Here is a 138,991-nt window from a genome sequence, read left to right on the forward strand (position 1 = left end):
TTCTGCACAACTGCACAGTGCAGAATTTACATAGAATTCCCCCACCCCACAGAACACATAGAATTCTGCAATTATTGTGTAGAATTCTGATCAATTCTGACATTGAGTCTCTCTCTCCCTTCCGTTGCAGAAATTGCACAGCGGAAAGAAGAAGTGAACCACTACACCTCAGGTCACTTTCTTTCTCCTGCTGCTGCTTAGACTAGACAGTTTATGTGAGCAGCAGAGTCCTCTGGTTCATATAAGCAGCTGAGTGTAAGCCAGCAGAGGAGAAAGCAACTTGGAAGTGAAACGGTTCATTTCCTCCTTTTTCTGCCACGCAATCTCTGCAGGAGAGAGGAAGAGCCAGCTCTAACAGTACAATGAAGGGAAGGTAGTGAAATGTGAATGTGCAATTGGGGAGGGTAAGCAGACAGAAGTGAGTGTGCAGTTGGGGAGGTTGGGGCTTGAAGAGGGAAATAGGAGGGGAAATTCTGTGCAAAAATGCTACAAACAGTGCAGAATTTTCAAAATATTTGCAAAGAATTCCCTCAAGAGTAAAAGATCTAGTTCCTTCCTAGCTGGCAACCTCATTAAACTTAAATAAGAATGATTTTTCTTACTTGGTAAGTGCCCTGAGCAGATGGATCTTCTGTTTCTAGTATGAACAAGCATTAGTTATCTGTTATTCTGGAGTCACATAATGATGCACTATACGTGTGCTGGCGTTGAATTTGTAGAAAAATATTCAATTCCCTATCTGCACAAAGGCCCACCGGCAAATTGCTAGAAAATAACTGAAATGTTGAGCAATGTGTTTACATTCTCTCCCTTGTGGTTCTTTCTAAGAAGACTACCAAATAATGCATTTATAACAAAATTTAAAAAAATACTACAAAGAGTCATAATTGAGGTCCAATTGCTTTTAATAAAAATTGTACATCTAATGCACAGACATTTGTCATATTCAAAAGCTTTTCTTAATCCCAAATCACTTCCTTCTGTGCTTTGGACCACCATGCTCAATTTTAATCCATCTGAAAATCGAGGCTTTAGTCGCTGGCCTCCCTTTCTTGGCATGAATGGTCAAAACAAAAAGGTGATCTGATACATGAAACTCATTGATAACTTTGAGGTACTGGAGAGGCACTTGCTTGACATTCATCAAATGCAACACTTTATCCTTTTTCTTAGCTCCTGTACAATGAAAAGCAAGTAAGCGGATTTCCTGATTGATGTGGAAGGCCGAGACTACCCTTCAGTAAAAAGGATGGAACCGTGCGTAAAGATAGCCTGACTTCCGTAATCTTAAGGAACGGTTCCCTGCAGGACAGAGCTTGTAACATAGAAACTCATCTTGCTGACGTAATCACCACCAGAAAACACTATCTTGACTGTATGCTCCATAAGGGAAGCCTCATGTAAGGGCTCATACAGAGCTCTACTGAGACCTTGTAATACAGAGTTAAGATTCCAGGAAAAGAAAGGGAGACACACCGGAGGATGTGATATTGTTTATATGTTAGGGTGCATGGTTATCTATGCTTATGTGTGTTTGTTGTAACCCGCAAAGATTTTTGAGATATGTGGGATATAAATATTTTAAATAAATAAAATCGAAGAGCCCCTTTAATGAACCGGGTGATACCTTGGTGAGAGGCCAGAGAGCCTCTTTACCTCTGAGCTTGGAAACAGGAAAGGCCTGCTATCTGCACTTTCAGCGCTCTAACCGACAGACTCTTCTGAAGTCCCTCTTGCAAAAAGTCCAAGACTACTGAAATCAGAGCTCAAAGCTCATAAGGGCTCCACATCATACCAGTGCTGAAAGGACTTCCAGGCCTTGGTATAGGCTGCTGCTGTCAAAGGCTTCTTAGCTCTAAGCAGAGTGGAAACAACCACATCTGAGTAACCTTTGTTTGTCAGGGCTGCACACTCAACAGCCATGCTGTAAGCCCAAAGTGTTCTAGATTCTTGATAGGGACTGGTCTCTAAGTAAGAAGATCCACTTGGACCGGCAGTTTGAGGCCTTTGTCCCTCTGGAGGCAAACTAGATCTGCATACCATGGTCTGCAGGGCCAATCAGGCTTCATTAGGACTACTAACCCCGGATGGCTCGCAATCCTGTGAATGACTCGACCTAGCATGGGCCATGGGAGAAACACGCACAAAAGCCCTTTCTCCAGCCACAGTTGGACAAATGCGCCAAATCCTGCACTTCCGGGCTTGTATCTTTGGCTATAAAAGCGATATGCCTTTGTGTTTACTGCTGAGGCCTTCGGATCCATCTGTGGATGCTCTCATCACCGAACTATGGAGGTGAATGTCTGAAGAGGGGGATAAAGACCATTCCCCTGGGTCGAGACTCTGCCAACAGAGAAAATCGGGATGCACATTTTTCACTCCTACTATGTGTGTGGCCCAGAGAGCTTGCAAATGAGCTGCTGCCCATTGAAAGAGGAGTTGAGCTTCTAGGCATAACAGGGCGCTTCTGGTGTCTCCTTGCCTGTTGACACAGGATACCGCTGTTGCATTGTCTGAGACAATTCTGCCTACCTTGCCTTCCAGAGACTTTTCGAGTGTCTGAAGTGCCAGTCAAATGACTGAGTTCTAGTCGATTTATGGACCACTTTTACTGAGCCAATGGTCCAACGACCCTGAACAGGGAGTCCATTGCAATAACCCCGTCTCAACCAAGTATATGGAATATCCACCTGAGCCCGATTCTTCATCCACTACTGCCACAAATTGCGGCAGGAGAGATTGGGCATCTCTCCTGCCGCGGGTCATGGCAGTTCAGGTAGAGGGGTTATCGCCATCGCGGCAGAGGAGATAGCCAATCTCTCCTGCCGCGATAACGATCCCGAAGTGCCATCAACCGCAGCACTTCGGATCGCTATCACGGCAGGAGAGATAGCCATCTCTCCTGCCGCAATGGTTGCGGTAGGGGGTGGGTAGGTTGCCGGGCCGCTGAGCTGATCGCGCCAGCTGCCATCAGCTCTGCAGGCCCTTTTTTCGGCACTTATACCTGTTTTGACTTGGTCTATGTCAAAACGTATAAGTGCCGACTAGGCAACCTGTCAAAAGGTTTGGTTATACCTGCTGTATGACTAAGTGTAAGTCGGCCTACCTCCCGCCCTTTCCCCTCCCCTAAAAACGCCTCTTTTCGTACTATGCGTTTAGAGGCAGGGGAAAGGCCTAAGCTGGTTTTAGATATGTCTAAAACCAGCTTTTTGATCGTCCAAGTACCCATTTAGGTGACTTTTTAGACGTTTTTAAAAATTATTATTATTATGTACCCCAAAGTGCTAAAACAGATGTTTTAAAATGTTCTAGTTCTTTATTCTGTCAAATTCCTGAGTCACAGAAATAGTTACATAACTGACCATATTCAGCAACAGTATTTTACCCCTTTATCAGCTTGAAAGGTTTATTCATCTCTGTCTAAAGGAAACATTCCAGTGCATGACTTTTGCACATTTCTGAAGCAGGCAGAACACACTGGAAGTCATTCAAGAATTTGGTCACTAGAACATAACCAGCACTAATTCAGGAGAATCATTTATCCCAAAAAACAGAGAGCATTGCTTGTCACAATATGTGCCAAAAAGTCTTGATCCTATGTTTCCAATACAGCAGGGACAATGTATCAAAAGTTGCACGGAACTTTTCATTTTTTTGACCGATCACAGTTTTTGAACTTGTACATGGTGTGACTTTGCAGCAATTTTCAACTCTCAGTTGGCGGGGTCTCCTGAAGCAGACACCGAAACGGGGCCGCGTCGGGACCCTGATGAGCTGTTCTTTGCAAATAAGCTAAGTGAAGCTTTCATATTGCTAGTTACAACCTGAGTGCAATTACTCTTTGGAAATCCCTTTTTGAAAGCATTTTTGAAAGCATTATTAAGAGCTATATATATATATATATATATATATATATATACAGAAATTAATTACTTGAACACCTTTGAGTTGGATCCGCTTTTATCAATAATTATGCTATGATTGGATGATAAACTCTTGCCCCAAGAGGGGGTAACCTCCCCCTCTTCAGAGTTTTATGTATCTGAGCTGAGTTACTGTATGGTGGTTCCTTCTCTTCTGGTGGTTTAATTGACTTGAGACAAAAAGTCTTGATCGGCAACTACAGAACCACAGTAGGTCCCAAGGAGACAGCAAGAGAGAAGATGTGGGCAATCATAACATTCTGATGTCACCGTTTGAAGAGCAGCACAAGTTCGCAGTGGGAAGTGTGGGGAAACAGGTCCACCGGGATGGCATGCATCAGAGCAAACGGCTCTCCAAAGAGTTTTTTCTGAGTGTTTGGAGGGCAGCACAGCCTGAAACCACAGAATATAGAAGTAAATACTTCAGAAAGATCTACAGTGTTAAACACTACAGAACATCAGTATAACTTTCTTCGACGATTTCTGTTCTGCTGCCTTAAATTGAAAATAGAAAGAAAGAGTACCATTACAAAACTTGTCAGATTGTCAGAAGATGGATTGTGATAACTAGGATGTGGATGTAAACGGTCCTGTTTTCTATGCTTCTTGTTTATTGGTTTGCCTTGGCTGCTTTATCAATAAAAATTATTTACAAAAGAAAGGAGAAAAAAAAAAGAACGCCCTTGGGCTCTCTTTAAGTGAGTCTTTTAACAATGTATCAGATTTATTTATGCACATTTAGATACTTATATAGGATCATCTCTCATATATAGTTTAAAAATTTTGCTGCACTAATCTACCTAAAGAAAACCCAACTTCTAAGGCATTATTTCACTATTTGGTCAGACTATGGCAGGAGACAAAGATAGCCACAGTAAAATAACAAGGAAAAGATTTCTCACTCTATGAAATTCCTCATGGCTTCTCCATCAGGCTTGCAGGAAACATAAACCAGTGTCCTGATCAGCTTGCAGTTCCGAACTGCCCGTACTACACGATAATCTGAAAAACAGATATACAGTGCAGGCTCACTGAAACATCCTGTTCCTTGCAATGACCACATCCTTATGGATCATTATCACACTCTACATCTTGGCTAGATTGACACTAGAAAACAGAGACATTCGCTTTCCAGGAATCCCTCCTTGTGTTATGAGAAAGCTCAGCCTGCAATACCATAACAAGATCTGCACTGCTGATATGAAGTATAGTGTCTCTCACACTTCCTCTAGCAAACATGAGAGATTTGCAACATACTAGCTTGCTTCCCTTGCTACACTGTAAGTACATAGATTTTAGAAGTGTGCAGGAAAAATTCTGTTTTTGTCCTTTATTAAAAATTCTGTTTAATTTCAGTTCTTTATTTTGTTTCATGTCATTTTTGTTTTACTGCACCAGCAAAATAAAATGAATGCACACAAAACAAAACGAATCATGCTAAAATGTGAGTGCATGTTATTTTGCTTAGTCTGTGCTCAGTTTTTAATTTACATAAAAATGAAACACCCCTAAAGTAGTTTGATATACGTAATAGAAAGTTGAGGGTACAAGATGACAGCTGTGCCTGAAACTGAACAGAATTGCTCCTGTATTTCTTGTTTTATTTTTACTTAATAAGGGCAACCCAGAAGGACAGAATAAAGGATTGCTTCTGAAAGCCCTCATGGATAATTCTGGGGGGGTGCATTGGACCCGAAGAGATAAGCTCCAATGACAGCCTGCTTGATCAGCTGCAGGAGAGCGAATGACTGGTGGAGGGCTCTACAGCCTGAAACCTCTCTAATCCCAAAGCAGTGAATGGCCCGGTTTATTCACAAATGGACTCTCCATGACGGTGGATAATGTGTGTTTGAAGCAGATCTGCCGACAAAGGGGAGTGATGAGGCTGCCACCTTCATGTTAGAAATGCCACATTATCTGTCGGAGAAGCCTAGCTGGACATTGGAGATGCAAAGCTGTCCACCCCTCAGTATTCTCAGAGGTTTCTTGCTTTATGAAGGACTCTGCTATCACTAGTCATCTAGATGGAAGCCTGTTGGGGAAGTTGTTTGGTTGGTTCCTTCTCTTTCTTAATATAATATTACCTAGATATTCCCATATATAAAGAAAAGAGAAAAAGTGTGATACTAGTCATTTAACTCTATTTAAAATACACTTTATCTTATCTGGGAAGAGACCTCAGACACGGAGCCCACGCACAGTCGTTATTCACAGACCGAAGAATTCAGCGTGGTTATATGCTCCCTTGCTCCAATTATTGGTCTTCTTCCCTCCCAATCTCTTATACCTATATGTGATCTAAGAAGATATAATTATTTTTTAATTTTTATTATTTATCTATAGAAATGTCTTCATAAATAATTTCTAAAATATTCATTTTAATCTCTATATTGTGTCTACACTCATTCCCTTGAGACTCAAACTAGCAAAAGTTTAACATATTTAATTTGTATTTGTTATTCAGTATTCTGATAGAAAAAGTACTTAGCATTGATTTTTTGGCTTATTTTAGCAAAAGTACTTAGCTTCAGCAGTGCTCATGTATCAACCGATACCAACGTGGCCAGCGTTTCACACATGTACCAAGCTATTGATTCAAGTACGCTACCAGCCGTCCTTCTCTTTCTTGCCATATCCTAAACAGTGTACACTAGAGTCTATCCCCCTGATAGTGAGCAGTACTTAGCTGGCCGGGAATTGCAAATTATTCCATAAGTAAAGAGCAAGAAAGAAAAATGCACAATTTCTGCTGGTCTCATAACATGCTTCCTTGGGATTAGGGAGGACTAAAACCTGGTAGCCTGCGAGGTCCTGATTTTTGTGCCCCAGGGATGCTTCTATCCTTCAGCTAAGTCCGCTTTTCTATTTTTATTTTTGTTGGGGAGTTGGCTGGGGGGTTTCAGTGAATGGTCGCTCAGTGGTTTACTCTGTATACACACTTTGATTTGTGTTTTACTAAGTTGTGTTTAGCACATTTGATTTATTGCACACTGTTGGGTGCCCGATGATGGTGTGCAGGTGTGGGGTATATTACCTTCACCTGGTGCTATTAAGCATTGGAGCCTGGTCTCCCGTCGCTGCTTCCCCACACCGAGGGCACTCTATAGTATATTATACCAGATTATTTGTCTGTCTCTTAGTAGTGTTAGGTTGTGCAGGGTGTTTACCCTGAACCTTGACTATTCCTGCCTTGTTGTAGTTTCTAGTATAGATTTTTGGCAGTATTTTTGGAGTTTTTGTTGGTGCTTAATTTCAACAAGGCATAGCAAATGTACCTGAGATATAGCTACAAGCACCACCTTTGCTTTGTTGTTCTTAAAAGTTTCTTATATGTTATCTATTTGGACCTTCTTATCTTGGTGGATTTGTAATGCAAAGGTTTTCTCTGGGTTAGGTTATTTTGGGTTTCTTACATAGAACAATGAAGGCAGATAAAGACATATGGCCTATCTAGTCTGCCTATCCATTCTATCTACTATCCCTTTTTATTCTTTAGAGATCCAGTGTACTTATCCCAAGCTTTCTTGAATTCAGACACATTTTTGGTCTCCACCACTTCTACTGGGAGGCCATGCCATGCATTCACCACCCCTTCCTTGATAGAATATTTTCTTAGGTAACTTCTTAGTCTATCCCCTTTCACCTTCATTCTATACCCCCTCTTTCCAGAGCTTCCTTTCAACTGAAAAAGACTTGCCTCATCTGCATTTATGTCATGTAGATATTTACATTTTTCTCACAAGATCAAAAAGAGTAGTGACAGTAAAACCCAAAAAATGTCACTCACCAGCAGTGGGCTACCTCTCTAAGATCCAAAATTGAAATTCAAAAACAGGTGGAGAAAAAGCCTCAAAAACATTTTAAATATGCAGAAATCATTGATGATTCACAGCTGGCATTCTTTTCTTATCATAGGCAAAAAACTCACACCCGCAGCACAATGTAAAAAGATATAAAAGGAAAAATCCCACTACTGTGCACAGTATATATTTTTTTTAAAAACTTTTTATGAATAAATATATGAAATATAAAGTTCTAGATTCAACATTGCTGAACAAGGAAGCAAAATACTTAGCTCTGGTGCCAGAGGACAAAACTGAAGGAAATCCACCGGCATGAATTGCTACCTCTTCTTTTTTCAAAAGAAGAGGTAGCAATTTTTCAAAATGATCAGAATAAAATAAAAAAAATATATAAATTTAGCAAAACAGATGCATTTGGGAAATCACTTCTTACGCAGTCCGGCACGTGATGGGTTTACAATAGCTGTAAGTGAACGTTCTTCTTCAAGTGAGGACAGGAGCTGTGGTAATATTACTTCAGCTTTCCCACTATAGAACTGGCAATTTGAGATTCCTGTAAAGAAAAATGCATAATATTTTGGACAGGAATATGCTCTAGGGTCAATACTGCTAATCTCACAGACTAATTCCCAACAATCTCAATTCACTAATAACATACTGTACTGTAGATCTCACAGGACACAATCCGATATAAAGCAGTACTGCTTATAATGTGGTAAAGGGTTGGACCCTGATGTTTTGGTTTTTTTGTTTTCTTTTTTTTTTTAGTTCAATATTTTTTATTGATTTTTTTTGAAAAAATATAAGAAACAGTTCAAGTACATGGTATCAAAATATAAAACAAAACATTTAGTATAACAAATATTCAGTTACATTGTGCAATGTAGAATTGAATCGTTTTAAAAGATCTAAAGTACTAGGACTGTTCATGAAAAATTAGTAAAAGAAAAGATAAGAGGAAAGAGAAATTGAAGGAAGAAAAAAAAAAAAAAATAAAATAAAAAAAAATAAAAATAAAAAAAGGTGAAGGTAAAGAAAAAGAAGAGGAAGAGGAAGAAGAAGAAGAGAGGAGTGTCTATGAAATAGATTGAACATATGAGTCCAGGAATTTCCAGGGTGATTTACATTGTATCAAATTTTTGGAAAGTCGAATTATATTTTTCTTTTCATAAGCATATGATTCAAATTTATGATACATGCTCAAAGAATTCCACCAAAAGGTATAGTTTAGTAATGAAGATGTGGATGTGGAAAGCTAACCTAAAACAAGACTCTATATGTTGGAACTGTATGAAAGAAGCTGGGACTCTTGATCACATGCTTTTCCACTGTGCTCAAGTTCGTTCCTTTTGGACGTGCATTTGGGACACGATGTAGCTTCAGGCGGTGTCGAAGTGGTCGGTGCCGATTTCGACGGTGCCGCAGTTGAAGAAATCGAGTCCATAGTTGGGCCGGTGCCGAACAGTAGACTTTGCTGGATTTGGCGATTCTTCAAAGTGCGTTTTTTAAGAGTGGCACAGCGGGTGCAGGAGTCCGCCCGATGCTCCGGTCCCAAGCACTGTAAACACCAATTGTGTGGGTCAGTGAGGGAGATCGGGCGTGCACACCGCTGGCACTTCTTAAAACCGGGCTGCGGGGGCATGAATGGAAACACGGCCTCCGCAAAATCAAACCCCGAGGCCTGGATCATGACAACAGGCCCCGCCGGGGCAGGAACGAAAAACGAAGCAAAAAGAAAATATATATATATTTTTTTTTGTAAGTGAAAGAAAAAAGCACCCGAAGGTGAATAAAAACGAAAAAGAACGCGAGCGGGAAGGCAAAAAAGAGGATTTCAACGGAGTTGAAAAACGCACGTCTTCTTCGCTCCGCGGAAACGAAGAAACTGGGGACCACGCACTCCTCCGTCGGGCGGGAAGGCACGCGCGGTGCGGCCAACTAGAACTTTCTAGTAAAAAGGTCCGTACCGAGGGCTCCGTCGGTGACGTCACCCATGCGTAAAGAATATGCTGCCTGCTTGTCCTGGGATAAAGTCTATTACCAATTGTTCAGAAGAAATTTCCTTTGACATTATAATTCTCCGATCTCAACACCCTTGTTTTACACAGTCTAACTGTCCTCCTAAACTCATTGATGCAATGTTTGTGACTGCCCTTATGCACATCTTGAAAAATTGGAAGTTTTTTTGTTTTCTTATTACACTTTATACCTGTTAATAATGCAAAATCATTGATAATGCTGTAAATATGTTGAACCCTAATGTCTGCATTATATGGGTTTTACAGTGTATCTGTAGAGGATCCAACCCCACAGCACTCTAAACCCTCCCCATCTACAGCTTCAGGATTGTACTGGAGCTGGCTGGACAGATCTGAAGAACCTCATCCTAACATGACCCTGGGAAGAAACCCCTAATCAAATTTGCTTCACTATTTTGGGGATCCTCTTGAAATGACTCTAAATTGTGCAGAATAAGGCTGCCAAGATCACATCTGGGCAAATCATTTAACACGTCATTGCCTCAGGTACAAAATATGTCTTTATGTAGGTATGGACATAGCCCATTTTTTTTTCTTCCAAGTTTATAGTTTAATTTATTTGTATCCCGCCTTTTCCAAGGCGGGTCACAGCAGATACATACATAATCATCATCAAAACACCACACATTCAATGACCATTGCAAACAATAAAATGATAAAGATATATCACAATATCCAAATACAAAACTTAAAATGCCATACTTCATTTTACAAAAAAGGTGTTTTTTTCAGCAATTTTTAAAAATTCTGCAAATTCTGCCGACAAATGTTCAGTGGAAGCTTGTTCCATTCCCTAGGACCATGTTGGGTCCTAGACATTTTATCATGTAGATTAAAAGATTGTATCACAAACTTGGGCATTCTTCCTGGTGCATACTGGGATGCAGTGGGTGTAGCCTAGGACTGATTGGTCTAATCGGAGTCTTGGGCCATGCCCACTGCATCCCATGATGCAGTAGAAAGGAGGCCTAAAGCCCTGTCTGGTCTAGGTGCCTAGGGCCTCTCCTATGGGAGGGGCCTTAGGCATCTGAGCCAATCAGAGCCTTGGGCCTCTTCTCGGTGTATCCCAGGAAGGGAAAGGCCCACCATTTTGAAGAGGCGAGCCTGCCGGCCAGAGGAAATAAACATCCCTCCAGCTGGACTTTTACCTACAAAGATATGGTGGGGTGTCGGAGGATCTTTGCTGTGCAGGCTCAGAGGTCTAGAGGCTTGGGGAAGTGTCTGGAAGGGGGGCTGTCGCTAATTGGGGCGGGTTGGAAGTTCCGGGGAAGGAGTGGGTATCCCTTCTGCCGGAGCACTTTGGGGAGGGGGAGTTCAGAGGTAGGGGCAGGAGGGATTGGGCATTCTTCCTGCCCATGTTAGGGGGGAGGTCCTCTGCCATAACCGCTCAGATAGTTTCATAGTTTATTAAAATTTGTTTAAACGCTAAATATAAAATTCAAAGCGTTGTACATTAAAATAATACGTGACAATTAAAAAAAGGAATTAACATCAAAAAACAAACATGACTTACCATAGACCCACTAACTTAACATAGGGTACGATAGTAAAACAAGAGGAGAGAAGGGAGAACTACATTTTTGAAGAAAAAGAGAACAAAAAAGGGGAAAAAAAACATCAGGGAAGGGGTAAGGTAAAAATGATAAAATATCAACAATAGTAAATTACTCATAGGCATCTTTAAAAAGAAAACATTTTAAACTGCCCTTAAATTTATCTAGACTTTGTTCTGCTCTAATATGTGATGGGAGGGAATTCCAGATAATAGGAGCTGTGACAGAAAAAATAGAGGCCCGGTGAGTACCAATAATTTTTAACGAAGGGACATAAAGAGTATGTTGCGATGCAGATCTTAGAGTTCTAGGGGGTTCGTATGGGATCAGGAGCCTATTAATAAATGCAGGCTCATTGGTCTTTTGGGATTTGAAAGTTAAGAGAGCAATTTTGTACGTAATCTGGTGGGGGATGGGAAGCCAATGAGCCTTCTTTAGTAGGGGAGTGATGTGATCGTATTTTTTTGAATTCGTAATGATTTTGATGGCCTTGTTTTGGATTATTTGAAGACTCAAAACGAATGCTAGGAAGTTCTTCTTTACCCAACGTGTGGTGGTCACCTGGAATGCGCTTCCAGAGGGCGTAATAGGGCAGAGTACGGTACTGGAGTTCAAGAAAGGATTGGACAATTTCCTGCTGGAAAAGGGGATAGAGGGGTATAGATAGAGGATTACTGCACAGGTCCTGGACCTGTTGGGCCGCCGCGTGAGCGGACTGCTGGGCACGATGGACCTCAGGTCTGACCCAGCGGAGGCATTGCTTATGTTCTTATGTATCTTCAATAAAGCCTGCATCTTGGACATCTTCTCCACAGTTATTTTTGTTTTCGTCTATTCCCTGGGACCTATACATGAAAATATACTGTCCCTAGACACCTGCAAATGTAATTCTTTTAGACCATAAAGGATATCAATCAGTGTATAAAATATACAGTGACTAAAAATGTAAACCGTTTTGATTGTAATATACCATTTTTTCTGAATGGTTAAATCCCATCCCTTTTACATCTGGATCCTCAGTGAAAGAATGCTTGTAACAATTACATTGGCTTCTTGTTGAAGTACATGTTTTATTTAAGATGGTAAAGTTGGTTTTGAAGCCATCGTATGTACTCAACCTGCTTATCTGAGAAAAAAATAGTTTGTGTGTCAGCACATCAGCTTTTTTCCCCTCACATGGAATCACTGGTAGCTCCTACTAAGGCTGAGGCCTGCCTGAAACAAACACAGGCGTGGGCGTTTTTTGGTGTCAAACCATAAGTTGTGGAATTCTCTGCTACTTGATGTTGATTTGTAGATAAACTATGGTCTATCTTGCAAGCTAGCAAGTTTCTTGTTAGATTCTATGGTGGTGAAGGGTGGATGATATCAGATGAGTTTTTTTTAGTTTCAGAGAAAATGATGTATCTATATTTGACCGTATCGACTATTTCTTACTTTACATGTTTAATTTTTTATTGCACATTGCCTTGAGCACAAAGGGAATAAAGTTATGCTATCCTTGCATTTATTTATCTTTATTTCAGTGCCCATCTCCAAAGATATCTGCTACTAAGATGATAACATGCTTACATCACCAAGCAGGTATCATTACCCAGGTCAGACTCCATGTAGAGAATGACACGGATAACCGCGGGAAATAATCCCATGTCATTTTCTAGTGTCTACTTCAACCTCGGTCCTTCTACACCAGCATTCTTCAAAGCAAAGCTTGAGGGTCAGTGTTTGTGGCCATTCATACTCCGATTCTTCCCTCTTTCCTTAAAGAATGACATGAAGATGTTTTCCCGCAGTTATCCGCGGGGATGGGAACGGTGATGAATTTTGTCACCGTGTCATTCTCTAACTCCATGACTCTTATTTTACACAGCCTAAGAATCCATTCCAAATAGATGTCCCCTACATGCTCACCTATAGCATGAAAATGGGATACCCCCCCAAAAGTTACATACCATTGAAGGAAGCATTCCATTTAGCATCATTTATGGCTTGTTCCACCAATTCAATGCCAAACACCCTGGAAACCTGGTGTGCCACTGAGAGACCAATTGCTCCTGAAAATACAACAGAAACATATCTGAACAGGAAATGGAAGACTGTAATCCTCATTTGATTCCATTGATAGACCTGGATCCCAAACTGGATGTTCTCTCTAGCAAAGTCCAAGTGAATTTGAAATTGACTAGTAATTTTGCTTCCTTTATTTCTTACCTATTCTGAAACAAGACATTTTCTATTCTGAGTGTGTGCTTGATTTTCTTCTCTTAGGCTTAGACTGTAGGTAATCACTCACCCTGGCACTTAAGACTTTCTTTTTACCATTCCTAGGTAAGAATAATGCTCTAAGTCTGCTACGATGTCGGTGTGCAGATTTGAGCCGCCATCTTGTCAAGTTCCACCTTCCTAAATTCGATAGAGCTCTGCATTTTGTAATTCACTGATTGTCCAGCTCTCTTCTGTGTGAACCGCCTAGAAGTCATCTGACTATAGCGGTATAGAAGAATAAAGTTATTACTATGCATCAACAATTTAGCTTTTACCTTGAAACTTCTTTTGTGTTGCTCTATTATGGGATTGGAATTGACCCACCCAGTCCTCAAGACATACCTTATCAGTCAGGTTTTCAGGATATCCACAATGAATATGCATGAGATAGATTTGCATACAATGGAGGAAATACATGCATATCTATCTCATGCATATTCATTGTATATTTCCTGAAAACCTGACTGGTTAGGTATAGCCTGAGGACAGGGTGGAAAACCCCTGTCTCAAACAAATGTTCTCAGAGCAAGAATGTCCATGTGGCACTTACCAGGGGTCTAGGACGATTCATTGTGGCTATTTCATCATGGCCAGTTCATTGCGGCTGTTTCAGTGTGATAAACTGGCTGCAATGAATTTGATTCAGTGTTTCGGTGGGCAATGCCCCCCACCCCCCGCAAAAAAAAATTATACCGTGATACCCCTCCACAACCCTCCCAGAATAAACCTATAAGCAAGACCTCCAGTGACCTGTGCTAGAGCTGGCCTTGGAGCAGCAGGCCACGGGACGACAGTGGTTGGTGGAGAGCACAGGCCCTGTGGGGAGAAGCTGCTCCAGGAGCTACTGCATCACCTCCTTTAACTGCTTACTGCACATACAAGCAGATGGCGGAGGCTGGCGGTGAAAACCAGCCACAGCTTTCAGCTATTTGTTGCAGGTACCTGGGAGGGAGTTGGGGGCATCTCTGTCTGTGCAACCTGAAGCCCAGCCTCCCTGTAATGGGACGAGTTATCACGGCCATTTCATAACAGCTGCGCTGAAATGTCCCACGATGAAACTGCTGTGATGAATTGTCCCATTCCACTCACCAGTCCCACAGCAGATGTCAAAAAGGACCATGTTCCCTTCAACCTGGATCAGCTCTTGAACAGTCCGGTATAGAACTTCCGCCCCCGCTGTATTGATCTGGAAAAATGCATCCGGAGAGATACGGAACTTGAGCCCAAGAATCTCCTCGTAGATGTGTGGTTCTCCAAAAAGAAGCTGGTAAGGAGACTGCTCATGGGTACAGCGGGTCATAGAACTAAAGGATAACATAAAAACTGAACTTCAGAGCCTTACTGCAAGCCTGATTATTGCTTCCACTAAATCACTGCAAATCTACAATTGCATATTAGTGCATAGTCCATTTGCATAAACATACGAGCCCTTCAAAGCCTTTATGGTCTAAAACAGTGTTCTTCAACCTTTTTACACCTATGGACCGGCGGAAATAAAATAATTATTTCGTGGACCGGCAAACTACTAAGACTGAAATTTTTTTTAAAAAACCATCGCCGCCCCGTCCCCGCGAGGTCGGTCCCACAAACCATCTGATCCCATCCGCACAAGCCTCAAATAGTTATGATTTTATATTGAACATACAGTGGTGCCTCGCATAACGGACGCCTCGCACAGCGAACGCTGCGCACAACGAACTTCAGGTCTTGCTTCCCACAACGAACTTCGTTTCACACAACGAAGTCGCCCGAGCTGCATCCTTAACTGCCCTCTCTCGGCGCTACATATTTTAAACCCCCCTGCCGCTGCCACCGCATATTTTTAAACCTCCCCCCGCCGCCACCGCATATTTTTAAACCTCCCCCCGCCGCCACCGCATATTTTTAAACCTCCCCCGCCGCCACCGCATATTTTTAAACCTCCCCCCGCCGCTACATATTTTTTTTAAAAAGCCACCACTGCTGCAACTTTCTCACCCGCTCACTCGAACTGGTGGTCTAGCAAATTTCCCAGCCAGAAGCACAGACAGAGATCAAGAGCAAGCCTTCTGTGCTACTGCCTGGGCCTGCGCTGATCTCTGAATGGCTGCAGTCAGCTCTCGCGGGACTCACAAGAACTAACTGCAGCCAGCTCTCGCGGGACTCACAAGAACTAACTGCAGCCATTCGGAGATCGGCATGGGCCCACACAGGCGTGCAGAGGAATTGCTCCTGATCTTTGCGCTTCTGGCCTGTACGCCACTGGCTGGGAAAGATGGGAGGAATTAAAAAAGGTACTGGGGAGTATGTGGGGGGTGATTATAATACACAGCAAGGATCAACAAAACCCCTGTCTCCCCTCCCCTTCACATATATCCCCTCTATATCATGCTAACAGCTCTAACAAGATAAATTTATCTTTTTTTATGTCATCTTAGCATATTTTATGCTACAGAACGAATTATTTTTTTTAACATGTATTGTTATGGGAAAACGCGTTTCACATAACGAACTTTTCGCATAACAAACTTGCTCCTGGAACGAATTAAGTTCGTTGTGTGAGGCACCACTGTATTTTATTAAACTATAAAAAGAAACAATATTCTATACAATTGTCTTTTATAAATACAAATAATACAGGGCAAAGATCAACAAAACCCCTGTCTCCCCTCCCCTTCACATATATCCCCTCTACTATCAAGAAAAATGAATAAGCCAAATTATTACAGAATGCTACACAAATATCATGTAACAGAATACCACAGTCACACATGACAGGAATGGTGTTAGGGGAGTGGAACTAGGGCAACTGCCCCCTGGTCAGAGAGAGCCCTAAGCCAGCTGAAGCTAAAGAAGCACTGCCTGGGCTTTGCACTCCCCAGTTATGTCTAGCAAGATACATATTTCAAATCTGATATATTTGAATCACTAGATAGAAATAAAATTATTTTTTTCTACCTTTTGTCGTCTCTGGTTTCTGCTTTCATTGCCTTTTCACTCTCTTCCATCCAGCGTCTGCCCTAAGAACATAAGAATTGCCACTGCTGGGTCAGACCAGTGGTCCATCATGCCCAGCAGTCCGCTCACGCGGCGGCCCTCTGGTCTAAGATCAGCACCCTAACTGAGACTAGCCCTACCAGCACACGTTCTTGTTCAGCAGGAACTTGTCTAACTTTGTCTTGAATCCTTGGAGGGTGTTTTCCCCTATAACAGCCTCTGGAAGAGCGTTCCAGCTTTCTACCACTCTCTGGGTGAAGAAGAACTTTCTTACGTTTGTACAGAATCTATCCCCTTTCAACTATAGAGATTGCCCTCTCGTTCTCCCTACCTTGGAGAGGGTGAATAGTGTCTCTCTACTAAGTCTATTCCCTTCAGTATCTTGAATGTTTCAATCATGTCCCCTCTTAATCTCCTCTGTTCGAGGGAGAAGAGGCCCAGTTTCTCTAATCTTTCGCTGTACGGCAGCTCCTCCAACCCCTTAACCATCTTAGTCACTCTTCTCTGGACCCTTTCGAGTAGTACCGTGTCCTTCTTCATGTACGGTGACCAGTGCTGGATGCAATACTCCAGGTGAGGGCGTACAGTGGCATGATAACCTTCTCTGTTCTCTTCAGTCCAGCATCTGCCCCTTCCATTTACTGTCTGTCTTTCCCTGCCATCACTCCTCCTCCCCCCCCCCCCAATTTGGTCTGGCATCCATCATCTTCCTTCTGTTCCCCTCATGGTCTGGCATCTCTGTCCTTCCCTCCCCCCTGTGGTTTTTAGCATCTCTCTCTTCTCATTTCCTCCACTCAGATCAGTTATCGTTCTCTGCTCTCTCTTCCCTTTTCTTCTCTGGTCTTCCTTCTTTATTTTCTGCCTCCATCTAAATTAAATTCTTTCTTACTATTTAGTCCTGTTTCCCTCTTTTCACTGTGTCTACCCACAGCTTGTCACCCCTTTCCCTCATCCCTCCATTATCTTACTATTTTCTTCCCCCTTTATTTATCTCCTCCTTCCATCCAGTTCTTTCCCCACTTCCATTCAGCATCTGCTCTCCCCTCTCAACTGACATCCATCTGCCTTCTGCTCTCTCTCCCTTCTTCTCACTTCCATCATCTGTCCCCTTCTCTTTCTCTCATCTCCTCCATTCCATCATCTGCCCCTTCTCTCTCTCCCCCCCCCCAACTTCCATCATCTGCCCCCCTTCCCCTCACCTTTGCGGGTCACTTTCTTTCCCCTGAGGGTGGCTCATGTCAAGAGGGGAAGCTTTGGCCGAGCAGAACCGCTTGCAAGGAACAGTGGAACTTATTTGATTGATGTCCATGCTGGGGCCCGTTGCCATTTGAAGGAAAAAAAAAAAAAGGGACCTGCAAAGGCGAGAGGAAGGGTGACCTCCAGGAAGCTGCTCTTTGCCTTCCTTCAGCGGCCCAAGAGCCCAGACCAACAGCGGCAGCTCTGTATACTTTTAACTTCGGCACAGAGCTGTCCCTAAGCAGTAGTTTAGCGCGGTTTCATGAGGCAGCCTCGGGGCCTTTGCTAGACCGGCCCGCTTCGATGATGCGATGTGGGCCGGCCTAGCAAAGGCCCCGAGGCTGCCTCATGAAACCGTGCTAAACTACTGCTTAGGGGCAGCTCTGTGCCGAAGTTAAAAGTACACAGAGCTGCCGCTGCTGGTCTGGAGGTGCGGAGATAAGGCAGGAGGCAAACGCGGTGGAATGCAGGAGTCCTGGCGAAGGCAGGAGTCACGGCACAGCGACTGCAACAGGAAGTTGCAAGTCAGCTGACGCCGGCCTTTCGTTGCAGCAGGGACCAAATCCTTCGCGGACCGGCAAGATTTTTTTGCGGACTGGCACCGGTCCGCGGACCGGTGGTTGAAGAACTGTGGTCTAAAAGACTTGGAAGAAAAAAAAAGGGATATGTCCATACCTACTTACAGTATTATTAAATCAGATTCAGGCGCTTATTCTTTTTGCTGAAAATGTATACTTCACAATCCAGATGACCAATAGCTCTCATTGCAACAAAGGGGACTTGGCCCACTTTTGTTTTCAGGGGCTCACATACAGCAGCTAAAATAAAACTCATTATACAATATTTCAGATAAAATCATGACAAGATGTTAAGAGTTATTTCTTAAGAATTGTAGGGGTTGATTTTCAGCATGGGCCAGCAGACAAATTAAGTGGCACTTAACCAGGCCACAGGAGCCAACTTTTCAAAATGATTGGGGTCACTCATCTGTGGAGATGATGCGGTATATAAACTTAAGGTTTAGTTTAGTTTAGTCACTCAACTCGGTACAAGCCAGCTTATGTTCAAACCTGGTAACAGTAGGATTTTTCATATGAAGGAGACAGTATTATGCTTCTAGGGCAGGGGTGTCAAAGTCCCTCCTCAAGGGCCACAATCCAGTCGGGTTTTCTGGATTTCCCCATTGAATATGCATGAGATCTATTAGCATACAATGAAAGCAGTGCATGCAAATAGATCTCCTGAAAAACCGACTGGATTGCGGCCCTCAAGGAGGGACTTTGACACCCCTGCCCTAGAAGCATAATACTGTCTCCTTCATATGAAAAACCCTACTGTTACCAGGTTTGAACATAAGCTGGCTTGTACCGAGTTGAGTGACTAAGCTAAACTAAACCTTAAGTTTATATACCGCATTATCTCCACGGATGAGTGACCCAAATCATTTTGAAAAGTTGGCTCCTATGGCCTGGTTAAGTGCCACTTAATTTGTCTGCTGGCCCATGCTGAAAATCAACCCCTACAATTCTTAAGAAATAACTCTTTAACGTCTTGTCATGATTTTATCTGAAATATTGTATAATGAGTTTTATTTTAGCTGCTGTATGTGAGCCCCTGAAAACAAAAGTGGGCCAAGAGCTATTGGTCATCTGGATTGTGAAGTATACATTTTCAGCAAAAAGAATACCATAAGCGCCTGAATCTGATTTAATAATACTGTAAGTAGGTATGGACATATCCCTTTTTTTTTCTTCCAAATCTTTTAGACCATAAAGGCTTTGAAGGGCTCATACTAGGGGAAAGAACGACCCTGTTACGTGCTACTTTTCACCTCAGTACAAGACCACCATAAAAATCTCCCACTACTCCCCAAGTTATATTTACGATTTCAGATTTTGTCATGTTAATCTTGAATCCTGAGACTACCATAAGCTTGCAAGATGTCAATCACATTATTTAATCAGTTTCTGGGGTCAGTCAAGGTTAACAGATCATCTGCAAAAAGCATTACTTTGTGTGTAGTGCCACCACGTATCATACCCTGAATCTCAACATGAAAATAAAGTCTCTGCCTGGTGGTCAGGGCAGGAGCTATCCCAATTGCTTCTGCCTCCATAACAATAGCTGAAAAATTCCCACAGTAGCTTCACAAAATCGGCAGTCTCTGCAGGGAGGAAGGGGAAGTGCCTCTAATCAAACCGTGGCTTCTGGCCCCCCCAAGAGTAAGATGTTTGATCACTGATGCCGATTTTGCTATACTCCCTGCTGAATGCTGCAAAGCGCTCTAGAAATAAGTTGCAATAGTAATAGGATTACCTTTCTTGAAAGTAAAGGGAAGTTAAGTTGCATTCTGCTCCAGGCCCACGAGTAAAATATTCTTTCACCGCCTCCTTCTGGACATATAACTCCTCCTGCCCAGCAAAAAAAGAATAAAATTGCATAGCAGGCCAAAATAACCTTTGAATGTATAGCTGGAAACATCTATCAAAATGCCAGCAATGCTTCAGGATGGATGTTACATGAGCAACACAAAAAGGCAATTTTAAAACTTGCCAACCCTACTGACATAAGGCTGACAGTCTGTGGGCTTCTTTCCTTATTCTGTCATTAAGTTCCTTTGTGCCTGCCTCATGCTTTGCTCAAACATGACTCCTACCACATATGCTGCAAGTCTCTTCACATGTAGCCTTTTCTTTTAAAAAGTATGCCCAACTCCTTATGTCATTTTACCAGCACCCTCCTGAATCCCCTTCACCTTCTCCATGTCCACAGATAGATATAGATCTCTAGAATTGAAAAGTATTCAGGATGGGGCCTCATTTGACACCTATAATATAGTTCACCTTGTTTAAGATAAGTTATTTTTGTACCATCCGATGGATGGGTAAGGTAATGTCTCTGCCACTGCTCCGTTCTCTAGAAAAGGAATGGAACTTGATATACTGCCCTTCTGTGGTTAAAATCAAAGTGGTTTACACATTATTTGCAGGTACTCATTTTGCACCTAGGCAGTGGAGAGTTAATTGACTTGGCCAGAGTCACAAGGAGCTGCAGTGGGAATTGAACGCAGTTCCTCTGGTTCACAGACCACTGCGCTAACCGCTAGGCTACTCCTCCACTATTTTCATATGTGAAACCCCTACCCCATGACCTTATTAGTTCTATTATGAATGTTACCATAGTTTGGATCTAGAAGTAACATATTTCTAACATAATAGAATGCCTGTTTTGGATATTCTTACCTGACTTAGCTTCTGGGGATGGAAGGTGATTATGGCCATAGTATGACTCTCACGGTTGGTACGCACAATTATTTCTCGCCAGTGGCCACCATCATAAAACATAAGACAGGAGTTCAGGGGAGACTGATGAATCATTTCTTCATAGCACTAAAAGAAAATGTGTTTTATAAAGACTATGCTCAACAAAATAAAAAGAGATTAGGTTCTTACTTTATTAATATCTTTTCTAGTAGATAGGTGTGTCATTCTGGGCAGAAGGGTAATAATAATAACAGCTTATATACCACAATACCGTGAAGTTCTATGTAATATCCCAGTGCCTGCAAGCAGTACAGAAGGAATCCACTTCAGTTTTTAAATTTCTCCTACTTCACCAGAAGTGAAGTGTCCACAATAGTCTACCATTACGAAAGACCTCAGATTTAACAGCCTCATCATAAAGAACAGTACTGGAAGAAGCATGGAGATTAAATTACATTCTCTACTTTAGAGATGACCACTCCAGAGCTGGGTTACAGGCAGATTGGCCATACATATATAAAAGCTACCATGTTTTGTTCTATGTGGAATTTATTCTCAGGTAAAAAGCATAATTTCAGTCTCTTGTACAATCAACTAAGCACTTTTTCACACAAATTACTACTTCTAAAGTTAATTACCATATACTGTATAGTCAAATATAAGTCGATCCGAATATAAGTCGAGACCTCCATTTCCCCCCATAAAGGAGGAAAAATGGTTGACTCGAATATAAGACTCGAATATATGATCTGCACCCAGCTCCCCTCACTCCTTGCAAGGCTCTGCACCTAGCCCCCTTCCCTGCCAAGTTCTGAACCCTGTGCTCCTCCCTCCCTGCCCTGTACCATCTCCATCCCCACCAGGCCTGCTGCAGGACCCGGTGGTCCAGGATATGAGGGATCCCCCGTCTCCCATCCCAGCCGAATCCAACTCCCCTATGCAAACCACCCCCCCCCCACTCCTAAAAAACCCTCGTTGAACCCCTCCTGCCCGTCCAATTATCACCCTGACTCCCTTCTTACGTTCCTATCCAAGATATTTGCATGTGATATTCTCTGTCGCTGCCTGTACTTCCTTTCAACTCAACAGATTCTTGATCCTCTACAATCTGGTTTTCGCCCCAACACTCTACAGAGACTGCCCTCACTAAGGTCTGCAGTGACTTGTTCATAGCCAGATCTAAGGGCTTTTACTCTATCCCCATCCTTCTTGACCTGTCTGCTGCCTCTGATACTGTTAATCACAACTTACACCTTGATACGCTATCCTCGTTTGGATTCTGTGAATCTGTCCTCTCCTGGTTTGCTTCCTACCTTTCCCAATGCACCTCTAGTGTATGTTGTAGCCCACTGTAGCCCAGGACAGGGCTCAATAGCACTCCCAGTGGTTACCACAAAATAGCACACTGTCGTGTGACCCAAAATGGAGTCACCCTGCAGGACGGGATTTTAAACAGGAACAAAAATCACGCCGCGTCCCCACACTTTCCTCTTACAACTAGTTGTAGCGCTGACAAAGTTTTCAGCTCCTTCAAGTCCGCAGTGACTCCAGTCCAGGCAGCGACTCCAGTCCTCTCAGCTCCGAAATGTTTCCAAAATCCCAATTGCTACTGCTGCGCCACTACAACCCATTAAATGGGGTTTTCAAATCATGTGTGGCAGTAGCGATTGCTCCCCTCACTGCTTGAGCAGTAAGAAGTGACTAATCAGGAGCCAGTATACTGAAGGGGGCGGAGTCAATGCGGCAACGCGCAAGTCGGCAATGGAGAGTTGGAGACAGCATGGCCGCCGGAAGAAACTCGAAGAAGGATCAGACATGGTAAAGACACGGTAAATTGCGGTCACAAAGAAGGGGGTACATTTACCTGCGGGGACAAATCTTTTCACCGTTCTTGCGGGCGGTGAAAACTTTTGTTCCCATGTCTGCGGCAATTTGGCTAAAGAGTCTCCATAGCCTGCAGCACACCGCGGCTTCCCGCGGGGATCGCTCACCATGTCCTTCTCTAACTGAAAACCCACCTTTTTGATATAGCCTTCAATCCTTAACCCTACTCCTCTGCTCTTCAACCCAGCCAGCTGATTAACCATTCCCCTTAACTGTATCCATGACATCCTGTTTGTCTGTCTTGGCTGTTTAGATTGTTAGCTCTTTCGAGCAGGGACTGTTTCTTCTTCTTTGTGACGCTGTGCAGCGCTGTGTGCGTATGGTAGCACTATAGAAATAATTAGTAGTAGCAGCGGCTCAAATGGAGCCTGACTGAGACCTACATTAAGATCCCAAGAAGGGAATGGAGATCTCACAGGAGGCCCGATATGTAGTGCTCCCTTTAGGAATCTGGCTATGTCTGGATACTAGCATAGTTCTTCGGTTTCAAGCCCTAAAACAAGAGAGTCCTGCTACTTGGACTCTAAGGGACGCCACTATGAGTCCCTTGTTAAGGTCAGCCTGTAACACCACCGAGACTGGAGCAGAGAAAGACTCCTTGTTTTCCTTGATGCACCAGTGCTGGATAGCTTTCCAAGATTTAGCATAGGCAGAGACTGTCATCAGCTTTTTACACCTAAGTACAGCAGCAGTAACTACCTCTGAATATCCCTTGCACACTAATGCCTTGTGCTCAAGAGCTGTGCCATAAGAGCAAAGCAATCCGAATCCTCTATGACCACTATTCCCTAAGAAAGGAGATCCAGCAGCACCCACAGTCTGAGACCAGGACCTGTTTGGAAGTGAACTAGGGCTACATACTATGGTCTGCTTGGCCAATCTGGAGCCACGAGAATGACCTTTCCCTGATGGCTTGCGATTCTGTGTTATAGATCATTCCTATCATGGGCCACGGAGGGAGCACATATAACGCCTTGCTCTGCAGCCACGGCTAGACTAGAGCCTCTAGACCGCGCTTCTGAGTTCAGACCTGCAACTGAAGAATCTGTCTGCTTTCTGTGCTGTGGTCATGAGATCAAACATCAGGTGATCCCAGTGATGATCAATGCTTTGGAAGGTTGCTGCAGACAGCGTTCACTTACTCGGATCCAGAGTCTGTCTGCTGAGGAAACTGGCTTCGACATTGTTCACACCTGCTGTAGCGTGATATTATCGGCAAATACCACTTTATTATATGATACCACACTCCATACACAAAATGATCTCTCTTTTCCCTCTCCCCGTTTTTTTTTTGTCTTCCTTTCTTTCAAGGTTTAACAAGTATTTTGTATATAGTTTATTATAATAATTGTATCCTTAGTAGAATGTGTGCTTTCATCTTCTATTCCCAATTATTAAATTATGGACTTAAAGTAAAAATGGTTTCTAACTGGATTCTGAAAGGACTGAGCCATTTTATATTCTGAAAGGACTGAGACCTTCAGACAGTGTTAAATACCGGACAAAGAAATGGCCATATGTAGCAGCTCAGGCTATTACACAAAAGCATGGGTGTGCCAGTAAAAGGACTGAGCCATTTTACCCCTGCCCCCAGTCTGCAAGATTTAATCATGACATCACCAAGGACAAGACTGCCCTGCTCTGCGATGCACTGCTCTATGATTGGATGTGATGCTACAGACTGCCCCTGAGTTTTGATGCATTCTGGGCCCCCCCCCCTAAATATCTGTAAAGCCTGGATCCGCTGGGCCTTCTGTCTCTTTTCCTCTTCCTTTGGACCAGCGCAGGATCACCATGCTGTAACATCACTCTCCCTCTGCATCCATGTGCTTCTAAACATGTGCTCAGGCCTACAGGGCGGCCTTCTAAGGACTTAAATCATTTGGCCTTAGTAAAAATTTTGTCTTATGCAATACTATTATCTTTGCTTAACAATCCTACAGCTCTACCTGCTTGATTTTAATGCTTTTAAATAAATTTTCAGTTTGCTTATAAATATTCTGAGTCTTAGTTCTTGAATAAATATTCACATATATTACATATTTAATTACTGTTACAGGGCTAAGTTTTAATCAAGTGAGCTAACTTCCCCAAATTAATAGTTCTTTATAATATATATATTTCTCTAAGCCAGAGAGGGATGTACCGTATTTTCACCCATATACCGTGCACCCGTGTAAAACGCGCACACGGGTATAGCGCGCGGGGAACACAAATTTATGTTTAAAAAATTTAATATAGCGCGCACACGCGTATACCGCGCATGCTAAAACCTCCTCCCGCCTACTCCGAACCGGCATCCTCCCCCCCCCCCCGCTCGCTTACCCGAGAGAGCATTTTTTTTTTCATTAGAATCCAGCATTCCCCCTGTGAACCAGCATCCTCCCCCCCGCTCGCGTCACCCCCCATCCCCCGCGATCCTACATCCCCCCCAGCACCGCAAAACATCTCTTACCCGATTGGGCACCGGCACCGGCACCAGCACCAATGCACAGGATGTACCAGTGCCAGTGCCCGAAGATCCTCCCTCGTTGGGTTGGGCTGGGCTGGGAGGTGCGGTGCGAGAGAGATCCTCCTTTTTCCTGCGCCGGACTGGACTAGGCTTTGAGCATTTGCGCATGCTCAAAGCCTTCTGGTCTCGCTCTCTATCAGTATCAGTATTAAAATTCCCAATTTTCCTCATAGGCTGTAACAGCCTTACTCACTGTGATCTGTGCTAGGAGCTCCAAAGGTAGCTGGATCTGGAAGAAGAAATCACTGCCTCACCACTGAATGTCCTTCCAGTGCTGAATCTTCAGGCTGCCTGTCTGACTGGTGTTTGACTGCGTCAACAACCCCCGCAGACATGAAAATGGGGGAGGTGAAATGCAGCCGGCACCCAGCAAGATCCCGCTGAGCCTCCTACAGATGCCTAATAGGCTGCACTCAAGCCCTACAATACAATAGGTGAGCAATGCTACCTGGGGAATGCCCCGAGCTCCAAAAATGCTTTTGCAGGCTGGCCATCAGGTACAAGGGATTGGCCTGTTAGCTCAGTCTGCTTCTCCTCCACACAGGCAGAGCTGTACCCTTGACTAGGGGAGCTCTTAGCACCAAAATGAAGCAAAAAGACCAAAATAAACGGCAAAACTAAAGAAATAAGCAGATCAGATCAAAAACACTCCTTCAGGCTCACATGCAAAAGGAAAAAACTGAAGGGGGCAGCAGAGCCCTCTGGTGAAGTAGGAGGGATTCAAATACAGGAGTGGATTCCTTTTGCATGGTTCGAAGGCACTGTGATATTACCCATCCTTCCAACATGACACACCTATTGCACTAGAAGACTATCAAACGGAAATATGGGCTAGATTCACTAAGGGCATGGATCCGATCCGATCCGTGAGGGATCCGATCTGATCCGTGTCCAGGGGGGCTGATTCATGAATTGCCCTCATGCAAATGAGGGTGATCAAAATCACGCTCCCAACCACGGGCTCGCACTGAGGGGAAGGCGATAGGGGCAGAGTGCTGGAAAGTCGGGGGGAGAGAGCAGGAGATCGAGGCAGACAGAGCTGGAAAGTCGGGGGCTGAGAGCAGGAGATCGGGGCAGACAGAGCTGGAAAGTCGGGGGCTGAGAGCAGGAGATCAAGGCAGACAGAGCTGGAAAGTCAGGGGCTGAGAGCAGGAGATCGGGGCAAACAGAGCTGGAAAGTCAGGGGCTAAGAGCAGGAGATCGAAGCAGACAGAGCTGGAAAGTCAGGGGCTGAGAGCAGGAGATCGGGGCAGACAGAGCTGGAAAGTCGGGGGCCGAGAGCAGGGCGGCAGAAGGCAGGGCACTAAGAAAGGACCTGAGTGACTGGTCCTCAGCAGTCGCTTATTTTTGGATTGGTCAGCCCAGTCGGTGTCCCTTATTTTGTTTAGTGAATCGCTGCCTGCCTACATTTGAATGCTGTTCCCCCTCATTTGCATGTGCGGTTCGGAGGATGATGGGGTCAGAGGTTAGTGAATCGGGTCAGAGGGAAATCGGGTTACAAAGGGATCACAAACCGATCGTACACAATCTGTTTGCTTAGTGAATCTAGCCCTATGATGGGAAAACTATTTGTTATCATATAACATTTCTATACTTTCCTTTTCCTTCTTTCTTGTCAGGACAATCATTATTTCATACTAATTCCCTTCAACCCAGCATACCACCTTTCTCCCTGACTATAACATGCATAATTGTCCTTCCCTGTATATAACTTCCTATGCATCACATGAGGCTTCAGCACTTTTTTAAAAAATATTTCCTTTTCCTCCAATATATAATCTTTTTGCCTGTAATATTCTTCTTTGCCTATCAAAGTAACTTCTTCTGAAGGATCATACATCTCCATCAAGTATGTTTAATCATACTTGAACAGTCCCACCTCCTATCCCTGACCACCTCCATAGTCTTTTTTCCCCACAAACAAAGCAGAGGACTATGGAGCTGTAATGTGTTATTTGTACACCTAGTTTTATACTTACATTCACTGCAGCTATATCTATCCATGTTTATTTCACTTAACTCTGCTTCTGAGGCCCTCCCTGTTTTCACTTCTTCCCCATGTTTCACAATTACCATCCTGTACTCTATTAACCACACTGCCCTTGCCTACTTGAGCCACTTGCTTGTGTTTCTCAGGTATGTTTAGAAGATGATGACCTCGTACACAGACAATATTCCTTTCTAGGGCAAAAAGAGAAAGAAACAACCAGATATTTAATTTTGCCATCTAAGCATCATATAGTAAGTACTATATACAGCATACAAAGAAGTTGACAACCCAACCAAAGTAACTGGAGCAGATTTAAAACAAATTGAAAAAGTATTTGATTAGACAAGACTAATAACGTAGAAGGGCTTTAAAAAGATAAAATAAATTTACAAGGGGTAGGTCCATTAACAATTATTAAACAGACAACCTGGGTTCTAGGAACTAGCGTTTAAGCCCGTTACATTAACGGGTGCTAAAGTAGATGTCTGTCTGTTTTTTTTTTCTTTGCCTCTCTCCTTGGACGCTGTCTGTCTGTCATTCTTTCTGTCAGTGTCTCTCCCTGGCCCCCAGTCTGTCTTTTTTTCTGTCTGTCTGTCTCCCTGGCCCCCTGCCTGCCTGTATTTCTCTGTTGCGCCATGCCTGCCTATTTCTCCGTGGCCCCATTCTGTTCCTCCCACTCCCAGAGTAAAGCATGATTGCTGGCTGCCCCCAAGCACTCCCCTCCCACCAAAGCAGTCCCCTTTCCCTTTCCCCCTCCACTTCTTACCAGCATGGGACACATGATTGCTGTCTGCCCCAGCACACCCCTCCCCTCAAAGCAGCCCCCTTTCACTCTCCCCCTGTTGTGCCATGCCTGCCTGCTCTATGGCCCCATTCTGTTTCCCCCCACTCCCAGAGTAAAGCATGATTGCTGACTGCCATCAAGCACTCCCCTCCCACCAAAGCAGTCCCCTTTCCCTTTCCCCCTCCACTTCTTACCGTGGCCCCCTTCTGTTCCCCCCTCCATGATTGCTGTCTGACCCCAGCACACCCCTCCCCCCAAAGCAGCCCCATTTCCCTCTCCCCCTGTTGAGCCATGCTTGCCTGCTCCGTAGCCCCTTTCTGTTCCCCCCCCTCCCATTCTTACCCTCCCTCCATCCATGGTTCCTGGTGTCTTTGGCCGACTGGTACGAACCTCTTCAACAAAGCAGCCAGCTAAGGTTCACCAGCCGTAAGTAGCGAACCTCGCAGGCCGCTCTCCACCTCGGTAGCACATTTCCTCTGACGCGATCGCAACAGAGGGAACGTACTACCAGGTGGAGAGTGGCCTGCGAGGTTCGCTATAGCCGGCTGGCGAACCTCAGCAGGCTGCTTTGAAGAAGAGCAACAGTGGTTGGTGAGTGAGGGCGGGAGGGGGGAGTCGCCGGCGTGTTCACTGCCTCCATGTTCGAAAATGGAATTCGGCACGGAGGGACACAGCACGGCGCAGTGATCACAAAACCCTAAGCGCGCATACACGCTTAGGGTTTTATTATAGAGGATGAGGAACTTTAAAAGATCTCGCTTTTAGGATTTACTGGGTATATTTAAGGGACCTGAATTGGAGACAAGATGCTGGGCTTAAGAGAACACTGGTCTGATCCAGCAAGGCACTTTTTATGTTCTAATGGCCACCTGTTTGATGTGCAGAAGTGTCCACAATAATCTATCATTACAAAAGACATCACATTTAACAGCCTCAGCAGTAAGGACAGCTTATGTGACAAAACTACTATCCTATAAAGCAGTTCATCTCAGTTGGGATCCTCGGAGACTTAAATCTCCACTTAGAAGATCAATCATCCAAACAAACAACAGATATACTCTCATACCTCAACACTTTATCCTATCAAATTCTCAACCCAGAACCCACACACGAAAAAGGTCATCAACTTGATATAGCAGCTTACTCATCTCCAAATCAAAACACACAAAACATCTACATTTCAAACGGGTCCTGGCAACCTACTCTATGGTCAGACCATTTCAAATATTCATTCACCATCAATTGGGCTCAAAATAACAACAAACCCATCCCAAAGAAAACACTCATCAAATTCAGACCAAAAATCGAACCTCACACATTCTGGAACACAGTCGACCCCGAAATCGAACCCAACAACCCCAAAGAATTCATAAACAGCTGGCGGACCCTCAGTGAATCTACACTAAACGAACTTGCTCCAATAAAAAACAAAAACAAAATAGACAGACCATCTAATAAATGGTTCGACGACGAACTTCTACAACTAAAAAGAAAATGCAGACAATTAGAAAGGTCATGGAAAAAACAAAAACACAACCACATCAAAGATGAATGGAAAATCCTAATCAAACAATACAATACCAAACTGAAGGAAAAACGAAAAAAACTACTACTCCAAACTCATCAGCACCGAAAAACCAGACACAAGAATACTTTTTGACATCTTAAGAAATCTCACCGATACCAAACCATTTCTCGCCACCCAAGGAAACCAAACTCCCACAGCCACCCAATTAGCGGATCACTTCAAACACAAAATCATCACAACCAGATCCACATTCAACAATTCAAGAATCAACATAGAAGAAATACGAATCAATCCCAAAACAGATGAAGCAATCCCAGCAGACAGGATATGGACAAACTTCCCAAAGATACAATGGTCAGACTTGAACAGGCTTTACAAAAAATACAGCAAATCCTCATGTGACTTGAACAACTGTCCCTCATACTTACTAGCAACAGCTTCCACCAAATTTAAAGCTAGCCTCACACTATGGCTTCAAACAACACTAAGTGAAGGTCATTTCCCACCGGAATTAGGAGAAATCATAATTACACCTATCCTAAAAGATCCCAAAGGTCCTATAGATAATCCTGCAAACTATAGACCAATCGCTTCAATCCCTCTATACATTAAAATAACAGAAGGCCTTGTCGCACAACACCTCTCCAACTACCTTGAAGACCATCACATACTACATCCATCACAATCTGGATTCAGATCCAACCATAGCACAGAAACTCTACTGGTATCTCTATTAGACATTGCCCGACAACACCTCAGCAAAGGAAACAAGCTGCTTCTCATTCAACTCGATCTTTCTGCGGCATTCGACCTAGTTGACCATCACACACTACTCCAGATATTAGACGCAATAGGAATCTCAGGTAATGTTCACAAATGGTTCCAAAGCTTCCTCAAAACACGAACATACAAAGTCAAATCAAAAGAGCACATATCCGACCCATGGTCAAACCCATGTGGAGTACCACAAGGATCACCATTATCACCCATATTATTTAACCTCTTCATTGCATCCCTAGGCATAACCCTAGACGCCCTAAACACAGTATCATTCAGCTACGCAGATGATATAACTATCCTCCTCCCCTTTAATATTCAAGACCCCTTATCCACAAACCACCTGAAAATGATAATGGAAACGGTAGAAAAATGGATGTCAAGTCATAAACTAAAACTGAACTCGGAAAAAACTAAATTCCTACTACTGGAAAGGGAAAAAAAAACCATCTCTCACAGAACTAGAAGTAAATACAATCAAGTACCCAATGCAAAGCACACTCAAAATCCTGGGAATCCTACTAGACAGAAATTGCACAATGCAGTCTCAAATCCACAAAATCATCCAAAGAGCATTCTTCACAATACGTAACCTAAGAAAAATAAGAAAATTCTTCAACAAAGATCAATACAAGATATTAGTACAATCCCTAGTACTGAGTATTGTAGATTACTGTAACAGCCTATACCTATCATGCCCAAATTACATGATAAAACAATTACAGACAGTTCAGAACACAGCCCTCAGAATCATCTACTCACTAGGCAAATATGACCACATCACCAAAGCATACTTAGACTCACACTGGCTACCAATAAAAGCAAGATCCCAGTTCAAATTCTACTGTCTACTATACAAAGTAATACATGGAACAGCACCCAGCTACCTAAACAACAGACTACACCGTAACCTCTCACACAGATTAAGGAGAACCCAGAGCCTATTCACTCACCCCCCTCTCAAAGGAACACGACGAAAGAAACTATATGACAGCCTTTTAGCGACACAGGCAGCAAAGATCGATACTACCATCACCAATCTACTGACCAAATCAATAGACATTAAAGCATTCCGAAAAGAAATCAAAACTCATCTCTTCAAAAAACACTTCCCATCATCATAACCTCACAAAAGTATTAGAAAATGCTCTCATGACTACCCAAACACCACCACCAGCAACACCCGAATCCGGACAGTATTATCTCTACTCGTCTAAACAACAGAATCCGGACAATATTATCTCTATTCGTCTAAACAACCTATCACTATCTACTATCTACTACCAATTTATCCTGGAAAAGTCCAGAACAACAATTGTAACTTAACGCATTCTTGATTATATGTACTGCAATGCTACTGGAAATGTCCAGTCTTCTAACTTGTAATCCGCTTAGAACCGCAAGGCACAAGCGGAATAGAAATCACTAATGTAATGTAATGTAATGTAATGTACTCCCCATTATAGGGTCTTCTTCGTCATACATACATTTAAGGCGGGGATTGAAAACATACTTGTTCAACAAATTCCTATTAAAGCATTAACTCCTGTGCCCTTTTTGCATGTCTCCCACACTCCTCAAGACGATGGAAAAAGCTCTATGCACAGACTCATTCAACTCTTACTACCTGCCCCCTTCCCCACCTCTCTCATCACCTTCTTTTGGGTCTCCGTATCTATCTGCACCGGTATTCAAAAGTAGTTCACCTACTTAAGTTCAACAACAAACAAAAATTGACCCTTGATACTCCACAGATCCAAAAGTCAATCAAGACAAAAACAAAAACACTGTGGAGACGACGATCTCCAAGATGCAGGTCTTTATTAAAAATACAGTCAATTCATCCACATGATGAAATGTCAAGGACCTAACACGGTCCGTGTTTCGATGACCCTGTCTTCCTCAGGGGTCCCTGAAAGTCCTAATGCAAAAATGTGGATCAAATCCTAAAACCTAAGGTGGTCAAGTATGGGAATGGACTGGTCCAAGTAGAAAACTATTGATGTTTTTTCAATTGCGCAGAGTTTTCTGCTTGGACCAGTCCATTCCCATACTTGACCACCTTAGGTTTTAGGATTTGATCCACATTTTTGCATTAGGACTTTCAGGGACCCCTGAGAATCATTGAAACACAGACTGTGTTGGGTCCTTAGTCCCCATTTTTTTGGGTCCTTGACAGTTCATCATGTGGATGAATTGACTGTATTTTTAATAAAGACCTGCATCTTGGACATTGTCGTCTCCACAATGTTTTTGTTTTTGTCTTTTTTCTCACCTACTTGAGTTCTTCTCGTTTTACTATACCATAATTGCATTTGACTCTGACCTTGTCATGATCCTATGTTATTTATACTTGTATCCTGACTTCTCATGTATGGTCTTCTACTTAATTCCTGTTAACTACATTGAACTTCAGTGTATTGCAGTATACAAATAAAATTTTATATATTATGTTACTGGAAGGAGAATGGAGATTAAATTACATTCTTCAGTTTAGAAATGACCTGGGTTGCAGGCAGATTGGCCATGCATATAGAAAAGTTACCATGTTTTGTCCTGTGTGGAATTTACTCTCAGGTAAAAAGCATAATTTCAGTCTCTTGTACAATCAACTAAGCACTTTTCATACAAATTGCTACTTCTAAGGTTACTTATTTCTGTAGTGCCATTAGAGCTGTGCAGTTCTTACAGATACACATTTGAGATGGTCCCTGCTCCATAATTTATTCAAAGCACAAAGACAAGACAAATCTCAGGAACAGTATTCATTACAATAAACACAGATAAAATGGACAAGGCCATTAGGAAAAGGTAGGATTTAAGATCTAACAAAAGTCTTAGAATGGTGTGTTTTAAGGCAGGATTTAATAGCAGACTGAAAACTCAACTTTTTGATATAGCTTTCAATCCTTAACCGTTCCCCTTAACTGTATCTATGACAGGATGTCTTGGCTGTTTAGATTGTAAGCTCTTTCGAGGCCAAAGAGGGAGCACGATGCACTGACTCAAAGCTTGCCCAGGAATGTGGAAGGTGCAGATTCAGGAGTTAGCAAATAGATTTTATTGTAATTTAATTTCTGTGAATCATTTCAGGCCTTTTGACAGAAGTAACTCTAATTAAATAATCAAACATCATTGGTATGAAGATGGTAATAAAAGTGAAGGAAGGCGATCAGAGTCCCAAGGGAATAAGTGTAGAAAGTGAAAAGAAGATGCTCCAGGAATTTACCTGGTTAGTACTGGAGAAGGGGGTTGCACTAAAAAGCTGAACAAGAGACATAAGAAGAGAATAGTCTTTAAATCCAAGCGAGGACAGCAGTACTAAGGATTAAGGCAGTGGATGAGAATCAAGAAAAGACCCTTGGCTTTAGCTATAAAGATATCACTGGAGACCTTAGCCAGGGCTACCTCTGTTGAACAAAGAAGGCAGTGATCAGCAATGGCTTGAGATGCAAGAAAACTAAGGTAGTAGAGATTAATATGGTAGCTGATTTAGTAACTGGTTGAAAAATGGAGGAGATGAGAAAAATGGCAAAAATACCAAACAAACAGCAAGGCTATGATGTGCTTCCCACAGCTTAAAATTAGGTCACTGTGAGTGGCACTCAAGTGTCCTCCAGAAACTGGTAATGTACTACTATGGATTCAGAACTGATTGAAAAACAGAGAGTAGGTTTAAATAGACAAAATTATCAAAGAGAAGGGTAAATAGTGGAGTTCCTCAGGGGTCTGTGCAGGGACCGCTGCTTTTTAACATATTTATCAATGATCTAGAGGTGGGACTAACTAGTGAGATAATTAAATTTGCAGATGCCACAAAGTTGTTCAAAGTTGTTAAAATCGCAAGAGGATTGTGAAAAATTGCAAGAGGACCTTGTGAGACTGGATGTCAAAATGGCAGACGACATTTAATGCGAGCAAGTGCAAAGTGATGCATGTGGGAAGAGGAACCCGAACTATAGCTACGTGATGTTAGATTCTATGTTAGGAGTCACTGCCCAGGAAAAGGATCTAGGTGTCATTGTTGAAGATATGTTGAAACCCTCAGCTCAATGTGCGGCGGCAGCTAAGAAAGCAAATAGAATGTTAGGAATTATCAGGGAAGGAATGGGAAAAAAGATGAAAATACTATAATGCCCTTGTATTGTTCTCTGGTATGGCTGCACCTTGAATACTGTGTGCAGTTCTGGTCGCCGTATCTCAAAAAAGATATAGCGGAATTAGAAAAGGTATACTAGGACTAGGGGGCATGCAATGAAGCTACTAAGTAGTAGATTTAAAACAAACTGGAGAAAATATTTCTTCATACAACGTGTAATTAAATTCTGGAACTCGTGGCCGGAGAATGTGGTGAAATCAGTTAGCTTAGCGGGGTTTAAAAAAGGTTTGAATAATTTCCTAAAAGAGAAGTCCATAGGCCATTATTGAGATGGCTTGGAGAAATCCACTGCTTATTCCTAGGATAAGCAGCATAAAATCCATTTTACTACTCGGAATCCAGCTGGTTGGCTACTGTTGGAAACTGTTGGCTACAGTTGGAAACAGGATACTAGACTTGATGGACCTTTGGTCTGTCCCAGTATAGCAATTCTTATGTTCTTAACTGCCAAATTGGTCAAGCACTAACTGCACACTAAACAAACTCCACTTTTTATATTTTTTTGGGGGGAGGGCATGTCAGGAATGAATATTCCTGCGCTAATCAGTTAGCACAGCTACACTGCCGCAGAATTACCATGTGAGCCCTTATTGCCTACAAAATGTGTACCAGTAAGTGCTCATGGAGCAATTTTTTTAATGTACAAAGATTCAGAAATATCACTCCAAAACAAAAGAACCACACAAGCCAAGAAAGCTAGCTTATTACTTAAGCGAAAGAAAAGCCTCAGACAAACGATATGGTCTGCCCGAATTGGCTTGTTCGTGTTCAGCTGACCTGTCACGTGATCTTTCTCCTGACAGGGCTGGACATGGTTATAAGTCCCACAACAGTGCTTTGAAAGTTGTGGTTGAAATCAGCAGTTAGGATCTGCGTACCGCAAGTAGTTGAATGAGCTTTTGCTCTTTTTCAACTTTCAGCAGGTGAGCAATTTCATTTCCCTTTTGGGTTTGTATTTTGTGTTATAGGATAGCCTGGATTTGGAGCCAAGGCCCTAAAGCAGTGGTTACCAGCCATGAAACGATCGTCGGCCTGGCCTGTTTGTGTTCAGTGGTTTTTACCATTAATCATTCTCGGCTATTTTTTGCTCCCACCTGCTAACTTTAAAACTTGTGCGAAAGTTTTTTGCCTATGATACTTGGGTGGAAGAGTGTGGGTACACCTCTCCGTTTGTCTGAGGCTTTTCTTTCGCTTAAGTAATAAGCTAGCTTTCTTGGCTTGTGTGGTGCTTTGTTTTGGAGTGATATTTTTGAACCTTTGTACTATACTTCCTTCCATTCCTCCCTGTTTTTGTGATTTTATACAAACATTAGTGCATGGCCATTAATTTTTTAAAAATGGTAAATTAGCCATTTTACAGCTGCAGTAAAAATGGCCTTAGCGGCTAGAAAAATACCTGCATAAGGGCAGTTTAGTAAAAAGATCCTATTATTTGTAATAGTGCTTGGAAATTTTGAATAATAATAAAAGAGAGCCCAGCTTGTGTAAGTGCTGGGTGTTTACTCAATGTACTGTTACAGTAGCAACTCCTTCCAAATCTGGACTTACTTCTGCCTCTTCCCAAGTAGTACCCTACAGTTTTTGGGTCACCATCTAGTCCTTTGTTCACGGAGAATGTGGATTTGTTTCGATAGCCATTAATAATGGGCTGGAAATGAGAAAAAAAAGACATCACAGTGACAGGTATGAGTCATTACAGGTTCTGAGGTCCATGGCTAGGTGCAAGGCGAAGATCCTGAATTTATGAGTAAATGAGCAAATTAGAAAAAGTTTCTGAGCCATACTGTATCACAGTGAAGCTAATTTTATAATTTAATTTTAATTGAAGTACTTATATTCCATTTTAATATTACCATTTTTAGGCAAATCACAATTTATAAATATTCACAAACATGTTCACAAATGGAGCCAAAATATAAAATCAACTCTATAAATTCCCCAATTACTACAATGATCTGATTCCCTCCCTCACCAAACAATCAAATCCCCCCTCACTCAAATATTTTTGAAACAACTAGTCTTAACTGTATATCTAAAATTCATACAATTGGATAAAATATGATCATCAATCTAAAAAAAGGAATAGGCTCGGTGTAGCAAACTATGAGGATGAGCAGAGTTGGTAAATCAGGGCAGTGTATTAATGGATACACAAAAGTATTGATAAATACTTATTTTATTGAAGGTCCATAACAAAATGTAAAATCTTCAATAGTACAACCATAGAATGAAGTAACAGCATAGTCATACATAACCCAAAAAGGACTCAACATAGCCGTGCTTCGGCATCAATGCCTGTATCAGGAGAACATAAGAGTTGTCATACTGGGACAGACCGAAGGTCCATCAAACCCAATTCTGTTTCCAATGGTGGCCAATCCAGGTCACAAGCACCTGACAAGATTCCAAAAGAGTAAAACAGATTTTATGCTGCTTATCCTAGAAATAAGCAGTGGATTTTCCCACTTTTTTTTTAGTAATTACTTTATTTTATTAAAGTGAGCATCACATAACATATACCAGTTAGGCATATGAACTCTTCAATGCCAATTTACAAAAATATACAAGCATCAACAATAATTGCATCATGTAACAGCTCCTTATAAATTAAACCCCCATGCCCCCATCCCCTCTAATTCCCTCTCAATGTGGCCAACAAATGGTACACAGATAACAGCAAAACTAACAACAGCAAAAGCCAAGCAAACCCAAGGTATTTACCCTAAATTTCTTTCAACCTCTAGTCTAGATAATTGTTCCAAATTAATAAAAACTGCTAGCAATTATAGTTCATTAGAGCTGAAAGTCTGTATCATTCACAAACTCAAACTAAAAAGAACCATTTCCAAAGTATGCAATTGTGAATGTTGCCAGTTTTGAGCAATAACCATTCCAACTGCTGTAAATGCAAGTACAATTAATTTATCCAGGGAATCTTCAAATTCTTCCATTCTACCTCCCAGAAGAGCCGTCTCCACACTTACAGGGAACTGGACCTTTGCTAATTTGCTCACATAATCAAAGACTTGAAGCCAGAAGCCCTGTAAGTAGGAACAACTCCACCACATGTATGTAAGTTCATGTGCCTCCACATCCTCTCCAACACCTTACATCAGCATTCTCTGTAATATTATCCAACAAGACTGGTGTCATAGGCTATCTAGCATTTTAAGAGCATTTTCCAGAATTGGGGGTGCATAAGCAACATGGTGGAGCCTAATAGATCTCTCCAAATCTATTTTCCATGCTTGCATATAATTCATTTTGTTATCTCTGTCTTCCTGCAGTAATTTATACAGCAGTGATATACAACTTCTCCTGACCAGAATACCTAACAATTGTTCAAATGTGGACCCGGAAAATTGACCCTGGATTTTCAATTGGCTTTGTTGAATGAAATCGTTAACTTGCAAATAGGGAAATAAATCTCCTGAGTGCAGATGATACTATTCTCTTAAGCCTGGAAAGTTCCAGATTTTCTATCTACTGAGTAGCTGGCCAAAATAATACAAATAATTTCTCCCATCTTTTAAGAACTCCTCCAACTCTCCCAAGCTGAAAATCCAATGCTTACCCAACAGGTAAGCTTAGTCCCCTTCCAAATTCTGAGAGTTAATTTAACAAAAGGATTCTCAAGAGCCTGTATTTCACCCTGATTCAGACCCACCCATGGTAAGTAACCTAATTGTGGAATACCCCTCAGGAGGACCACCAACCCCTTTTCAACCTCAACCCATAATTTAGCAGGGACTACAAGACACTCAATCATTGCCCTAGGTTGGGCCACCATGTACTATTTCTCTAAATTTGGAATGCCTAGGCCCCTTTTACCTTTAAATTTGAACATTGATCTTCTAGCCACTCTAGGATATCTCCCTCCCCATATAAACCTAACTATTTTCTTATGCTATCTTTGAAAGTGCTCTGTAGGAACTTCAATCGGTAATGCTTGGAACAAATACACAAATCTGGGTAACACCATCATCCATACTGTTTCCATGCATCCCATCCAAGATAGATACAACTTGTCCCAATGCTCCAAATCTTTAGTCAAAGCTGTCATTAAGACTTACCGTACATCTTCTGGCTCTCCAGATCATATTAAGTACCTGGCGAATCCCATCTGCAGCTTGCCTTACCCCTATGAAGCCCACCTGGCCCGGATGTACCAAAGTGGGCAAATGAACTGCTAACCTATTCGCTAGGATATGTGCTGCAATTTTAGTATCTAAGCTTAAGAAAGATAGGACAATAATACATTGAGTATTATCTTTACCAGGTTTTGGTATAATAGTGATACCTGCTAGTCTCATTGGAAAAGCCACTGTTCCCCTTCCCTTAAAGAATTATACACCCGAACCAACAATGGTGCCACTAAAGACTGAAATTTCTTATAAAAAAGATCAAGATCAAGTATATATATTTTAAATCATATTCATAGCATATGAAATCTCAGTGGGGGGAAGGAAAGAGGGAGCAGGGGCGTGAGACTGATAACTAGTAAAATGTCAGTTATTAGCATTGTTGGATTGATGGTTTAATCAAGTATCGACAATGAATGTGACTATGCTGCAACCAAATTATAAAATCATTATTAACGGTTCTGACCACCTTGTTGAGCAAAATGGATAAATTGTATATGTCTGTCATTATTCACTATTTTAATCTCTTGCAAATTTAGGTAAAGAAAAATATTCCAAAATCGTAGGTATCAAGTTTTGTCATTTACAATACAGGCTGAACAGGTGGCCTGTTTGCGATGCTGGTATTGTGGCATATAGTGAGGATCAGTGCATCTGTGATATGATACAATATGGTACTGCCAGATGTATAGCTCATCAATAGCACTTACTGAGGGAACAATTGGATGTAGGGTACAGCAGAGCTCCTCCGGTGTTTGAGTGATTTCCACTTGGTTCTTGCTGAGCTCCTTCAGTTGAGATGCCAGTTTCTGTAAAACATTTTTCTGCTCTACAAACTTTCTCTGTAAACAGGTTCAAAGATTGTAACCTTATTAGGAAGTACTAGCACACAATGAACATAACCTTCTGCTCTTCACTGTGTGACAGAAACTAGTAAAATGGTGATACATTTCTATCTAACAACAGACATCTGCTATTTTTATTTTTTGAAGTCATGTTTTTCCTGCCTTTTATGGATATACAGAAATATTGGTACTGGTTTCTATTGGGCAATGAACCATGAACACATAAAATCAAGAAATCTAAGATGGCCGCAGCCGTGATTTGGCACCCAAAAAATATAAAACTTTCAAAAATTCAAAATAGGGGTTTTTAGAGATGGGGATCTTATAGGAAGCCCCATAGACGCTCAAAACTTTAGTTCTTAGATCACCCTGAAGTTTCCCTTAGACAGTAATAGACTGTACTTATAGAACTGTGTGGTGCTATGTATGCATCTGCTCACACTGCAACTGGAAACGGAGAAGACTTCTGCTTCAGACAAGCATAGACTATCCGTCAGAAGCTTGTCTCTTCGGGCTGCCTTTTAGACAGGCTCTGAGAGCTTGAAACTCGCAACCCCACTTGCTCCTCACACATCTTTAGGGGGGGGGGGACAGAGCTGGCCCTCGTTACAGTTCTCTGGACCATCATGGGGCCACTCAGACTGCGCTCAAGCTCCTGATATATCAGGGACGAGCGGAGCTTAAAAGGGAACACACCCCTAGCTATAAAAAAAAATGGTCCCTGACCAAAGAGGACTTTGCGGAATCCCTTCTAACTAACTCCTTAACAAGCCCCTACAATCTACTCTGTGGGGACATTAACATCCATCTTGAGCAAATAGACCAACCAGAAATATCGGACCTATGGACACTGCTCACCCAACTAGGTTCCGCCAAATAACCCCCTATCAAAATCCACCAAAGAGGTCACCAACTAGACCTAGTAACTTTCTCCTCCAAGGAACAGGCCAACCCCACATTCTATTGGAAACAAGGCAGTTGGTCTGACTCTCTCTGGTCGGATCACCATCTATGCACCTTCACAATAGGATGCCAACTTAAACCCCCCCAAAAACCACAAAACTAGAATCACTAAAACACACTCCACCAGAGGAAAGATTGACCCAGTGGAATTCTGGTCCCGTTTCGAAACAAACACCAACCAAACCGAAGAAACTGAGCAACTCATGACCACCTGGATCGAGGAGAGCACGAATATACTAAACGAGATTGCCCCCATCAAGACACGCAGAATAAGAAATACAAACCAAGAAGGCTGGTTCGATCCAGAACTGCTACTATTAAAGAAGGATCTCAGAAAAGCAGAAAGATTATGGCAGAAATCAGGAGCCCAAGAACACAGACTGGCATGGAGGAAAAAACTAAATAATTACAAAAACCTCACTAAGGAAAAAAGAAAAAATTTCTACTCCCACAAAATCGGCAACATTAAGACCAACAGTACTAACCTATTTAAATTGGTTAATGACCTATACAACATTGATACCATCACAAACATCCATGAAGAATCCACTCTAACTGCCAACTCCCTTGCAGACTTCTTCAACAACAAGATTCAAACATTAAGATCAACTTTACCTACTAGGACCAACTCCCTCGAACAATTCCCCATTCTCCCAGACACGGACACATCTTACTCAGACTCTGGTATATCTAACCCAGACCCAGAATCCAGAACAAACCTTAGCTGGAAACAATTCTCACCAATTGACTGGCAAACCTTTAACACTTATTACAACAAATACACCCACTCCTTCTGTAAATTGGACACATGCCCCCCAAACATCATGAAAACTGCCCCGAGCCACTTCAAAGCAAACATGATGACATGGATCAACTCCCTTCTATCCACAGGAAACTTCCCGCCAGAGCAAGGTCACATCATGATTACCCCTATTATTAAAAACGCAAAAGAATCACCAAATTCCCCATCCAACTACAGACCGATCGCAAGCATCCCCCTATTCACCAAAATAGCAGAAGGGGTGGTAAAGGCTGAACTCTCCTCATACCTAGATAAATTCAACATCCTAAGCGACTATCAATCAGGCTTTCGCGCAGACCACAGCACTGAAACCATCATAGCCGCCCTTCTTGACCATCTCCACACACTCTTTAGCCAAGGCTCTAGTGCCTTGATCATACAACTAGACCTAAGCAGTGCCTTTGACCTGGTCGACCACACCATTCTCCTGGATTGTCTGACACACATAGGCATCTCTGATCAGGTCCTCAACTGGTTTCAGGGGTTCCTAAAAAATAGATCCTACAAAGTACTCAAGAACAACTCTTTCTCGTACAGCTGGGACAACACCTGCGGGGTCCCGCAGGGCTCCCCACTATCCCCCACTCTGTTCAATATCTACCTGGCCTCCCTAGGCAACCTCCTACTTACCCTCAAGCTCAAATTTTTCATCTATGCAGACGACATCACAATACTCATCCCTTTTACCTGTTTCTCACCAGAACTACTCGATTACATTACAAACATCCTCAACCAGATTGAACTCTGGATGCTAGCATTCAGGCTGAAACTAAACTCCAACAAAACAAAATTCTTCCTTGCCACCCCCAATGACAAAATCAAAGATACCACAATTCAACTGAAAGGAAGGACTTTCCCCCTCGAAAACACCGTAAAAATTCTAGGAGTCACGCTCGATAAAAATTTATCCTTAGAAACTCACACCGACCTCATCGTCAGGAAATGTTTCTTGGTACTCTGGAAACTACGCACCATAAAAAAATACTTCAACAACACCGCTTTCAGCCTACTAGTGCAATCTGCCATTCTCAGCATACTAGACTACTGTAATATTATCTACCTGAACTCCACAAAGAAAACAGCCAGGAGACTAAAACTGATCCAAAACACTGCCGTTCGTCTCATCTATGGCCTAAAGAAATGGGAACATATCACCCCTTTCTATCACCAACTTCACTGGCTGCCTTTCGAATCCAGAGTACTTTTCAAATTCGCATGCTTCTGCTACAAATTGGTAAATGGCCTCTCGCCAAGATACATCAACCCCCTCTTTAACCTTTATTGCATCAACAAAAAATCCCGCAGAATTCAACTGTTCGCCTACCCCTCGCTAAAGCTTTGTCATCTCAAAAGATTCCTAGACAAAACCTTTGCCTTCCTAGCAGCCAAGATGAACCCATGGCTCGCCCAAATGATACTCGAGGCCCCCACTTACCTCGGCTTCAGAAAAACACTCAAAACTTATCTATTCAACAAACAAGACCCGTAACCACCCCCCTTCCGGCATTGCCGGGCCCCACATGCGGCCCTCTCCCCCCTTCCTAAACGCTTTCTTCCCTCTTTTCTACCCTCTCCCTTCTGCATCAGCCAAGTTCGGCTAAATGTGTTGTTAATCTAATAAATTGTTGTAAATCGGCATGTCAATGCGGATCCTAATGTAATTGTTGTGAACCGCCTAGAACTCGAAAGGTATGGCGGTATATAAGAATAAATTATTATTATTATTATTATTATCATAAGTGTTAGTGCAGGCTGGCTAGATAGGTGCCCTGTGAAAGGGTTCCCTTTCAGCTACAGTCCTCTGAACCAGAAACTGTATTTTCTCCAAGGCAGAGCTGTTCCAGATATCCTGGAAACCTCTGGAGCACTGGGAAGCCTCAAACTTCAGATTAAAAACCCAAAAATAAGAAACCGAAGAGATGGGGCTGTCCACTGACACAAGGAAGCAGAGCTGAAAAGCTGTGGATGATTTCTTCTGTAAAACTCACGAGTAGAGGTGAATAACCCACTGGTCAAGACTCACATCTCTCACTGGAATTACAATTACCCAGTATTATTTCCCCAATTTTTATTTATAATTTTCCTTAGCCCAGCCTTAGCAGTGTTCGCCCTACCCCAGAGCCACAGTGTGCATGGACTCTAGTTTTAGTTAGGTGTCACCACTAATAGTAGGGACTCCACCCTCCCAAGGAGGTTTTGAGCATTGTCTCCTTAGCATCCACAACCCAATTAAAGCCAAGACCAAAAATTCAAACTGGATCTTTTACAAAGGAGGGCACAGTAGTATTACTGGGCTGCCAGGCTGTCATATCTGGCACTATATTTTATAAAATATAAAACCAGTGAACAAAGCGAAAGAAGGAGGGCCTAGTAGTGAAGAAACGTCGTAAAACAGAGAGAAGTGTTTACAGTTGATAAATCAGTAGCTACTCCTTTGTCGAAGAGCAGAGTTACACAGGTCTGGAAACAAACCAGACTCTTGGCCAAACCTATGTAAATGCTGCCAATGAATAATTTGTGTAGGTAACCTTTCAACACTACTCATTTCTCATTCTAAGAACCACCGTTGCAAATCTCTGATCTAGCATTTAATTGAATGTGACATGGGAAAGACAGATGTTTCATTAAAGAAATCATACCTTTAGCTGCTCTTCATATCCAATTCTCCAAAGAGGAGTCACCATGTCGGAGAGACTGAAAAATATAACCAGGTTTCTTGAACACACAGAGATAATGTTCAAAGCCATGTAGCCAGGTAAACTAATCTGCTGAAAACTGCCCTTCCCTACCCAATTAAAAGTATGTAATATATTTTCAGTTTACTTATGCAATGAAATACCTGTCAAGTATTTGCAGACTTCTATGGCATGCATACTTTTAACCAGTTTAAAAAAAGGTTATTTAGGTTGGGAGAGAATACAGTTGGTGTTTACTCACTTTTCAAATGTTCATGCACTATTTTACCCTCTCTGGCATCCGCACAAACAGCAGGTACAAAGTATATGCATATTTCACGCTAAACTAATTTCCAGATAAAAGCAGTCTGGAGAGTTTCCCTTTGAAAATCAGCTAGAATGTGAGATAGAAACAAGCATGTATGTTGCAGGCTATTAAAAAACTGCCCCTGTTTTACTTGTGCTTCAGAAAACATATTAATTTAAAAATGTGTGTGAGAAATAAAAGGAATCCCGTATGGAAAGAATGGAATCAAACTTAGCAATGTTTAGGTGGCAACTTTAGCAATGTTTAAGTGGCAACTCTAGCAATGGGGAAGCAAAGCCCCAAGCATGGCTGGACAGATTTGGGTAGGCTGGAATGGCTCAACTATGTGGATAAAGGTGAGCTGGTTGATTTAGTGCATCTAGATTTTCAGAAAGCTTTTGACAAAATTCCTTATGAGATCATGGAATAGGAAATAATGCTGAGTTGTGGATTAGGAATTGGTTAGCGGATAGAAAACAGAGGGTAGGTTAAATGGAGTGTCACTGGGATCTGTACTGGGACTGGTGCTATTTAACTTATTTATAAAAATGATCTGGAAACTGGGATGACAAGCGAGGTGATTACATTTGCAGATGATACTAACCTGAGCTCAACAAGCTTCAGAATACTAGCCCAAGCAGTCCTACTTCTGTACCTAAACTATTGCAATTCTCTATACTACAACATTCCAATGAAAAGTCTTAAGAGATTGCAGCTACTCCAAAACACAGTGGCTAGACTGATCCTCCACATGTCCCGATTTGAAAGGGCAAGCCTGCTACTGGCAGAGCTCCACTGGCTACCAGTCAAGAGCAGAATCCAATTTAAAGTCATATGTATGGTCCACAAGGCTATATATGGGGAAGATATGCCTAACTAACATCAGCCATTCAGGTCATGCACTCCTTCCACAACTCAAGAACAATCTAACACTGTAAACTACTGCTTTGCTCTCCATGCCAAGTCCGGAGGAAATCACTCTTTGAATCCATTTTCGAGTTCCAAGGTCCCAAAATTTGGAACTCCCTCCTGACCTATTTATGCCAGATCCCTTTCTGCCTTCAGTTTAGGAAGGTACTAAAACAAATCTATTCTCACTATAACTCAGGACTTAAATTCTATTCTATATGACTCAGGATGTTCCTGCTTTAAATCTTATTAATCTTACATAAACCACAATGATTCCTAGTAGACAATTGCAGGGTATAAGAAACAATATGGCATGGTATGGTAAACTGTTCAAAGTTGTTAAAACATCAAAGTTGTTAAAACATAACATAAAAGTTTGTTTATATATCGCAAAAACTTAACAGTTCTATGTGGTTAACAATAAAAGAAAAACTGTACAAAAATGCAGTGATATACAAACTTAAGCTGACAAAAAATTTTTAAACATAAAAAGTCTTAAGCAATTTCCTAAAATATTGGTATGAAATAGAGTTGGTTATTAAAATACTATCCCCTCCCCCCCCCCCCATTTTACTAAACCGCGATAGCAGTTATTAGCTCAGGGAGCTGTGCTGAATGCTCTGTGCTGCTCCTGACGCTCACAGGAACTTTATGAGCGTCGGGAGCAGCGCGGCTCCCTGCACTAATAACCGCCATCATGGTTTAGTAAAAGGGGGGGGGGGGGTAAGTTCCTTATCCCATGTCACAGCCAGAAAAGACAATAATCTATGAAACAACCTTTTACAGATGGAAAAGAGAACAAAGTAAAATTTTGTACTGAACATCTAGAGCAGGGGTGTCCAACCTTTTGGCTTCCCTGGGCCGCATTGGCTGAAAAAAAATGTTTCTGGTGCCTCACAAATGCGCAAACGCTGCTGCAAGACAGAGGAGGGAGCCGGCAAGACTGTAAACACCCGGGGGCAGCAGAGGAAAACACTGAATAGCCTTCGATCGGGGCTGCACAAAATACTCCACAGGGCAGGTTGGACACCCCTGGTCTAGAGTCTACAAACATGAAATGGTCAACAAGATAATCTAGAGTTAGATCATTGTTATTAACAGATACATTCAAATGGAAGCCCAAGAAGTTTTTTGGTAACACGGTGACACATGTACTTCTTTGAGGGAATAAGCAGTCGGGTGGACAATGGGGAACCTATAGACATCATTTACCTTGATTTTCAAAAGGCTTTCGACAAGGTGCCACATGAAAGGCTGCTTAGGAAGCTGTGGAACCACGGGGTGGGAGGGGATGTGCACAGATGGATCGAGCACTGGTTGTCGGGTAGACTGCAGAGAGTCGGAGTAAAGGGACAATACTCTGACTGGCGGGGAGTCATGAGTGGTGTGCCACAGGGATCGGTGCTGGGGCCGTTACTCTTCAACATATTTATCAATGACCTGGAAAAGGAGGCAAAGTGCGAGGTTATAAAATTTGCAGACGATACCAAACTGTGCGGCAGAGTTAGGTCCAGGGAGGAGTGTGAGGACCTGCAAAGGGACCTGGACAAGCTGGAAGACTGGGCAAACAAATGGCAAATGCGCTTTAACGTGGAAAAATGCAAGGTCATGCATATAGGGAAAAAGAACCCGTTGTTCAACTACAAATTGGGGGGGGCATTGTTGGGAGACAGCAGTCTTGAGAGAGACTTGGGTGTGCTGGTGGATGCATCACTGAAGCCATCTGCACAGTGCGCAGCAGCCTCGAAAAAAGCCAACAGGATGCTGGGCATCATAAAGAGGGGCATAACAACCAGGACGCGGGAAGTCATCCATGCCATTGTATCGAGCGATGGTGCGTCCACATCTGAAATACTGCGTTCAATATTGGTCGCCGTACCTCAAGAAGGACATGGCGGTACTTGAGAGAGTTCAAAGGAGAGCAACGAAACTGGTAAGAGGGCTGGATAGGCTGGATAGGTTGGATAGGCTGGGGCTCTTCTCTCTGGAAAAAAGGAGGCTCAGGGGAGATATGATTGAGACCTTCAAGATCATGAGGGGCATAGAGAAGGTGGATAGGGACAGATTCTTCAGGCTGAAGGGGTCAACAGGCACAAGGGGGCATTCGGAGAAACTGAAGGGAGATAGGTTCAGAACAAATGCAAGGAAGTTTTTTTTCACCCAAAGGGTCGTGGACACTTGGAATGCGCTACCGGAGGAAGTGATCAGGCAGAGTATGGTACAAGGATTCAAACAGGGATTGGACGGATTCCTGAGGGATAGGGGGATCGTGGGATACTGAGAGAGGTTCTGGGATGTAACACAGGTATAGAAAGCTAACCAGGTAATAAGTATAGAAATCCAACCAGGTCGTGCATGTGCAAGACCGGAGGGTTAGGACTTCGATGGGAAGATAGGACTCAATGGGAAACCAAGGTGGCAAGGGGGCCCCTTCTGGTGACTCAGACAGGCCGTGACCTGTTCGGGCCGCCGCGGGAGCGGACTGCTGGGCGGGATGGACCTATGGTCTGACCCGGCGGAGGCACTGCTTATGTTCTTATGTTCTTATGATCTGTCTTCTTCAAATTAAAAATTCAATGAACTGCTGTATTTTGAATGATACGTAATCTATTAAAGTTTTTTTTATAACCTGCTAAATAAATAATATTATAATAATTTAAAATACTCAAAATCAAAGTTTGTACTAAAAGCCTAAAGGAATTAGTATCAAAATAAGATCTTAGGAACTTGGAAGATTATGCATCCAAATGGCAGATGAAATTTAGGGCTCCTTTTACTAAGCTACGTTAGCGTTTTTAGCGCACGCTAAACCTGCGCTACGCGGCTAGAACTAATGCCAGCTCAATGCTGGCATTAAGATCTAGCGCACGGGGCAATTTAGTGCATGCTATTCCGCGCATTAAAGCCCTAACGCGACTTAGTAAAAGTGATGCACATTGGGAAGAATAAACCAAATCATAGATACCAGATGCTAGGGTCCACCTTCAAGGTCAGCGCCCAAGAAAAAGATCTGGGTGACATTGTAGACAATACGATGAATCTACGTGTGGTGGCAGCCCCCCCCAAAAAAGCAAACAAGATGCTAGGAATTATTTAAAAAAGGGATGATTAGGACTCTTATGATCTGTGGAGTAACGATGTTCCCAAATGGACTTTATTTGAAAGTATCAAAGTTCCAAAGGTACACTAAAATCATCCACATAAAATAATTCCATCCACATAAAAGTAAATCATCCACATAAGAGCCTTAAAGGACCTAGTCCGCTAGGGATACAAGACCCAACACGGTCCGCGTTTCGACAAAAAGTCTTCTTCAGGGGTCCCTGGGGGTCCTATAAAGGTGAGTACGGTTCACCACACAATTGTTTCCCACATACTCACCTTTATAGGACCCCCAGGGACCCCTGAAGAAGACTTTTTGTCGAAACGCGGACCGTGTTGGGTCCTGTATCCCTAGCGGACTAGGTCCTTTAAGGCTCTTATGTGGATGATTTACTTTTATGTGGATGGAATTATTTTATGTGGATGATTTTAGTGTACCTTTGGAACTTTGATACTTTCAAATAAAGTCCATTTGGGAACATCGTCACTCCACAGAGTTTTTTTGGTTTTCTCTGGATTTTCTTCTTTGTGTATACTTTGGGGTCAATTCCTTTTGTTTTTTTGCTAGGACTCTTATAATGCCTTTATCACTCCATGGTGTGACCTCACCTTGAGTACTGCGTTCAATTCTGGTTGTCTTATCTCAAAAAAGATATAGCGGAACTAGAAAAGGTTAAAAGAGCGACCAAGCTGATAAAAGGGATGGAACTCCTCTTGTATGAGGAAATATTAAAACGGTTAGGGCTCCTCAGCTTGAGAGATGGCTGAGGGGAGATATGACTGAAATCTACAAAATCCTGAGTGGGGTAGAATGGGTACAAGTGGATTGGATTTGCACTCTGTCAAAAATTGCAAAGACTAGGGGACACTTGAGGAAGTTATAGGGAAACACTTTTAAAACCAATAGGAGGAAATATTTTGTTACTCAAAAAATAGTTTAAGCTCTGGAACATGTTGCCAGAGGTTGTTGTAAGAGCAGTTAACATAGCTAGTTTTAAGAAAGGTTTGGACAATTTCCTGGAGGAAAAGTTCATAGTTTGTTAGTGGGACAGACATTGGGGAAACCACTGCTTGCCCTGGATCAGGTAGCATGGGAATTTTGCTACTATTTGGGCTTTTGTCAGGACCTGGTTGGCCACCGTGAAGTCAGGCTACTGGATAGACCATTGGTCTAACCCAATAAGGCTATTCTTATGTTCTTATGGTTCGTATATCTAACACAGAATTAATCTTACCAAGTTCATCTCACTGTAAGACACCAGTCTCCTTTTCCCACACCATTAGCATTGCAGGCATAAAGCATTTTGTGTTTTTGTGATTTTGAGTTATTTCGTTATACATCCATATGTAGACTTAGAGCATTCCAACTTACCTCTCCTCCCATGATAAATCAGGATCCAAATGACTGGAGATCTTCCTGTGCTGTGTCTTCCAACTTTTATCATGGCCATTTTTCTTGGTTGTCAGACCACAGACTTTATCAGATGCCAAACCTGAAAATACCTGTTTTATCCTCAGGGGATGTCCCACATTTTGGCACACATGTCGCAAGCAAGAAGAAAGAGCCATCAAAAGGGGTAAAGAGTCTGTAAATCTGCAAATGGAGATTATACAATAATTTCAGTATGAGTAAAAAGGAAGACTAACTCACAGACTCGCATGTCTATTTAGAGCAGGGACGGGCAACCTAGTGGCCCATAGTGAACTTCATGCAACCCACAAAGTAAAAAAAAAGCACTTTTTTATTTATGTATTTACGGTTCTCCAACATTACATAATGTTTTGGCTGCCAGGGATATTACTGATATTCATGCAGCCCTCTATGTTTACTGTAAAGCAGAGGTGTCCAACCTTTTGGCTTCACTGGGCCGCATTGGCCAAAAAAAATGTTTCTTGGGCCACACAAACTTTCAAACTCTGCAGCAAGACACAGGAGGGAGCCGACAAGATGGTAAACACCCGGGGGCAGCAGAAACAAACACTACATCGCCCTCGACACACGGCCACAGGTTGGACACCCCTGCTGTAAAGGTTGCCCATCCCTGATTTAGAGAAGGGCAAGCAGATTTAGAAAAGATGGAAGCAGATGATCTGAAAAGATAAAGACCTTGCATGAAGCCAAAAAGACACTCAAAGATCCCTATAAGCAGCCATTTCTGAGCATGGCTCCGCATGGGGCAGGAGCAAAGAAAAATCGCTCCTGACCTGCATCACTGCTAGACAACCAGGGTTCAAAAGATATGTTGGAGAGGGATCTGGGAGGCGGGAGGGAAGGGGTGTGGTTAACAGTTGGCTGGGACAGGATACGGGAAGGATCACTACTGTTCTGGCTCACCGCTGGACCACCAGGGCTTAAGGCAGGCCCGTGGGAGGCCTGCAATGGGTCCAAGAGGTGGGAAGAAGGCAGGGTGGTTAACAGCGTGCCGGAACAGGACATGGTAAGGATTGCTCATGTCCTGGCTCACTGCTGGACCACCAGGGCTTAAGGCAGGCCCGCAAGTGGCCAAGAGAAGGATGGCTAACAGTTGGCTGGACACAACAATAGTCATGAGGATAAGATGTCAAGTGATCAGCCACGGGTATATAGTTCACTTTATTTTCACATATGCTACAAGAGTTTATAGACTCGACTCTGGCAGTGTTTCGGCGTCTGTGCCTTTATCAAGAATCTAAGAGACCATGTTAAAATATAAAAAATACAACATAATTAGAGAGCAACATATATAAAAAAAAAAAAAATAACATAAAAAACAATTAAATAATATTGTCAGCTTATTAGAGTGTGATTGCATAACAATACTTTTTATTCCATTTTATGTTTGAACTAGTTTAGCCCTTAATTGTTGCTTTTGCTTTTTTGTCTTTTATGGCTTCTCACCACTTTTGAAATGTATAAATTGTATGCTTTTGTCCTGCATTTAAATTGATTATATTTTCTTGTAACTGGCTTTATATGCATTTTGCACATTATCGTTCTTATCCCTATTAAGTATATTTATGTCAAGCATGCACTTTATTAAATTATTATTTCCAATTCTCTTGTTTGTATGAGGTTTGACAATTGTATCTAATTGTTATTTAATCATTATTTGTTATCTAATTGATTTTTAATAATGTTATTTAATTGTTTTTTTTTAACAATGTGTTTTTCCAATTATGCTTCTCAATCATGTGGCTTTTTAATTGTTTTGTTTTATGCTATTTTTTTTAATATGTTGCATTTTTTCTGTTTTTACATGCAATGTGGGAGCAGGTAGTACACATCAGGTGGCTGTTCCGCTAGCAACTGTGCTTCTTCATCATAAGCAGTACAAGCCGCGTTCTCAGACAATGCTATTCAGCCGTTGGATTTTCAAGAGGGAGTAAAACTTTGCGGTCAGTATGCGATTCTTTGAAGTTACATGAGACTTCATTACCCAAATTTTGAGGGGTGCAGTAGAGTTACATCGGTTCCCTGAAGCAGTACCAAGACATGGCACGTCGGAACCAGTGAATTCCGAAGCTAAGTTTTATCTCTTTAAGCTACGTATATAAGATGATAAAGTTATAGCCAATTTGGCTTTTATAAATCCAATAGTAATCAACATCATCATCTTGACACTGTATTGAACAATGCGATGATTGGGTGGTGAGGCGGTATATTTGCCTTCATGTCTCTGAGCATAAGTTTCAATAACAGTAAAAGAAGATTTGTCAACATTGTTTGTTGTTAAGGCATACAGAGTGACTATTCTATTATTGTTGACTCAGGGTGATAGAGCAGGCACACATGGATAGATTGCTTATATATTACCTCTAATTTAATTTATTTAAAAACTTATATGCTGCACTATCCCACAATTCTAGGCTGGATACAATATGACATCCAAAAGGAAGCTCTCTTTGTTACAATACAAGTATCAGGGCTGGCACTGGGGAGGGGAGTTGGAGTTGCCTACCCAAAACTGAAAGCAGCACAGCATGCTGGCAGACTGTGGGGCCTCCTTGAAAATTTCTTCCCTAGGCCCCAACATGCCAAAAACCAGCCCTGGTCTTGGCAGTAAATTTGGGAGACTGAAATCATGTTTCACATACTCAGGCTTATATATGAGGTTTATTGTCATGGTATGTGACCAGACATGCCAAGTCATACACATTCAGACTCCTTCTCCAGTTCACATGCATAAGGGGCCCAGTCTTACGCATTGGCTCTCTGTTCCCTGGTGACTTGGATCTATTAATTGTCCTTCCTCAATCTGAGTGGCTCAACATTTTTCATCTTCTCCATTGCCTACCCTGTGGTCCTCTAATCTTGTTTATATTAGTAGCACTGCAGAAAAGGGGCTTCCAGGCAGCATGGTGCTTTTTTTCTGCTGCTACCCACCCCTTCTAATGCTACTTCTGGTTTCCAGGGCAGAGTGCAAAAGAAAAGACACTGCTGCATCTATTCAACACTATAAGCCACAATTAAGAATGAAGAACCATGGGGGTAGGAGTAAATGAAGGGGAAAGGAAAGGATGCTTGATAATGGGGGAAGGAGTTAATGGCAAGCCCTGCACGGAAAGAAGGGATAGTTTTCATCCCCTTTTCTAACACTGCCCGCTTTACGCTTGCGCTTTCCTTATCTTTGAAAAAGAAGTTTGTTTGTTTTTTTTAATTAATACTGGTTTGCAAAACTTCAAGTTTAGCACAAAAATGCCTTAATTTGAATATTTAGGTTTGTGAAAAGCAGGGGGGGAAAAAATCCAACCTGCGTACAAGGGAAAGGAGATCCACTAAAGTTGCCGAAATACAAAGTGACACGCATTGGGCGCCCTCACGGCTCATATGCCAAGGCCCCACCTTCCTACGCGACCAGGGTCCCCTTCCCCTGCGGTCATGCATCCTTCCCTCCCATGCGCGATCCAGCACCTCTCTTACATCCTCAAATCCTCCTGGATCCTATCTTCAAACTTGCCTTTTAAATCGTTAGCAGCAACAATAATTTACCATTTACTTCCTAGAGGGGCACCACAATGTCCTTTCTATTTCGTTCCGCCCTCTCTAGTGCCTCTTCCTATTTCCGGCGAGGCCGTCGTTGGTCCTTCTGCTTAGGAGCTGCTAGGAGGAAGGGTGCAGGACCCAGCCTTGGAAATCCCTAAGGAGTTTTTCCGTCCAGAGCCGCAGTTCGCGGTGGTCATTGCGTGTGTCCAGTAAAGGGCGCCACAAGCCTGCAAAGCGTCTGCTAAATTCCTGCACTGGCACTCCTTTAAGCTCAACTGCACGCATTTCTTGCGCATGAACTGTACTGTATAGTTCCACCTTACCTTACTGCCTTTGAATCTGTAAATGCAAGACTTTTTTTTTATGCCCTGTCGCTTTATTGTGGTTTTGAAAGAAAGCATTTTCTCAGCCACTTAGAATATAATTTCATAAAACACATTCTGTGTGCGCGGCAAGTTCTAAATGTGGAAATAGCTTTTATAAAATGGTATGGATGTACATGTACTAGCAGACTAGGGTCGCCATACGTTCTCTTTTTAGAGGACCTGCGCACCTTTTGGACATCTTCAGAAATGACCTCCAGGTTTTTTTTTATTTTTAGGAAATGTTTTTCTTTTATATGCCTGTGGCCTAGTGAGGGTGAGCGGTGACGCCCTTCCCCATACCTTTTTAACTTCGACATAAGCAGCCATCAACTTGCAGCCCGTATTGGCTTTGGCGCTCTCTCTGACTTCATTTCCTAGGCATGGGTCCTGGAAGTGACATCAGAGAATGCGATGGAGCCGACACGGCAGCAAATTGGTGGCTGCTCGCACCACAGTTAAGGGAAGGTGCGCATGCTTGGCAGGGGGAGGAGTGGGCGAAGAGGAGGAGGGGTGCCGGCGCCCTGAGGAAGACTTTCCCCTCCTCACTATGCTACTACCTAGGGCCAACATGCCTACCTGTATAATTAGAGAATCTATCTCTTGCCTGTTAGTCTGGACATACCTGGATGCTAAAGAGAGAAAGGCATTGCTGATCTCTATTTTCCTACTGGTTGAATCTGTTCAAATCAATTTTCTTTATGCAGCACAACTTCAAGCATATGTCATGCAAAAATGTCACAGGTATCTCAGAAGCCAGCCAAAGTTGTTGAGGGATAGCCACTCTTATGATAAATGTGCTTGGGCTGAAACTCAGTCAAACTAAATTTGGATGTTTTTGAAAAGTAGATTGAATTCTGCTGTACTGTAAGTCAGTCAATGTTTAATATGTGTTCATTATCAAAGGTAGTCACCATTTTTGTGTCTTCCTTTTTTTGTCTCCACAAATAGTCCTTCGGGTTACCACATAATGTATTTTTAAGAGGTCTGCCTATAGGTGTTCCTAGGATCTTCATTTGAGTGGAGCTGCTGCATACCTTACTCCTGGGAGAATTCTGCATGATTGCAGTGTAAAATTTGCAAAGTGAATAATTCTGCAAAGATGCCAACAGCTGCTTTCTCCTCCTCCCCCCCCTAGAAATCGGGTGGCAGGAGGAGAAAATGAACAGCTGCACATCAGGTCACTTCTCTGCTGTCAGTGGCTTAGACCCAACTCTGTATGTGAACTGTGGGGTTCACATACACAGTCAGTTCTAAGCCAGCAGAAGAGAGGAATGACCCAGTGTGCAACAGTTCATTTTTTCCTCCTCTTCCTGCCCTAGAATCTCTGCAGGGGAGAAGGAGAAAACAGCTTATGCTGGGTGAGTGGGATATGAAGATGATAGGAAGTGAGCACAGCATGGTAAATGTGCCATGGGATGAGACGGACAGAGCAAGGTGAGTGAAATGAAGGGGGAGAAGGGCAGGCAGAACAAGTCAGGTGTGCCACATGGAGGGGGCAGACAGCAAGCTGAATATGCTTTCTGAGAGGAGTGGGGGTAGAGTGAAGTAAATGTCCTAAGGTGAGGGTGGGAAGTGTGGCAGAACAATATGATTGTGCCATGGGGAGGTTGGTAGGAGGACAGAGTGAGGTGAATATTTTATTTTTTGGGGGGAAAATGTCTTTTGTAATTAGAAGTCAAACACTGTACAAAGTAACATCATACAATCCAAAAGACAGCATAAAAAGTAACTCATTTAAACAGTATGAGTAATCAAGTTTATTAAAAGATTTTATAAATCACTTATCCCAATTTCTAAGCGGTTTACATTATATAATTACATAAAAACAAGTATTACTTTGGGGTATAATAACGTTAAAAACTCACTAATAACATGAACAGACTCACTCAAACAGCAGGGTAGTAGGGCAGAAATACAATTCTTATAGGATAGGAGTAACATAAAAGGAAGGTACAGTAGGAGTGGGATGATAGCAAAGATGAGAGGTTTTTGTCAATAATAACAAAAAGACCCCAAAACCCTGATATCCTGAGCCGCCCCCCCCTCCCTAACCTGAGCAAAGTCTTATTCAAATCTGTTAGGAATCTTTGACTGGGGGACTGCATAACAGTTAACATATCTTTGCCTGAGAGAGTAATAATGTTACTTGTAGAATCCCACTTTATTCCAAGACCAGTAGGGTATTTCCGTCTACCCGCCAGGACTTTGTAGGAAGTCTCAAATTTCAGAGACTTAAGCCCTTTCCCCTCATACCTCATCACTGTCACTGGTTCTATAAACATCAGTCTTTCTTCCTACAAACCAGGCTGTAGGAGCTTATCTTTTCTGCTCATTTTTTATTTCATGTAATTTCAGCCTTTGCGTTCGTGGTTTTCGCCCTCGTGCTGCAGAAGTTCCCTGCTGGGACAGCTCCAACTGCAGAAGATCACAGACCTTTGGGAAAAGTCCATTTCTGGGGGGTTCTCTGCTTGTCAGTAAGCCCTCTGGACAGACGTCACATCGGATTGGGGCTCAGGGACTGTTCCTTTGGGAGCTAGCTCACCCCAGGTTCATCTGTTAGTGGGTCGTGCGAAAGCTGCATGGTTCCGTGGAGGCACGCTCGGGTTTGGAGCAGCGTGTCTGAGGGTGGCGGAGGTGACCAGCCATGGAAGTCAGGCCAGTGGGACAGTCAGACAATTCAAAGTTCAGCTTTCCAGCAAGTTGAGGCAGAGGATCTCCCTGTGAGCTGTTTTTGTTCCATCTGCAGTGTTTTCCTGTCAGCACATGTTTCTGTGAGTACCAGCTAACGGCTTGAATCAGAGATTTGGTTTTGTTTTGTTTTTTTTTTAAAAAAAGAGGTTTTTAGGTGGTTTCCCTGCATACCCTAACCACCCCCCCCCTAAAATCACTATTTTTGAGGGTTCTCTGGTTTTCCTGGGCTATTTTTAGTCAAAATTGGCCTTCAGTGGCCATCTTGGATTTTTCCAGATTTGATTCTAAAGTTATTTTTTTATACTTGCCAGCTTCATTTTTGAAAGAAAACGACATTTATGACATGCCTCATGGCTGTTGGATGCACAGCCATATTTCACGTGCAATGCAGCCTGCAAAGGGTGAGAGACTTGCCCGGATTCGTTGCATTCGATCTCCATAGAGGGTCTTCTAATGCCTTCTATCCTGACTCCCATGAAAATGGCATCGGAGGGGCCCTGGGGAGTGCGCAGGTGACTTTATGGCGCGCCTCAGGGGATAAACCTGGTAAATCCTCCAAACAGTCCTCAACTGGAGTGCAGACCTGCCACGGAGGATGGTTTTGTTTTCCCAGATTTTGGTTGATATGCTTTGTCAGACCTATTTGGAAAAAAAAAACCCCAAACTGTCTCCCACCAACCTCCATGGTGGTCTAGGGTCTTTTCACTTGCCTTCCCTAGGGGGTGCCAGCAAGTATGCAGATAGTGCCTGCAGTTGCGCCATATTCGCTTTCCATACCTTTGCTTTCGCAGGAGGGTGCCACGTCAGCTGTAGTTGTGGCAGATCTGATGGTTCTCCAGGATCCGGATCACTGCAGAGCCCCTGATTTGGGGGAGGATCCCATTGTGCGCAGATTTTTCAAGCACTCACTTATTGTAGATTTGATCTCTGAATCTCTACAGGCATTAAAGCTGCAGTCTGAGCTGCCTGTCACTGCAGAATGTTCTCTCATGAGTGACTGGAGGCCACAATCCACCTCTTTTCCTGATCATCTTGACCTCATTTTGATTCATACGAACATTTAGGAGACTTCTGAGGGTCCCTCACGCTGTGCTCACACCGTGAAGCGGCTTTATGCCCTGGCGGATGCTTTTAACAAGATCTTTGCTTTCCCAAAAGTGGATTCCTTGGTGGTGCAGGTCTTGGAATAAAGTGGGATTGTACAAGAACAAAAGATCAGGTTCTTACCTTTGCTAATCTTCTTTCTTGTAAATTCACATTTTATTCCGGGAACCCGCCCTGTATTTTCCTGATTCACATTGTTAAAATTCATGAAAGCCCGATGAAAGATAACTTGCCACCTGCATGTTTGCTGTCTTAATGCTATTATTGAGCAGCGCAGGTATCTGAGGGTTTCATAAAGAAAAAAAGTATAACATAATCAAGTGCACAAGTCCGTGTTTTGGTTTATCTGGTTTCCTTGGGACTTGATACCATTATTATTTGAGTAGTGAATCACTATTTTCTAACCAGCCTTTTTAGAGTACCATCTGTTTGGGTCTAGCACTCAGTTTTGGGGGGGTCCCTAGGTAGGGTACCCCCTTCTGTCAGTACATTCTGTTTCTACTTATAGCACTGTTATCGTTCAGATTACTAATGTTTGATATCCTGATTCAATTATGTTTACTTGTTGCTGTTTTGTATTTCTGATTGTGATCAGAATGCACTTACTTGTTGGGGAGTGTCCCTGTTCTCCTTTCTCTAGTTATTATCCTCTACAGATGTTCCTGGCTACTTTGCTATTGACTGATGTTTACAGAACCAATGACAGCGATGAAGTATGAGGGGGAGGGGTTAAAGTGTCTGAAATTTGAGGCTTCTTACAAAGTCCTGGTAGGTTGACAGAAATAACCTACTGGTCCTGGAATAAAGTAGCTTTACAAGAAAGAAGATTAGCAAAGGAAATAGTTCATGGATGTGTGTGAACAGAGAGGTCTTGCTAGATGTAGTTCACTCTGTTAATGGTGCAAGACATTTTTTTATAGAGACATGTTTTGGTGGATGGGTGCAGTCAATGAATTGTACAAAATGTTTTTCACTTCTGCTATAAGCCAGGATGGAGTGTATTTTTTATTTATTTATTGAATTTTCTATACTGTTCTCCCAGGGAAGCTCAGAATGGTTTACATTAATTTATTCAGGCACTCAAGCATTTCTCCCTGTCTGTCCTAGTGGGCTCACAATCTCTCTAATGTACCTGGAGCAATGAGGGGATTAAGTGACTTGCCCAGGGTCACAAGGAGCAGCATGGGTTTGAACCCACAATCTCAGGGTGCTGAGGCCGTAGCTTTAACCACTGCGCCACACTCTCCCCTGATCTGTAGTATGAAGCCAACCATGCAGCAGGGAATCTTGCACCTCGCATCCACCAGTAGCAGCAATGAGTGTGTTGTCACAGGCCAGTTGGAGCTTTTGTTTAGGGAGCAATATTAGATGGCTGCCTCCTCTGTTGCTGCTTCAGTTTCAGAGCCAGCATTGCTTTTCTGTACAAATCTGGAAACCAAATAAAATCAACAGACATTAAAAGAAGGAATGAATACCCTCTTCTCTCCTCTCAACTCTACCCCAGCTACCACTGACCGAAGGTGAAAAACTCTCTTCCTGGCTCCTCCTGGCACTTGATTTAATTTTTGCTTGTATTTTTCTTTTTTGTCTTCACATTGGATCCTGCATTGAAGATAAAAACAACTGAATTCAGATTTAAAGTACACGAAACAAGAGTGTAGCCAGACAGAATTTTGAGCAGGTCTGAGCTCAAAGTGGATGAGCACAACAACCCCATCACCCTGCTTGGCATCTCTTCTCACACACACTCCTCCCCCAGGCAATTGGGGATCACTTAACCACACCGCAAACCTTCCAGTACCATTACAAATACTAGGTCTTTACCAGCAGCAACTCATTTCCCTTGTTTATGCCAGCTCTGAGCTTTCTCTCTGATGCAGCTTCTTGGTCTCACACAGGATAGGCAAATGGCTGAAGAACAGAAAGCAGAGAGTGGGCATAAATGGGAAGTTCTCAGACTTGGAGAAAGTGACTATCAGTGTGCCTCAGGGCTCGGTACTTGGGCCCATCTTATTTAATATTTTCATCAATGACCTAGAAGAAGGAACATCCAGTGAGATCATCAAGTTTGCAGACGACACAAAGCTATGCCGGGCAATCAGATCGCAGAAGGATAGCGAGGAACTCCAGAGTGACTTGTGTCAGTTAGAGAAATGGGCGGAGAAATGGCAGATGAAGTATAATGTGTAAAAGTGCAAAGTAATGCATTTAGGAAGAAAGAACAAGGAACACGAGTATAGAATGTCAGGTGCAACTCTAGGTAAGAGCGAACAAGAAAAGGACCTGGGTGTACTGATAGATAGGACCCTGAAACTGTCGGCACAATGCGCGGCAGCGGCAAAGAAAGCAAATAGAATGTTAGGCATGATAAAGAAAGGAATCACGAGTAGATCGGAGAAAGTTATAATGCCGCTTTATAGGGTAATGGTCAGACCACACTTGGAATACTGTGTCCAACATTGGTCTCCCAACCTAAAGAAGGATATAAAATTGCTGGAGAGGGTGCAGAGACGAGCAACGAAGCTAATAAAAGGTAAGGAGAACTTGGAATACGAGGAACGACTTAAGAGACTGGGATTGTTCTCCCTTGAGAAAAGGAAACTGTGAGGGGATATGATCGAGACTTTCAAAATACTGAAAGGAATCGACAAAATAGAGCAGGAAAAAAAATTATTTGCAATGTCCAATGTGACATGGACAAGAGGACATGGACTGAAGCTAAGGGGGGACAAGTCCAGGACAAATATCAGGAAGCTCTGCTTCACGCAACGAGTGGTGGACACCTGGAATGCTCTCCCAGAGGAGGTTATTGCGGAATCTACCGTTCTAGGATTTAAAAGCAAACTAGATGCACATCTCCTTACGAGAGGCATAGAAGGATATGAGTGACTAAAATTATGCCAGATGTACACTTGGCTGGGCCTCCTCGTGTGCGGATTGCCGGACTTGATGGACCGAAGGTCTGATCCAGAGATGGCAGTTCTTATGTCAGAGGGAAGGCTTGGGCTGGTGCAAGCAGGAGGTATATGTTTCTGCTTGGTGCTGGTGAAGAATTAAAGGATTTAAAGGTACATGGGGAGGGGTTGGGGGAGTAGAGTTAATTGACACCCCAACCTCCTGGAGGGAGAGATGTTTGGAGTCTTCCCTGCCTGCCACACCACTGCTAGGTGGGTCTGAGTCCAAAGAAGGTGGGTCTATGACCATCTAGACCCACCCATGGCTATGCCAAGGCATGAGTAATTCAGCTAGTAAAAAGTAGTTCCGGAGCCTTCTAAAATGTGAACAATTTTCCTTTCTACTGATAATGAATTTTATTAAAAGGAGGAGGGCAGATCTGATTAGATTTTAGGCTCCACAAACTGGAATTAAATATGGTTTTCTTCTATATTAGCATAGGTGGAGGGGCATAATCAAAAGAAACGTCTAGATGCCCAAAGTCGACAGTGGAAAAATGTCCATTCTCAAAATACTTCTAGAATATTAAAAAAAAAAAAAAGTCATCTAGATGTCCAGACCATTGAACGTCCAGACCACTAGTATGTCTAGACCACATTTTCGACCAAAAATTAGTCTAAGTCTCAAACGTCCAGAACAAAACCATTTGGACATGGGAGGAGCCAGCATTGTAATGAGCTGGCAACCCAGGCATGGCAACAAAGCAGTGGGCACCTTACAGGGCACTGCTGTGAACATCACAAAAACGGTGCCACATAAACATCTCACCAGAACTCCCTTATAGGATATGGTGAGCCCCCCTCCAAAACATACTAAACCCACCTGTCTACAACTCCAATAGCCCTTTTGGCTGCAGGTGCCACTTATATGGCAGTACAGTAGGGTTTGTGTTTTTTTTTTTTTTTTGTGGGCTCACGTTTTCCACCATGAGTGTAGTGGTTAGAGTGGCTTATGGACCTGGGACCTCCTCTCTGTGGGTCACTAGCCCACCCCCAGGCTACTTAAGACACCTTTATGCAGCTCTACTAGGCTTTCCTATAGCAGGTGCTGATGTCCCGGAGACAAGTATATATGTTTTTATTCTGATGTTTGTGGCAGTGTGAGGGGGTCAGTGATCACGGGGAGAGTGTGTGGGAGTCTACATTGTCTCTGCGGTGGTTATCTGGTCACTTTGGATACCTTTTTGGCACTTATACCTGCTTTTACATTGTCTAACTCACAAACTATACGTTTCATCCAGGAAGTTTCGTGAAACATTCAGGGTCCCTTTTACAAAGGTGTGCTAGCATTTTTATAGCGCGCGTTAGCCGAAAACTACCGCCTGCTCAAGAGGAGGTGGTAGCGGCTAGCGCGTGGGGCATTTTAGTGCGCACTATTCTGCGCTTTAAGGCCCTAACGCACCTTTATAAAAGGAGCCCTCAGTCTGCTTTTAAACAAGGGAAGGGAAGGGACTTGATGGACAAACTCGGGTAATTTATTTCAGGCATAGGGGGCAACTAGATGAAAGGAATGAAGTCTGGAATTGGCAGTGGAGGAGAAGGGTAAAGCTAAGAGCAGCTTATCTGAGGAACGGAGTTCTCTGAGAGGTGTATAAGGAGAGAGAAGAGGAGATATATTGAGGGGCAGCAGAATGAACACACATGTTGGTCAGCAATAAGATCTTGAACTGTATGCGATGGAAGATAGGGAGCCAGTGAAGTGACTTAAGAAGAGGGGTGACATAAGCGCAGCGAGATTGGTAGAAGATGAGTTGTGCAGCAGAGCTTTGCACAGATTGCAAGGGGGAGAGGAAACACTGCAGGATACCAGTTAGAGGTAGATTGCAGTAATCTAAGCGTGAGGTTACGAGAGCATGGACAAGGGTCCGAGTAGTGTGCTTAGAGAGGAAGGGGTGAATTTTGGTGATATTGAAGAGATAGAAACAACAGGTCTTAGCAGCTTATTGGACGTGCATAGAGAATGAGAGGTCGGAATCGAAGACCACTCCAAGGTTGCAAGCAGAGGAGACTGGAACAATGACAGTATTATTTACAGAGGGAGAAAGGAGGAGGAGGAGCAGATGGTTAAGGATGAAGGAGGAGCAGCTCAGTCTTGGACATATTTATTTTCAGGTGATGGGAGGACATCCAGGCAGCAATGTCAGCCTACTACTAAGAGTAGCTGCAGAGTCCTGGTCTAGTTCTTGACTTGCCACTAGACCAAGCAGGTGATGGTGTCAGAAGTATTAAACAACTGGCTGATATTATAAGGCAGGACAGTTAATTTATGAATAGATCAAATATATTTCTGTAATCTATATTATAGCTACAAGAGGTTGCTGTTGCTTTACAAATGGCAGAACATGGGTTCCTAGTTCCTTCTATTTTATGGATGTGAAAAAAGTCACTATTAAACAAGATAAGGATGGATGGAACATATAAAGTAAATCCAAATCAGTTTTGCCCATCTGCATTAGCCTTACCAGTAAGGGGGGATTCTTTGGTCCAAGAACCTGAGCCCTGCTGGCTGACACGATTACTATGAAAGAGACTTATAGTGGACCTGGTTCTGTTTTCTGACCTCTGCTTTCTCCCTCTTTTTTTCTCCACCTCCACCATGCTTTCCAAGTTTGCAGCATCTTTTCTTTCTATGTTGGGTTTCCTCTTTAACTTCTTTATGGACTTTAGCCCTTCCATGTCCTGTGGGGAAAAAAAACATATGGAGAAATATTACCAGTATGCAGGCAGGTGAGAAGAGTGTTTCTGTAGAAAAGCTCCAATTAATGATGTATCTAGTCATATTATAGGTGGTGTGTAGTAATATTAATAGGGTTGCGCACATTCCACAGAACTCCACTTGTTTCCCTCATTCTATTTATTCATTTGCTTCCTTTTATTCTATTCAATCTTGATAAGGTATGCGCCAGTCCTTGACAGCTACAATAGGGTCTGCTGTACAGAATAACATATACAAGTAAAGCAAGCACATACACAAAGAGCCACACTGGGATTTGAACCAGGGTCTGCTGGTACACAGCTTTACTCTAACCATTAGGTTACTCCTCCACACGGATGTCTATGTGGCTATTTTATAACATGGATGCTCCTATGATGTCACAAAAATCCATGTTCCTCATTTTGTCCTGTTTATAGTTAAGATGTTTCAGTTTGTAAAATGGTTAAGGGTATAAGAACAGCCATACTGGGTCAGACCAGTGGTTCATCCAGCCTAGTATCCTGTTTTCAATAGTGGCTAATTCAGGTCACAAGTACCTGGCAGAAACACAACTGATAGCAACATTCCATACTGCTGATCCCAGGGCAAGCAGTGGCTTCCCTCATGTCTCTCAATAGGAGACTATGGACTTTTCCTCCTGGAAAATGTCTAAACATAACCAGCATAATAACATGAAGGATCTGCTGATGTAACATAGTAAATGACGGCAACCATACATGCTCCATAAATTAATTATTTAGTTTAAATGGTCCTTTTTCTTAGATATTTCTGGACCAGAAATCCAGAATCCTGCCCAGTAATGTGCTTAGGTTCCATCTACTGGAGTCTCCATCAAAGCTCACTCCAGCCCATCTTAACCATCCCAGCCATCGAAACCCTCCGCAACCCATCCTCAACTGAATGTCCATATACAGGACACAGGCTGCGCAAGCCTGCCCAGTACTGGCCTTCGTTCCTTCAATGTATACCCATTATTTTCTGATTAGAGATTCTCTGTGTATATTACCGGCCGTATCGAGATGGAAGAAGAGATTCTCTTTCTCAAAGGACCCTCAGCCACAAGAGGGCATTCGCTCAAACTCAGGGGCGGGAAATTTCATGGCGACACCAGGAAATATTTCTTCACCGAGAGAGTGGTTGATTCTTGGAACGAGCTCCCGGTGCAGGTGATCGAGGCAAACAGCGTGCAAGAATTTAAGAGCAAATGGGATGCCCATGTGGGATCCCTTAGAGGATTAAGCCAAGGGAACCTGTCACCAGGAGTGGGATCCCTAGGATAGTAGACTTGGGGGTGGGTCAGTAGAGTGGGCAGACCTGATGGGCTATGGCCCTTATCTGCTGTTATCTTCTATGTTTCTATCCCACACTTGTTTGAACTCTGTCACCGTTTTCTTCACCACCTCCCTCGGGAGCGCATTGCACGCATCAACCACCCTCTCTGTAAAGAAGAATTTCCTAACATTACTCTTGAATGTACAGCCTGTTCCGAAATGCCATGAGACATGAACATCCACATGCGACATATTGGCTTGGATAAACTTTCTAAAATGTCATTCTGAATACCCATGGAAGACAACTTTGAGAAATCATGCCTATAGTGTGACTTAATAGAAGTTTGGAACTAATAGAACTGTGGGACTATCGAAGCTCTGGCAGATTCATTTCTATTATTTCTCGGGTAAAAACAGACAAGGTGACCTAGTTATCAATGGGATAGTCAGACTAATGGCTTCTCTATTGGAATTTCACCATGAAAGTGTAGGGGAGGCATTATAGTGTAGGTTTCCTCCCCTAGCGCCCTAATGCATGCTTAGCACATGAATAACAGGCTAGTTATTATTATTATTTTTCTTTTTGATTTCTCTTAACCTCCTTGTGATGGGGCTATGTCACCCCATATTTTCTTTGTGTGATTATTTATGTATGGTGTTTACAGTTTGTTATGATGTATTTTGCCTTCTCTTGACCCCAATGGTTGGAAGCTCTGGATACTGCTGTGAGAGTTAACCAGATGTGAACAACATTTATTAGTTTGATTGCACAATGAGCACAACAGATACTTTTTTGTGTGTTATGGACCTATGATGAGACCAGCCAAAGAACTCAATATGAAAGGTGGTCTTTCTGAGCATGAATGTGTTATGAGAATGAAAACAAAACACTCGTGAAGTTTGGGTGGTATTCCTTTTTAACTAAAACAATTCTGCTATGTTGTCATATGTTATATTGCCATGTTTCTAGACCTTGTTCCTTTCAGCTCGCTGCCCCATATACCTAGAATAAACTACATGAGTCAGTCTGCCACACCCCTTCCCTTATTCAAAAGTAAGCTGAAAACCCATCTTTTTGAGACAATTCATAACCCTATGCCCCTCTGCCCTCTGCTCACCACACTAGCCAGCAGTTTAACCATTCCCTCTGACTTTAACCCCTAACCTGGCATCCATTTGTCTGTTTAGATTGTAAGCTTACTCAAGCAGGGACTGTCTCTTGTGTGACTCTGTACAGTGCTGTGTATGTCTGGCAGTGCTCTAGAAATAATTAATAGTAATAGTTCTTATTAAGAGGAAATAATTTTTTTTCGTTCAGAGAATAGCTAAGCTCTGGAATGCATTGCCAGAGGATGTGGTAAGAGTGGTTAATGTAGCTGGTTTAAAAAAAGGTTTGGCCAAGTTCCCGGAGGAAAAGTCTATAGTCTGCTGTTGAGATAGACATAGGGGAAGCCACTGCTTGCCCTGGATCGGTGGCATAGAATGCTGCTACTATTTGGGTTTCTGCCAGATACTTGTGACTTGGATTGGCCTCTTGAAGACGGGATGCTGGGCTAGATGAACCACTGGTTTGACCCAGTAAGGCTATTCTTAAGTTCTTATGTAGTAGTAGTAATACTGCAAAACACTTTAAGCATTTTGTGATATTTTAAATGTTTGCATGCACTAACCTGTGTGTTACATATCTTTTCAAGATATCTTTTCCAGTGGATGTGTCATGGGCAGAGAATATTCACGTATAACCAATAATATTGCTAGGAGAGTGAGTCAATAATTCATACAATGTAAAGATAATCCTTTAAGATCATCCCTTAATACTCTCACTAGAACCCAAAGTGTGGGTAGACCCTCAGAGATGCCACCATTATACTCAAATATGATTTCATAGTATATGGCTTTAAGCATCAAGTCTTCATCGGGTCTGATGTTTAGCGATGCTTCTAAATTAGTAAAATGAACCAACATTTCTCAAAGATGTTTATGATGTTCAAATACTTAACTTAGTGTTCATGGTCAAATTCACAGGGACTAATCAGCCAATATGTTTCACCCTGAGGGGGGTTTTCAAGGCTATTATCCCTACAGACAACAAAATGATAATAATTCATTTTAATTTGATGTCCCCCTATTCGATGCATTATCAGGCTTCATAACTAAAAATACATCCACAAAATGGTTTCATATAAATATTGTGTAGAATAAATAAATAAATACCTTATTGCAGCTATTGCCTATATATCGACCACTCGGTGAGTATACAAAAATGGCTGCGGCATTTGTTTCTTCTGAATAAATAACTCCCATAGTCAACTGTTAGTGACGTCAAAAGGACGCAACCAACAGTCTGGCCATGGGAGGAAACTCCATTAAACAATTGTTCTTTTATTTTAATACCCCTTATGCTCATCCTCTACATATAAACTGACTTTAGTAGTCAAAATGTCAAAGGCCCCCTCAACCTTCTACCTCATAGTAATGTTTGCCATTCAAGTTCTAAATTTAAATCGAAAGGGGTGACTGTTGAGGTGGTAAAATCCTCCTTTGCTCCATAAAGTTAAGTCTCTCTTCATTATTTCCCTCATTCTTTGGCCCTGCCAGTTTTGCAATCACCCTCCATTTAATTTGGTCCACTGAGGCCCTGATTCTCCAAAAGTGCGTCCCGATTTTAGGCAGCTGTAGACGTCCTACAGCTGTCTAATCAGCCAATCGGGATGCACGTTTTTTAAAAAAAAATGCTCCCCAGGCAGGCCGCCCGGGAGAGGCGTCCTATACTAAACGCCGATTCTGTAACCGGCGTCTTTAGAGAATCGGGTTAAATTAGACGCGGCCGCTATACTTATGGCAGCAAGGGATCTCCCTGCTGCAATATGTATAGCGGCCGCGGTTGTTGCGGCTGCCTGTCCCATCACCGACAGGAGAATGCCTAACTCCTCCTGTCGGAACCCCGAGCCCCCTCCCCCCAAACTCGTAATCGCCAACAGGAGGATGCCCAACTCCTCCTGTCGGAACCCCGGACCCCCCTCCCCCCCAAACTTGTAATCGCCGACAGGAGGATGCCCAACTCCTCCTGTCGGAACCCCGGAACCCCCTCCCCCCCAAACTCGTAATCGCCGACAGGAGGATGCCCAACTCCTCCTGCCAGAAAGCCCAATGACCCCCCGCCCCAACTAATCTCCCTCTCCCAACTAACCTTTCAATGTTGGTCAGCTGGACGGGTCTTGCTGCCGTCCAGCCGATGGGTCTGCCTCGTGGAAATGAGACGGCACGCCCCTTCCCGGCCCATCCCCGCTAAATCTAAGGCCTGATTGGCCCAGGCTAGGCACCTTGGCCAATCAGGCCTTAGGATTAGTGGGGATGGGCGGACCCGCTATGCCTAAGGCCTGATTGGTCCAGGCTTCTACAGCCTGGGCCAATCAGGCCTTAGATTTAGCGGGGATGGGCCGGGAAGGGGCGTGCCGTCTCATTTCCACGAGGCAGACCCGTCGGCTGGACGGCAGCAAGACCCGTCCAGCTGACCAACATTGAAAGGTTAGTTGGGGGAGGGAGATTAGTTGGGGCGGGGGGTCGTTGGGCTTTCCAACAGGAGGAGTTGGGCATCCTCCTGTCGGCGATTACGAGTTTGGGGGGGGAGGGGGTTCCGGGGTTCCGACAGGAGGAGTTGGGCATCCTCCTGTCGGCAATTACGAGTTTGGGGGGGAGGGGGTTCCGGGGTTCCGACAGGAGGAGTTGGGCATCCTCCTGTCGGCGATTACGAGTTTGGGGGGGAGGGGGGTTCCGGGGTTTGGGGTTCCGACAGGAGGATTTAGGCATCCTCCTGTCGGTGATGGGACAGGCAGCCGCGGCCGCTATACTTTATTGCAGCAGGGAGATCCCTTGCTGCGATCAGTATAGCGGCCGCGTCTACTTACAATGTAGACCAGCATTTTGCTGGCCTACATTTTAAGTGTCTCTTCCTCTACTAGGGAGACGCGTAGGGCCGCCTAAGTTCGCCTAAGGCCTGTAGGCAAGCTTAGGCATCTAGCGGGTCTCCCTAGGCTCCCGGAGGCGCCTTCAGGCCTGCCTGGGAGCATTTTTTTTTTTTTAAACGTGCATCCCGATTGGCTGATTAGGACGTCTACAGCTGTAGGACGTCTATTAGCTGTAGGACGTCTATTAGCTGTAGGACGTCTACAGCTGCCTAAAATCGGGACGCACTTTTGGAGAATCAGGGCCTGAGTGTCCACATCGGATCAAGTGTTAGACCATGGGGGCTTGAAGGATTTCCGTTGTAATGAAACCATTTTGTGGATGTATTTTTAGTTATGAAGCCTGATAAAGCATCGAATAGGGGACATCAAATTAAAATGAATTATTATCATTTTGTTGTCTGTAGGGATAATAGCCTTGAAAAAACCCCCTCAGGGTGAAACATGTTGGCTGATTAGTCCCTATGAATTTGACCACGAACTAAGCTAAGCTAAGTATTTGAACATCATGAACATCTTTGAGAAATGTTGGTTCATTGTACTAATTAGAAGCATAAGTAAACATCGAACCCAATGAGGACTTGATGCTTAAAGCCATATACTATGAAATCATATTTGAGTATAATGGTGGCATCTCTGAGGGTCTACCTACACTTTGGGTTCTAGTGAGAGTATTAAGGGATGATCTTAAAGGATTATCTTTGCATTGTATGGGCAGAGAATAGGTATGGAAGCGTTAACCAGCTTGTGTGTTAGGATTACTGCATACTAACTGGTTAACACTGGATTAACGTGGAAGCCTGGACCACTCTCTCTCCCTGCCTCCACATATCTGAATGATATCTGTTAAGAAATGGCATTTAAATGTCTAGGTCTTTCCAGACTGCCATTTAGACGTGGATCTTTCTAAAACAGCCCCCATAGTATAGGGATGGATATAATGGCATTATATGCTGGATGGAGCATATAGGTCTTCAACTGAGTCATTTGCTATTTTGTAGTTCACTTACCTTCTTTCCTTATGTTTATATGTTTGTTAATAGTCCTTTTGGACTCAATTTTTGTTAAATATTGTATTGTTCCCTAAATACTGTAATTTTATTATGTTCATCGCTTTGAAATATGATTAGGCGATCAATCAAATACCTTATTAAACTTGAAACTTGTGTGGAATGAGCTAGTGCCCTTCCAAGGTCTGTAACAGGAACATTCACATGTGACAAGGGAAAGACACAGATTATGATGGGCGTTACTGAATTATTTTACGAGTTTGTTTGAATGTGTGCATCAACTGCACAGGTTTTATGTTGGAATTTTTATTGGAGTTTCACGACCTATGTTTGTTCTGTACACCACTTTCAACAGCCTTAATCAGGTTAGGACAGTATATTACAACTTTTAATAAGTAATCCATCTGCAGTGGCTATTGTCATTTACCGATACTTGTGAGCGGAGCCTGTGAATGGGCAGTAGGGATCTTAGCTTGACAGCTGAGACCGGTTTGGATTCCAGCAGTTCTGCTTCTCCCTCCTGGGACTGCGCCTTTGAAGTCTGCAGGTCTCTGGGAAAGTTGGATATGCATAAAAAAAGAATGAAGAAAACTGTGCTAGGCATTGAAGGAAAACATAGCAAGCAATGCTACTAAGGTGCCATCCTAGAACAGAAACATACATCCTGCTGTTCCAAGGTCCAAACTTATGTTAACGGTTTCAAAGCTGATCAATTGCAAATACAGTTCTATCAATTTATGTTTATTTATGTTCTGGAGATTTGTTTCCCTAATGTGGTGGTGTTATTTTTTCAAAATTTCTTTGCAATTGTAGGCAGATCACAAGCAACTCAACACGCATAGTTTAAATCACATTATAGTACTCCTAGGGCCTGAGTAAGAGAACAAAAAAAAATCATGCGGTGTGTAAGTGTCATGGATACAGAATTCAAAGCTGCCTGTCACTCTGTCTGTCAGTGCCATTGTCTGTTGCTTTCTGTTTGGCCCATTTACATGCTATTTTAAACACAGACTCATAAGCTCAATGTTAAATCACATTCCCGAAACTTTACAGTAGGGAACATCATTAATATTTCATAGAAAAAAAAGGTTATCTTTGGCAGGTACATACAAGTGTAGGGTGGCTGGTAATCTGACGGTATGTGTGTGTGTGTGTGTGGGGGGGGTGCTTAGATTCTCAGTGCCCCAGTTTTAACCAATAGGATTTTGTATTTTGTCTGACCTTAGAGACAGGCAGGCAGAAAAATATTTGATCACTGGACATTCTGGCCTCATCCAGAAAGAGGGAGATGTTAAGAGTGTAGTAGTATTATTACTACTACTACTATTTATCACTTATATAGCACTGAAAGACATGTACAGTGCTGTACATTTGACATTTAATAGACGGTCCGTGCTCAGAAGAGCTTACAATCTAACTTGTCAAAAACTGTCCCCAAATCTGTGAAACCAAACATAGATATGTTGCATCTGATTAGTCAATGGAATGGTATAAAGTTTAGTAATCCAGAGCTGTGGTTGGTCGAGGGGAGGGAGGCCAAATCAAAGACCTGGTGAGCTAAGTCTCAGGCCACGTGAGTTGCAAAATTCTGCAAGCAGTTGCAGATGTGGTGGACAGGCCACTAACTACTGAGTGAAAAGTGACACCACAGGAGCGAAACAGAGGAGACATCTATAAGACAATGCAGAAAAGAAGTATAAAAAGAACTCCTTTCATGTAACACTGAGCAAACCTGGAAGTAGTATCTAACTTTGGCAGCAAAGTATAAGGTACCTGTCTCTGTGTGTGTGGCTGCATGTTTTGTCTGCATTTTCAGGGTGCTTGTGAGCTCCAGGTCCCTGCAGATTGCTGTCATATTGCACACGTGCAACCAGCACATTGTAATTGTTAGCAATAGTGCACAGAAGCCAACGGAGTGCCTTCAGAAGATCCCAGTGCTCGGCTTTATGGAAGCCCCCCACAGCAGAGCATGGCTCCTATGGATAGAAGAACCAGAATGTCACTTCTGAAAGTTCTGCTGATTAGCTTATAGCTCAGGAATCACTTGACATTGCAAGGCAAATGCTCTGTTACACGAAGCGACACCAAAGAAAGATTGAATGTCAGTGTTAAGGGAAGATAAGATATTGAAATGAGCTCTTTCCATCCTTCCTCAGAAGAAGAAAATCACTGCTGTGATATTTTGTCAAAGAACATAAGAACATAAGCAGTGCCTCCGCCGGGTCAGACCACAGGTCCATCCTGCCCAGCAGTCCGCTCCCGCGGCGGCCCAAACAGGTCACGACCTGTCTGTATCACCAGAAGGGGCTCCCTTGCCACCTTGGTTTCTCATTTAAGTCCTGTCTTCCTATCGAAGTCCTAACCCTCCGGTCTTGCACATGCACGACCTGGTTTGGTTTCTATACTCATTACCTGGTTAGCTTTCTATACTTGTGTTACATCCCAGCTCCTCCCTCAGTATCCCATGATCCCTTTATCCTTCAGGAATCCGTCCAATCCCTGAATGAATGAAGCCATTGGCTAGAGATGATACATTTTATGGCAAATGAACATTCAAAACAGCAAGCTTTCAGGACTTTTCAGGGACGGGGAGGGATCCTAGTGTCCTGAAACTTGCATAATCACCTTTCAATTGGCGATGAAGTGTTGTTTTTTGTAATTAATTTTAGTCTAGAGCTGTGCTGCCATTTTAAAACAATATGAAAACATTTGATAGTATTAGATCAGTCTCCTATCCGAGCAGCCTATTGGTTAGAGCAATGGGAAGCCAGGGCTGGAATCACATTTCTCCTTGTGACCTTGGGCAAGTCAACCCGCCCTCCATTGCGTCAGATATGACTTAAATTGTAAGCCCTCTTGGGAAGGAGTCAAACAACTGTATTCATGAGCTTGCATTGGGAAAGTGAGTAACTAAATCATAATCTGAAATTTTGTTTTTGCCGTTCATGTTACTTCAGGGTGTGCTAATGTGTTCTAGTGCACACTAAGGGGTCCTTTTACTAAGACATGCTAGCCGTTTTATCGTGCGCTAAACGCTAATGCGTCCATTATATCCTATGTGGTGGGCTCACAATCTAAGTTCTGTACCTGGGGCAATAGAGGGCCAAGAGGCCCTCCCAGGGTCATAAAGAGCTGCAGCGGAAATTGAACCCAGCACCCCAGGTTTTCAGCCCACTGGAGAAATATATGAATCTGTATTAGTTCCTGTTGATTCCACTCATACATTCTCTTAAGATAATATGTCCTCCTTTTGAACTTCTTCGGATATAGCCCCCAGGTTTATTTTCATTTTTAGGAAAATATCCTCTTTTTCTTTTTTTGTGCCTATGACCAAGACACCTACCAGCATAATGAGAGAATCTATCTCTGGCCTATTAATCAGTCTGGACACATGGGGGTGTTCAAGAGAGAAAGGCATTGCTGATCTCTCTGTTTCCCTGCTGCTTGAATCTGTAAGTCAAGTGAATGGTGAGTCGGATGACAATGGACGGCTTTGGGAAGGATCCTTGAGAAAGCTGAGGCGAAACGTTAGATCCAACCCTCCCGGGTCGAACCCTATGAAGACTTGTAAGTTAAGTTAATCATCTAAACCAGTGTTTCTCAACTCAGTCCTGGAGTACCCCCTTGCCAGTCAGGTTTTCAGGATTTCCACAATGAATATGCATAAACTTGATTTGCATACATTGCCTCTCCTTATATGCAAATTTCTTGCATGCATATTCATTGTGGATATCCTGAAAACCTGACTGGCAAGGGGGTATTCCAGGACCGAGTTGAGAAACACTGATTTAAACCTACCACTAATTTATTACTAAAAATTATTTTAAAAATATAAAGGGCTCCTTTTATCAAGCCGCGCTAGCGGTTTAACGCGCGTAATAGTACACGTGAAACTGCCGGCCGCGCTAGCCGCTACTGCCTCCCTTGAGCAGGCGGTAGTTTTTAGGCCAGCGCGGGGGTTAGCGCGTGATGAAACTTCACGCGTGCTAAGCCCGCTAGCGCGGCTTGATAAAAGGAGCCCAAAGTGTCATATATGAGAGAAACTTTATAAATAGAGGCCAGTGACGAAAAGACACGTTTCCTACTGCTATGAACTTTTGTTGAGCAGTGGCGGTGTGATGCTGAGGCCTGAAAGAAAACTTGAAAGAAAATGTTGAAGTTGATTTGAGATGTTGTTTGGTATTTATTTAACTTGGGGGGGGCATATTTAAATAGATTAAATACAACTTTAAGCATATGGCTTGCAAAGGCTTTCCCACATATCTCAGATGCCAGTCAAAGTTTTTGAAAAGTAAATTATTGTCTACTGCTGTATTATAAGTCAGTTACTGTTTGATGTGTATTCATTAATTAAAAGCTATTACACATTTGTTATGATTAAATATTTCTTTAGTAACAATTTTGTTTTATTTTTTTGTCTCTGCAAATATGGTAACCCTATGTATATTAAACTTTAACAACAAATCATGACACTGTTTTGAATGTGACTGGTTATAGTGCTTAGGTACAAAGTAAATGATTTCTAGTCAGCATAATTCTACAATAAGCAAATTACTTGAATATGTCATCAAAATTCAGTTTGAGGGTTCAGCTCTAAAGACATAAAAGAGGTCTTAGAGCTTCTCACCCTCATATTTAGAAGAGTAGGTAAGGAGCTGGGGATGGGCGGGATGAAGAGACCGGACTGGAAGTGCCTTTTACACTTACGATGCAGCACAAGGATTTGTTCTCATTCACCAGCTTCTCCAAGGACAGGGGCTCTATGAGCTCAGATGGGAGCAGGGTGTTCACTTTGTCCTGTTTATTTGCCAGCCTGGCAGAACAATCCGTAAAAAGAAAGGAGCCATTATGTGAGGAAGAGACAGTCAAAGCCTCAATACCCTTCTCTACACATTATTAAGATGTTGCCATTTGCAGGAGACATATTTCTGCTGTGTCAGTTTCAAGGCCTAGCACTGCTGTATAAATATACATGGTGTCAGGAAAAAAACAGGACCCCTTACGTACAGTAGTTTCAAAATACTTTGAAACTGTTTAAACATTTAGTATGACCTTTGAAAATGACAGGGGGTTGCCATACAACTTATTTTGAAGAATTGGAAGAACTGGGATAGGTTAAATTACACTTTCTGGTGGGAATCCTTTTGTTATACTTTTAAAATGGAACGTCTGATGGCTATACAGCAGGGAAGGTACAGGAAATTTATGGATGTTTGGGAGCCGTTAACTAAATTTTGTAAGGAATGATAACTGACTTTATTGTACTGACCTTTAAACATACACATCCAGGTGGGAGGGAGGGGGGAGGGGTTTGTACTGGAATTGTTTTGGGGAATTTTAAATAGTTTCTTGTGGGTATTTACTTTCTTGATTAATAGGTGGGAGGGTGAGGGAAAATAATTGCTTATTACTATATGTAAGTTTATTGTGCTTTTCTTGTAATATTATATGTACATGAATTATTTGTATGCACAATTGTAGTTGGAAAATTTAATAAAGATATATATATTTAAAAAAAGGAAAATGCATTAGTATAATGTTTTGTATTTTTTAATTCATAGTTTGTGTTCAAAGCATTCTCCTTCAATTTTGACACATTCATGAAGTCTTCAATGCCACTGAGCTGTTGGCTCAATGAATTCTTGGGTTTTATTAATTAAAAGCTCAACTGTTTTGCGAGCTTGATGCGCTAACTCAGAAATGTCTCACATTTCAGGCAGAAGTTTCTGCTGCAGTAGGAGGTTTTTGGGTTATTGGCAAAATGTTGGGGGTCCTGTTTTTTTCCAAACACCCTGTATGTGTTTATATCTATCTATCTATCTATCTATCTATCTATCTATCTATCTATCTATCTATCTATCTATCTATCTATCTATCTATCTATCTATATTTTACAGGCTTACACAGGTGGATTACTAGCCTAAGGTCAGATTTTTCTTCCTTAGCCATATCTGCATTAGTGTACTCCAGCCCTGACTATAACATCCAGTCCAAACTAAAGACAAGAGAGTGCTAAAAGTACAGAGCAACTCATACAGATGCAGTCATTCTTACAGCAGGAGAGGTTTCCCTGAAATCCTAGGATGGCGAAGAACACTGGCCAAGTTCCATCTGACTGTGGCCAGCCGTGCAGTGTCACTGGAGTCCACAACAAAGACAATCCCATGAGCCTCGGCATAATAGTTCTGCCAGGTCCCCCGGAGCTGCTGCCCACCAGCCATATCAACAAGAGTCACATCAAACCTATCCATATGGAGCTGTGTCCTCTCTGGCATGGAAGTCACTTTACAAGGGAATACTGAAAGGAGAGTTGTAGAGAGGCACAATGAGTCCTGAAAAGACTAATCAAATATCAATTGCAAATATGAATTTAAGTCCCAGATTTAACTTCATGGAAAAAGCAAGGATTAATTTGTGAGCTACAGGTGCTTGAATAAATAATGCCAGCTTCTGACCTGGATTGGCCACTATGAAAACAGGATACTGGGCTAGCTGGAGCATTGGTTTGATCTAGTGTGGCTATTATGTTCTAAATGTTTTCACTTTGAGCCATCAAAGAACTAAAACCCAAAATCAATGTACTTTAAGAGAGAAACGCATGTATGACATGAGAAGCATTGCTTGCCTTTTCTCACAGCCTGAAAGGCAATTCTACAGGACAGGGGGAGGGGGGGAGAGCTATAATGCTCCTTTTTGGAGCCTATTCTATATAGAAAAATAGGTACCTTTTTTATTTTTTTTTAATAGAATAGCAGTGTCAATAGGCAAAAAACACATTCATATTCTAAGTGCAATCACTTACACGAGCCATAGTAAAAATGATTCTGCTCAAAGCACTTAACCGCATGAAGAATGTATGCCAACTCTCCTTTGTTATCTTAGAAGGATGAGGAGGTATAGGTGGTTGTGATTGCATTGGTAGATAGGACAGCAGTGAATGTCAGTAGGGCTGTAAATGAGTGCCCTGTCCATGCTCCATCCAAACTGCACCCATGTGAATGCTCACCTGCAAACTATCCCCGCCCCTTTTACTAAACAGCGATAGTGATTATTAGTGCAGGGAGCTGCGCTGAATGCTCTGTGCTGCTCCCGATGCTCATAGGAACTCTATGAGCATCAGGAGCAGCGCATAGCATTCAACGCGGCTCCCTGCACTAATAACCGCTATCGTGGTTTAGTAAAAGGGGGGTTATGTGCCACTGCATTTAGTTAGGTAGGCCTGCCAAGTTTCATTACATTACATTTTGACTTATATTCCACCAAAGCCCTTATGAGTTCATGACGGATAACAATATATTTGTATTACTGGGAACAAACTCACTTAAACGTAACGCAATGACAAATGTTCAGATAGAACATTAACAGCAGAAGATGATACATTTCAAGATGCAAATTTTCTAAACAAGAATGTCTTTAAAGGTTTTCTAAAAACAGTGTATTGACCAACTGATCTTATTAAAATAGGGAGATTATTCCAAATTAAAGGAGCCTGATAAAAGAAGGATGCCTTCCATTGAACAAATGATCTAATTGTCTTTGGTGAGGGAAACTGAAGGTAGAATTGCTTCCATACATTATGACCTTATGTGGGTCTTCTGCTGAACTCCTGCCGATAAGCCACAATCTCCCGCTGAGTTGCTTCCCTATGCCGTGGCAGCAGGAAAGGCTTTCAAAAAAAGGCCTTTCCTTTTGCCTCTGGCTGCCAATCAGCTGTGCCAGGGGCGGAGCAAAGGGAGGGCTGGGGTGGAGCAATGGGGGGGGGGCCTGGAGGGTGGATCTGGAATCTCTCACAGAGTAGCTCAACAACCCCTTTGGCAGCTCTGTTTAGGTGCCATTTTACAGAATAGCACCTAACTGGAATACCAATATTTATACCCATATGTCTGCCCATGCATGTGTAAATGCTGGCATTCTGGTTATTTGTGTGTGTTCTTGGTACCCTCTTTATAGAATTGCCCCTGAATGTCTCTGTTATACTTCCATTTGCTTTGTTGTCTCCATAGAGCAAACAATTAAAGCTCTTATGTTCCATTGAGCAAGTGCACCATATCAGTATGATTTCTAACTAATTGCTTCCAGTTATGCCTGAAAACAATTTTCATTTGTATTTCATATCACCTAACATATATCATATAACACCATTATCCCTCTTTATTCCTAAGTCTAACTCTGTGCTTTGGTAGATGTGCAAATGCTGAGACCAGGCTGCCTGATGCTGAGCCTCACTGAGTGCTGAAGGGAGGGAGGGTTCTTGAGTGGGCAGACTTATTGGGCCTTCGGCCCTTTTCTGCCGTCATACTCTATGCTTCTATGTTTCTATGTTTACTGCTACACTAGTGATGTCATACAAAGGGAAGCACACTCTCAGTGCCATGATTAGAAAAAAGCAAAAAAAAGTGTGGGGGGGGGGAGAGAGATCTTAGGTCATCTGATGCCAACAATCCCTCCTCTCCTGCCATCTGAAGGGAAGAAACAATACCACGGTGGTTTGAAAAGTTTGGTATAAAAGCAAGTTAAACAATGCAGTCTCCATTGAGGGCTATAAGAGAGGCCACTGAAAAATTCTCAGGCCAACCAAGAAGAGAATGATGTGGAGCCATGAAACTTATAAGTTACTAGCTGATGCCCCGGCGTTGCACGGGTATTTAATTATGGCAATAACACTGTAAATGGATTCAAATAAAGATACTTTATAGTGGTGAATGAAATTATTTTTTTACAGCTTAATAAAAAGTACAATATTCAAATTATAATGTGAAATATTTGACAAAATGAATACAATACAACTAACGCAAAACGTGATTATAAACAACATTTTTAGTTTCACCTCCTGGAGCAAGAACATATAAATTCTTGGGTGAACCCACCCTTGAGCAAGCAACATAGAGTTGTGGGCCGCGAGACCCCCAGAACATATCACCCCAGGTAGTGCGGGATCTGCATACCAAGTTTCGTTCAAATCGGTCAAGCCGTTTTTGAATTACTGTGAGAATGGCAGCTTTTTACATTTTTTCCATTGACATGAATGGGTGAAATCTGATTTACTGTTTGTAGCTCCGCCCACGTGTGCAGGTGGGCCGCGAGACCCCCCAGAACATATCACCCCAGGTAGTGAGGGATCTGCATACCAAGTTTCGTTCAAATCGGTCAAGCCGTTTTTGAATTACTGTGAGAATGGCAGCTTTTTACATTTTTTCCATTGACATGAATGGGTGAAATCTGATGTTCTGTTTGTAGCTCCGCCCACGTGTGCAGGTGGGCTGCGAGACCCCCAGAACATATCACCCCAGGTAGTGAGGGATCTGCATACCAAGTTTCGTTCAAATCGGTCAAGCCGTTTTTGAATTACAGGGAGAAAGGCAGCTTTTTACATTTTTTCCATTGACATGAATGGGTGAAATCTGATGTTCTGTTTGTAGCTCCGCCCACGTGTGCAGGTGGGCCGCGAGACCCCCAGAACATATCACCCCAGGTAGTGAGGGATCTGCATACCAAGTTTCGTTCAAATCGGTCAAGCCATTTTTGCGTGATCGTGGCACATACACACACACATACATACACACATACATACCTCCGATTTTATATATATAGATTCCTCACTTTTCTTGACACTTTTTGGATATGGAACGCAAACTGTCAAGAAAAGTGTGGAATAACTTGTAAGTTTCATGGCTCCACATCATTCTCTTTTAGGTTGGGCTGAGAACTTTTCAGTGGCCCCTCATACACTCAGTCCAGCAAGTTTCCAGTTTCTTTTTGTACCATAGGAGACATAGCTTACAAAAAAATTGGAAATTCGCTGGACACGTATATCGCCCTTGATGGAGACCACATTGTTTAACTTGCGTTTTTCCCAAACTTTTCAAACCACCCTCGTAGAATCTCATGGAATGCAAAAATGACTATAATCTGACTGGGAAATCATAAAGCTAGCATTACATAGGGTTGCCAGATTTTCCAATCGGAAAATCTGGACCCTTAGACCCACCCCAAGGCCCACCCAATTTCACCTATCCGTGCCCTGTAACGCCACAGCCCTGCCCCCAATCCCTCCCTAGCCCCGTTCCCCACCGCCTGCTCTTGTTGGGCAGGAGAACATCCTCGCATGTGCGGATGCCCTCCTGCCCGACACTAATTACTTCAAAGCTTTTCAAAACCCGGACAAAGGAGAGCATGTCCAGGGAAATCCGGATGTCTGGTAGCCCTAGGATTACAGCATCAGAGAGCCAGGGAGCAGAGAACAGGCTGTAAAACTGAGATGTTTCATTTCCTTCTAATAATGTCAACAGACTTGGATGATGAAGCACTCCCTTGGGGTTTGCATGGGAAGTTGATGAATGAGCCCACCTTACCTCTCTGAATGACTCTCACAAGCGCTGTCTTCCCTGCGTTATCCAGGCCAAGCACAAGAAGTGTCACTTTCCTAACAAAGGGAACAGATTGATCTTAGCAAGAATTTCCATAACATATCTATGGCAATATTTCCTCTTTCCCTTCAGTAAAAGGGATCTGGTAAAGATCTTGTTCAAGGAACTAATACTCCAGTGCCTTTTTTTTATTATTATTATTTAGCTCACAGTTTTTCAATAGTAGCTCCAACAAGTATTATTTTGGAGGTATTCCCTCAGAATTTGTTTATTTTTATAAGGAGCATTTATGAATTATGTACTCTGAGTTTTTAAAGTATTAGTGTATATGTAACCAAGGAAGTGAAATCAAACCACTTTTTTATGACCAAAAACTGCATTGGTCAACAGTAAGGATTAAAGGATTATGGATCTGATATGCCACCTTTCTATGGTACAACCATCGTGGTTTACATAACATAATACTACTCTTATATACTACTACAACTTCACAGTGCTAAGCAGTTAACAAAAAAAGATACTAGAATATGTATCTAAGAGTTACAAAAAATTTATATACTTCACTTAACATATCTTTGAAACAGCTGTTTGTCCTTTATGTGTCTAAGAACTGACCCCGTAAGGCCAGGTTATGAAAGGTGCAAAAGCTGTTGGTAAAAGTCCTTTCTGCATGATTTGCTATCATGTTGTGTCTCACCTGATTGGCTCTTGCTGCATCTGTATCCAAGTCCAGCAGTTGGATAGGAGATGGAACATAGTTCAGTGGTCTGGCACACAGGGAGACTCGCTCTTTTCTTTATACCTGTATCACTAAGGAGATAACATAGAAAATGACAACAGATAAAGACCCAAGTGGTCCATCCAGTCTGTCCAACCATACATGCTCCATAAATTAATTTAGTTTAACTTTAAATGGTCCTTTTTCTTAGATATTTCTGGGCCAAATATGCACTGTCTCTCCCTTTGTTATCGTAGAAGGATGTGCTTCCATTGGTGGATAGGAGAGCAGTGGGTGTCAGTAGGTTGTGGGTGGGTAGATATGTATGTCTAAGATGAGATAGTGAAAGCTTTTTGTAGAGTTGGACACTTTTAGGTCAATATTCAAATGTGCTTATCTGGATAGCAGAATGTGCTATCCAGATAAGTGCCACTAGATGGGGCTATCCAGTGATTTTCAGCATCAGTATTTAGATTGTGCAACTGAAAATCCTCCCAGGATAGTGCCCACCCAGGATATGGACGGAGCGTAGGTGAAGCTAGCAGTTTTTCAATTAGCAGCAGTATTCAGACTGCTAACAGGATAACAATCTAAATAATGTTAGCAAATAGCTATCTTAACTTTAGGCCAGATTAACTAACCTGTCCGATCGGGCCTGATCCGGGTCCGATCTGGGCAGGTCCGATGAATTCCCAACAAATAAATATGCAGATGGGGGTGGAACGCCCCCATCTGCAGGCACAGATCGCTGTTAAGCAATTCCCCCGCATGCGCAGACCATCTGTAGATGGTCTGCGAATGTGCTAGACCTCCGGGCCCAGCTTAGATTTTTTTTTTTTCTTTTTTTAACGTTAGAAACCCGTGGTTTTAACCCATGGGTTAAAACCACAGGCTTGCACTGCGGGAAAGAGTGGGAGTCGGGGCAGACAGGCGATCGAGGCAGGCAGTTTTTGGGGCAGGCTGTTCGGGGCAGGCAGGCAGGTGTTCGGGGCAGTGGGAGAATCTGGGAGAGTCGGGGCCGCAGAAGGTATTCGGGGCTGCGACTTTCTTTTATTTTTTGTTTTTTTCATCGGAGCGGCAGGCAGGAGAAGAGCATGGGGAACAGCAGGCAGGAGAAGAGCATGGGGCAGAGTGGGCAGGAGAAGAGAGCAGGGCGTGCAGAGAGCAGGGCCGGAGAGTCGGAATGACATTTTCGACTGGTCCCCAGCAGTCGCTTCTTCAGGTGATCGGCCAGCCCAGTCGGATCTGAAATTTGGTGTTGTGAATCACGTTCCAGCCTACTTTGCATGCATTTCACCTCATTTGCATGCACGGATTCAAAGCGGATCGCAGGAGTTGTAAGTGAATCAGGCCGGAGGGAAATTTGATAATAAAGGGGTCGCAAACCGATCGATACACAATCGGTTTGCTTTGTGAATCTAGCCCTTTGCCAGAGTCAATAGTCGTGCTCCATCTCTAGCAGTATTCAAATCCAAGCTAAAAGCCCACTTTTTTTGAAGCTGCTTTCAACTCTTAACTCCCACGCACTGTCAGATACCTATACCCATTGCATCATTCCTTCTTTCAGAATCTCCCCAACCCAAGATGTCCTGTCTGTCTGTTCAAATTAGATTGTAAGCTCTTCTGATCAGGGACCATCTATTGAATGTTAAATGTATAATGCTGTTTACGCCTTTCAGTGCTATAGAAAAGATAAGTAGTAGTAGTACTAGTAACTTTATTCAGTTATCTATGCAGATAGTACCACTTCCTTTGAGCATGGCCGCTCACCACTCTATCCAGAAATTCAGCACCAACTGCAGTCCAGACATCAGGATTTTCTTTACTGCTGACAAAATGCTGATTGGAGTGGCTGAACATTGGCACATTTCAGTTTTGGATAGTAACAGCCTATTCTGTTAACCTCTCTCAAAAAATTACAGCTCTTTCCTCAGAGAAGTTAAAGGAGACTTAAGAAGAAAAAAATGGGAGCTTTTAAAGGAGGGTCTCTAAGAATTTTTGAAGTCTAACCTATAACATTTATAAGGGGTTGCTAGTACAAAAGACCAGCTGTTGGAATCTCTGTTGTCTGGGCTCTGTGGGAGGGGGTGGGGGGCAAAGACTGTCAAACATTAAGAGGAAAGGAGAGGCTTACTCGGGGCTGCCCAACCGCTGATATTCAGCGTCACTTAATCGGACAGGTCAGGGCAATATAGGGTTGGAGAAGCTGATTGCATCATGAAGTGATATAAAGGTATTATGATATTGTCCATTTTTCCTAATAATTCACCAATTCTTTGTTTATGACCTTTAAAACCCCATAGACCTTTTTTTTTTTTTACCCCGTTCATTTCCCTCTTGATACACGAGTCTCCCATGTCAATTATGTTACAGTCCAAGTCAAAAACCCATTTTTCAAGCTATCTATTGATTTATCCATCTCCTTGAATTTTAGATGCTAGTTTCATTGCTACTTAACCTCCCTCTCTTAAACACTGCGGACATCAAAAGCACTCTGCTGAAGTGAAGAAATTAAGATTCTCTGAAGTCTCTCCTAAACAATGCATTTGAGAAGGAAATCCGTCCTAAATATCTATTCAGCTTCCTCTCATTTCAACACCATTGTGTCAGTCTGTAAGGAAAGTCATGCTTTGACGCCTTTGCTATGGAAAAGAATTAGATGAGATTCATTTTTTCAGATGGTGGGGTAGAAAAATCATATTTTCCTATGTTCACAATCAGGATCTGACCTTCCTACTGATAAATGGAGACCTTCTGAGCATATCAAATACATGAATTAATTTCCACTGCTCAAAACAGTTACTTTTCTTTTTTAAAAATTTTTTGTCACAGTGCTGTTTCACCTCCTACTGGGATGACTGTGCAGGAAAATGTCACCTAATTGCTCAGAAGCGCTAACACTGTTTCTTTTCCAATTGTCCCAATCTAAGAATATCCATTTTCAGCACTGTTTTTCTATTGAATTTTATTAATAAGATACGTAAAGAAAAAAAAGAAACTCACGTTCAATTGGCATCTCAATTCAAGCTTCTGTCTCTAGCCCAGTTTTGCTGTATCTAGCTAAACCTAATCTGGATTTCGATTATCCATTAGCTGCAGGATCCTTAATCCCATCCTGGGTAAATTTAGCTCAGCACTTTGGTAAAGTCCTGCATATGCTACTGTAGATCTTACCCTGATGGCCAGATACTGAACTACATTTCCCACAAGCTCATGCACTATTTATTTATTTAAAAATTTATATACTGTATAAATCCTATACGGTTTACATAACAACAGTCATAAATATTAGACACCACATTCAGGGATCCTTTGATCAAGCCGCACTAGCGGGGTTAGTGCATCGGACATTTCATCATGCGCTAACCCCCCGCGGCCGGCTAAAAACTAATGCCTGCTCAATGCAGGCGTTAGTGGCTAGCGCGGCAGGCGGTTTAACGTGTGGTATTACGCGCGTTAAGCCCCTTCCGCAGCTTGATAAAAAGACCTCTCAGTACGTGTTCAATATGTTACACCTAGAACTCTTAGGTATGGCGGTATATAAAAATAAATTATTATTATTATTAAAAAAACTTTGCTCTATGCAGGGCCAGATTTTCCTATAGGCTAACTAGGCTTCAGCCTAGGGCCTCAAGATCAAGAGGGGCCTACATTGAAATTGTTAGCAAAATTAAATTTACACTATTCTAAAAACAGTGAACACTAAAACACTGAACCGAAAATAAGGAGAAATTCTATGCTTCGGGATCAGAACCGGCTCCGGCCGCAACTGGACCGCCAACTTGGCTTCTCCCTTTCTTTTTCTCACCCTGGGAGGAGGATCGGGGAGGGAAAGACGTCAGTCCGGAAACAGCTGGGCAAAGCCCATCCCCGTGGGGAGAGAGGCAAAACGTGGATCCGTCAGGACAGGGCAGCCCAGACTGGCATCGGGGGCGGGGGGTGGGGTGGGGTGGGAGGTTTCAGTGGAAGGGGGATGGGAGGCAGGCAGGCTGGCATCAGAGGGGGGTGGGGGGTTTAATGGAAGGCAGGCAGGCAGGATGGCATGGGGGGGTGTTCAATGGAAGGGGGATGGGAGGCAGGCGGGCATTGGAGGGGGGGTGAGGTGAGGAAGGACGCACTGGGGGCACTATGGACATAGGAAGGGGCAATGTTGTGTGTTATGTTTGATTAGTTATTGTTACAAGTACTATATATGGTGCTGAGAATAAATGTCCAAATAAGTGTTCTCGACTTTTTTTTATTTATTATCCGTGTCACATTTTTTATAAAGGTTAGTACCAATAACAACATGTTTCATTTAGCATATTGATATATATCACAGTAATGATGTATTTTATTATCTCTCATGTAATTTACAAACTTAAAAATGGGAGGTGAAAGGGCCTCATAAGTGGAATAACCTAGGGCTTCTTTTCATCTAAATCCGGCCCTGGCTATATGATCCAGAATATCTATCTGATAAAGCATTAGCAGGTAATTACATCACACACTAACTCCCCCTTCTTTATTTTATCTGTTCGCTGCTGAAGCTGACAGGTCTTCTATGGAGTTTGGCACTTGAGCTGCAAGAAACAAGAGAATGGCAGCTTACTTTATTTGATTGTTATTATTTTTAGAAACTGAGATTCTCATTTTTATTGGTGCTTGTTTTCTCTGCTGCTGACCTTCAGCAGCTTCAGTGGCGCCAGCAGGGGTGCCGCTACTATTGATGTATTACAGAGGAAAGTCAAGGGTAGAGAGCAGCTCACCAAATACGCAGGCATGTGCCTCCTTTTCTGAACACTTCTGAAGAAAGTATTCCACACATGGAGCAACATGACCAAGGCCTGAGAAACTGATGGGAAAAAAAAAATACAGAAACAAAGCTCAATCTAAACATTATGGGGCTCATAATCGAAACTTAAATACGTTTAAAAACCCATCCAATCAGCACTTGTTTTTGAAAATCACCCTACTTAGACATCTTCGCAGCCAGGATGTCCAACATTAGTCGTACGTCCAACTTTATTCACCATTTTTGACCACAGAAATGTCCAAGTTCATAACAACCAAATCCAGACCATTTGGATATGGAAGGGGCCAGCATTGTAACAGAGCAGTCAGGACCTTAGAGGACACTGCTGTGACCTTCACATAAAGGGTGCTAGATGTACATCTCACAATATACCCATTATAACATATACTGAGCCCTCCAAAACTCCCCAGAAACCTGCTATGCCCACATGTCTGCCACCTCAATAGCCCTTTTGACTGCAGGTAGCACTTATATGGCAATATACAGTGCTCCCCCAGCCATTTGCAGTCAGCGATTCGCGGTCCCAGTCATTCACAGTATTTTCCGACCACGAATGACCGGGCAGGAGAGGGCAGCCGGAGAGGCAGGAGAGAGCAGCCAGAGCGCCGGTGAGTGAAGGAAATCACTCGCGGTGTGCTCTGACCACCTCTTCCTGCACTAAAGTCGGGCCTCACCAATCAGGAGCTGCGTGTCAAAGCAGCTCCTGATTGGTGAGGCCCGACTTTAGTGCAGGAAGAGGCGGTCGGAGCATACCGCGAGTGATTTCCTTCACTCGCCGGCACTCTGGCTGCCCTCTCCTGTCTCCCCCGCTGAAAACCGTATTTGTGGTTTTTCAAGATTCGTGGGGGTTCCTGGAATGGAACCCCCGCAAATATCGGGGGAGTACTGTACTAGGGTTTTACTAATAAACTTGATATATAGGTTACAGTTTGTCAAAGTTATCCTTATAGTGCAAGTTTTCAATAAAAGTTATTATTCTAGCTTGACACATGCTAGGGATATAATACTAATATATATATATAACACTAGGGATATAATACCAATATATATAATATACAATTTGCAGGTTAAATTTTCCATAGTTACTATGGAAGAATTTCAATTCAAGTTTTTACCCTAACGTGACACATACCAGGATCTGGTACCCATATACATTTCTTTGTAATCTATCGGACATAGGCAGTGGAGTTAGGTGAAGAGATAAGTTATTGCTTTCCTAAAGTTGAGGAATGCTATGATAACATACTTGCACCTTGAACTTTTTGTTCCCTAATTGAAGGCAGGATTGAAGCCTTATTTTCTTCCAAGCTTTTTTTTTTAAGTTTAGCTTTCTTTTCTTATAAATGCCGTTGTTTTAGTGGATACATTGACAAGCATTGGCTGGAGATTAGGATACTGGCCTCAGGCATAGATTAACCTTTCTTTCTGGATATATTTTTTCTCGTGCTGTTTTCTCTCTATTCTGGGTTGATCTAAATCTCATATTTGTATTGCAAATTGTAAACCCCTATGGTTCTGTGAATGGCAGTATTGAAAGTTCCAAGTAAGCATAAATAAACGTGTGTTACCAAAGCCTGAATAAACTTGCAAAACAAGCATTTAACACTTGTATGCAATAAGAGGTGCTTTGAAAACGGATTAATTCTTATGAGGTAATATTACAAGGTAGTTCAATATAAACTATTTAGCATAGGAATGTGCAAAATATGAAAGATTAGTATTTGTCAAGTTAGGATAAAAACTTGTATCATAAACTTGTACTGTAATTACAGCAAATCTAGGTTAAATCGTAACCTGTTAACTGTATATTATGTTATATTTAACCTGTAACCCATTCTGAGCTCTTTGGGGAAAATAGGATAGAAAACGAATTAAATAAATTAGCTGGGCTGGCAGGTGAAAGTTGAGAATGATTACTGCCCACATGCTCAGAGGAGCATTGTGAAGGATGGACTTTAGAACGATTGTGTTGGGGAGAGGACACACCCCATCTGTAGCCCTAAGAAGCAGTTGGAGTTTGGAAGGAAAACTCTGGAAGCTGAATTCTGCAGCCCATTCCCTTTGTAACCCCCGCTTGTCCCGAGGGGGCTACATTTTCCCTTTGAGAAGGACAGATTTTACTGGACATCCTCCCTCCATGGCAGGCTGCCACTTTTTGGCATTTGGCCAAGAGAGAGAAAATGATGGCTCAGAAATGTACTTACATGAACATGGCGAGCAAGACTGGAAGAATGATAACATTTGTTTAGCTGGATTTCAGGGGCATGTCTGCACTGTTAACACTGGTTGATTCATAAGGTCACAAAGCATGATACAGAACGTTCTGGCTGCAGACAGAGTGCATGACTGAGTCTGGTCAATTCAAGTCTAGATTTGCTAACATATCATTCATTCTGCAAAATAATAATTATTAATTTTAATGTTTTTTTTAGCTTTAAACCAGGACAGGAAAAGATTCCTCTTTTGGGGGGTCCTTTTATTAAGGTGTGGTAACTGATTTAGTGCATGCTAAAGATTAGTGCGTGCTAAATGTTTAGGTGCCCATAGAATACGTATAATGGATGCCTTAGCATTTAGCATGTGCTAAATTGGTTAGCGCACCTTAATAAAAGGACTCCATTGTCTCAGTTTACCCATTCTGTAAAGAGCAACAGTCCCCACTGTTCACTCTGTCAGTTTGCAGTTGCTAGATCCATTACTTGACCAGGCAACACACTCAACATACAATTCCCATATGGTTCAGAAGGACTGCCATGCTAAAGTTATGATTGAAAAGGAAATGTGGTCATTATCAAACTCCAAAACACATAAAGCTGGGAGCTTGATGGCAAATTCAGAATCTGAGTATCCCCACACACATGCGGAATCATATAAAATTATTTCACCTACAACATTCATTGGAAATGGTAAAAGCAAAACAAAATACAGTAAAACCTTGGTTTGCGAGCATAATTCGTTCCGAAACCATGCTTGTAATCCAAAACACTCGTATATCAAAGCGAATTTCTTCATAAGAAATAAAGGAAACTCCGACGATTCATTCCACAACCCAAAAACTTTAATACAAAATACTGTATGTACTCCTATTGCAAAACCTCGCTCGTTGTTTAGATTGTAAGCTCTTTTGAGCATGGACTGTTTTCTTACTCTTTGTGACTCTGTACAGCGCTGCGTGCATCTGGTAGCACTATAGAAATAATTCATAGTAGTAGTAGTAGTTTAGAAAAGTCGCTACACTCCCGCAGCATCAGAAAGAGAAGAACCATCGGCTCAGTTGTGATGATGTGATGCATTTATACTGTACGTACTCATATTGCAAGACCTTGCTTTTTTATCAAGTTAAAATCTAATCAAATGCTTTGCTTGTCTTGCAAAACCTTGGCATACCAAGTTACTTGGGTTCACAGTCATAAACGCGGGACAAAGCCGCGCCGACAATGGAGAACAGACAATTGAGTGCAAGACTCCAGCACGCCACCGTAAAAGTTTATTATAAAGAGCTCCGACGGGGGGGGGGGAGTGAGGGGGGAACCCCCCAGTTTACTTAATAGTGTTCACGCTGCCGTTGGGGGTGGTTTTGGGGGGTTGTAACCCCCATTATAGAAGAAACAACTTTTTCCCTATTTTTTAGGGGAAAAGTTAAGTTTTCTTTATAATGTAGGGGGTTACACCCCCCCCCAACTGCAGCGTGAACACTATAAACTTTTATGGCAGCGCGCTGGAGTCTTGCGTGCAATTGTCTGCTCTCTATTGTCGGCATGGCTTTGTCCATCACGCTTTTGTCCCGTCACCAGTTACTTGCAATCCAAGGTTTTACTGTATTCGCTTTTATGATGCTTCTAAAAGGATAAAGGCAGAATGGAGGCAGTATTAGTCCAGTGTTGAAGGGAATTTGCTCAATAGTTAACAGGATAAATTCCCTGGGCCGAAAACAGGTACATTTGTACAGTGAACTTCTTCATTCAAGCTCAGATTTTCAAATGGAAGCTCTATATCAGCCCTAAAGCAAATAACCCAGTTGGTTCCATAACAGTCAGGATGGATAGCTGATCCCATGGCAGATCAGAAGAAAGGTGTATGATAACATTGGATCCGACTAATAACCTTTAATTCTATAAGCACAGTTATCTGTATAATCACATGGCAGGGAAAATTCTGAGGTGTAGGTTGGAGGGGAGAGAAAGTGAAATGTCTCAGCTACTCATTGTTATAGGGCTATATTCACTAAGCCAGTGTTCTTCAACCGCCATGGACCAGTGCCGGTCCATGGACCACCATGGACCACCATGGACCGCCCTGGACCAGTGCCGGTCCACAGAAATTTCCTGCAGGGCCAGCACATGCATCAGGCTCAAAACAGTGTTCTTCAACCGCCAGTCCAGGGTGCGATCGATGCAGTGTTATCTTCGAGTCAGTTCCCTCTTCTTAACTGATTCAGTGCACAAAGCCATGGACAGTGGCTCCTACGGGCATCCTGCGCCTGAACCAGAAGCCTTCTCTCTGACGTTGCAACGTCAGAGGGAAGGCTTCCAGATGAGGCAAGGGACGTGCAAGGTGCAATTAGTGCTATTATGGGGGCGGGGTCTGGTTGGAGATTGGGTAGAGATGGGCGGGGTCTGGCCCACGACTTAGCCCAATGTTCTTCAACCACCGGTCCACAGACTGATGCCAGTCCACAGAATAATTATTTTATTTCTGCCGGTCCATAGGTGTAAAAAGGTCGAAAAACACTGCACTAAGCAAACCGATCATGCGACCACTTAATTATCAAATTTCCCTCTGGCCTGATTCACATACCTCTCCTGCGATCCGCTTGGAATCCTTGCATGCAAATGAGGTGAAACGCATGCAAATTCGACAGTGACTTGATTCACTACACCAAATTTCCAATCCGACTGGGCTGGCCGATCACCTGAAGAAGTGACTGCATGGGACCAGTCGAAAGCATCTTTCCTACTGGAAGCCCTGCTATCTGCCCTGGAATCTCTCCTGCCTGCTCGCCTCGAATGCTGCCCTGCTCTGCCCTGCTATCTCTGCTGCTCGCCCTCATGCCGCCCTGCTCTGCCTCGATCTTCCCCTGCCGCATTGCTGTGCTCCTGCCCTTCCCCGAAGCTCTCCTGCCCTTCCCCGCCCAGCAAGCCAGTGGTTTTAACCCGCGGGTTTAAGGTGGGTTAAAACCACGGGCTCCATTTATCTTTCTGTGAGGGCGGCAGCTGGCAAGAGCGGGACCAGCTTTTAGGAGCCACGGAGGTTGGGGGTCAGTGGAGGTGGCATCGTTTCCCTGAAGTCAAAAGTATAAAAAGTTAAAAAAAAAAAAAAGATTGCTGCTCTTATGCGCATGGATCGTGCATGCACGAGTTGTGCAGGCAGATGGGGGGGACGTTCCTCCGATCGCCCTCATCTGCATGTTTAAGTTTACTGAATTAGTCGGACCTGCCGGGATCGGCACCCGATCGGGCAGGTTAGTGAATCCAGCCCATAGGAAGCAGATATGCTGGTGTTTTGAGAACCCTACATCCTGCTGCTTTGAGTCTCTGAACAAAACACAAAAGAAATCTACTTTGATGGCTGGAACAGTCTGTGAATTTGAACACAAGTAAAGAAGACAGGCTGATTGATGCAGTGGATTAGCTGGTGAGTTGTGCATGTACTGGAAATGCCTGTCATCAAGTTACAATAACTACTCCCTCCTTTACTGGTGATCAGCACCTTGTACTGCACCACCCCTCCCCCCCCCCCCAGAGGTGCCACAATTAACTAGAATAATGATCGAACTGATAGCAAGAAGGAAGGTTATAGGAGAAAGCCTGATTAGAACTTAATTAAGCAAACAGTTTCAAAAGGTCTACCTTGATAAGGCTTATCAGACGATAAGAGGTGCTTATAGCAACAGCCATCTGCCTACTGTCTGACTGTGAGTAAAAGGCAAACAAGGACTTCAGAATATGTTTATGTAAGTATACTGTATATGAGGAGCTGCTGAAAAGTTCTCAGCCCAACCACGAAGAGAATGATGTGGAGCCCTGAAACTTACAAGTTATGCCACTCTTTTCTTGACACCTTTTGTTTCAAAGAGGCAAGTGCATCTAGTAAATGGGCACAAGTATAGGGAAACCAAGCCATTGTGACATCACTGATAAGGCTGGCTCTTAGGCATTGGTGGAATGAGGCATTATGACATCACAATATGAGGGGCCAGTGAAAAGTTTTCAGCCTAACCAAGAAGAGAATGAAGTAGAGCCATGAAACTTACAAGTTATGCTATACTTTTCTTGACGCTTTTTGTTTCAATGAAATAAAATGAAACAAAAAGTGTCAAGAAAAGTGTGGAATAACTTGTATGTTTCATGGCTCCACATCATTCTCTTCTTGGTTGGGCTGAGAACTTTTCAGCAGCCCCTTGTATATGTGTATATGGCTATAAACTGTTAACATGGACAGCTGTGACACTGTGGCCTCATCCTTAAGTATTACACATATAATACAATAACCACACAGACACTTGAATTCAAAATGGTAACAACATGGCCGCAGCTTTATTAGAAAATCAAACTGTCAACACAAACATTCAGAAATACTAGGGTACCCAAGGGGTCTGTATATCTAATGATTATATTAGATATCAGTGCAGCATTTGATACAATAAATTATCATCTTTTGTTAAAAAGATTGAAAGCACTAGGTATTTCAGGCTAAGTAATGAAAAGGTTTGTAACTTTTTTTGCAAGATTGTTCACCAATTTCAGGCTAGACTAGGTTCCTCAGCTCTCAATGGGTCACTATTTGCTCAGGAATCTCACAGGGCTCTTAATGTTTATATTTCTTTACTTTGTAAGATTTTGAGTTGCTTAAGACTTAACTACCCTGTTCCCCAAAAATAACACCTATCCTGAAAATAAGCCCTAGCATGATTTTTAAAGATGCTCCTAATATAAGCCCTACCCCCAAAATAAGCCCTAGTTAAGAATGACCCCTGAAGCTCCACACCCCCCCCCCAAATGTCCCCGACACTCCCTGACTCCATTCCTGACACTAGTGCTGCCTGATTTGTTGAAAAAAATGGGACTCGACAATTCAGCAACCCCCACCCCTGCTGCTATAGGAGGCCTCAGAGTGGAGGTATGTCAGTCTCACGGTGGGAGGGTCGGGGGGTTCTGCTGCACAAGGGGATGGGTGAGAGGGGAGGAATTATGCTGCACATGAGGGGGGGAGGAGAAAGGAAAGAGGAAGAATTGAGGTTGAGAAGAGGTAGGGAGAGTTGACTGTTGTACATGAAAAAAATAAGACATCCCCCAAAATAAGCTCTAGTGTTTTTTGGACCCAAAATTAATATGGCACTGTCTTATTTTCAGGGAAACATGGTATCAATTGTATGTTGAAATCTAGCTCTATTTTCCTATCAAGGAATCAGATGCAGATACCATATGATGAATGCTATGTTCAGCACAATTTCTTCTTTATTCAGTTTAGATTCCTCAGTGCTTCTGATTTGTATGCAACATGACTGGTATTCAACAATCACCAATTAACATTGTCTCCTGGAATGTTAATGGCCTTAAATAATCCTATAAAGAGGAAAACAGTTTTGATTCACTTAAAAAAAATTGTCACCCAATATCATACCTTTCTAACACCTCTCTTTTGACCAAATCTTGTTCCTGGGTTTCCTCAGCGATTGATTCTCTTTCCATGGGCAGAAAAGGGGGTGTCTCCATTCTTTTTACACCTGCAATCCAACCTAAAATTATTAATCAAACCATAGATCCCAATGGATGATGGATTGTCTTGCACTTGGACATATACAAACACAGATGCTATTTATGCCCCAAATACTGATCCCCCAGAATTCTTTTTGGATTTACTAACTCAGTGGTCTCAAACTCAAACCCTTTGCAGGGCCACATTTTGAATTTGTGGGTATTTGGAGGGACGCAGAAAAAATAGTTTGTCTTATTAAAGAAATGACAATTTTGCATGAGGTAAAACTCTTTATAGTTTATAAATCTTTCTATGAGCATCGGAGAATTTAGCACTCTGGGCTACAGTAGAAATCTCTACTGCAGATTAGTAAAAGTGGGTGAGGTAAGTTTTGTCTGAAATGAATGTGTATGTATTTTGTAAGCCACTCAGATTTGTAGATGAGTGACATATAAGAACATTTTAAAATAAAATAAATCAATTCAAGCCCTCAAGAGCTAACACAGTTCCCGTCATAAGCATGGCAGACCAAGACACAAACTTACAGAACTGATATAGGGACTGAGGATTAGGTTCAGTACAAGTGGTGCTCAAAAAATAGCGCTGAAAAAAAACATGTGGAGTGCTAGTCTATAAATAGCATTTTAAGTTGGATGCAGTTTATAGAATAGTGCTTAGAGACAATTTCTGCCGGTTGGCCCGTGTGCCTAAGGCCCCACCCATAGGAGGGTACTTGGGCCAATCAGGCCTTAGCCCAACCCTGGTGCATCCCACAATACACCAGGAAGGGACAGGCCCACCTCATTTCGATGGAGGCGGATTTGCCAGTCAGTCGGAATACCCGGCCAACTTTCAGTTTAGTGGGGGGTGGGTATCCAGGGAGGTCAGCCGGGGGGTCTTCAGGCAGGAAGGGTTGGGCTCCCTCCTGCCGTGATCTTTGGGGGGGTCATCAGGCAGGAGGGGTTGGGCTCCCTCCTGCCGCAATCATCAGGGGGGTGGGGGTCATTGGACAGGAGGGGTTAGGCTCCCTCCTGCCATGATCATCGGGGGGTTGGGGGTCATTGGGCAGGAGGTGTTGGGCTCCTCCTGCTATGATCATCGGGAGTGGGGTTAGGGAGGTCTTCGGGCAGGAGGGGGTCCTATACAGAATCCGGGCCTTAATGTTTTAATTCATTCTCTTGTAATCTAATCTAATCCTTAGGTTTGTATACCGCATCATCTCCACGTTTGTAGAGCTCGACATGGTTTACAGTAGGAAAAATAGGAAGGAACTACAACAGAGGGTTAGAGGCAGAAGTGTGAAGAAAATTTAGAGGACTTGGGATGCCAAGATATAAGAGTTTCCTTGATTCCTAAGTTGGAGGGAGACTTACATTTTTTGAGAAAAGCCAGGTTTTCAGATGTTTGGGGAAAACTTGGAGAGAGCTCAAGTTCCGAAGAGGGGAGGTAAGGTTGTTCCAGAGCTCAGTGATTTTGAAGTGGAGGGAGGTCCCTAGCTTTCCTGTGTGGGAAATGCCTTTTAGCGAGGGGAAGGATAGTTTTAATTTGTGAGAATTAGTTGTTTAGGGGTCCTTTTATTAAGGTGCACTACTGATTTAGCGTGCGCTAAATGTTAAGGTGCCCATAGAATATAATGGATGCCTTAACATTTAGCGCATGCTAATCTTTAGCAGAGAACAGGAGTTTAGAGGTACAGCTGTAGTATTACTGTTAAAATGTAAGTATAATTTCACAGCCACATGGTATGATTAGGCAGGAGGAGGCCAAGAATACATTTGAAGACATTAAGCCTAAGATGTTTTCTTTAAAGGTCTGTGGTGCCTTATCAGGCCATTAGAGCAGAGGTCTGATGCCACAAAGTCAGACTTCACCAGCTGATCAGATTACAGCTACATTATCGTAAATGTTATTAATGGACACTGCCAACTTTAGCAGTCAGACAACAGCTCACCTCCGGTGCTTCCTCAAGGATAACACCATTCTGCCAGAGCTCACTTGGGATGGTGGCCTGAATATGATAAAGTGACTGAAAGCAAAATGACCTTGCATTCTGTAACCCAGTCCTACACTGTGCAATTCTCCCCTTGCTCAGAGTTGGAAATAAAACAGCCAGTGATGTAGACAGATTGGCACAGAGCCTCCCAGTCTTTCCAAACATACTATACAAGGCATGGTTTCCATCACAATCAGTTTTGTTGCCAATGAATTCTGTGTATCACAGAAGAGTTACCCTGGAAAAATGTAGAGTGCTGAGGAATGCTCTTTAAAGAGAACTTAGGTGGTAATTGTAGAAATGATTTTGCTTGCAAATGCTGTTGTATGTGTGTTACAGAGGAAAAAAAAAGAGCAGAGATGACCAAAGGCAATCAAAATGCTGAATTCAAATAAAATAATTGAATACAATCAACATTTATTAAAATCTTAGCCGCCAGCAGCACTGATTTGTTCCAGTTTTACAGGCAGCGCCCGCAGCCACCCAGCATCCAGCGCTGACGGAGGGGTCCTTCCGGACCCGATAAAGAATAGAGGCTGCCGCGGTGAGGGAGCCGCCAGTGCTGCCAGCAGCACCTTTACAGGCAGCCCTTGCAGCCACCCAGCGTCCAACACTGACAGAGGGGTCTTTCTGGACCCGATAAAGAACAGAGGCAGCCGCGGTACGTGGCCCGCGGTGGTGTATCCAAAGGGGCATGGCCAAAGGGGCAGAACATGCCCCTTTTGAACCCCTTTGGAGCCCATGAGGATCTGTGAGAAGACTGAGACTTAATCCTTCTACCATGGGTAAGAGAAAAGCAAAACCTCATCTTCAAACCTTAAGTTCGGGTCCTATTGATCGCTTTCTTTTGGCTTCATCTCTACCTGGGGCAGAAGAGCAGGTAACTTTAAGTATACAGTCAACTTCCCTTTCCTCTGGAGGCCCTTCACCCAGCCGTTAAATTCTGTTGGAAGTGTAAATACATCCTCCGTTGTTGAGGATGTACCCCCTTCCTTACAATTGTTTAATGTAAGGAAGTGGCTGCTGCCAGAAGGATGCTGGGCTGTATAAAGAGAGGCGTAGTCAGTAGAAGGAAGATGGTGTTGATGCCCCTGAACAGGTCATTGATAAGGCCCCACTTGGAGTACTGTGTTCAATTTTGGAGACCGTATCTGGTGAAGGACGTAAGAAGACTTGAGGCGGTCCAGAGGAGGGCGACGAAAATGATAGGAGGCTTGCGCCAGAAGTCATATGAGGAGAGACTGGAAGCCCTGAATATGTATACCCTAGAGGAAAGGAGAGACAGGGGAGATATGATTCAGACGTTCAAATACTTGAAGGGTATTAACGTAGAACAAAATCTTTTTCAGAGAAAGGAAAATGGTAAAACCAGAGGTCATAATTTCAAAGGCAATGTTAGGAAATTCTACTTTACGGAGAGGGTGGTGGATGCCTGGAATGCGCTCCCGAGAGAGGTGGTGGAGAGTAAAACTGTGACTGAGTTCAAAGAAGCGTGGGATGAACACAAAGGATCTAGAATCAGAAAATAAGATTAAATATTGAACTAAGGCCAGTACTGGGCAGACTTGCACGGTCTGTGTCTGTGTTTGGCTGTTTGGTGGAGGATGGGCTGGGGAGGGATTCAATGGCTGGGAGGGTGTAGATGGGCTGGAGTAAGTCTTAACAGAGATTTCGGCAGTTGGAACCCAAGCACAGTACCGGGTAAAGCTTTAGATTCTCGTCCAGAAATAGCTAAGAAGAAAAAGTTTAAATTGAATCAGGTTGGGCAGACTGGATGGACCATTCGGGTCTTTATCTGCCGTCATCTACTATGTTACTATGACTTAATATGGTTGAGTAAATAAGTGAAGTGAAGACTAAAGGATTGACTCCTGTCCAAATGGTCAAGGAGCCAATTTCTGATGTTCTTCCAAAGGACAAAGTTATCACTTTAAATAATATTTGGTTAACTGTTAATAGAATTGAGTCTTCTCTTCAAAGCACAGTTTTGAAATTGTGTCAGTTTTTCTCAGATGTTAACAGTTAAAATGATTGAGCATGATAATCAAATAGTAGAGCTAGGAGGTAAATTGGATAAAGTGGATAAGATTGTGGGTAATTTACAAAACACAGCTCTATCAAACATTAAATAGAGTGTATTGTTTCATGCAAAAATAGAAAAAATGGAGAATCATATTAGAGTCAGGAATCTTCATTTCCTAAATTTCCCAATAACTCATTTCCTTTCTCCTTTGGAGCTGGTAAGAGTGTATATGAGGAAGCAAACTAGATGCATATCTCCTTGAGAGAGGCATATAAAGATATGGTTGGCTATAAAATAAATGTATATTTGATACGTATTGTAAAGTATAGTTAATAGCAGAGGCTCATTCAAACTGCATCCGACAGAAGCATTGATATCACTGAGAACATATGGAAATCAAAATAATAATAATAATAAGAAGAATACGGAGAAAAATAAACCTCAATTGTGGGAGGTTGGGACTACACAAGTACCCAGCCCTCAGCACATCATCACGGGTTTATAAAAAAACTCCGTTTACGTTTATATAGACAAAATTTTCATTCACTCAAGATCACTTTTTTCCATTTTTCAAATTATTTTTTTAGAAAAGGTCTCATTATAGGTGAAGCAACTGTCCGAATGTCAAAATCTTAATGATATGAACCCCAAACTTAACTAAATTAGTAATGAAGGCTACAGCTCGATTTCATTTGTGCAGGAATTTTCAGAGGCACAATATGCAACAAAACCACACTAAAGGGAAAAGAACACTCATCTGAAGAGGTGAAAAATTCCAAGGAGACTATCCGCTCCTAATCCCGACAGAAAAGACTTTCTGTTTCGCCTCAACTGGCTACTTCAGGGGATATCTGCCATCTTCAGGTGTCTCCTTCTTTCTTGCAATCCCTACAAACGCTGGCTCTTCTCAAAATGGAGTCGGAGCCAGCGTTTGTAGGGATTGCAAGAAAGAAGGAGACACCTGAAGATGGCAGATATCCCCTGAAGTAGCCAGTTGAGGCGAAACAGAAAGTCTTTTCTGTCGGGATTAGGAGCGGATAGTCTCCTTGGAATTTTTCACCTCTTCAGATGAGTGTTCTTTTCCCTTTAGTGTGGTTTTGTTGCATATTGTGCCTCTGAAAATTCCTGCACAAATGAAATCGAGCTGTAGCCTTCATTACTAATTTAGTTAAGTTTGGGGTTCATATCATTAAGATTTTGACATTCGGACAGTTGCTTCACCTATAATGAGACCTTTTCTAAAAAAATAATTTGAAAAATGGAAAAAAGTGATCTTGAGTGAATGAAAATTTTGTCTATATAAACGTAAACGGAGTTTTTTTATAAACCCGTGATGATGTGCTGAGGGCTGGGTACTTGTGTAGTCCCAACCTCCCACAATTGAGGTTTATTTTTCTCCGTATTCTTCTTATTATTATTATTATTTTGATTTCCATATGTTCTCAGTGATATCAATGCTTCTGTCGGATGCAGTTTGAATGAGCCTCTGCTATTAACTATACTTTACAATACGTATCAAATATACATTTATTAATTATTACGATTGTATTCCAAAAAATTGCTGGCTATAAAATAAGCCAGGTGTATACCTAGCAGGGCCTCCGCGTGTGCGGATCGCCGGACTTGATGGACCGAAGGTCTGATCCGGAGATGGCGCTTCTTATGTTATGTTCTTACCTAATAACCTCTATTATGTTCCCAGGGCTACTAGGGAGGAGGGTGCAGAAGGGGAGATTGATAAATTAGTTTCTCCAGATAGTTTAGATCTTTCCCAGTTTCTAGAATTATCTAAAGACACAATAACAAAATGTGCTACGCTACTGGTAGTCTTCATGACCGAACTAGAGAAACAAACTATTTTGAAAATATATTTTACTAAAAAACAGGCTCTGTTTTGTGGCCAAAGAATTCTCATATTTCCTGATGTCTCTAAGCAGATTCAAATGAAGAGGAAGCAGTTCCTAGCACTAAGGCCAATGAATATGCATGAGATCTATGTGCATGCACTGCTTTCAATGCATATTCATTGGGGAAATCCTGAAAACCCGACTGGATTGCGGCCCTCGAGGACCGACATTGGACACCCCTGGCCTAAGGCCTTGGCTGTGGGCGCAAACTTCTTCTTAAAATTTCTCTGTAAATGCCTTATTTCATATGCAAGTGATAAGTATGTCTTTTTAGACCCAGTCCAGTTAGAAGGTTTTCTAAAAGATAAACCGGTTTAAACAATATCTTAAACTTATTTTTATTTTAATAATCTTTATTCATTTTAAAATAATTTCAATAAGTGAAGAACATTTACACTATAGACATCACTTAAAATATTACAAGATTCTTACAGACCAATAACTCCCCCACCCAAACTATTCTTTATCATTTAAGAATCTATAAATCTATCATAATTCCATAATTCACTACATATTTTAAACATAAAATTACACATTTATCCACTTAGACATATTTTAAACTTATAAACCACCCTGCCCCCATCCATAATAATATTTGATTATAACCCTTATATTCCTCCCACCCTCCCCCCTCCCTCCCTGGATGTGCAATTCTTCTAATAACAAATGTATAATTATATTAAATCTACAAAAGATGTCAATGGACCCCATATTAGATTAAAGTTTTTAAAATTCCCTAACTGATCAGCTCTCATTTTTTCATATTTATATATTTGACATAAACTTGCCCACCAGAATGCAAAATTGAGACGATCCCAATTTTTCTAGTTACGTGTAATCAATTGTATAGGTGTACTTGTCATAATTAAAAAGAGACTTCTTTTATATTTATCTAGGGGATCTTTGATATACAAAATGGTACCACAGATTATTACTTCATAAGTTAAAGGAATCTCAGATTCTAAAATATTAGTAATATGTCCCCAAATCGATTTCCAAAAAAACAGTATCTTAGGGCAATAAAACAGTAAATGATCCAATGTTCCTAAGTCAAGATGACAGTGCCAGCATCTGTTAGACTTTGAATTATCCAACTTATTCAATCTAACCGGGGTCCAAAAAGAACGATGCAACAGAAAAAACCAAGTTTGTTTCATAGATGCTGAAGCTGTACACCTCATCCTCCAAGACCAAATACGTGGCCGTCGAGATGCAGAAATATACCGCTTAATCTCAATGCTCCAAATGTCTCTAAGAGCGTTTTGGGGTTTCTTATTCATAAGTTCAGATATTAATTTATACCACTTAGCGGCTTGATGTCCTAGGATGTCTGTCTGAAAACAGAGGAATTGCAAGCTGTAATAATTTTTCAAATTACGCCACTCAGGGAACCCCTTCTGAATAGCCTGCTTCAGTTGCAACCATTTATAAAATTGAAATTTAGAAATACCAAAAGATTGTTGCAACCGTGAAAAATCAAGCAATCTCCCATTTAAAACAACATCCTCTAATGTTCTTATGCCTGCTTGCATCCAATCTTTCCAGGTAATTTTAGAGCCGCCTATTTGTATCTTGGAGTTCAGCCATAGGGATTGACAAAAAGACTGTTCTATAGGTATTTCAGTTAACTTATTTATACATCTCAGGGTCTTCCAAGTATCAAAAATGATGTTATTATCCTTTGCATAACTGAGTAGTTTAATGTCCAATATATGAGACAGACGCATTGGGGACATAATTTTCCATTCCAAAATTAACCACTCTGGATAATGATCCATGAGGTCAGGCAGGATCCAGTACATACCCTGACGCAGAATATAGGCCTGATGATACCTATAGAAATTTGGAAAATTTACCCCTTCCTCCACAATTGATTTTTGTAGAGATACTAAAGCAATTCTAGGAGTTTTGCCCATACAAACAAATTTTATAAGAATACTATTCAATTTCTTCTAAAAAGAACTTTGAAAATAGATTGTCAACATTCCCATTTGATAACATACCACAGACAAGATCATCATTTTCACTGTTTGAACTCTCCCCACCAAGATAAATGTAACGGATTCCATTGCTCACACATTTCTGTAACCTTTAACAATTAAGAATTTTCATTTATTTTCAGTGTTTCTTCTAGCGTCTTATAAATCCATATTCCTAAATATTTTACACCCTCTTCTTTTCAAAGAAAAGGGAACTGGTCAAACAAACCTTTTTGAGAATGTATATTAAGCGGAAGAATTTCAGATTTATTCCAATTTATTTTATATCCTGAAAATTTCTTATACTTATTTGGTTATTTGTAACTAGGGAGGATTATTGAAGGAATGTATAGAAATATAGAAGGATTATTGAAGGAATGTATAGAAATTTTGCCTGTTTAACTTTTTTTCCTTACTAAATTTATGTTGCTTTAAGGAAGGTACTGTCGGCCAGATAATCTGGGCTATATCATTGAATGATTTTATTTTTCTTTTGTAAATGTTTATGATGATATTGGTGGATTTTCCTGAGTTTGTTATATATATAAATTGTAACAAATGAATAAATTTAAAAAAAATCATTTATTAAAATATTTCAAAAACATTCAGATCAAAAAGGAGGAACCCAACATGGGCTGTGTTTCGGTGTATCCGCCTGCATCAGGAGTCCACAATTCGTCTATGAGAATTAAAGTGGTATTTGTGTTACAAGCCTCATATAAAATTACCCCATGATAAGTAGACACATACTTGTATGTGAGATGGATGTAGGTGTGTTCAGTGGAGTAGTTTGGCTGGAGTATGGATGGAGTCAGATAGGAAACCGACTTTGACAAATATCCAGGTACTGAGTTGTGTAGCCCTCCAACAATTAACTCATTAAACAAAACGAGCCTCATGTCTAGGCTCTGAGTCTGGGTAGTACCTCTTGCTTAGTTTGACTCTACAACCGGGGGCTACACGGTTTTTTTTTCTCTCTGGTGGGAGATTTTTCCGTGGTAACCAACGGCTGTAAGAGGAGCCAATGATTGAAGCAGGTCAGCTTGTATGCTGCAGTAAATAGGGGTTGTGGTGCTTTCTTCACCGTTCCTCTGCCTCTGAGGCTCGTTTTGTTTAATGAGTTAATTGTTGCAGAGGGCACACACCTCAGTACCTGGATATTTGTCAAAGTGGGTTACATGGTTGCTAGATTGATTTGAGAAGTTTACCTTGGGTGTAGTACAAGTGGAGTCAGATAGGACCAGATTCAGTAAATGACACCCAAAATTAGGTGCACAAAATTTTTAAAGGGATATAATTCTCTGATAAGGGTTAATATCCGACCTGAGAAGAGTGAGAATTGTGTGTATGTGGGTGTGGCCTCTTAGGACAACAGCTGAAGAATCTTTTGCCTCCGTGACTGAGTTACTGTAATGTATGAGGCTGGATTTAACTGGGACACTTTGTGAGATCTTTCTTTGATGTACAGCAAGTTCCCAGTTTGCCAGCTGTGTGAAACTAGCTGGAAAGTGACCGGAGTGTGAATGTTTGGAGCCACTACAGGGCCTGGAAATTGTCCAGATGACCTACAACTGGATATTTTTCCCAGCTTAGTACTTGGCTTTTTTGGTTTTGGTTTTTGTGTTTTTTGTGTTTTTTGTGTTTGGTGTGTTTTTTTGTTTAACTCTGTGGCACACTGCTTTGTGACTGTACACTGTATATTAATACTCTATGGTTGGGTGGGGGTTCAGGTTTTTCTCAGATTTTGCCTGAGTTGTTTTTTTTTACTGAACTTTGTAAGAGGAGCCTATGATTAATGACTCATTGCCTTGTTGGCTGAAAGTATCTGACTTGGAATTGTCTTTCCAGCCAGTGTGTCTGAGGCTTGTTTGATTAACTATTTTTGAAGGCAGTGACAGTTCACAGGGTAATAATTTTCTTGTAAGAGAATTATATGCAAAATTAGGTGCCATTATGATCCATGCTAAGATAATATTCTGTAAAGGACACTCTACTTGGGATGCTTATCATGCCTAATTTTGAGTGTGAGCACTTATGCTTGCCAACAGCTGGTATATATGCTAGCACCCAACTAATGATAGGCACCTAATTTCTGGGAATGCCCAAGACCCACCCATGTCCCTTCCATGGCCACATCTCCTTTTGAGTTGCTCGTTATGACATTTAGGTTTGCATGTTATAGGATAGGGTGTAGGGCAGATCCATTAGTAACTTCTAATTGCCAATTAAATTCTTGTTAACACCAATAATTGTTAGCACCTAATTGACACAGAGTTTGAAGATCTGGGATCCATGCCCAAATTTGGGTAGCCTATACAGAATCTGGGAAATAGTTTGCAGACAGATTATAAAATATGCACCTACATGCTTACTTTAGCTGTGTCTATTTACATCTGCCCCAAGGTTCTGTGGGTTGGGTGAGCAGTACCCAAATCCTAGGTGGACTTCATGGAAGACGACACACACATCTCCCCCAGGGATGGAGCCGCACCAAGGATGCGCACTTGACAGCCAAAGATGGCATCTTGCTGAGCAACCAACGAAGAATGTGCATCTGAGAGATGGGGCTGTGCCCAATAACCAGACAAGGGGTTGCATTCAACTCTAGAAATGGAGCTGTGCACGGCAGTCCGAAACAGAGTTGTGCTCAACAGCCACAGTGCTGTGCTCTATGATGGTGATGCAGACAGTCTCAAGTGATGGAGCAGTGTACTACCTATAGCGATGCATGTCAAGCAACAGTGGAGCCACAACAAATGGATCCACTTTCTACATCCAATGATGGAGTCACACTCAATCTAGGGTGATGGAGCTGTGCCAACCAGCCTGGCGGAACTGTGGTCCACATCCAGGGATGGAGCTGTGCCACATAGAGAGCTGGAGCTGTGCTCAACATTCAGAGTTGGAGCTATGCCACACAGATACCTGGAGCCGCATTCAACATCCAAAGATGTTGCCATGTCATACAGGAAGCTGGAGCCATCCTCGACAACCAGAGATGGAGCCGTGCCAAATAAACAGCTGGAGCTGCGCTCGACTAGAGATGGAGCCCTGCCAAACAGGCAGTTGGTGCCATGCTCTCCATCCAGAGATAGAGCCATACCAAATAGGCACCTGGCGCTATGCTCTACATCCGAAGATGGAGCCGTGTCAAACAGGCAGCTGGAGCCACGCTCTACTTCTAGAAATGGAACTGTTTTGGCGGTGAAACTGATCCACAGATGGAGCTGTGTCAAACAGGAGGTAGGCATCATGCTCTACATCTGGAGATGGAGCTGATCCAAAGACAGAGCCATGCCAAACAGGCAAGCAGTGTCAGGCTCTACAATGAAAGCAGGAGCTGTGCTAAACAGACGGGAAATGCCATGCTCTACAGCCAGAGACAAAGATGAAGCTGAGCCGAAGAGGCCTGATTGGTTTAAACTCTTCCCCCTTGTATCCCAGGATACAGAGGGAGGAGCCTAAAGGCGGGACCTTAGACATCTGAGCCAATCAGGGCCTTAGGCCCCTCCCCGTGGATCATATGATGCACCAGGGAGCGAAAGCCTCACCATTCAGAAGTGGTGAGTCCATGTGCAGGACGGACTGAGCTTCCATCCTGCTCCATCTCTCAGAAGGTACAGGGGAGTTCGGGGGGTGGCAGGGGATGGCCGGGGACCTCCGGTGGCAGGAGAGAGTGGGCATCCCTCTTGCCTTTAGTTCAGGGATGGGAAGGGGGAGGGTAGAGGATTGGGGGGGCACCTGGTGCGGGAATTGTCCTTCGGTGGCAGGAAGAAGTGGGCATCCCTCCTACCATTTTCACTGCCATGTGGGTGTCACGATACCCTAACAGCAGTGACAGGGGGCTGCTTCCCCTGTCACTGCTGTTAGGGCTCTGCACATGTGTCAGTTGCTCACTGAGCAATTGATCTGTCAAGTTTGCATGCAAATGATCTGCACATCCTTGCAAATCATTTGCATGCAAACTTGGTAATGCATTGATCGCTAGTTCAGAATTGGCCAGAGAATCAGCCAACAGCAATCCAGTCAGTATTACCGATTATATTTAGTGCATCCAGGCCAAAGTATTTCAAATAATACATCTTGCCTGTTAGCTATTAAGTTACATCCATAACTAGCTTTATTCTACCTGTGTGCACAATTTTGCACGCTAATCACAAAAATGGGTACATAAAATTCTAGAATAGGGGGGATGAGTGTTCACTTTTCAGTATGTTATTATGCAGCGTGTGTTTTTTAAATAAGCATGCTTTGATTGTTTTCTGTTTTTACTGCCGTGCCTTTTGACTGAGATTTATAACTTTTGCAGATTGTTTTGAGCAGGTTTATTCCAGGTTTCCAGGTCTCGCTGCATCTTGTTTTGAGCAGGCTGTGGCCTGAAGCAGTTATTTTTAAATTCTCCATATCAGAGCTCCCATGTTACCCAGTTCCAGGAGGGAGTTTATAAGTCCTGGATTTCTGCCAACCTCATCCTGATGTATTGTGAGATGACAACAATGATTTCAACAGGTTTAAATCAGGGTTTACAAATACTACACTGCTTTGTCATGTAAGTGTAAAACCAGGACTGGCCAAAAAAAAGCCTCTCTCCTGGAACTCGGTAACATGGCAGTGAAGGAAAAGACCAGCTAACCAGTGTGTTAACTTTTAGTCTTATTCCTAGGTTTCCTAGGTGTTCCTTTGTCTATGTTTGTCGTATGTCAAGTCTCACTGCGTTACAATAGACTATGCAGTTTTCTAAAGCTCAAGTTTCAAGTTGATTTAATTTGATATACCACCTAAAAGCCTAAGCGGTTTCCATAAAATGAAAAACATTTGAACAAATATTAAAAAAATAATAATAATAATAACATAATAATAAAAGAGGGGGGAGACAAACAATAACAAAACACTACTGGGTATCATTGGATACAAAGATAAAAGGGTAAGAGGATACAACATAAAAATTAAGGATGGGGAAAGGGACAAGCCAAGAGGGTGAGAAAAATACATTTTTAACAACTGCTGTAGGTCGGGGGGGGGGGGGAAGGGGGAGGCTGTCATGGGGTTCAGGAAGGAGAGAAAATCTGGGTGGAACTGGGGCTGGACAGGAAGATGAGAAAGAGTAGGCAGAGGCAGATCTGCCAAGTCTCCTGCCCTGAACCAATGACTCTTGCTTTGGGCCATCTCCTGCCCCAAATCAGGAATCTTCCCTGGAATGCAAGGGACTCAGGAGTCACTGCTTTACTTTTCTCTGCCTGAATTTGATTACAAACAAATGAGATCACAAAATGTGCTTACGGGATCACTACTTGGGCAGGCTCTGCATAGGTACATTATTATGTTGGGTCTCTAGGGGTTGGCTGAAGGGAGGTTTCATGATTTTATTTGGCTGTGATCATGAGGTTATGACCACAAAAAGATTAATAAGTGTGGATTGTTGCTGCAACTCAGGGCCAGGGCCTTGCACTGCACTATTAGAAGAATGACGTTCAGGCCCAAGGGAAAAGGAAGTAGCACACGACACACTGCTGCTGCTGATTTCAGATTATCACAGCCAAATCAAGAGCCCATGGGGAGGGGGTAGAGATGTGTTGGGTAACATCAAGACCTTCCTGCTGTTCAATCTGATCCTCTGCAGAAATGACTCAGGAGAACCTGGTTCAGCCGTGAGGGATTCTGCAATGTAACAGGAGAACCTAATTTATACAGTGAGGGTCAGATTCTGCAGTTCAGCAGGAAAATCCAATTATGCAGTGAGGGACAGATTTTACCTGATTATGCATTATGTAGGGCTAGATGCACTAAAGTCTCCAATCATCTAACGATTGTCGCTAAACCGGTTTGACCAGTTTAGCCGACTCGATGCACAAAACGGCTCACCACGTGGTTTTCCGAGCGGTCATACATTCTCCGATTCTGGCATGCAAATGATATTGAATGATATTAATATTAAAACCAGCAATCCGATCAATGGCCTAACATTGCATGCCAGAATTGGATTGGTACTACTGACCTGAAAAAACTAACAGATCTAGCTGTCGATCACTGTGTTACTCACAGGCCTGCCTGGTGTTTTCATTTTTTTTTTCCTATGGGCAGATGTTGTGCCCATTAAAAAAATGCTGTTCCATGCCGGCCCCCTCCCAAATGACACCCCACACTCTGATGCCCCCTCCAGAAAAAAAAATAGAGGCAGAAGGGATGCCCACTCCCTCCTTCTGCTGCAAACCCCTCCTGCCCCATGCAAGCCGAAATGCCCCCCTTGTACTTCAATAAAAATCGGCTGGAGGGATACCCAGACTCTCCTACTCACAGGCCCGCCACTCCAAAATGGCAGGCTTTCCCCTTCCCAGTGTATCCTGAGATGCATGGGGAAGGGCCTAAGGTCCTGTTTGCCCCAGAAGCTGTTCCCTCCCTGTGTATCCCAGGATGCACTGGAAAGGGGAAAGCCCACCATTTTGGAGTGGAAGGACTGTGAGCAGGAGGGACTGGGCATCCCTCCTGCTGTCATCTAGATTTGAGGTATGGGGAGGTTCGGGGAGTGGGGGATAGTTTGGGGGGACCAGTGGGGGCATCTGGTGACAGGAAGGAATGGGCATCCCTCCTCCTGATTTTTTTTTAAAGTGGGGAAGGGGAGGGTTTGGTTCAGGGGGGTTCTGGGAGGTCAGTTCAGCAGGGAGGGGGTCACGGCAGCAGGAGGGAGTGGGCATCCTTTCTGCCAATTTTTATTGAAGTGCAGAGGGGGCAGTTCAGCTGGTGCAGAGGGGTATTGCAGCAGCAGGAGGTAGTGGGAATCCCTCCTTTCTCTATTTTGGTACTAGGGGTTGTCAGTGGGGGGAGAGGGTCATCATCGGGGAGGGGGTGGCTTGCATTTTTTTTCAAGGGGCAGATATTGTGCGTAACACATGCACAACATCTGTGCCATTATAAAAAAAAATAAAGAAGAAAGCCCCGAACTGCTGAGTGGCAGGAAGTGTCAAAGTTGCTCTCACAGTGACTAATCGGACGGGATTATGGCGAACCTCCACGCAAATCATTTGCATGCAATCTTGTTGGAACATCGGTTGCTGTTTCAAAATCAGCCAAAAAAGACAGCGACCTGCACAGCCTTAGCAACCGTGTTTTGTGCAAATTCTGCTGTCTCTCCATGGGTTGCAAAATCACAGTAATTTGGGAACCCTGATAACAGTTAGTAGGTTTTGTTTTCCTTAAAGAAAGACTTTTCTGCCAGTTTTCCCACAAAAGTTTTCTCCCAGCCTTACTTGATTGCTTCACTTAGTGAGGCACTTTTTTCACAAAACAATTTAACAGGAAGAGCATGAGTGCCTTGAGGACAATGGACGGCAAGGATCTCTCAGGAAGACAAAGACAATATAGGAGCAAGATGGGACCAGCTTTATCCAGAGGATCAGCAATGTAAGGGACCTTAATGCATTTCACAGGTTGTACTGGGTGATTCAAACTATGTTTATTATTTGAAATCTGTTTCCACTGCATCAACCAACTTCAATAACTGTAACCCCAATTCAAAAATAAAGGCCTTTCTCCCTACCATCCTTATACAGTAGTATTTAGGGCCCGCCAGTGCATCCCAGGATGCACTTAGCTGGGCAATGCTATTTCAAGATACAGCTTGGAGAAGCAGGAGTGCGTAGGCATCGTTCCTGCTTCGCTCAAGGTCTGGGGGTCTGGGGAGTAAGATGGGCCTCACTAGACTACCAGGTAACTGGTCAAGGTGACTTTGAAGGCAAGGCCCAGTCTTGGGGGCCACTAGATAGCCAGGATCTTTTATGCATTAGTATGAGAGAGTCAGGAGGGGGAACCAGGAGTCCACTAAACCACCTGGCCTTTGTTTTGCACTGGTAGGGTCTGGAGCATTTTTTTGTGGTTTGGAGGTCAAGGCGGGGGGGAGTGGGGCTGATTCATGGGGGGAAGCATTAGACCATTAAGCTTTTTTGGGAAGCCCATCTGAGGCAGGGTGGTCAGGTTGGAGGGTAAGAAGGGGAGCCATCTTTTCTCTCAACCAACCTTTCTAATACTACCCTGGACTCGGTGGAAAGTTTCCTGTGCTAAACGTGCTTGGGGAAATTTTTTTTGAGCACTGATTTGGTGTATTTAAAGACCACATTTAATTAATTAATTAATTTCGTTTTCTATCTCGTCCTCCCCAAAGAGCTCAGAACAGGTTTAAATGTGCCCTTACTGAAATTATTAGAGCATTTGGCGCACAGTAACATGCACGCTAACCTCCTTTTAACACCAGCGTTAGTTTTGAGTATCAGCTTCCAGACTTAATAGGAGGGGTTAGGGAGAGAAGTATTTTAGGACTGCCCCTCCAAGGCATAAGGCCTTTTTTCTGCTCCTCAAGGTGGTTCCTTCTTTTGCTTAGTGGATGGTTGTTTATCATTTTGGTTGCTCTGGAGGAGGTATGTTGCAGCTTGCAGACATCCGAGCTACTGTGGTTTTGGCTCATGAAAAGGAGAATGGATTGAGACATAAGAACATAAGAACTGCCATCTCCGGATCAGACCCATGGTCCATCGAGTCTGGCGATCCGCACACGCGGAGGCCCAGTCAGGTATACACCTGATGTAGTTTTAGTCACCCATATCCCTCTATGCCTCTCGTAAGGAGATGTGCATCTAATTTGCCTTTGAATCCCAGCACAGTGGATTCCTTAATAACCTCCTTTGGGAGAGCATTCCAGGCGTCCACCACTCGCTGCGTAAAGCAGAACTTCCTGACATTTGTCCTGGACTTGTCCCCCCTTAGCTTCAAACCATGTCCTCTTGTCCGTGTCGCATTGGACAATGTAAATAAACATCTGGGTTTTACTTCCTTTGTTTTCAATGACAGTTAAACCCAGATGTCTCTATCTGTCCTCCATACTTCCATTACTTTCAGTGGAAGTAAAACCTGGATGTCTCAATCTGTCTTCTTTTTTCTGGAGCTATATGGTAACCCTACTCATGGAGGATGAACACTGAACATAAATTATAGTGGAAGATCAGATTTCCAGTTGGGGTCATGGGACTCAGCAGACGGCATGGAGGTCCATGCCTGTTTCTTAAGCCCTAGCTAATTGTGATGGGGAAGAAATGGAGCTTACTAGCAGGATAGTTAATTTAGTAGTATCTGCTTCTCAGTTGTCAGGACAAGCAGCTGGGCCTAAGTAACAATTTTATAAATGTGTAGCTTGGATGTAGAACTTGATTGTTGTAACAATTAATGATTATGTTAACTATAAATGATGCTACAGCCTGGTTTACTTCACTAGGTTGTTGGTGCCATTGATATTTTGTAATAATTAAAGATAAGGGACTATATAAGGGAGGTGGGTGGTATAGATGTTTGGGGTTGGGAGCAGTGGCGTACCTAGGGGGGCGGGGGGGGCGGGCCGCCCCGGGTACCAGCCCTGAGGGGGTGTTCCCGGCCTTGCCGCTCAGTCCCCCCCCACGCCCGAAGGACCGCTCGCCCCACTGACCTTCCAGCACACCTATGAAGCAGCACCTTCCAGCACACCTATGACGTCAGAGGAGGGGGCGGGACCGCGGCGCAGGAAGCAGCGCCCAAGCAGCTGAGGGATTGCTGACGTCGCGATCCTGCTGCGGGCTGCTTCATAGGTGTGCTGGAAGGTCAGTGGGGCGAGCGGTCCTTCGGGCGTGGGGGGGGCAGTAGCTTAAGGTAGCCCGGCGCAGGAAGCAGCTCCTAAGCAGCGCAAAGATAGCTGACGTCGCGATCCTGCTGCGGCTGCTTCATAGGTAGTGCGGGGAGGCCAGGGGGGCGAATGGTCCTTCGGGGTGGGTCGGGGCATCAGGCCTTCAGGGTGGGGCGGGCGGGCGGGCAGGCAGACTTTCAAGGGGGAGGGGGGTGACAGGCAGGCAGGCCTTCAAGGGGGGGTGCAGGTCTTCGGGGGGGTGCAGACCTTCAAGGGGGTGCAGGCCTTCAAGGGGGGGGACAGGCCTACAAGGGGGGGGGACAGGCCTACAAGGGGGTGCAGGCCTACAAGGGGGGGGGACAGGCCTTCAAGGGGGGACAGGCCTTCAGGGGGGGTGCATGCCTTCAGGGGGGGACAGACCTTCGGGTGGGGGGTACAATCCTTCGGGGAGGGTGCAGGCCTTCAGGGGTGGGGTTTAGGCGTTCAGAGGGGGACAGACCTTCGGGTGGGAGGTAAAGTCCTTCGGGGGGTGCAGGTCTTCAGGGGTGGGGTGTAGCCCTTCTGAGGGGGGACAGACCTTCGGGGGAGGGGGGTCCTGGTGTAAAAGTACACAGAGGGAGAGAGGGAAGGGGGGTTCAAAGATACGTGCATATGCCAGACTTTGGGGGTTAGAAATAATGGGTCTAAAAACAGAGGAGTGGGAGAGAGATGGTGCATAATGGGATTTAGGGAGGGAAGGAACAGAAAGGGAGAGAACTTGGAAACAGGGGATGGTGTGGAGGGGGGATAGAGATACTGGATAGGAGGATAGTTGGGAACAGAAAGGGAGAGATGGTGGATCCTGGGGTGGTGGGGAGTTGAGAAAAGGTGAATCTGTGGATGGAGACAAAAAAAAGGAAAGATGCCAGATCTCCGGGAGAGGGAAGGGAAACGGAAGGGGAGAACAGAGATGGCAGACGGATGGTTAGCACGGAGAAAGGAGACCCTGGCAAGCACGACAACAAGAGCCTGGGACCAACAAGATTTGAATATTGATCAGAGAACAAAAGGTAGAAAAAATAATTTTATTTTCTGTTTTGTGATTACAATATGTTAGATTTGAAAAGTGTACATGAGACAGCTTGAAATGGGAACTTTTCTATTTTTGTGAATGGCAAGGCTGAGTTCAGTTAAAATATATGCTTTATAAGAAAATATAATAATGTGTTTTATAAAGTTTATAAGCATTGCTGGCATACTCGGTGAGGTGTTCCTAGTGTTGGTGGTGGTGGTAGCATGTCAGTGTGTTGAGAGGAAGAGGTAGTCTGGGAAATTCTGCTGAGCAAACTCTGGGCCCATTTCCACCCCCAGTTAGTCCACTCCACTCAACTGGTTCACACACTGAGTGGGTCTTTGGGTGTTATTTCTGGGTAGTTGTTTTAGAATCTCTTCCAGTGGTTTGTCAGTATCTCCTTCTGGTCCAAGGAAGGAAACTTTGTCAACCTTAGCATTGACCTTCAGAATATGTTTGTAACAGCGCTGCTTGTGTGGCATTAGGCTATGTAGTGATCGAAAGAAAAAAACAGACCTTTGCACATTTTTGCACTATATGGTGGGTGTATGAGGAGATTCATTTCCTGCACAGTTAAGTCCATGTGAAGTTACCTTGTGCTGTATTTGACATCTAGCAAGGTCTCTGTTTGGAAGGAAAGATCTAAGCTTAAAAATGAAGTGGCCAGAAGTTATGTTAAAAGTAGATAGCGTAGCTGGTTTTAAGAAAGGTTTGGACAAATTCCTGGAGGAAAAGTCCATTGTCTGTTATTAAGACATGGGGGAAGCGTCTGCTTGCCCTGGATTGGTGCACTCAGCAGCAACAAATACTAGTTTTGGCTGGCTCTTTCCCCGCATTTCTCCTCTCTTCCCCACGATTTAATATCCAGTTCAGGCAGTAAGTAAATGCATCGGCAGGGGGGGTCTGGTAAGTCTTGGGGGCTGGGGATGGAAGGTGAGAATCAGTTCTGTAGGCTATCAGAAATTTGCTTAATTATCTACTCACACAGAAAAGCAGTAAAGTCAATAGGTTCTCTGAGTGGGAACAACCTGTTTGATCTTGCACTCTTGTGATTGACCAATTGTTTATCACTGTTTAATTTATCACATTGATTAATTTGAGCACACCTGAGGTGTCCTATGATGGTGTGCACTGCAGGCAGAGGAGCCTTATTGTGTAAAGCACTGGAGAATTCTCTCCTCTCGCTTACCTCTCACGCTGAGGACACCCTGCTTCAGTATAATCATTTATATGATTTATCTTATAAACATTATTACGTGGTCTTTTCCTCAAGTGCTGAGACATCAGGTTGTTCCCACTTGGAGAACCTATTGACTTTTACTGCTTTTCTGTGTGGCTTTAACATTTTTGCTATTCAGTATACCTAAACTATTATTCAGTAGAAAAAATATGGTTTGTTCAATCAAATCCTGTGTGGACATTGGACTTCTATGAGTGAATGTTCTGCTTGATTGAACAAACTAAATTTTTTCTACTGAATAATAGTCTAGGTACAATGAAAGTAAATAGCAAAAATGTTTGAGTAGATAATTAAGGAAATCTTTTTCATATTGCTTGCTTATGGACTGGGAAAAAAGACTGTTCAAGCAAATGTCTCCAGAACTGCTTTAATGGAAAAATGTGATTTTTTTTTTTTAAGTACTTTGTGAAATTTATTGTTGTTGTGAAATTTATTGTTATACTTTGTTTAAACTTAAAAAGCGGTGTCATTAACAGTGAATCTAATCGAAAAATCGATTCAACAGGGTGAATCGAATCGAATGAAATATTTTTCTCTGAATCGGGCAGCACTATTGGCTACCATGAGAATGGGCTACTGGGCATGATGGACCATTGGTGTGACCCAGTTAGGCTATTCTTATGTTATGTTCTCATCTGTAGGGGCCTTTGTTTTCACTTCTTATTTTAATGTATTTTTTTCCTGGGAACTTATCAGTGTTTTTTTATAATGGGAACAAAAATGGAAGAGAATTAATGTGTGTGGAATGGGGGGGTAACTAATTTCTTCAGCTAAATAATTCAATCCACTTCAAACAGACATAGGAGAACTCACGCACCATTCACACACCCTCCAACCAAAAACGTCAAAAGAAAAAAACTGTTCGACAACCTCCTAGCCATTCGAGCTGCAACACTTGACCCCCAACTCTACAACCTATTGACCTCGACCACAAACTACAAAACCTTAAAAAAAGAAATAAAAACCCTTCTATTCAAAAAACACATAAAACCAAACTAACATAATCAGAACTGTCCCAAGCATCACCTGCAACTACTCCATATGTACTTCTGATGTCATGACAATTCCGACATAATTTATGTTATGTTATGTTTGGAATAATGGTTACATAAATGAAGTTCAATAAAAGAAAATTTTCACTGCCTGTTTCTATTCTGACCATTTATTCCATTTCATGGTTATTGCAAAAAAAAAAAAAAAAAAATTTTTCCATGAGGGGGGGGGGGGGGTGTCAAAAAATGATGGGCCCCGGGTGCCACATACCCTAGGTACGCCACTGGTTGGGAGGTCTCAGCTCTCCAGGCTGAGTAAAGAAGCAATTTACAGCTCTTTGTTCCACTCCACTCAGTATCTTATAGACCTCTATCATATCTCCCTTCAGCCGTCTCTTCTCCAAGCTGAAGAGCCTTAGCCTCTTTCATATGGAAACCGTTCCATCCCCTGTATCATTTTCATGTTCATGTGTTCACCTGAAAGGGAGGGAGGGAGTACAGGCAGTCCCCAAGTTACAGGCCCCGGACATAATAATAATAATAACTTTATTCTTCTATACCGCCACAATCTTGCAACTTCTATACTCATACTTAAGAACGCGGTTGCGGCTTCATTTGATTTCACTGAGCATTATTTCCAGTAGTTTAGACTCCTATACTTCTGTAGCAGATTCAGAAATGATACATGGCCACCTTAAGAAGTGTGTGGTTGTGCATGTTGTACCTTAGAGGGAACCCGATAGGGACAGTCGCCCCTTTTGTCAGCTGAGAGCAGAGCTAAGCAGGAAGAATCTTACAATCTACAAGTTCTGAGTTACATACAAATCCGACGTAAGAACAGCTTTAAAAACATAACTCGTTCTTAACCCGGGGACTGCCTGTAATTGTTTTTCCAGTCACCAAATCATAAAGGAGCCCTTATACTAAAGCAGAAGAATGCGCAGTTAAATTATGCGTTAAGTGCAAATGTTATGTGGCAGTTATTGGGAGAGTGTGCCCAGCATGTCCATTACAGGACTTGCATTAAAATATCCCGTAGCACATGGTACCCTTGTCGCAATTAGTGTGACCCCATGAAGTAGGCCAACACTAACTGCACAATTGTCGGTTAGTGCATGGTGCACGAACTGCAATATATAGCTCAATGCCTATACACTGCCCATGCACTGCCTAGTTATTGCCCACTACCATAAAGACCCTGATTCTATAAATAGTGCCTAAAGAGAGGCGCTGAGGAATGCAGCAAATAGCGCATGTCGAACATGAGTTAGGCGCCATTTATAGGACCGTGCCCAGCAGTGCTTAAATTGGACTTAGTTACTGGTAGGCATCAAAACCTTAGGCACCCCTTATTTATGCCAGAGTTTACCTGGCCTAATACTGGCGCCTAAGTCCAATTTAGACACCTACATGCAAAACACGCCCAAGATCCGCCCCTAACCACACCCACTTTCTGGTAGGTGCCTACCTGAAAGTAGATGCCATTGCCTACCACGTAAGGTGCTTTAAGCCAATTAATTTTAATGTTTGTCAATTATGAGCTCATTATTGCTCATTAACAGCGCCAATTAAGACATCCCACAACTTTTTTTTTTTCTTCTCCCTTTCTTGAATTATTTTTCCCTTTAATGTATATTTTCTTCTACAAATATATTGTAACTTTCCCCCTTAACCCTCACAGTTCATGTATGTTAACCCAGTATGTTTTTTATTTAAAGTCAGTGTATTTGTATTTCTATTTTACTTGAATTGTACATCGCTTAGATATTCAATAAGCGATTTTTCAAGCACTAATAAAACTTGAAACTTGAACTTGAATCCCTCTCCCCCTCCCCCCCCCCCCTTTTTACTAAGCTGCAGTAGAGGTTTCTGCTACAGCCCGGAGCACTAAATGTTCTGATGCTGCTGTGATGCTCATAGGAATTCTATGAGGGTCGGGGCATTTAGCGCTCCGAGCCATAGTAGAAACCTCTACTGTGGCTTAGTAAACGGAGGGGGGGGGGGAGTTAGGCACCTAGACTGGTTAAACATGCCGATCTAGGTGCCTGATTTCAGGCACTGTTTACAGAATCTGGGCCAAAATGCCCTTATTAAGTGAGTGAACACACTAACCATTAAAATAACACAAAACCAGTTACCACGCTTGTGCAGTAGAGGTTTTCACGCACTAATTCACAAGCTAACTGCGTAACATGCCGATCTCCTTCTCTGAGGCCACTCTTCATTGATGTTCACAAGTGCCTGTCTGACTGCGGATCTTATCAGTTCTTAAGAAGCATTACCTTAACAGAACTATGCTGTAACTATTTTGGTAACAGAGCCACTGTAGGCTCTTAAGTGAACCAGTCAATGAAGCAATGCGCAGTGTGAGCCAGCAATGACGAATGCTCAGTGAGCTCTGAGGAATTTGGGCCTCAGATGTCAGACGTGGTTTTTATAGGGGATGAGGCTTTTGCAGGAGGATTCATGTTTGCAATTAAGGGACAGTCTTATGGTTTATTAAAAATTGAGTATACCACCTTTTGGGGGGTAAAACAAAACTGGTTCACAATCATAATTAAAACAAACATAGATGGAAATGAACACCATAATTTTGACAGGATATAGATGGAAATGCAGAATTAGGTTGATACCAGGACACAGGTCCCAGGACTTATTTATTTATTTATTTAATCATTAATTTAGCCCGTCCTCCCAAAAGGAGCCCAGAACGGGTTACAAGAGTGCACTCATAATATAAGTAGGACAAACCGTAGTGAGAAATACAGACTTGGCAGGCATGGGAGGGGGGTTAGATTACAAAATTTACAGTATAGACATAACATGCAGACTTAAAAATACAGACTTAATACACATAGGGTGGTTGAAATTGCAGCATTTTCAGTATAGATATAGCATAATATAGAGGTAAAAGCATTTTTTGTACAGGTGGGTGCATCGCTGTTGTCAGAGAATGTGGTAGTAATTCAAGTTTTATTTGCAGCGAGTTTTAGTGAGATTCCATTTGGTGTATTAGGTGGAGCCTTTGAGATCCATCTGTCAGAGGTGCAAACGTGGGTTGTTAAGGAGCTGGGTTTGTAAAGAGGAAGGTTTTCACGGCCTTCCTGAAGTTCCATAGACTGTCTAATGGATGGGGGGAGGGGGGGATGATGTGCCATAATCTGGGTATGTAATGAGAATAAAAGCATTTTCGGGCTGTTTCAGATGTGAGTGAGTGACCAGGTGGTAGGACCAGCTTGGGATCTCAGTGATCGGTTGGGGACATAAATTTGCAATTTTGATGCTTTGTAGTTTGGTGTCATTCTCTCTCATTTAAAAAACACAAATTTCTTCTGTTGTATGAAGCTGTTTCTATAATCTACAATGTATTTGATCGATATACTCTTTACTTCAACCTTCTGCTTTAAATGTTTTGGTCCATGCGCTTGTCATTAATTGATTGGACTATTGCAATTCACTGTATATGGATATACAAGTAAAATAACTCAAAAGGCTTCAACTGATTCAAAATACAACTATAAAACTTATAACAGGTCATAAAAAATACAATCATGTTACATCAGTGGTCTCAAACTCAAACCATTTGCAGGGCCACATTTTGGATTTGTAGGTACTTGGAGGGCCTCAGAAAAAATAATGTCTTATTAAAGAAATGACAATTTTGCATGAGGTAAAACTCTTTATAGTTTATAAATCTTTCTTTTTGGCTAAGTCTTAATAATAATATTGTCATTTATAGCTAAAGAGACATATGATCAAGAAACTGTTTTATTTTACTTTTGTGTTTATGATAAAAACATACTGAGGTCCTCAAAATAGTACCTAGCGAGCCACATGTGGCCCCTCGGGCTGCAAGTTTGAGACCACTGTGTTACACCTTTACTCAAATCGGCTCATTGGCTGCCAATATCACACATTCTGTTATTAGTATTCAAAATCTATTGCACAGACACCCCATTATTTCTCAGTAAATTTTTAACACCCTACATTCCCTTTTGAACTCTAAGATCCCTAAATCAAAATAGTTTAGTAGTTCCTACTCATTGGGAAATATTTCTTGATCATACGTAATTCGATTTTTTCCATTCAGGGTCCAGAATTATGGAATGCTCTTCCAAGTCATCTCAGACTTCAGACTTCTCTCGATACTTTTAAGAAAGATCTCAAAACTTTTTATTTTCTGATGCTTTTTCATAAGCATCGGTTTCTATAATCTGTAATACCAATCACACCAGACGAAGCATATAGACCTTTCCCAGACCTCTTGTGTTACCCTCCCCATTGCTTTCCTATTATACCTTATAATGCTTCCTCTATCCTCCTGTGTCACACATTGTTTTATAATTATTTTATTGTTTATTGTTTTATTTTTAACATTACTAGTTATTTCTATCTATTTTTATTGTAGGCCGCTTAGTTGTTATACGATTTGTGGGATATCAAGAATTAATAAACTTGAAACTTTAAGAAGAAAGGGAAAAATCAGCCACTGACCCTCAACCTTGCATTGAAGAATGCTGGTGTGGAAGGACATGGGATCAAGTATCCCGTGTGGCTTCCCATGTACATATTTATAAACAATTCACAAACCATTCATGAATGGATTACATGCTTCACTTCCTTAGGATAGAGTCTTGGAGGGGGGGCGCTGGTGAGCCCGATGAGGTAGGCAGCCGGCGACGCGAGCTCCGACGGACCAGGCTCAAAATCACTCGAAAACGTATCAATATGGCAGACTACTGCAGCGCATTTACTAACTGAGCGGTGGGTAATGGCTTCCAGCAAACCCGGTAAACGCAAGAGCGCCGAACCCTCCTCGCCGGCGAAATCAGACGGGGCTAGGGCAGACGAGTCTGCTACGGCGGCCATTTTGTCCGAACTCCGCGAGATCAAAGACCTTCTTGTTGACACTAAGCAGGATATCAGTGACATGAAAACTGATATCGCTGCATTAAAAGAAGAATTTGCAACAGCGCAGGCATCGGCAGCCCTTTTGGAGAACAGGACCACTGCAGCCGAGTCCTCTATTAAGTCTCTACTTAAACAGCAGAACCGCGTGGCTGCACTGGAGCGTGCAATTGAAGATGCTGACAACCGTGCACGAAGGTCCAGTTTTCGTCTTTTGGGTCTCCCGGAGGGACGGGAAGCGTGTGACCTGGTGGAATTTCTGGCGGTTCTCCTCCCTCAAATTCTACAAATGAATGATGATATCAAACTTGACTTTGATTGTGCTTTTAGGCTGCCACAGCCTAATACATTTCACAAGAAATATCCCAGGCCTATTTTAGTCACTCTCCTCCGACATCAGCAGGTTATTAAAATAATGCAACATGCCAAGATGCATTCTCCTGTCACTTTTGAAGGGAATAAAATATTATTTGTTCCTGATCTGGCGAAGGAAACAGCGAAGAAGAGGAAATCATTGTTGTCATATCGGCCCCAATTAAAAGCTATGGGAGCCAAATTTGGCATGCTGTATCCAGCTCGCATGAGGGTCACCTTCAATAATACTACAAAAGATTTCCTGAACCCCGCTGACCTTGCAGACTTTATTGAATCAGTGAAGCCTACCACCATCGATAAAACCTGAATCAGGCAGTAGTATACTATGTTCAATTTATTCTGTATTGTGCTAACGCTGTTAACACCAGTTGTGCCTTTGTGTTGCAGTGCTGCTGTTTATTATTATACTACCTGGTCTGTTGGAGCCCTGCTGTTTAGGGCTTCTCTCTTGTCAGCTTTCTGACCCATGGTGTCGTTTACCTGTTTGTTACAGTTTACTGTGCTATTGCAGAATTTCAAATTTGTTACTGTGCATTTCAGATTTTTACTTATTATGAAGGGGTTATTTGCTTATATATGGATATACATATATGTACCATTGCTGTGTATTAGCCAAATTGCTAACTCAATAATTCCTGTTTTCACTATTCTTACATGGCATTAACATGTTTTTCTCTTAATGTGAAAGGGTTTCATAATCCAATAAAGAGGGTGAAAATCCTGCGTTACACTGAACAATACAATCCGGATATTGTGTTCTACCAAGAAACTCACCTTACAGCCACTGAAGCTCTTAAGGTTGCTCCCAAATGGGCTCATGTTCCGTTGTTCTCCCCTTCTGTGGGCAGGAAGAATGGAGTTTTAACACTGATTCGCAACCGCCAGGATATCAGCATTATCTCCTCATCTCATGATATGGAAGGTCGTTGGATCAGGGTCCAACTGAAAGTCGGACATAGCTTGATTCAGATTTACAACATATATGCTCCTAATCAAGATTGCCCTTCCTTTTTTGAGACCTTAGCTAATGATATCAGTTCTGTCAGCCACCAGCCACTTATACTGGGTGGAGACTTTAATCTAATTCTGAATCCCGAACTTGATAGAAAATCTAAGACCGCTTATAAGAAGTCCAAGTCTTGGTTCAGTTTACAGGACCTTCTATATAAATTAAAACTTGTGGATCCATGGCGCTTGCAACATCCAAGAGCTGAGTCATTTACATTTTTCTCTCCACCTCACACTTCTTATTCGAGGATCGACTTCTTTTTGATAAGTTACTCCTTAGTATGCAAGATGGATACATCTGAAATACAAGCTATTTCTGTTTCAGATCACTCTTCGATTACAATTGCCTTTGTGGATGTAGCTTTGCCGAAAACTTCAGGAGCATGGAGATTTAATTCATCTTTGTTATTAGATCCTTTATTTAACGAGACCATTAATACTCATATTAAAGACTATTTTACCATTAATAAGATAGAGGAGACTTCATGGCAAATTACATGGGATGCGTTTAAATCTTACATCAGAGGCATTATCATTGCCTATACAGCCAGGAAAAAATCTGAATCCAAAAAGCATCTGAAATTGTTAGAGACTCAGATTGCCGCCTTAGAGTCTGCTCACATTGCTAATCTATCTGACATGAGAATTCAGATTGAATTAAACAAATTAAGATATGATTATAATCTAAAGCTCAGCACTGCTGCAGCTTCAGAGGTTCTTCTTCAAGCATCGCATTACTATGCCACGTCTAATAAGGCTGGGCACCAACTAGCTCAATATCTGAAACTGAAAATGGAACGCACAACTATACCAGCTATCAAATCAGACACTGATAAATTACTCACAAATAATCGAGATATTTGTCATCAATTCCTTTTCTTCTACCAGGATTTATATCGATCAGAAAATCCATCTTCCTCGTTAATAGATGAGTATCTCTCAAAATTGGATGGTCCTAAACTGGATGAAGATGATGACCAAATTCTATCTTCGCCACTTGCACTGGATAATCTCAAGGAAGCATTGAACTCCATGGCTAAACGCAAAGCTCCAGGACCGGATGGCCTCTCAGTAGAATTCTATGTAGCCTTTCAAGAGACTCTACTACCGATGCTTCTTTCCTATTTGAATCATGTCATTGATCAAGGAGAGGCGAGAGGCTCCATCACAGAAGCAGTGATTATTGTTTTACTGAAACCGGATAAGGATCCGTTATTTGTACAACACTACAGACCTTTGTCACTAATAAATGTCGATGCCAAGATTTATGCGAAAGCTCTGGCTTCTAGACTACAACTTGTGCTACCTAAAGTAATCCATGCGGATCAAAACGGATTTATGAAGGGTCGTCTTGCAAGTGACAACTCTCGACTTTTCTCTCACATCGTATCTCAAGCCTCTACCTCTGCGACTCCGTATGTTGCCATGGCTCTAGACGCGGAGAAGGCTTTTGACCGTGTGGAATGGTCATTCATGTTTAAAGTATTATCGTGGTTTGGCTTTCGAGACACATTCATACGAATGTTGAAGGTGCTGTACTCACATCCAACTACTCGGCTCAGAATCAATGGAGTTTTTTCTGATGCTTTTTCTCCATCGAGAGGTACAAGGCAAGGCTGTCCCTTATCACCTTTACTGTTTAATGTGGCCTTGGAGCCTCTGCTACTTGCTATCAGGGCGAACTCCTCCATCAGCGGATTTCAAATAGAAGATTTAACCTTCAAAATTTCAGCTTACGCTGATGATATTCAACTGTATACACATTTGGACTCCTTACCAGCTGTTCTCCATACGATTGGAGCCTACTCCTCTGTGTCTGGATATAAACTTAACCCGACCAAAACAGAGGTCATGCCGCTTTCTGGAATACCATGTGGTGTTGAAGTACGTGAATTACATCTCAAATTCACACCAAATAAATTGAAATATTTAGGAGTGTACTTTGGACCATCTATTGAGGAAACTCAGGAATATAATATAAATTATATCATAGACATCATAACTAATGTTACCTCTAAATGGTCACCCTTGAAATTATCTTGGTGGGGTCGATTAGATTCTATAAAGATGGTTCTAGCTCCTAAAATCACATATGTTTTGTCTATGATTCCTTTTCTTTTTCCCATTGCAGCCTACAAGAAATTTGAGTCTGCTTTAGTTAAATTTCTTTGGAACAACAAGACTCTTCGCATTGCCTTAAAGAAATTAAAATGCACCAAAGATAATGGAGGGGTCAACTTCCCTAGTCTATATGATTACCACTTAGCTTTTTTGTGCAGACAAGGCTCTCTTTGGCTTAAAGATCCTCATGAAACACATATGTCTGCTTGGTTGAAACTGGAACATGCACTATTCCCTGAGGAACACTTTATGTATGCTCCATTTGCTTCAGTGAAACGTAATTTTCATGACAATGTAATCCTTTCCTCTACTAAAACTGCTCTGTTAGAACTGGATTCTATAGCATCTGTGAAATGGAATGACACCACCAGTGCTCCTTTGTGGCATAATCCTTGCCTGCAAATTCAAGGTCAGTATATGGAGTGGAAATCGTGGAGAAGGAAGGGTGTTTGGTCCATAAAACAACTATTAAAAGATCTTGCCTTCTTGAATTTTGACATATTGGCCAGACAATATGAGTTGAATACGTCTCATTATTATCAATGGTTACAGTTGCGCCATTGTATTTCATCTTATCTTAAGAAGAAATCTTTGGATATTGCATTACCGACTTTACTTCAATGGACTGAACTGATCTCTTCCGGTAGAAGTCAGGCCTCAACTTGGTACAAATTACTTCATAAACACAAGTTTCTACCACCTCAGGCTCTGTATGATATCTGGGCCATTGACACATCGGTGCCCAGTGGACGGTACATCTGGGAGGAGATTTGGCTGTCTTCTTTTAAGGCTTTGAAGTCGTCTGCCATATTACATAATGTTCTGTTTTTATACCACCGAGCGTATTGGACTCCATTCAAATTATCTAAAATAGGATCTGAAAATTCAAACAAATGTTGGTCCTGTCTAGATGCTATGGGTACTTTAGATCACATGATTTATTACTGTTCCATGTTGAGACCGTTTTGGTCGGATGTGTGGTGTACCATATGTCAGATATTACCTATATGTGAAGAACTTTCGTTTGCTATTGTTATTTATGGGGCAGGTGCTCTACAGAAGAGTCAACTAGATAAATATGAAACCCGTTTGCTTAAATGTTTATTACTCATTGCATTTAAATCTATTCTGACAAACTGGAAGGACTTCTCGTCTCTCCATCATAACTCTTGGTGGAATACTGTTTGCCTGTTTTCAAAATATGAACTCATTGCTGCTGACAAAACCAACTCTTCTCATGCATATAATAATGTGTGGTCTCTTGTTTTGTCTTATTGCAAGTCGAAATAAGCAATCATTTTATTTTGTGTTATTGTTAGAGAGGTTCATTCAGATCCCAGTAAATGTTATAGATGGCTAAGCTAGCTATAATTGCTATAATTGCTATATTACTGATATGTATGCTTCTCAGAGTAATTAGCTTCTAATTAATAATAATAATATTGATTGATTTGCACAGTCCACACTCCATTGTATCTATTTAGTAGCACATCTTGTTATTTATTGTTTATATTTTTGTGTTTTCAAATTTCAATAAAAATGATTGAATTTAAAAAAAGGATAGAGTCTTGGTTAAGTCTGTGCTATGGGGCTCTCCTAGAATAGGAAAAGGATTCTCTGTTTTGTGTGCAGGGCTACTCCTACCACTGAGTGACTGTGTTTCTCACACACATCCCTGCTTTTCTGCCCTACCGACTTAAGCAAATGAGCCCTTGCAATGAGTTCCTGAGATGAGAGTGTAGGAAAGGGAATGTGAGATGATGGATGTAGGGAATTTGGACAGGTTCCTGGAGTAAAACCTGGGCACACACACTCCTTGGACACTCTGGTAAGGTATAATGAAAAGTCTTTATTCATTCACAGACCTGAGCCTGTTTCATCACAGGCTCAGTCTTAACTTCTATATCTCAATTCAGTTCAGCAGCCTGTCTTCTTTAGGCATTTAACAGTCTCACATCCAGTTCAACAATCCTGACCCTTTGGTCAGTTAAGCAGCTCTCACAGTATTCAAGTAATGTAGTTGGCTTATCTCAGCCAAACAGACATCAGCTATCACCTTGACACTTTCATACACTCTCCATTCCTTCTCAGCCCACAGCTAGGGAAGATTCTCTTCCTTTAAGACCTCTTGTCTTAGGATCATTCTTGGGGAAGTCTCTCCCTCAGGGTCCTCTCAGAATGACTCCAATCTAGAACAGAAGTACTCGTCCCTGAATGAGTCATGCTCCTCTTAGTAGTGTTATATTACTGTCCTCAATATGGCTTAATCCTACACTAGTGCCCCCTTCTGTCCAGTGATATAACTGCCTCATTAGTGAGGGAGAACCCCTTACTCCCTCACATACCCTCCCCCTCAGCTCAATCCTAGGAGGTTGAACTCCTGCTTCTGGCAGGGGCATTACCCCCCTTTTCCCAAAGGTAATCATCTTTATGGGCACCCTGGACCTCCTTACCTCCAGGAAATCCCTGAAATTGCCCCAGGACTACTATGCAGTCACTACCTTGCACACTCCCCATCTCGAGCACTCTTATATCTAGGATGTACCTAGAGGGATTTTCTAGAAACTAGGGCTGATCTGAAACTTACCAGGTTGTTTCACAGCTCTTTTTGCCTCCAATCTCTCTATACCTTTCACAGGCACCATAAGAAATTATGCTGTTTTTCATTTGCAAAGCAGTATAACACATTTATTTAGACGTATACCCTGGACTCACCGTTTGCAGAATCTCATTCTTTGAAATGATTTACCCTTAGCATCTCAGGAACCCCCCTCTGACTCCCAGTATATTAATAAAATGTAGCTGTTGAATGGACTGCTTCCCTCACCTCCATTATCTCCACAAAAAGAGTGGGAGGCTGAGTGGACCACCCAAACCCCAATATCTTCAATCAAGTCTAGTGGGAAGAGGGAAGATTGGGACATGGAATACTAAATGCCAGTGTGGCCAGCACTTCACATTCATTTGTTTACTGCAGGGGTGTCCAATGTCGGTCCTCGAGGGCCGCAATCCAGTCGGGTTTTCAGGATTTCCCCAATGAATATGCATGAGATCTATTAGCATACAATGAAAGCAGTGCATGCAAATAGACCTCATGTATATTCATTGGGGAAATCCTGAAAACCCGACTGGACTGCGGTCCTCGAGGACCGACATTGGACACCCCTTGTTTACTGCATCTCAGTGATGATTGATCCCTTCATTGATAAAGGATTAATCATTGCTAATGTACAGTGCATAAATTAAAAAATGTACTGAAAAAGAGAGTCAGGTATGGATCTCAATGACGGCGAAGGCGAACCAAGAAAAGGGGAAGTTGTGAGGCAAAGGATGTTGAACACTCAGTAATGGGTTATTCCAGGGGTAGGCAATTCTGGTCCTCGAGAGCCGGAGCCAGGTCAGGTTTTCAGGATATCCACAATGAATAAGTATGAGATGGATTTGCATGCACTGCCTCTTTGAGATCTATCTCATGCATATTTATTGTGGATATCCTGAAAACCTGACCTGGCTCCGGCTCTCGAGGACTGGAATTGCCTACCCCTGGGTTATTCCAGTGTGATGCAGAAGCTTACCATAGCCAGGTTTGATTCACAGGTTTTCTGTTTGTGTCTACACAAGCATTTATAAGACAAAACAGCTATTATAGACTCTTGACAAAGGCAGGATTGCCAAAACACTGCCAGTGTCCAGTCCACTTGTTTGATACAGTGCTGTTCTCCAATAAAGTACACTTTGGAATAACCCATCGCTGAGTGTTCAACATCTTTTGCCTCACAGCCTCCCCTTTTCTAAATGAAAAATGTATGCACAGAAAAATCTTGATACCGAAAACTGTGCACATACTTTATTATAAGAACTTTCTGTGCATGTTTTTCTGTCTGTGCCCTTTTAATAATTTGCTGTGTTTACTGCATAGGGAGGAAAGTGGTTTTTTTGGTTTGTTTGTTTTTTGTAAATATTTTTATTGAAAATGGTCGATGGCACGTACAGCAGAGTACAAAATCATCAAACGCCAAGACATCAATACAATAGTAAGTGAGGGAACGCGTTTCAGTGTTTTTGTTTTGTTTTTCAAGCCTTGTGTGTTTGACTTGAGTGCACACAATACACAATTTATTTCATTGACCTCTGAGTGTTTGATGATTGAGAATAAAACACTAAAATGAAGACATAAGAATGTGTAATTGGAATTGGTGGGTCTGAGATGCTGAAAGGATGCCTGGTGGAGCTCCAGGCAGAGAATGAACTGGGATGTACACTGACTCCGGAAGGAAAGCAATAAAGGAAACATGTTCTTTCTTTATTGAATTACACAGGAAACTGATGTGCTTGCACTGTGCCAAGTTTGAAAAAAAATAAAACATTTTTTCAATCCCAAAGCACTGTTTCTAACAGGCTTCTTCCATTCTTGAATTAGAGCTCCCACTGCGCCCCATGGGAGGCAGGCTGTCTCATATCCCCTTACCCTGTCCTCCGTCTCAGTATCACTCCCATTGCTATGTAGAAGGCTGAGCTTGCTGTGTCTTTCTCTGCCACGTAGGAAGTGTTTGGCTTCATTGCCTCTCCCTCTGCCACTCAGGAAGCTGCTAAGTACCTCTCATTCTGCCACACAGGAAGCTGCTAACCATCGGTGTCAGCTCTGTGGGGGCAATGAGTGCCTGAGTGCCCTTCCTCCCTTCAGTACTGAGCAAACCTTTTAACTGAGCAGGGAGGGGAAATTGAAGTTGACTTTAGTACCAGCAATCAGATTCGGTTCCTATACTGGCATAACCATTTTACGTGCGTTGCCAAAGTTACTATATTTATTGGTAAATAAAAAGAATAAAAAACAGAAGGAGATAATTTTCAAAGTAATAGTAACAGTAAAAAAAAGTTATACAGAGAGGTCAATAACAGAAACAATTCCCAGGTCCTGGTTCTAGTCCTCATCACCCCCCCTCCCACACACACACACACACGCACACACATTTGTGCTCTCTATGGGATATATATTTTTTCTATTTCTGATTTTTTATTTAATCATAATAGGTTTGTGTCTATAGTCTCACAGTTTCATATAATTTTCAAACACAGCTTTCTTCGTTTCTTACTTCTGGTTTTTCTATGTTCTGTGTGGCGCAGTGGTTGAAGCTACAGCTGCAGCACCCTGGGGTTGTGGGTTCAAACCCCGCGCTGCTCCTTGTGACCCTGGGCAAGTCACTCAGTCCTCCATAGCCCCAGGTAAGTTAGATAGATTGTGAGCCCACCGGGACAGATAGGGAAAATGCTTGAGTACCTGATTGTAAAACCGCTTAGATAACCTTGATAGGCGGTATATAAAATCCTAATAAACTTAAACTTACAATGACACATGTCTTTATAGGACCCCTGATTTAGGCAGTTATATAAGCCAAAATACGGACCATGCTTGGTCCAAGGAATTCATTCATCAATTGAAGTCCATTCCTACTGCCACACCATCTGTCAGCTGTTCTGACTTGCTGAAACTGAAATCATCATCTAGGTAGCTACACCTTAGCACGTAAGACATGTGTGTTTTCTATATAAATTGGTATATCAACTAGATTATTGTCTTATTCTGTAGCTGCAACAACCAGGGTGGAATTGTCCAAGAGAGAATGATGTGCACTAAAAAAGTGTCCTTCAATCCGTCTGGTGAAATGACGATCTCTATTATTCAAACATCAAATTGACAAATTGACTCGACATGCGCATGTTTCGGCCAACAGGCCTGCCTCAGGAGTCTTAAAAATCACTAATGATGATATACGAGGTATACTGACACTCGAATGAATCTGACCACAAATCAATCAAAGAAGAGTGTCATGCCTATAGGCGTTGTACCAGCAGACAGCATTCGTTTTCCTTGTGGCATGACACTCTTCTTTGATTGATTTGTGGTCAGATTCATTCGAGTGTCAGTATACCTCGTATATCATCATTAGTGACTTTTAAGACTCCTGAGGCAGGCCTGATGGCCGAAACATGCGCATGTCGAGTCAATTTGTCAATTTGATGTTTGAACAATAAAGATCGTCATTTCACCAGACGGATTGAAGGACACTTTTTTAGTGCACATCATTCTCTTTTGGACAATTCCACTCTGGTTGTTGCATATTTGTGTCTGTGGTGTTGTTTTTTCCCGGTTTTTTATTTTTTTTTTTTTTTTTGCTTATTCTGTATCTGAACATTTGCAAATGCTCTCAATTTTTAATGTTTCTAAATGAATTCTGTGAGTTTGTGTGCTCAATAAACCTGCAAGTTTCCAGTCCAGTGCATCGACTCCACTTTACCGACTGCTTTTGCCGGCATTGTTTATTTAACTTATTTGGTGTTATATCCCATCCTCCCGGGAGAGCTCAGAAAGGGTTACAAGTTTACATACATATTAAAGTGTATTTAGACAAGGTGATGGCAAACATGAGGCTCCTTTTACGAAGCTACGGTAGGGCATTAACGCGCAGAATAGCACGCGCTACACTGCTGCGTGCGCTAGACGCTAACGCCAGCATTGAGCTGGCGTTAGTTCTAGCCGCATAGCATGTGGTAATATCCTGCATGCGCTAAAAATGCTAGCGCACCTTAGTAAAAGGAGCCCATGGTGTTGAAAGACATTGTTTGACAGAGATGGCAAAACATAGTTATCAAAGCACGGTAAAATATAACATGACAAACATGATATGGTGAGTCATAGCATGATGAGCATTGTGTATGACAAAACGTAGCATGGCAAACAATGCATGACAAACGTAGTATTATATATACAGCATAGCATGGCATAAATAGTATTATATGTACAGTGGTGCCTCGCATAACGAACGCCTCGCACAACGAACGCTGCACACAACGAACTTCATGTCTTGATTCACACAACGAACTTCGTTTCACACAACGAACTTCGTTTCACACAACGAACTTCGTTTCACACAACGAACTTCGTTTCACACAACGAAGTCGCCCGAGCTGCCGATGTATTGCATCCTTCCGCGCAGGCACTGCAGGCAGTCGTTAGTCACTGCGCTTAACTGCCCTCTCTCACTGTATACAGTCGTCCTTTTAAGATAAACTCAATATTTTTTATATATCATGGCTTCTAAAAAAAGCAGGAAGGTGATTTCTGTTGAAATGAAACGGGAAATAATTAGAAGGAGTGAATGTGGGGTAAAACAGTGTGACCTCGTCAAAGAGTTTGGCCCCAGCAAGACCACCATTTTCACCATTTTGACAAATTTATCTTTTTTTATGTCATCTTAGCATATTTTATGCTGCAGAACGAATTATTTTTTTTAACATGTATTGTTATGGGAAAACGCGTTTCACATAACGAACTTTTCGCATAACAAACTTGCTCCTGGAACGAATTAAGTTCGTTGTGTGAGGCACCACTGTATATACAAGCATAGTATGGCAAATATAGCATAGAAAACAGTGTTCTATATAAGCAAAGCATGGCAAACATAGAAACATTGTTGGATCGATATTGTAACACCAGGGGAGGTGACACAGCGCGTATGCTGTGGAGGAGAGAGCAGCAGTGGATTTTTGACTTAAACACTCTCCACCCACACGGTCTTAACAATGATATTGAATGGGTTGCTTTTCTCTAATCTTGTCTGGCTCGAGCAGTGCATCTGTGAAGTTTTTTGCTCTCGTCAGTATTTTTCATGACGTCATCACGCTGATGACGTCCGGTTTCCTTCCCCCCTCTGGTTTAAATACCGGAGCGGGTGCCGGCGTTCTCTGTTGCATGGAATTTCTTCTACATTTTGTACAGTATGTACTTTTGTGTGCTCTTATCTGTTATGACAGCTGCCAAGCTTATTATATTTAGCATAGATATGTGACGTTGTGAGGTCCGTTGCCCATATCTATAGCGATTTTCACACCTATTTTTTGCATTTCAGATATCCTTTGAACTCTGTTATGGTTGTTACTCTTTATCAGCATTAAATCTTTTTCTGGCGGGGTCTCCTGAAGCAGACGCCGAAACGGGGCCGCGTCGGGACCCTGATGAGTTTTTACTTTACAACCAAGTTCAGCTAAGTGCTTTAAAGTAATTGTGGCAACCTAAATGCAAGAAATTTCTTTTGACCTAATTGCATACAGTATTTCAATCAAGCAATTAAGAGATATATACTCTGTTGAAAACATATTTTTACACCTTTGAGCCGGTCTCGCTTTTACCATTGATTAAGCAATGATTGGAAGATAAACTCTTTTCCCAAGAGGGGGTTACCTCTCCCTCTTCAGAGTTTTATTTCTCTGAGCTCAGTTCTTGTACAGCGAGCCCTCCTCTTAGGTTGTATAGATTATAGAGTCAGTCTCCTTTTTTCTACAGTTTAGTTTTTTCTGACTCATAGTTACCTTGTCCCTGCTGAAGTGGAAACATAGAAACATGGCAGCCATAGAAACATGATGGCAGATAAAGGCCAAATGGTGCATCCAGTCAGCCCATCCGCAGTAACCATTATCTCTTCATTGTTTCCACATTGCCCCTGGTCAGGTGATGTTTCTTGTCTGTTTTTTGCTGTTTCTCCTCTTTCCTCGAAGATTACCCCGTTTTCCCTGCTCATTCTTTCGTGGAAAGTCTTGATTTTCTCAGTTAGTTTGGGGAAATACGTACGTATCTCTGATGTCTTTGTATTACGCATAGTGCAATAGGAAAAGCACTATGGTCCAGATTCTATAAACAGCCCCTAAGCACGTCTACGTTGTAGGCGCTGCTCCGCTGCACCGCTTATAGAATCACGCTTAGTGGTGCCTAAGCACACCTAGGCATTGCTAGGTGTCCTAGAGGTAAGTGCTGGTATATTAGGACAGGTTTTTCCTGGCCTAGCTCAGGGCTAGATTCTCAAAACTTTAACGTGGTCGCTAAATTGGTTTCTGACGGTTTAGCCTGCAGGCACTCGAGCGGCAGAATATCAAAAGTCTTTAGCAAGTTCTAGCAGTCTCCAACACTGCATTGCAAATGGGCTCTCCAACAATGAAATGAGCACTCCGGTGGATTCTTAAAAATCACCAAGCCATTCTCCAAGAGCAGCGTTGGCTTTTGGCGACAACAATCAGCGACTGATCTGGGGGTGCTGGTACAGTGCCAACACTGCTAAAAGTGCATCTTGTGGTGTGTGTTTTGACAATGGCTAATGAAAAAAAATAAAAATTATAGGCTGACACTGGTCACTAGCAGATCATGCGTAGGGTTACCATATAGCTCCAGAAAAAGGAGGATGGATTGAGACATCTGGGTTTTACTTCCATTGCTTTCAATGGAAGTAAATTCCAGATGTCTTTATCTGTCCTCCTTACTTCCATTGCTTTCAGTGGAAATAAAACCTGGATATCTCAAACCGTCCTCCTTTTTCTAGAGCCATATCATAACCTTAATCATGTGGCTTCCTCTCCCATTACCCTCCTGCCACCCCTAGAACCCCGAGATGGAGTTTCCAGAATTCCTAAACTGAAACAGTACAAGTAGATGCTGCTGAAACCTGATTTACGTAGGGTGGTAGGTAGCTTCCTTACAGACTTCTGCTCATTCCAGGACTTAGAGGCACTGTCCAGAGGCTCTGCGTACAGACTAAGGAAGGGCTTCTGCGTAGCACTTCCACAACTGTTCTGTAGAGCAAAGGTTCTCAACCCAGTCATCAGGATACATCCAGACAGGTTTCAGGATACCCACAATGAATATGCATGAGATATACGTACAGTATTTGCATTGAATGGAGATAAATGATCTCATGCATATTTATTTTGGATATCTTAAAAACCATACTGGGTTGGTGTGCCCCGGAGACTGGGTTGAGAACCTCTGCTGTAGAGGAAACCCACAGCTGCAGAAGAGATACCAAGTTATCCGGTTCCAGGCCAGAGACTTTTGGTCAGTCCTGCTTTTGAACTTACATCCCAAAGCAGTGTGGTAAATAAATTTGTAGTGCCTTATCCTGCCCATTGAAATTAGTGTCGTTACGCACCAGAATGGGGTGGTTAGAAATCCAGGACTGGCCAAAGATCTCCAACCTGGAACTGGGTAACTTGGCTTCTCTGCAGCAGGGCAGTCCAAAACAGGCAAGTGCTGGGGAGTTTGTGTGTATATTCACCAGGCTCTCTGATTGTAATTATGCTGCTCAGCTAGAAAACAGGTCTCTATTATATAACATTCTATATAGTCTCTGCTGAAAAGTTTGAAGACCAAACTCAGGACTATCCTGGTGTAAAGCAAAGTGCTAACTGTAGCCTGAAATACCATGGTCTTTGATATAATCTTTGGCATACTTAATATTTTAGGCCACTTCATCCTAATGCACTGTATGTGCTATTACAGGTTGGACTTTCCTTGTTTAAATCTTTGAATGACTGGGGAGGTGTCAGGACCCCTAGAAGTCACAATGTCATTGCCAGGAAAGGGATAAAGTTCATTTGGGACATCCACTCTCACAGGGTGTTAGCTCCACATACTTCTCTTCACACTAGGCCCTAATCACTTCTGTGTCCAGTATACCCTGCTTTAGATGGTGTGTACTTCTAAAACTATATTGAGGGGGAAAAAACCAAAATACATAAATGTAATCAAAAGGGTTCTGAGTCACTTACTTTCCTTTCCTTTCCAATTCCTCATCATTAAAATCTGCTTTCTGAGCATCAACCCTTCCTCCATTTCAACCCTTCCGGCATTTCAATTCCATTCTGCTATGCATTGAGGCTCACAGATGTCTGGCCCTATTTGGCAGCACTGCGTAAGGTGTCTTGATTTGATTCCTACAGGTTCGGTGGAGATGGAGAAGCAGCGTTCAGAGTCCAAACTGCAGGCCAGATTTAAAATGGAGTCACTGTGGAGGGTCCTCTTAAATAATCCAGGGTCTGAGGTCATATGATTGCTTAGATTCCCCCATTCCCTGGTGTCCCACCTACTTCTGCTTCTTGGCCTAGAAAGTGACCTGACAAACTGCAGAAGCAATTCTAGGACCAGTTTAACTATTAGTCGACTGCTCAGTGTGGCTGTTTCTGGAGCTGGCAAGGAGCAGGGCAGTCCAAAGCAAAATAATAGATTCTGATAGCCACACACACTAAAAGAACCATCAGTGTGATCTTTTACCTGCAAGAAAGGTGAGTACAATTCAAAAACCCCATTTACTCAAGTAAATAGATTTTGTAAATTTTCTTGTGCTTCAGCACTGCCAGAATCGAAAAATTTTCTCTCTTTTTATGTCTCTAAAACTATCTAAATACAGCATAAATACATGCACATATATATGTACTGTTCTATTGATTATTGTTGTTAATACTTGCTGCTGCCTACCCTACCCTAGATCACCAAGACATCTTTCAAGTGTGCCCAGGAGGGTGGCCTAGGGGGGAATCCTCAGGAGGGATGGATGAGTTTAGGGGGTCTTACGGAGGGGGATTTCCAGGGGGGCTCCAGGAAGGGGGATGGATGCTCTGAGGGGGCTTTAGGAGGAAGGTAGTTGGAGAAGGGTCAATGCTCTAGGGGTGATTTGTATACATTCTCTGGGGAAGGGACTTCAGGAGGATGCTCTGGTGGATGCTTCTGGAGAAGGACTTTGAGAGGAAGGATGCTCATGGAGGAGGGGGGACTTTGGGTGGAGGTTAGATGCTCTGTGTGGGCCTTGGAAGGATATATGTTCTGGGGCATTGGGACAAGGGTAGATGCTCTTGGGGACAGGAACAGATGGTTTCCCGGGGTACAATTTAAAATGCAATTATAAGTACAAATTTTTAACTGATTTAAAAGTTGTATATTTTTTTACAGGATTGTTCTAGGAAGGATGCTGTTGAGGTGTTCATGATTGTTGTGTTTAATTATCAGAACTTCTAGCAGTCTGAAAATGAATTGAAGGGGATGAAAGTTGAACTAGGATGCTTAATACTCTTGTAACAGCCCTGTGTAGCTCTGTCAGTGCAGGTCTAGTGGACCCTTGCATGCTGACAGACCTCTGGATTGCTTCCTGCAAGAGCTTCCTGTTGGGGTACGCAGGGTCTGTCAGCACATGAGATCTTCTGGACCCAGCATAGAAATTTCATGCTGGAAATGGAGCTACTACAGCAGCACGCTCTGACGAATACATGATATCAAAGTTCCAATGCATATAAAAGTTTGGCACTGGAGGGAGGTGACTATGCCTAAATTTGGACCTGCCAGAGCCCAGAAAAAGACTGATGGGACAGGGTAAGAATCAGGCAGCGAGGTTAGAATATGACCAAAATAATTCTTTCTTTGTGGGCCTAAATCAGTAAGATTCTTCTCCTGTTCTGTGTCATGGGAAAAAACTTAGTGAATCTCTCTCTCTCTCTCTGATTTTGCCGCTGACTATATTAGGGAACAACCAGTTTATTCTTGCAATAGCACAGTGCCCTGTATTTACCTTATACAGTACAGCTGAGTTTCTCCAGGGTCTTAGAGTCCCTCTTGTTCCAGTAGCAGTTTGGAGAGTGGCAGCAAACTGGGAAATTGGCCAGATTCACAGCCTAATCTTGTTCATCAGCAAGGACAGCAGAACCTAGCTTTGGTTAGAGAGGTCAAATAAATCAAGGTCCAGGTTCTGTAGTTCAGCAAACTATTAGTAGAGCCTTGGCTCCGTAGCCCATCTTATTCTGCTGCCTATGAGTTTATTGGTTTGTTTGTTTATTTATGTACTAATTATTTATTTTTTAGTTCTTTAGCCTATCCTCCCAGTAAAGCTCGTATCTGGTTACAAAAAATACATTTATAATATCTTCCACAAACACATTTGAAACAAAAGATGTAACAGATTAAAATTATTCTTCGATATTCTAAAATTAAAACAAAAAAGTTGTCACAGCCTTACAAAATCATCTAATGACCTCATAGAAGACATCATAAAATAAGAGTCAGCTCGATTACAAGACTCTTAAGGGAAATAGTCTTCCTGAAAGCACACAAAAATACCTCTCACTTTGTGATGGCAAGGAATATATACAAATGTAAATTGACAATTTTCTTAATATATATTCTGGAATTATTTGATGAAACACTTTAAATGCCAACACTAACGCCTTAAAAATACATTTCCTAATTGGAAACCAATGTGCAGAAGCCAAAACAAGATCTTGGATGCCTAGATTTATTTTTTTTTTAGCAATCCCTACAAACAGCACATTAAAATAGTTCATATATGATAGTATATATGGATAAAGCAACTGTGCAAATTCAGATTATGTAAAATATGGATCTTACATAGTTGGCACAAATAATAAAAAGAATATAAGAAAATAAGATTTGCCATACTGGAACAGACCAAAGGTCCATCAAGCCTTGTATGCTGTTTCCAACAGTGGCCAACGCAGATCACAAGTACCTGGCAAGATCCCAAGAGGAGTAAAACAGATTTTATGCTGCTTATCATAGGAATAAGCAGTGGATTTTCCCAAGTCCATCTTAATAATGACTTGTGGACTTTTCTTTTAGAAAACTATCCAAACCTTTTTTAAACCCTGCTAAGCTAACTGCTTTCATCACATTCTCTGGCAACGAATTCCAGAATTTAATTACACATTGAGTGAAGAAATATTTTCTCCTGCTTGTTTTATATCTACTACTTAGTAGCTTCATCGCATGCCCCCTAGTCCTAGAATTTTTGGAAAGTAAACAAGCAAATCACATCTACCCATTCCAGTGAGAAATATGATTGGTAAATTTAAACTCACATCCCATACTATACCTAAACTATAGATCTGAATTTTTGCCATCAAATTGGACTTTTCCCAAGAAAAAGAGGAACGAGGGTACAGACAATTATCCCAATGCGCCCATAAAAGTTCAGCTTTAGATGCATTTAAGTGCAGTTTTTTAGGGTCAACCAATTTTTTATTTCAATCAGACAGACCCTCAGCTTTTCTAATTGAATTTCACAAGCTGATCCTAATGAAATATGTAACTGAAAATCATCTGCAAATAAATGAACATATATTTCATGTTTCAATGCAGTATCAATAACAGGTCCTTAAAAAGCAATGGCAATAACAAAGCATCTTGTTAACCATTTAGGTTTAGAAATATCAGAACTAACTAGCACACTCTGTGACCTTTATTCCAAAAAAAGATGCAAACCAATGCAAGGCAGCATCACAGATCCATATCTCTGTTAACCTAGAAAGGAGAATGGTATGATCAAGCATATCGAAAGCAGCATTTAAATTCAATAATACAAATAAAACATCATCTTCTTTATCTAAATAATTCCAACAATTATCAGCAATATCCAATAAAACCATTTCTGTACTATGAAACTTACTAAAACCCAGGCATATGGGATCTATTAGGGAGAGGAGGAGATAACGGATGTTGTGGATGGGCAGACTGGATGGGCCATTTGGCCTTAATCTACCATCATGTTTCTATGGGGTCCCCAACCCCCCCTTTGAGTCCGATGGGGCCAGGAGGGAGCCCAAGCCCTCCTGGCCTGGCGACACCCTCTAACCCCCACCCCCCACTAAACTACAGGCAGGAGGAATCCCATGCCCTCCTGCCCTCGACGTAATCCCCCCACGACCGTCCCCCTGAACCCACAATTGTCCACCCGCTGACCCGCGACCCCCCCACTGACCCAATCCCTCCACCCCTCCCGTACCTTAAAACTTGTTGGTCAGACGGACGGGTGCCAAACCCGTCCGTCCGACAGGCCACCCAACCGGCCCATGTGCCTAAGGCCCCACCCACATGAGGGGCCTAAGACAACTGGGCCGATTCTAGTTGGCCCAGGCGCCTCAAGCCCCACCTGTGGGCGGGGTTTGAGCCACCTGGGCCAATCAGGCCCTAAGGCCAGCCATTCCCGAAATGGCTGGCCTGTTGGACGGACGGGCTTGGCACCCGTCCGTCCGACCAACAGGTTTTAAGGTATGGGGAAGGGGAGTGGGGGGGTTGCGGGGTCGGTGGGGGGCCGATCTGGGGGGCGGTCGTGGGGGGTTTGCATTGAGGGCCTGGGATCCCTCCTGCCCGTATTTTAGTGGGGGGGGGGGGGTTAGAGGGTATCGCCAGGTCAGGAGGGCTTGGGCTCCCTCCTGGCCTGATCGTGTGGGGGGGAGGGGGGTTGGAGATCACCAGTCCAGAAGTCAAAGCGGAAAGTCATAGCATGGGATTAGAAATGAATATAAACAAGATGAAGATTATGAACACAGAAAATGATGAGGATTGTTAGCTTGAAGGCAACAGAATAGAAGTTGTAAAGCAGCGGTCTCAAACACACGGCCCGTGGGCTGCATGCGGTCCCCCAGGGACTATTTTGCGGCCCGCAATCTGTCCTCTCCACTTCACAAGTTTTCCAATTGTGGAAAGGACAATCGCATACAGACTGCGACTGCGGCTCACCTAAAGCAGGGGTCCCCAATCTGCTTCACTTCCCTTCTCACTGCCCTCCCTCAAGCCACCGCAATCGGGGAACAGGCCAGCACCGAGGTCTTAGTTCTCCCTGCTTATCTTCCCCAGCTCGGATTCGAACAATTCTCGCCACCCGACGTCAATTCTAACGTTGGGGAGGAAGTTCAGGGAGATGAGGAGCAGAGGTGTAAGGGGAATCTGCTATAGTAGTGAAGCGGGCTATGTGCTCTGATGCAGAAATTCACATGATAACATATCAACAATATTTATGATAGCATTATATCTTATTACTCCAATCCATTCATCTAATCTGCATAATCCAATATTTGCATGTTCCAGTGTATGCACATCTAATGCTCCTCAAGGTCCCAGTACAACCTTTCTGCAAAATATTGCTTCTGGGACTAACACATGTCCAATGCCCAATACCCGAAGGCCTAGTCCTAGAGAATATATGTTTCCATAGCAATCTGGGTGCTCTCCCATGTCCGTGCACATATTTTGTACATGCATTATTTGCATAGCATTGTTTAATGTATTGGGGTAAACTTTTTTTTTTTTTTTTTTTTGGGGGGGGGGGGCGGAAGGTTAGAGAAACTGCACTGAACGTGAACACAGAACTCTAATCCGAGACCACATCACCCCAGCACTAACATCCATGCATTGGTTACCTATGCAAAAACACTGCACCTTTAAAGCCTTAGTCCTAGCCTTCAAGACCTTCCACAAGTTAATACCAAATTACATGACATCAAAACTACAGATCACTGAGATCTCAAGCAGAGAGACGGCTCACGTTACTACCTGAAACAGCGCGCAAACGCTCTTATTCACAGTTTATACCCCAATTTTGGCACATCATTCCCCTTTCTGGAAACGTCAATCGCTCCTCCTAAACTTAATTGCTCTACTTCATCACTGACGCTGAAACCGTGGATTGAAGACAAAGTTTTATTTTATTTTTCTTTCCAGCTTATGATTTATCTTTAATCTTATCTATTGTTTTGCCTTTTGTCTTTGTTTTGTTCTATTTCTATCATTTAAATTTCTCCAGAATTTTTTATTTTATTTTTATTTTTCCTCTAACTCTACTTTTCACTTCTCTATTACCCTCCAGGTACTTTAGTTAGATTGTGAGCCTTCGGGACAGTAAGGGAATTTTTCAAGTACCTTTCTTATTTCTAATCTTAATGTATATTTTCTGTAAACCGCTTAGAACCTAACGGATGTAGCGGTATATAAGAAATAAATTACATTACATTACATTACATCCATTAGATCGCTACACAGTGTATGGAACTTTAGGAAGGCCGTGAAAACCTTCATTAATCCAGCTCCTTAATGA

At 42.6% G+C, this 138,991-nt stretch overlaps 2 protein-coding genes across 9 annotated transcripts; both read right to left on the reverse strand.

Annotated features, from left to right (window-relative positions):
• Positions 1-3,254: 3,254 nt before the first annotated feature.
• Positions 3,255-54,145, reverse strand: TRMT2B (tRNA methyltransferase 2 homolog B). Of its 8 annotated transcripts, none has more exons than XM_033945811.1 (13): positions 54,066-54,145; positions 49,810-50,031; positions 44,084-44,138; positions 39,545-39,643; positions 36,241-36,340; positions 27,565-27,635; positions 21,038-21,184; positions 20,112-20,206; positions 14,673-14,887; positions 13,271-13,372; positions 8,160-8,279; positions 4,826-4,925; positions 3,255-4,316 (listed from the first exon to the last, which is right to left on the reverse strand). In XM_033945811.1, exons 1-13 carry the CDS (start codon positions 54,080-54,082, stop codon positions 4,190-4,192), a joined length of 1,470 nt encoding a protein of 489 aa, XP_033801702.1. In that variant the 5' UTR covers positions 54,083-54,145; the 3' UTR covers positions 3,255-4,189. The 8 variants fall into 8 exon arrangements, with proteins under 8 accessions (XP_033801702.1, XP_033801701.1, XP_033801706.1 ...); XM_033945810.1 differs by having other exon boundaries at positions 39,545-39,676; XM_033945815.1 differs by having other exon boundaries at positions 8,153-8,279; positions 39,545-39,676.
• A 4,779-nt stretch (positions 54,146-58,924) lies between these two features.
• ARL13A (ADP ribosylation factor like GTPase 13A) lies at positions 58,925-75,727 on the reverse strand. Its single transcript, XM_033944003.1, has 6 exons — positions 75,531-75,727; positions 74,184-74,289; positions 71,250-71,452; positions 69,904-70,027; positions 63,075-63,193; positions 58,925-58,988 (listed from the first exon to the last, which is right to left on the reverse strand). The coding sequence occupies exons 1-6, from the start codon at positions 75,725-75,727 to the stop codon at positions 58,925-58,927; spliced, it is 813 nt and encodes a 270-aa protein (XP_033799894.1).
• Positions 75,728-138,991: the final 63,264 nt, after the last annotated feature.

Source organism: Geotrypetes seraphini, chromosome 5 (genome assembly GCF_902459505.1).
Source record: "Geotrypetes seraphini chromosome 5, aGeoSer1.1, whole genome shotgun sequence".
Taxonomy (NCBI): domain Eukaryota; kingdom Metazoa; phylum Chordata; class Amphibia; order Gymnophiona; family Dermophiidae; genus Geotrypetes; species Geotrypetes seraphini.

Excerpts from the sequence above, each read along its gene's own strand:
- TRMT2B (XM_033945810.1), bottom strand. Across the intron at positions 44,139-49,809 it reads GATTTATCATGGGAGGAGAG|TCTCTCCGACATGGTGACTC; the intron begins GTAAGTTGGAAT and ends TATATTTTTCAG. Across the intron at positions 14,888-20,111 it reads TCCCTTTACTTTCAAGAAAG|TTCTATGACCCGCTGTACCC; the intron begins GTAATCCTATTA and ends GTTATCCTTTAG.
- ARL13A (XM_033944003.1), bottom strand. The coding sequence starts at position 75,727 with ATGGATAGGTTTGATGTGACTCTTGTTGATATGGCTGGTGGGCAGCAG. Across the intron at positions 71,453-74,183 it reads ACAAATCCTTGTGCTGCATC|GAGCCATGCTCTGCTGTGGG; the intron begins GTAAGTGTAAAA and ends TTCTATCCATAG. Across the intron at positions 63,194-69,903 it reads GGCTCCGCTCACAAGTATCG|GACATGGAAGGGCTAAAGTC; the intron begins GTAAATGACAAT and ends TTTTCCCCACAG.